The sequence below is a fragment of the Mytilus californianus genome, unplaced genomic scaffold, assembly GCF_021869535.1.
Source record: "Mytilus californianus isolate M0D057914Y unplaced genomic scaffold, xbMytCali1.0.p SCAF_9, whole genome shotgun sequence".
Lineage (NCBI taxonomy): Eukaryota > Metazoa > Mollusca > Bivalvia > Mytilida > Mytilidae > Mytilus > Mytilus californianus.
The window spans coordinates 20045-164223 of record NW_026262745.1 but is presented as its reverse complement, the minus strand read 5'-3'; the positions used below and the strand labels follow the sequence as shown (position 1 = coordinate 164223).

Sequence of the window (144179 nt, the reverse complement as noted above, 5' to 3'; positions counted from 1 at the left end):
ATTCATATTTATGGACATCTTCATCAGTTACAATAGGTTGATATGGATGAAGATAACCTGACCCTCTTACTGTATTCTCAGTATCTGACGACTCAGAATGTCCCCCTTCGTCGCTTGTTGAATTCATAAGTGATTCTGCATCTGACTGAACTGGATTCGGGTATCCAGGGGATGGATTCACGTCATTTTTTGTTTCGATATTAAGTTCATTTGAGTGATTTCTTCTGCTAATGTCCAGGGGAAGTATATCAGACATATTTGATTCGTCTATTGAATCGTATCGTCTTTCCATTCTTTGTTCAACTACATCATTATGTTGGCCAATGCTGTTGTTTGAAGATCTCTGTTGGTAGTACCGTATGCACAGAACAGAAACCACAACGATAATTAGAAAAGTTATTGGAACCAATGTATAGATAAATATCTCTCTTAATAGCAATCCTGCAATAGAAATGAATTTTAATAATCATATGAACTAACTTGTTTATGCATACACATACATTTAAATAAAAAGAATTGACAGTGGACGTCTAGAAAAGAATTTAGTCATTGTAATCAACGACGTGGTTGCAATGCATCAATTTATGGATTGTATTACACTGAAGAAATATATATTGTATAGTTGCTATGACTTTCAATTGTTGACAAGACGATAGATTTCAGTGGGTTCTACATGTATGTGATATTTGAATTTATGATAATCGTTTACCTGCAACTGATTTTGTTTTTTGTAATTGCTTTTGTCCAATACAAGCTTTTAAAACATTTTCACGTTTTTATTGAGAAAAAATGCCATAAGGGTAGTTAAAAGGCAAATGTAACTCATACTACCTAATTTCTAGGAAAATCCAAAACGGAAAGTTCCTTAACAAATGGCAAAATCAAAAGCTCAAACACATCAAACAAATGGAACAACTGTCATATGCCTGACTGGATACAGGCATTCCCTACTGAAGAAATTGTGGTTTAAGCCTGGGTTTATAGCTAGCTAAACCTCTTACTTGTATGACAGTCGAATAAAATTCCTTTATTTACCAACACTGTCTAAGCTAAACAAACTGATGTAATAGTTAACTAGAGGCTCTAAATAGCCTTTGTTGCTCACCTTGATCTATATGCATATCAAACAAAGGACACTCTCCAACATTGTAGACGAGAATAGACTTCATGACAAAAATCTCTATTTTGTTGATCTTGTATTACTGATCTTTTAGTCTGTTTAGTTTCTCTCTATCTTCTTTAGTTTTTGCTCAAAACACAAAAAGGGGTAAAACAAATCCTCATTTAAGGGCAATCACTCCTACGAAGAGTGACAGTCTACTAACTATATCGGCAAAATTTTACTTTTTAATAGATCTTGCCTTGCTGATAATTTTTGTGATTTAAAGTGTTTATCTATCTATTATAATTTAACTCATATAAGGCATAACGGAAAAAAAATGTTTCTCTCTAAATATCATAGTTTTCATGATAATAGGCAAAAATGAAAAAAGAATGGTAAAATTTGTCATTTATGGGCAATAACTCCTATAAGAATTTGTCTAACAGTTTTGACGTATATGGACAATTGGTAGACCTCATTTTTCTGAACATTTTTGCACCTTTCAGATTTTCTCTATTTATAACGGTTCAAAGAATAATAGACATATAAAGTTGCATTTTACCCCTATGTTCTATTTTTAGCCATGTCGGCCATGTTGGTTGGTAGGCGGAGTCATCGGACATATTTTTATATAGATACTAGATACCATAATGATATTATTGTGGCCAAGTTTGGTTAAATTTGTCTCAGTAGTTTCAGAGGAGAAGATTTTTGTAAAAGATTGTTAAAAATTTACTATAAAGGGCAATAACTCCTTAGGGGGTCAAATGACCATTTTCGTCATGATGACGTGAAATAAGAAAAATACAGAACTCCAAGGAAAATTCAAAACGGAAAATCATATATCAAAATGGTACAATCAAAAGCTCAAACACATCAAACGAATAGAAAACAACTGTCATATTCCTGACTTGGTACATGCATTTCCTTATGTAGAAAATAGTAGATTAAACCTGGTTTTATAGCTAGTTACACCTCTTACTTGTATGACAGTCGCATAGGAAAAAACCCGGTAAACGCTGTTAGCTCCCTGGAAAAATATAAACCTGCTAGGAAATGTTAAGATTACCTTTGACAACTTAGAAACAAGCGCCTATTCTCAGGGATATTCGAAGTTGGGAACGCGGATCTCAGGGAAATCATCCAATCCGACATTCAAACTTATCCGTTCCGTAAGCTAAGAACACTTAAGAAATATGTACATTGCGCTTATTCAAGTTAATGATTGGCTAAAAGTTTCTGTTTAACGCATTCGCCTTTGGGAATATCCGAAATTTGATTGGCGAAACTGGTCGAAAAAACAGCTTAAATATTCCAGCCATATAAAAATAAAATGTGATTTGATTGCTAATGAGACACTCTCCATCAAAAACCAAATGGCGTAACAGTTAACAAATATAAGTCACTATACGACCTTCAACAATGAGCAAAACCCATACCTCAAAGTAAACTATAAATCAAAAGTCCCGAAATGACAAATGTAAAAATATTAAAAAAAGGAAACTAATGACCTGATTAATGTAAAACAAAATAAACGAAAAACAAATATGATATACATCAACAAACAACAACCACTGAATTACAGGCTCCTGACTTGAAACAAGTACATAGAGGTTTAATGTGGTTGGGTTAAACATGATGATTCCCAGAATGCAATGTTACTTTCGGTCTTTCTTGTGCAGTATACGTAGGAACAAGCAAAATTAGGGCCTTCGCAACTCTCTTTCAATTGTGTAATTTTCTTGTCACGTAGTAAACGCATTTCACATTTTAGATCACACATGAAAAAAAATATTTCAAGTTATTTCGTGACGGATGACGTCACAATTACATCGCTCTACCACATGCTCCACTTCAAATGGTACGTAAACTGTTCCTTTTATAAACTACTGCTACTGGACATTGGGATAAAGATAACAAAATTAATTCATTAATTTTACAGATGGCAACCATCACTAACCATCAACTAGACCAAGGTAGGTGCAAAAATATGTAGACACCTAATATAAACCTTGTATAGGTCGAGAAGAAAATAACAATGCAAAAGAAAATATTGTTTGCAAGGTGAAATTGCTCCTTATTCCGACTTAAAAGCTCAAGTCTAAAAACTCATGTTTAAATATTATTTTTTTGTTATATAAGTTTTAACCTATTCAAATGACTAATAAATTGAGAATGGAAACGGGGAATGTGTCAAATAAAGCAACAGTAGTATACCGCTGTTCAAAAGTCATAAATTGATTAAGAGAAAACAAATCCGGGTTACAATTCAAAACCGAGGGAAATACATCAACTATAAGAGGAAAACAACGGAACAACAAAAACACTGAACTGCAAGAAAAACAAACGCCAACATACATAGGAACGGACTATTTGACAACACTTGCCATATAAATCCTGACATGGTATAGGACATTTTTAGAAAAAAAGGTGGGTTGAACCTTGTCTAATGGCTATCCAGACCTCCCGCTTATATGGCAATCTTAATGGATACCGCTACAATGACAACACTACGTGACAGAAATACAGTACAAACAAACGCAAGACCACTCAGCACAGAGAAATACATAAATGAATAATATAAAAGTACATTACAACAGGTAAACTGCAGAATAACAACGGACATACGCATGAATTAACAACAGCAAAGGACACCACAAACTGCACGTCACATGAATGGATCAACGCTACAAAAAATTACGTATCTTTGTGACTTATGTATTATCAAAGGTAATCTTGAAATTTATACAATTATATAGAACGAGATCCAAAAATTCACAATAATTTTCACAATACTAATCCAAATAATTATCATGAGTATGACGTCATAATTATTATCAAAGATACAACAACCCGATATAGAGAAGTTCTCGCTTAGACACACACTCCATCAACTTGTATATTATAAGAGCATAAACCTTAAGCACGGGGAGGCACTCTACTGTCTCCACACATCACCAAAGACAAACTCTGTACAAAATTAAACTGAGATAGAAACAGTGAATGTGTCAAAGAGACAACAACCCGACATAGAGATACATATTTAAAGACACTCCAGTACCATTTAAAAAGAATGTCTCTTTTTTTTGTCTTAGAGTTTACATTATCACAGCTCCATGTATGTTTGTTGATGTTTAAAGAAATGATTTAATTCTAAACAGGTGTTCAAATATGAACGTCTAAAGATGGTAAAAAATAGCAACATTATTGATTGCAAAGGGTTTATTATTAGTCCAGAAAATAATTATGAAAATCGTTTCTAATCAAAACCCCCATTTTATTTGAAAAAGAATTTATTTGTTCTCCTTCTCATAATAATTAATTCGTCTTGGTTAGCAAAATTCCTCGACACATTTAATCGTTCAAATACAATATGCAGTTCACATCAAACAACGTACGCAGCAACATGTAGTGCTGAATTAAGTATTCATATTATGCAAATGTGTGCAGATGAAGAATGTTCAATGAAGCGTTTGTTATAGACTGTCAAGTATCTAAATTCTAGTATTTGACAACCCCAAGATTTGGACTATGTGAATGAATAAAATACAAGTGATATTGACCCTATTGTTTTGGACTGTCACTGTCGCTCAAGAGGCAATTGGCAAAAGACAACACTACTATTCCAAGTTTTGTTTAAATTCAAATTTGTATTTGTTTTAAATTAAAGTAGTAAATATGGAAGGTCGTTTATGCTTTGCTTTTACCTCTGACCGGTGGAAACGTTGTCGTACCAAGGTTTTCCTTTGTGCAACCAACGACATGATCACATCTAAAATGTAACGAAATATCAATTAAAATACACCTGTGACGTTAATCTTTTGTTCAAACTCTCCATTATTTTTTAGGAATAGAGAATTATTTTCTATTGTTCATCTTCATTCATCCGGACGTTTTGCATTTTGGAAATTTCAATGGGGACTTTCTTAAAAAGTGTTCACCCATAGATCTAAAGAACGGAACGCGATATTGAACGAAGATGAAAACTACTTAAATGGCTGATACTGGATTTTTTTTAAATTTGGATCGTAGTAATACAATGAAACCAAATATCTCATTATCAACAAACAGCTTTTATTTGCGAGTCGTTATTCCATCGTATAATATAAAGCATCGTATTCACTTAAATTCTACAACATTATCCACAGTTTGTTTACAGATGCAAATCTTGGCAGACTTTCTGTAACGGATAGTTTCCAAGCGGGTTAAAACGAATATTTTCCATTGCGCAGTTGAGTGCCATTCCTCTTCTGTGCATCTACAAAATATTAAATGTCTTAACTCAGTTGTCTTCTCAGTTTGTTATATTGAACACACTAACTATATTTAATAATGAAAATTAGAGCAAAAATATATTTCACCTAAAGATTTATTTTTAATGTTTTACATTTAAGATATCATTTCCTAGAAATTCATAGTTTTGTATTAAGATTGTGTCAACAAAATTCGTTTGTTCCATTTTACTATACAATAAAAACAGAAAAAATACTCGGATACGTTCTACAATATTAATGTAGTTTTATAGAACAAAATAGTTCAATAAACTGAAATGGTCAAAATGGCGTATTCGGTGTATTATTATTTGGTTGTTATAGTTGGAATATAGTGCTAATGAATAGAATTTGAGGGGGAATGGATAACATTTGAATGAGGCTTGTTTTAAATATTGGGCGGGATTTTTATTTAATTTTCAACAGAAACACGTAACATGATCAAATTCACTGTTGTTCTATATCCAGTGGCAAATATAACAGTTATATCGGCAGTGCAAATGTTTTCCACTTAAGGTAGATGGGGTGTCTAAATTATAATCCATAGAATTTTTAATAATTTGCCAAAATGTAGTTTAAATCATGCTTTTTAAAAAATAATAATAAAAAGAATGGGTCACGGGGCTTATTTTCACGCTACAGGTTGTGCAAAATTGACAGATTTTGTATAGATTATGCATGGAAAACCAAATTTTCTGCCATAAAACGAAAACTACACCATATGATTTTGAGATAAAATATGAGAAGATAGCTCTAATAGTATGCTTTCAGATAAGAAAAAGAAAAAATGGGGTCACGAGACCCGTTTTCTTGCTACATAATAAAATAGGTAAATTCCTAACACATTCTATTGTAAAAGTAACTTTATCTAAATTATCTGCCCTTACATTTGAGTTGCCTCCCCTTATGTTGCAAAGTTGGAAAAAATAGAATCAAACAAAAGTATTCTGTTTTTTTTGTAAAATACAACCATAAATATGATAAAATATGTCATTTTCTATATTGAAATGAAAATTCTTACACATGAATTACCTGCTACTCTGAAAATTTGCACCTTTTATTATAGATCTAGACCGATTGTTTTCTGGTATTTCAAAATCCAAGATGGAGGAAGACACCCTATCTACCTTAAGTTAAAGACATATAAAACGGAATCCAGAAATGTTTGAATTCACGCGGTTTTTTTTTTTGATAACAGAGAAGAATGAAAAACATTTCACAGTTTGCTTGTACAATGTATTGCTATTTAAGACTCATCTAAAATGTATAACATTTTTGTTCGTTGTTATGAGCAAAGGGAACTAATTTCTGGTGTAATTTTATTTGATCTTATAGAATGGTTTGAAATATAGAATCATATTTTGTTTCAGATATGACTTATAATCGAGCACACTTTTATTAGTCATGAAACCTAGACTACAGTGATACCTACCTGGAAATTGATTTTAGTTGTACCATTTCATTCTTCTGAGACAATTCTACATCCAAGATTTATCAAACAAAAACACACACATAACCCATTTACATATAAGCAAAAATACTATGTTTTGTTTTCTCTCCCGAAATATCACTTAACGACACAAATAAATATCTTTTCCATCCTGGCCCGCTACAAGAAAGACGTGCGTATCTAATGACTTGAAACATAAATCTGGAAAAACTTTATTCAAGATTTTATTGTAGTAATTATTCTACTGTTTATAAATACTTCGTTTAGTAAACAGATTGTCAGCTTGATCGTAAATTTTGCCTGTGGATTATTGGGTATAACACGGGGAAAATGAAAATAAAACCATTAAAAAATTAAATAAAACTCTTTAAAATGTTATAATCTAGAGATTCGTTCTTAATAATTAAGGTGTAGTTTAAGTTATCGAAAGTCCAATAACTCTCCATTCCTGGCCAATGGAAATAATGGAGCGGAGGCCCGTAAATGGACAGTTATTTGGACTTTCTCTATAACGTACGCGTCTGTGTATCATTTTTTTAAACTAATAGGGCATGATATTGTGACTTGTTTTTCCCTGAAATTCTATAACAAAAAGATTTTATCGAAAAGGCATCTGGGGGACAATTATGTTTCCATAATGTTTTTTTTTCTTTTTCACGTGCTGGGCTTCTTGTTAGACATGTGAATTATGATAAGACGTCCTTTTCAAGATTAATATGCAATGTGTCTAGATCTCATTTAATTTAACATGCGGAAATACCAAATCTTGCTTGCAGGTGTCGTTTATGTCAAGATTTTGTTAAATCACTAGCAGCTTTAGTTACTAAGAAATGAATTTTAGTCTTTAACGGTTATTTTAATCTTAACATCATCTGAAAATTCTGAACAATAAATTATAAAAAAAACAATCATACATATTCATGAAGTAAATTCAGTACCGTTTAGACATTCTTATAATCCTATACCGTTATTAAGCCTAGAGCTTTTTTGTTCACATGTTTTGTTTCAAAACATCCACATTGTACATGCGTTGATAAATTTTGTCCAACACTAATGACAGATCACCCCAGGAATATATAATAATATTTTTATCATCCTCATATTACAGACCTTCATACATACATGTATAAGTAAAATAAAAAAAACATACCGATCTCCATGGAAAATTCAAAACGGAAAGACCATTATCAAATGGCAAAATCAAAAGCTCAAACACACCAAACAAATGGAAATCAACTGTCATATTCCTGACTGTGTACATGCATTTCCTTATATAGAAATTGGTAGATTAAACCTTGTTTTATAGCTAGCTAAACCTTTCACTTGTATAACAGTATTTAATTTCATTTTTTGACTTTCTTTTTATTTTGGTCTAGATGGTAATAAATCATTAAGTATTGAATTATAAATTGAATTTTTACATGAATTTTGATCACATTCATTTATTTTAATTCCGATGATGACTCGCCTGCTGCAATGCGCGTCTAATAGCAACTATTATGATCCAAGTATCTTCTTTGTGTTTTCTTTCTTATTCTATATATTATTGTAATATTTTTGTGGGTAGAAATTATTGTATCTATACAGTTCAAAACTAACCAGTCAACATCCTACTGACATTTTTTTTATTTGAATAACTATTTGAAAAGCAAGTCTAGATACATGTAACTAGCAACATGGAAACGTTTTTTTTTTTATATTTGTTTTTACTAAACTTCCTGAATTAAACTATTTCATCTGTAAAAATGTTCCCAATAATTTCTTTGATTTTGTGAAATCCTTAGTCAACATCAGGAATTTAAAAGCTCCCTTATTGATTCAGTAATTATACAAAACTCCTGTAATCCCAGCATTTCAAAAAATCACTAATATACAAATTAACTGAAACATCTTTTTACGATATACTTACAACATGTGTACCTTGTTTGTGATCGAAAATATTTCGATACAATGACTAAATGGTAATTGTGTAGTCAGTCGATCACAACTAGCTCTAGTTAAGTAAGAATTTCAAGATGGCGTGTATGTCGTTCGACACTGATAGATTTGAACCGTAAGCAAAGCAATAATGTCGTTATCGTATATTATTATATTCCCGAAACGTGAGAGCTGATAGGAACAGCAAATGGTAGATATTGCGTAGTTTTATCACATCATTTCCATAATTTACTAATTCAAATCAAAATCACAAGACGAATTTGTTTACAGAAAACAAAACAAAAAAGGACTTTTCTACAAAGATAAATATCTTGAAAACTCAATAGAATCTTATCACCTGTAATTGTCTTCACAATTGCAAATATCAGCGCATTTTCTCCCGTATGACCCTTCAGAACATGGACGACACGGTTCACCTCGCTCAGAATGGTATCCATGCTTACATTCTGAAAATTAAAAAAAAGAGCAAGAGAATTAAAAGCAAATACTCATATGTAAGAGAGAGAAAAAAAAGCAAACAATATCAAATGGCTCATATACCTCTGTCCTCTGAAGTCGAAAGTAATAACCCTACATGTCTGTCTATTTGTCTGTTTGTCAGCACTTCTATGTATGAATAAATAAATAATATAATTTCCAAGAAGATGCCTGTACCAAGTCAGGAATATGACAGTTGTTATCAATTCGTTTGATGTGTTTGAGCTTTTGATTTTGCCATTTGATTAGGGACTTTCCGTTTTGAATTTTCCTCGGAGTTCGGTATTTTTGTGATTTTACTTTTTTTCATTGACTTCCATTTGGATTAATCCTAGCACAGCATGCATAAGCATTATAAACCAAACAAAATGTTAAAAGCTACTAAATGCCTACTTTGTCCAACCAACGACATCTTCATACAACTTTCCATTTTTCGTATATCGACTGATATTGTTATATTGTCTTCATTCACAAAGGAAGGAAACTATTAGGTTTTGGACGAACGAGGTGTTGGGAGGAAATCCATTCATTTGTTTTCCATATTAAACAAGACTCTCAATGTTGTCCGAAGTCGAGCAGTCCTACGTGCTGCGATTTGTGCCTAACATGAAGGTGTTAGACAGTTTGATCATTTCTCAAGTGTCGCTACAATGAATTACAGCACGTCTCGTTTATTTTTTCTTCGTCGATATTTGAGAATTAAGTATTAAATTAAGCATTCTTTCATAAGATGTACTTGATATGCGAATCAATTACTAGCGTCTAATATAAATGTATTTAATGTATATGATTTACAAAAACTTATATGAATAAAATAGCGAGGAAATTTATCATGTATACCTTGTCATTACTTGCCAAGGAAAGACAGCATTTTTGTGAACGAACGAAGTGTTTGGAGAGAACAAATTATTACCCTTTTTAGTATTTACAATGTACAAAAACATACAAACCTTTGCCTATTCCGTTGACATCTTCTTTGTTGTCACAACAAAACCATTCTGTGTGCCCATTACTATAACATGAAAATGCAGCTACGTATAGTCATTTGACAGATGACACCTCTGCAGTGTCGGTAATAGCAAAGACGCTTAATAAAATAAACATCATATTAGATTTTTGTAATAACTTAATCATAGTAATGAGTTTAACAGAAAGATTATCAAGATTTGAAATTTAGAAAAGGGAAATCTTTTTTTTTTTGTAGGAGCAGTGATCGTTGTAGTTTGTTTGTTAAGAACAAAGTCCGATTATACAAAGACAGCAATCATAAGCAAAACAAAAGTCGAGGGGATAATGACAACACCGTCGCCTAAAGAAGACATATTCTAACAGAAACCTAATGATCACGAACCTTCCGAAAAACTGTGTGAAGTCAGTTTCCATCGACGGGTCCGCAATTAATTAATTTTGTCATTAATACTGTAAATTTTACTGCTGATGAGATTGAGGAAGGAGCTGAAAATATAAACTAGTTAAACTCGCCACTTGTCCCTTGTCGGTACCAAGTCAGAAACGTCTTCCTTGGTTAAATTTTAATTAATATATATATATATATATATATATATTCGTTCGGAAGTCACGAACAATTCTCGGATAAAATGTTCACAAACATTTCTTTGTTGTCGTCTAGCACAAATTTATATCTCATTTCAATGCTATCACCCTGAATATGCATGTAATATTTTTCGAAGAGCATTAGCAACCCTGAATCAAACAATCAATCTTTTTATATCGAATGGCCGTTAGTGTGCATATGCTATACATTTAATTATGTAACCACAAGCGTCGGTTAACTGTGTGAAACATACATGTATGTGTTACAAATGAGAAAAGAGTGGGTCAAAACACACATTATAGACACATTATAGACCCTACATGAACGAGTGTTTGAACATGATGCAATGTAATAATATTTCAGAAAACCTTCCAATTTAAATGTATGCTAATAAATAAATATGTAATATTCAATGAAATATTGTTTGCTTCATTTTAGTACAAACATTTGTACACTACCAATGTACCTTTAATAATAATTTGTTATGTCATGATAATCATTGTAAAATTGTTGTAATTTGTGTATATGCCCCTTGAAGGCCCATAATTGCATAATAAAATCTTGAATCTTGAATCTTAAATCTTGATAATATGGGTGTTTAGTATAGACAGGTTTTTCCGATTATCTGCCTTAGTTTGTGACTCGACTACTAGGCGTCGTCGTAGTACGATCGCCATTACAACCGTGAAAAAATATAAGATATAGATCTATATGCCTTGACCGCATATAATTAAATGTAAACACAAGAATGTGAAGTCGTACTTTACCTCGGCAAAATTATATGTGCTGTGAATAATAAAGTAATTAGATAAGGATTCTAAGTGTATTGCAGTCCAGCTGTCATGTCCTTAAAATATAACTTTATTTGATATGTTACACGCGGGACATAATAAATGTTATACGAATACTAATCCCAGGTTGCATCATAATCATTTGGTAATCATAATATTAATAATTATAACGCATACATAAATAAAAAATAAATAGTCTTGACCGGTCGAATGTGATATATCAGAAAAACCAGGGTGCAATTTTATCAAATCATAGAAATTTCTGTGGTCAAACTAATATGAGACAGTCCTAAAATTTAACAATCCTCTAATCAGACGGTCCTACAGAGACGAGAGTTTTGTGCTTTTTGCTTGACTCACGTATAATGCTCAAAATTGAGTGACATTTTCGTATTACTTTGGTGTCCGCATGAATTGCGCTATATGCTATCGATGCGTCGGGCCATATGTAGATATAACTTTGCGATTAGAATATGGGCTTAAGAAGTTTTGAACTTTCATGGCCCATGTATTCCTATAGTTATTATGTGTTCGACTCCCAATTTATTTTGCAGAAAATTACTCTACATACAACTACTATAGTATGTTAAGTATATAACATCATGGTCCAGCCCGTGCTTAATACAAATGAATGCCATTAAACCACCAAAGACTCCAACATGTAAATTCTAAGCGATGATTAGTTATGTTTTAGAAGCGTCATTTAGTGTTTTTTTCAACTCCCCTCCCAACCAGAGGTCTCGTAGATTTTCATCCTTAATCTGTATTAGACTCTTATATAAGTCCCCGGTGTATATAATACAGTGAAATACATTAATACAATATAACATTAGGGATGTACACCGGACCGTCGGACTACTGAACTGTCGGAATTTCGGGTTGTCGGATTATAGCTACGCTTTCGTAGGTTCTAGTAAACTATTTGATTACCAAAAGTTAGACCTTTGAAAAAAATCCTTTCTAATGTATAAAATTTTAGAAATTCATGCACAGAATAATCTACTGAGGAAAGTTCAAATCAACAGAAGTAACTGTATACGTCTTATAAAGAAAATAAAGTGAAAATATACCATAAGCACACAGACCTACACACATATATATATATATAACCTTTAAGTTTTTCAGCAAGAACTGCACCCAGGAATAAAATATTTTACAAGCCTTACTTTTCAAAATATTAAAGCGCCGTCCCAAATAACCAAATATCAAACTAAGTGTTAACCTCATCAGTATGATCGAGCAACAGCTGATCTGCAATATCGTAGTTGAAAATTAAATTGTGTAGTAATTCCACTAAAGTAAAGAAAACTTAGTTACATAAGTATACAACAAGGCGTCACTGTCATTCATAATATTTCTTAAACGGCTGACGAGGTCCCCCGCTTTTTAATTTTTGAACTCCTTACTCCTCTGTTAACAATATTTTTGTCTGAGTTAATATTGTCGGAATGTCTGTCCATTTTGCAGCATAAAGATACTATATATATATGGAAGTCATGAATGAAAAAAGTTCGTCTCTTCACACTGGGTTAATTTGCTTGCAATTATAACTACATGTACACTGTAGTCATCAGATTAAATTTTATAGATTAATTTAAGTTTTTAACAGTCGTTTTACAACGTGTATATATTCGTCGGTCAGTGTTATTTTACTCTCATGACAAGTTTTATTTAAAAAAAAAACGGATTGTCGTGCAGTGGCGCATCGTCCAAAAGAAAATGCCCGGATCATACAAAAACCTGTTTATGCAAAGTTTTGTTTTATGTTTATACGGCTTTGATCCACTCAGGTTTGTTGGTTCGTCTGAAGGCATCACATAAGACGAAAATGGAATCAGACGAGGGCAGTCATTGTGCAACTCGTTGTGTAATTCGCATATTGATTTTTTTCCACTCCTGAATTTTTTACGATTATTTGTACAACTATTAACTGCACAAGAAATGCTTCTATGTTTTTTTCTTAACTTTCGGCAGCATCCATAGTAAAATAAATCAGAAAATGAAAGAAATACAAATGTAAACAGAAAGTCGATAATGTTTTGATCAATACACGTGCGTTATTTTTCACGGTTGTAATGGCGGATCGGTCACGTGAGAGGTTAATGGATGCGCCCATGTTTTCTGGGTCAATTACAGATAAACCCGTCTATAGTATTATGTCATAACGTGGTATGGATTTTTTGAATATGTTATTGTGTACAATTAGCCGATTTTAACAAGTAAATAACTCTTGAATAAATAAATGACTAAAAAAATACCATAAAATACACCAATTGCATTTGTTTTAAAATTTAAAAAGCGCCATAGTTCAGTCCGCGATGTAGATTAAGACTTAAACACGATTAATTGCTAATTCCCTTCAAACATGTATAATAAAATATTAACATTGACTAAGTTAGAGACTAGTACTCTGTCTGCTTATTGGTTAACCTGACTACAACTTCGTTATCTACAGGTTAAAATGTGCTTACTTCGACGATTTAGTGCAGACTAAGATAATGCCACATAACATTATCATATCATTATCAGACTTGCTGCAAGCTTGCGGCAAACAAAAAGTTTGCAGGTACTCAGAAAATAGTGTTTGCAGATGTTTGCCGCTAGCTGCAAACTTCCGGCAAACATTGCAGCTTTTTGCTGCAAGCTTGCGGCAAGTTTGCAGAAACATCAATGTTTGCCGTAAGATTGCCAGAAAGTTAAGATAATAAATAATGTTTGCTGCAAGATTGCAGAAAACGTTGACCATCCTATATGTTTGCCAGAACATTGCAAGAATTACACAATATTGACTGGGCATGCCTAGTTGGCACTTCCTGGAAGCTAACAATTTGAAATTATGTCTAGGTCATGTTGATTGTGTTTGGAAAATGCATTTCACATATAAGAGATCAAGGAAGCATTTTGGTTCAATAATATAGGATATTCAATAGGTGATTTTGTAAGTACAAATAATTCATAGAATTGCATGTTTTAATAAAATAATTAATGTCACCACCATACATAATTAAGTAAGCAGCTATATATATATATATATATATATATATATATATATATGTGTGTTTGAAAAACTTTAGCTATTATAAGTTTGAATTTTGTAACTGATGTACTGTATCATGTTTATTAAAATTAAGTTCAATTCTGTAATGAAATTATTACCTAGCTTTATACCCAAAACACATTGGAGATTTATCCTTTTTCATTTCTTAATACAGGTATATGATGTCATTTGAGAATAACCCCTGCCCCCTTTTTCAAAACTCAAACGCATGCCATTTGTATGTATTTCCTTAAATCTTTAAGTTTGCAAGAATTCTTTCAATGACTGTTTGTATACAGGCAGGAATTCTTTTAAAAATGTTGCTGTGTAATTTGAAAGAGATAAATTGAATGTGTCTACACACATGACATTGGTAAATGTGTAGTTCCTGCAAGTTTGCCGCACGTTTGCAACAAACAATTGCCGCAAGCTTGCAGCAAACAATTGCCGCAAGCTTGCGGCAAATCTAATTTGCATAATTATGTTTGCAGCAAGCTTGCCGCAACCTTCATTTGCATGGTAAAATGGTTGCGGCAAGTTTGCAGCAAATGTTTGCTGCAAGCTTGCGGCAATGTTTGCTGCAAACTTACGGCAAATGTTTGCCGCAGGGCTTATTTTCGGTAAGTGTATGTAAAATGAAAGAAAAGAAAAAGGAGAATTCTAAGAAAAAGAACTTTCCATTCATTTGTTGTGTTTGAGCTTTTGATCATTTTGGTTTTGCCATTTGCTTAGGGACTTTTTGTTTAGAATTTTCCTAGGAGTTCAGTATTTTTGTTATTTCACTTTTTTCCACCGTGGTTGTCTTTATGACCTTCTATAACTGCTATATAGCACTTCATTTGGCCACTCATATTCCACCTTAACACAGATTTCCTTTAGAAATCGATGAATATTGTAATTTATTATCATCAATAGCCATATGTTAATAGCTCGGTAATAGTAACCACATGACAGGTGCCTATGTACAATCAGTGATGATTTAGATTGAATAGATTTCACTATTACTAACAACAGAGAACTATACTAAAAATAAGAAAAACGATAACGATGGCTAATTGCAGGCCAGCATTGGTTTATTATTACAGAGATCCGCTTGAACAGTTAAAATTCATAACCCCATCAACCTTGATATATTTCCGCTAGCATTACCTAAATTTTAAAAAGTATTTAACGATATATCAGTATGCGTATCGACTGACATTATAGTATAGAAATAAATATTTTCTAATTACTTATACCTGAGAACTGCATTACACCTGTTAGAAGTGTAATTACTCCTCGAAAATTGCATGCAAAACAAAAAAGAACAAAAACACAATAATGGTTGCATGTCGCCTTTGTATGTGCAATGGTTATGAAGCTTGTTCACACAATGAATTAAGGAACTAATTATGTAGAATTGTACGTTGATCGAGTGCCAGTTTCCTATTTGACGTCGTATCAAAATAGGGAGAAGTGGTATAATTGCCAATGAGACAACTATCCACCAAAGTTCAAATGAAGTGGATGATAGCAGTTATAGGTCACCATAGGCTTTCAACAATGAGAAAAACCCATACCGTATGGTCGGCTATAAAAGGCCCCGACATGAAAAATATGAAACAATTTAATCGAGAAAACAAACGGCCTTATTCATAACAAAACAATTTACTGTAAAAGCAAAATAAAAAGAATACGTATATATATGTAACCGGTATTTTCTTTATTTGGGCATTTTGTTAAATGCATGAACACATATTCTAAAATCCCTGTACGATTTAGGCATTTTATTAATTGACTAAATTTTGCAGGCATTTTACAAAATGCGAAGATATATTGACGGCATTTTCACAAAAATGCCTGAATTATTTTATAGAATGCAATGTTCATCAAAACTGAGCCATTGAAAGTATAAAACAAAATGGCAGTTTCATCTATAATAATTACTGATTTGTAACGATTACATTTAAAGAGATTTTATTATCAACAATAAATTCTACTGAATTATTTAAAATTCCTACAAGTACTGTATTTCATAGATATTTCGATGGCGTTTTCTTTTGTACTTTTGACTTGATTGTTTTGCAAGAATATCGTTTGGCATTAAATTTGGTCTTAGCACTACAACCACATTAAACCGGATAATGACATTTTCAGCTCTGTCAAGATTTAAACGTTTGCAAAACATGGGGTTTCAGCATAGACATGAATATGTATTTTAAATAAATTTGAGGTAGTATTAGCGTGATTAGGTTGACTCACATCTTTTGGTTTATCATAGCATTGGACAAGCTGAGTCAGATATTCGCAAAGTGGGTGATGCATGCATAACAGGTGATGCTTACCCTTTGGACGCACCTCGATTTGTCTTTTTTTGTATAATTGTTTAAAATTTTCACATCAGTAAGCTACTGTCACCTTAATTAATCAGATTGTTAAGACCTAAGAATGTTCTTGAGGCAGAGACGAAGAAGCTACTTTTATTTTTACTTCACACCTTAACACGACCTTGCATGGTGAAACCAATGTTTTAGAGGGGAATTCATTTTGCTGTTCATCATGCATAAAGGAGTAGGGGCAATAAGGGCCAAAATCGGCCCCAATTTTCACAAAAAAACGAAGTTCCTTCACAGTTACATATTACCAACTAAAAATATCATTGTAAAGTGTGTTTTCAGAAAACATGTTATTTTCGGCAAAAATCACGTTCCGTGACGTCACAATAGAACCTCGAAAACGCCATGATTTGTAATTATTGCTTAGAATACAAAGATTTTCAGTAAATTTTACGAGAATTCGTACCCTCCCCAGGCATGTGCCAAAATTTCCTTTAAACGATAAACGGAACTATAAACAAACAAAATAGTAGCAAAATATTTTTTTGGCACATGTCTGCGGAGGGTATGAATTTTTTGTCAAAAGCGGAATCGTTTCTTCTCGGGAGGCATTGAACACCTGACGTTATACCCCTTTCAGATAACTAGTTTACTCGCAAATACAACTTATAACTTCCATGTGATATAAATTAATATTATGCATCTCAAAGTGGATTGTTTTTAAACCTTTTTTAGTCTTCTTAGTCTTTTCCATGGTTTATTATTGATATGACTGTTGATCGAATAGAGACACAAACTTGGGGCCAGGGCATGTTGTCAAACGATGACCGATAAAAAATAGAAAAAAAAACAGAAATAAAATTTATAAAAAATCAGTATAGAACTTAATTTTACATTAAATTAATTGATTTGCGACATGTAAAATATTTAGTTTGTCTGATCACTTTATATATATAACATGATCATAAAAAAGTATTTTCGGAAATTTGAAAAAAAAAACGGTTCAGATTATTGAAGACATCTTTTAGGACAACCACAAAAGGAAAGCGTCTATAGTTACCAGCAGTACTTTAGACCCGATCTACTTAGCTCAACTTTAGAGAATAGCTGTCAAAGGATTATTAATTTCGGTTGTAATTCAAAAGGGTATGTTGATTATTTTACTTATCAATTTATCTCAACAGAAATATGCGGGGTTCCGTACAGTTTATCATATTTAAAATATTAATCTTCTCACGGTAGTATTTGCACGATCATTTCACCTTAAAAAGCTTGCATAAATCCGTTTGAAAACTAAATTATACCAAAAATGAATTGGTATCTTTACCAGAAATGTCCTTATTTTACAGTTGAATATCAATATTGCCGGGCGATGAAAAAGAAAAGAAATTTACGGGGTATGAAAACTACTTGTTCTAGGAAACTTTTGTGTTTTTCTTTTCTTTAACGTTATATTATGAATATATACATAAAAATAAACAGTGAAAAGATCACAATTTATCCTACAATTTGAAGTTTATGTTAAAACAGTATTATAGTTTCTTAGGTGTCGTATGCTTTCTTTCTTTTCTTCGTATGAGCTTCCTATTATAAGGAACACCCCAATCTAATTAAAATATAGATCTCGGATTTCGTTATACTACGTTATTCTACATACGAAGATCTAACAACTACCCGTATAAGGTTTCACTTCTGAAGGATTTTGCATGTGACTTTTTCAACCAATCAGAATTCTAGTTATCCAATCTGAACAGCGCACGCGGAGCATATTTACTTGAATGAGGTTCATTGAAAGGTCCCGAGGGTATCCAAAAATAAAAACAATGGGACTGAAAATTTATCGCTTCGATTGTTAATCGTTTGGAAATAGTTTTTAAATCTCTTTCGTCGTCATATTGTAACTATAGCCATGAATATTTGAAATATGTGACGTTTGTCAATGTTTTCAGATGTGCCTCATATGCTTTATGACTTGAGGTCGGTTCGTAATCGTGGAAATTAAAGAGTACAGTAAACACTGTTAAACTGTACACTATAGCACTGCCAGTGGCGGATCCCGGGGGGGGGGGGGGGGGGGTGGCTGGCTTCCGGGGGTTGGAACCCCCCTTTTTTGACGATCAATGCATTTGAATGGGGACATAAAAGTTGGAACCCCCCTCTTTATCCTGGGTTAGGAACCCCTCCCCCTTTTATAAATGGCTGGATCCGCCCCTGACTGCTTCCCTCTGCCAGACGTGGATCAAGGATTTTGATAAGGGGGTGCAAACTATGCATAGTTTGAATGGGACATGTAAAAAGTCTAAGCATTGATAAACCATACATATATATGTTTAGCGCCACAAGCACCCCCCTCGGCTTGCATACAAGAAAAAAAAACTGTCCTCTATTAGCTGCTCTGGTGAAGTTTTTTTTAGCTCAGTTGGTCGAGTCTACTAGAGAGGTGCCTTACTGTACGAATTTTTTTGAACTGTCAGGGTGGGTGGGCTCTTTTATTTTGTATCTAGTAAGAAAAAAATCTTAGGTAGTAGGCTATATATTTAAATACATGTGTATTTCCTATACAATTCCCATGCTGTAGCAGATACATATATACAAAAAACCAATCCTAGTCTATCATTGACATAATAATTGATAAATAAAATTCGAACTTGATCTGTAACTTGTCATGATAAAACAATACACCAAAAACCAAATCAATATCTTCAAGCACGAAGAAAAAAAGTGTGGAAAACTGATTTGCCAGACTGACGGATGGACAGACAGACAGACGGACGGAGTGCAAACCTAAAGTCCCCTTCGACTTTGACGGTAGGGGACTAATAACCAGGCATTTTGTAATATCAATATATGATTTAGATAGCTGCGAATTTAGCTCGAACTGAAAATTCTTGCTTTTTTACCTTTTAAATAAATCCTTACATTTACAGTTACCAATAAACCTGACTTCCAAATAACCTTGCATTTTGTAAGATCAATATATGATTGAGATAGCTGTAGAGTTTTATTAAAATCCAAGTTAATTTGAAAAAAAGTTATATAGGGAGCTACCATTTGATTTTTAGGGGGGGGGGGGGGGGGGGCTAGGATGAAATTTGAAAAAAATAGGCAGGACAGGAGTTTTGAGTAAAAAAAAAGGCAGGATGAGACACTTGCAAAAAAAAAGTCAAGCCACACTTAAAAATATTTTGGTTTGCCCAAACCCTACCCAAAGGTAGAGACAGTGGGTAGGTAGGTAGGCATTTTCTTTTTTTTTCTCTAAAGAGTAATTGAAGCGTCAGATGATTTTTAGTCTTCATGCCTATCTGATTAAAAAAAAAACTTTTTCACATAAGGACAATAAAAGATTTTGAGTAGGCAGCTATTATATGGGTAGATAGGGTTAGGGCAAACAAACATATTCTTTTTTATGGCCTCAGGATGACAATTTAGGTAAAAAAAAAAAATCAGGATAAACTTAAAAAAAAGGCAGGACCGAATAGAGTGAAAAATAAAAAGGCAGGACAGATATTACAACTAAAAAAAATGCAGGACAAAATTTTTCATCCTAGCCCCCACCCCCCCATAAAAATCAAATGGTAGCTCCCTTAGTCCAAAATGAAAATTCTAGCTTTTTTTACCTTTTAATCAAATTTTTAAATTTGAAATTAAAGCAATAAACTAAATTATCAATAACCTGTCATTTTTTAAGATCAATATATACTTGACATAGAAGGGCTGCAGAAGTCATACACAGAATATAGTGGCCCTATTGCTTCAAAGTGTCTGCAAAATAGACCAAAATCACAAATAATAAATCATGAAAAAGGTCAAGGTCAGAAAAAAATGCCTGTGTTGGACATGTTCACCTTAAAATCATTCCATACACCAAATGTAGAGGCCTTATTGCTAGTTTGAGAAATAGACTTAACCACAACAACTAAAGAATGAACCATGAAAAAGAGGTCAAGGTTTGATAAAAACTGCTAGTCCAAAATGCACATGTACATCTAACAATTATTCTATACACCAAATATAGTTGACCTATTGCTTATAGAATCTGAGATAATACATTTGTAAAGTGAAAATTTCAAATGAGAAAAAAAAGCATAATTTTTAATCAAGCAGTCACTGAACCATAAAAAGTAGGTCAAGGACAATGGACATGTGTTGGACAGAAACTTAGTGACTACACATATAAGGTACACAAAAATGTATCTGTGTACAAGGTATAAAACATCCAGGTCATCTATCTTCTGAAATATCAAACTTTATTCAAATAGTTTATGCTGCTGCACAATTATGCTGATTGTAATCCCTAAGTGTCACATTTTGCAACAATGGTCTCAGGTGACACAAAAACTATTTCATTAAATTCAATCACATTTCATGTGCCTGTACCAAGTATAAACCCTGTTGTATACTTGTAGTACATGTTGCATGGCCTATAGTTTTTATTTTTTTTATTTTCAGAATTGTGTATTAAATGCATATGACAGATCTATATAAAATAGATGTGGTACATTTTTGTACATGCAGTGATGTGATGTACATGTACATGAATGATTATCACAGACACAATGAACAAGATATTTCTGCTGAATTAATTCACTTCTTTTATAGACACATTAAAGAGTAGAGCTTGACATATTGCATAGACAATTGCCTTTCCTTCTATTGAAGCCTTATATATACATGTAGGTTTCATTCTAGATGTCATTTAGTTATTTTTTGCTATTTTAGTTGCTGTCGGTCTATAACAAAGCAGGGTTATTATTCACATCACATAAACATATTCTTGTCCTGAATATGCATATTAATTTGCCACTGGACTGTAAGCAGCTATCCATCATCATTAACATATATATAAACGTTTCATGTATAGTATCTCTTCTTGTTCATATGTAAACTTTGACCTTCTGCTTTATATACATTGTGTAGAATCTGAGAAATGGAATTAACCACAATATATATTAATTTGCACAAAAAAATAACCTTAATCACTGATGGGTAAAATGAGGTTGGGGTCACATGAACACCGTCTTTTGTTTGATTTTATTTTTACCTAATGTATATACCTTAATTTTTTATTTAGATATCTGTAGACTTATAAGTTGAAACAAGAGTGCACACGCTGAAATGTCTCGCCTACTATACTGACCATTGATTTTATGTTGATAGTCCTACTTATAAAGTTTTACTACAAGTATCACATTAACATTTATGATCCAAGAAAACGAGGTCAAGGTCAGATAAACCAAGGGGGAAATACATGTACACCTTTAATACAATCATTCCATACACAGAATATAGATGACCTATTGCTTGTAGTATAAAACAAACAGACCAAACCATGGAAATTCCATATGGACCAATGAACCATGAAAATGAAGTCAAGGTCAGATGATACCTACCAGACATACATACATGCATACACCTTACAATCATTCCTTATACCAAATATAGTTGACATATTGCTTAAAGTTTAAGAGAAACAGACCAAAACACAAAAGCTTAACATTGAGCAATGAACCGTGAAAATTAGGTCAAGGTCAAATAATACCTGCCAGACTGATTGCCAGACTGATATGTACATTGTAAAATATTTCCATACACCAAATATAGTTGACCTACTGCATACAGTATTAGAAAAACAGACCAAAACACAAAAACTAAACTAGTACCACTGAACCATGAAAATGAGGTCAAGGTCAGATGACACCTGCCAGCTGGACATGTACACCTTACAATCATTACATACATGTACGCCAAATATAGTAGACCTATTGCTGATAGTATCTGAGATATGGACTTGACCATGAAAACTTAACCTTATTCACTGATCCATGAAACAAGGTCGAGGTCAAATGAAAACTGTCTGACAGGCATTAGGACCTTGCAAGGTACGCACATACATGTACCAAATATAGTTATCCAATTACTCATAATAAGAGAGAAATTAACATTACAAAAATTCTGAACTTTTTTTTCAAGTAGTCACTGAACCATGAAAATGAGGTCAATGACAATAGACATATGACAGACGGAAACTTCATATCATAAGGCATCTATATACAAAGTATGAAGCATCCAGATCTTCTACCTTCTGCAATATTAAGCTTTTAAGAAGTGAGTTAACGCCGCCGCATCACTATCCCTAATTACACAAAATTTAGATTATTTTTTTAACTTTTGTGATAAAATGGTGATATACATGTATGTGCTCAGTTGATACAACATTTTACAATTTTCATGCATCTTGGGACTCGCAAGTTTTGAAAATGATGAGTCCAGACTGATTATGATGAGTCCAGGACTCGCCTTAATGAGAACCCGGGGCTCGACAAAAAATTGAGAGACAAGTTGAACCCCGTCTGACAACACATGTAAACCTTTGATCCCATACATGTATACCAAATATCGTATTACTTATAATATGCCACAAATTCACTCGATAAAATCACTACACATGTAGTTTTTTAAGGAGCACTGAACAATGAAAATGGAATAAGGACAATGGACATATGTCTTGACAGAAACTTCTAAACATAAGGATTCCTTATACATTATCATGATTATGATTTTAAGTATGACAAATCCATGATTTCTACCCTCTGAAATATAAAACTTCATATAAATAGTAAATGTTGTTGTCCGATTAGCATTTCATGTCTTGCATGTCTTGTATTCTGAAACTTTTGTCACAGACAGGACATAACTGGAGACCTTTGAGGAATTAAGCCTACTTATACATGTTATAAGCCTCATGGTGATAGTCAGTAATTTATCTGGAGGAAAATGAACAAGGAAGATACAAAAAGTGAAGGTAGTCTTCAGTTCCAGAACAGACATAGTTGTCAGAATTTTTTTTTTTAATTATCTGGTTTATCCGTTCAAATAAAGACAGAAGAAATCTATCTATTACTAAAATATAACTGTTCTGAACTGCATTTTATTTAATAGACGTATAGCACTGTCAACATGTACAATGTACCTGACAACAACCAAGCAACAATCTTTTAGTTCACAAGTACAACAGCTTGATCCATATGTGATCCAAAATGTGCAGAATGCTATTATGGTGGGAGGTTCAAATTCACTTTATACTTCTCTACTTTGAATATTATATCCTATATCACCTTCATTGCTGGTGATCATCATGTCATGTACATGTAAAACTTATTTTTAAACTTCTATAAATGGAAACCAGATTGGTCAAATATGTCTTCATAACGAGTTGAAAATATGGAATGTCTTGGACTAGGTACTGTGGCTTCCAAAGATTTAAAGATTGTCTGATGGTCTTAAATCTGTATTGTATATGACTGTTACATGTATAAATGAAAAAGGCTTTTATATCTTTGCTTTTGTACAGACATCATTGACATTTATATTAGCAAACAATTTGCATTTCCTGGCATATCTATTTGTTTGGCGGCTGAACATTTCCAAATGCATGTTTCATGTTTTTCACATCCTTTTTAGTTTTCTGATGAAAATGCTGTTGCTTCCAGTTGATACAGATTCTATAGCTGAGCCTGTGCCTGGCCATTTCTTTATGTCTAGCATGTGTGTGAATTATTCACAGTGACTCTCAATTTCATTTCCCCAAACTTTCTGTGTCTGATTCCTTTCAATGAAGCTATATAGACCAGGGAAGAATGTCTACTCCTGAAACATGTGAAATATCAATTTAAATATATTTATGGAATATTCTGATTTCAAAACAATGCTGACTCCATTATAAAGCTTATTTAAGATTATTTAACATCCGTTTCAGAGGAACTCATTTAATTTTTTTCTTTTATAATTATTACTAGCTTTTCCAGACTAAAAGATGAAGAAAAAATGTACATGCATGTTTGTTTAGGTTTTCCCTACCTACATGTACATACCCTGTTACTTAATACTAGTGTTTATTCAAACACATTTTAATTGATATGTTCCTCTGGTTAATGACTGAATGTTTTATTAAATAAATGTTACTTACAGATATACATGTAGGTTATCTAAAAGTAAATTTATAAATTGACACTGTGAATCCATTTCTAGGATCCACATCTTCTTATCTTTGAACATTTTTTGGGGAAATAAAAACACTGGCCCTTGAGTAATCCTTTTTGGGATTAGTCCTTGAGGTGTGGATTCCCTAATCAAATTTGTACGTACATGTATTTATTATCAGAATCTGTACACAAATCTTTAAACTTGTATTTCATTTCATTTCATTTCACATTTTTTACTTTTTGTTTAGCATCATCATTTCCAGACATTAATCTTATAAGATACCTATTGATTTTGTTTGATGGTTGGTTGTTTTCTGAACAATTTAACATACATGTATGTACTATGATAGAGATAGCCTCGTCTGTCTTGTTCTATATATTGATCAAGTATATGTATTAGACATGTTGAATTTAAAGATAGAGTATTCTATCAGTCAAGAGCATAATTACTTAATCAAGTCTTCAAACTTATTTATACTAGTAATGTTACAAATGAAAACAAAGCAGTGGCGGACCCAGAAATTTTCTTCATAATGGGGGCCTGTACAGCCATGCTTCAGTGATTCCCTATATAAACAACCAAATTTTTCCAAAAAAGGGGGCCTGAGCCCCCTGAGCTCCCCCTCTAAATCCGCCTCTGCAAAGTTACTCAATCATGTAGTTAAAGCTAAATATTTGAGTATAAAAGACTACAATAAATGGGGAATGTGTCCATAGGACACAGATGATGCCCACTCTTGCAGATCATATAAAGTTATAAAACGACATAACTGAAGAACGGTAAAAGTGATGCTTCCCAAATTTGTGCTTGATCTGAGTTTTTTTGGTAATAAGTATTGTGTATAAGTTTCATAACATTTGGTTGAGGCAAACTAAAGTTAGAGATTGAAACGACAAATTCAGCAATTATACCATTTGTTCTGGAACGGTTAAAGTAACACTTTTTGCCTCTTTCAACTGATTTTTATAGTTCGTTCTTATATTGTACTGTTACACCACTGTCCCAGGTTAGGGGGAGGGTTGGGATCCCGCTAACATGTTTAACCCTGCCACATTCTGTATGTATGTGCCTGTCCCAAGTCAGGAGCCTGTAATTCAGTGGTTGTCGTTTGTTTATGTGTTACATACTTGTTATTTGTTCGGGTTTTTTTTACATAAATTAGGCCGTTAGTTTTTCTCGTTTGATTGTTTTACATTGTCATTTCGGGGCCTTTTATAGCTGACTGTGTGATATGGGCTTTGCTCATTGTTGAAGGCTGTACGGTGACCTATAGTTGTTAATTTCTGTGTCATTTGGTCTCTTGTGGAGAGTTGTCTCATTGGCAATAATACCACATCTTCTTTTTTATATGTACATAAACAGGATGAAGTTATTTTTCTCACAAAGCATTAAACTAATATTTAATGAACACTGAAACACTAATTGCCATTCTGACCCACTGTAGCCGAGTCCAAGAATAGTGAACAATTAATTTCTTTCTTGGCAGAAAATTTCCCCTAACAATTATCTGGAGCACCACATGATATCAACATGTATCAGTGTGTGACAGAAGTAAAAAAAGTATGCTGATATTAAAACTTCTTCTGCATGTGCTTGCATAAGTATAGATGTATATCTTTGCAAGTACACAGTAGAATATCATTAATAAGATGACATTATGATTTATATACTATTACCAATGAATTTAGATTTATCTGATCCCATATCTTCATTGACTTTGTAAATTATAATTTTTTGGTAGGAGAATTAGGAGAATGAAGACTTGCAATGTATTTTCTGGGATATTGTTATGTTTTTTTAAAGTACACTGTGAATCCTCCACACAGATTTTTTTTAATAAACACTCGAGAAGTTGCCCAATGATAGAAAAATGTCAACCTTTAATACTCTATTTTCGAGAATTTACCTTTTGAATGCAGACTTGATTATCGGGTAGCAGATATCTGGTATGTAAACTCTTTCCATAGCCCGTTTGAAGCATGTTGGAAGCCTGACCATGCAATCTTTGATTTCCAAAATTTTTCTCTTCTCAAATTTCAATTCTTTCACTTTGTACTAAGGCAAAATTTCAGTTAATGCATTTTCTATGTTGTTTTTCCCAGGGGAAATCATAGAGAATTTCTACGTCGCCATCTTCAACATGTTCCTAGGTCGCGTTTATAAGGAGCATTCTGATTGGTCGATATAAATACTTTCTGGGGTCAAATATTACGTTATATAAGGTCACAAAAGTGAAACCTTGTAGGGTACTTGTTAGATCTTCGTATGTAGTATAACGTAGTATAACGAAATCCGAGATCTATATTTTAATTAGATTGAGGAACACCCCTTAGCGGGTAATATTAAAATATTCAATAGGGGGAAGAAACAGGGATAAAATATATTACATATTACGTATGCTTAAGAAACTTTTCTAACATACTGTTGAATTAAAGTACCTGTAAATTGACATATTATAAACAGATGACGAGATAGTTGTGAGGGTAAGGTAGTCATGCTGGCAGTACGGAAATGCCAGGTTCGAATCTCAAAAATTTTTTTGTAATTTTTTTTTTTTTTTGCATAAATGCATAAATACTTTTTTAATATTGTCATAACGTGTTATAGATGATTTTGAATGATGAAGTTTTTTTTATAGCTATTTACTGAAGAGCAGTATACATGGTATTTTGAATAGAGACATTGTACTTCACCAGTATGTACTAGCAGTTGTCACTTACATACTTAATGGTCCCTTAATAAGGTATTCCTTATTTTTAACTGATTCATGTCTTAAAGCATTTGTGCTCGAATAAACAGTTTAAACCTATGTTTGAATGATGATTAATTGATAACATTGTATTATCAGGCACAGAAACAAATAGACTACTTTTTGACAGTTTATAGTGTGCGGCTATAGAAGTAATAATCTTTTATCTTTAAATTGAGAAATGGTTATTAATATTTTTATAGTAATTTTAATACACTTTCTCAACATAAAATGTTTACTTAATACCCTGTCATATTTAGTTCAAAATAAGTATACATTATTTTGATAATCTTAATTTTTTTCAACAGATTTTAAGCTGGCTTAAACAATGCAAGTGTATGCTGGGTGAAAGGGATATGTCGGTTCCTGATAGGAACTCATGACCTTAAGGTGAGTCTAGGGTTAAGATAAATTGACTGTGTGTTTTAACTTCTAGTAATTATGATAAACGCATGCATTATCTACATTTCGAGAAGACTTAGAGGTTTACATATTGAGTAGACATTATTTTGTTGAATATTATATGTTTCCCTCTGTTTGTCTTTTGTGTGTGTGTGTGTTGTTATAGGGGTGGTGGTTTGCTGTCCCATTAATGTTTATCCGTTACATCTTTGTATTCATGTTTTAGGTTGTAATTTTCTAATATATGAAGACTTTAAGATTTATTTATTATTATTAACTATCCGTAATTTTGATACTGACTTAAACACTTTTGTCCGTTTAAACATTAAACGATAATTAAGTATATAAACAATCAGGGTTGAATATAGCATATTTCAAAACTGATATTTCGTGATGGCATTTGCATGTAAATTAACAAAAACGTAAACACACACACACACGTGCACAGACAAATACACACAACTAAACTAAGAAACATACGCACCATGATATTCTCAGGCTAAAACATTTTACGATATTGTATTTTATAATTTTAAATCACACTTTGGATATTCTGTATGTTATTTTGATTTACCTCATGCTATCTGTTTAAATATTTCCATTTCTAATTTTCAGAGAATGTCAACGCCCAGAAACTATACTTGCATTTTGTGTTCAAAGAGACCAAAAACCAGAGACAGGCGGAAACTCATAGGACCCAACAATAAATCACTGCGTAAATGTTTACAACAGAATGTTTTCATTGAACAGGACAAAATTAATCACACTAACAGTGTTATATGTAATAAATGCAGAATACGATGCTCTCGAGAAATTGACACAAATGTAAAAAAGATGCCCCATACAAACTACAATATCTGAATTAAATAATGATGACACGGAGTACGTCCCTCCAACAAAATATGCTAGATGTCATCCATGTAAATCTCCGCCAAGTATCACACTGCCTATACCATCAGCTGGAGGTGGCCATTCGCAGTGTGTTGTGTGTAAACGCCGAGGCCCAAAGCTAGTAGTCCCAACAAACGCTAGATTTAATTTATTTTTGGATAAACTCATTGTTCTCACAGTTGGTGCCAGATGTTGTCCAGGTCACTTGTGCAATGAAATATTTTTACCTGATGCACTTCACAGAATTTCACATTCGCAGTCTTCGTCCATTTTCAACCGTACTGACTTAATGGACCTTATTACGCAAATCCGAGATATGGCATTGAGAGGAAGCAAGCGGCGAATTGATTTTGATACAGAAAATGCACTTACAAGCTCAGACATGTTAAATCTGACAGGCCTTTCTAAGGAAAACTTTAATGACCTATGTTCAATTGTCCAAAAGGGTAATTTACGGGATTCTCGGACTCGAAGTGTTCGGACATGTATTGGAATATTTTTGACCAAATTGAAGTCAGGTTTATCCAATAAACGTTTATCAACACTTTTTAATCTTGGTAAAGATTCTGTTAGACGTGTAATTGCATCAGCTAGAAAATTCTTGTCTGACAATTTTGTTCCCTCTAATCTAGGATTTAATCATATAAGTGGGGAAGAGGTTATAACATCGCATACTCGACCTCTAGCGCAATCACTGTTTGGAAAAGGAATGTATCCAGCAATTATAGTCGTAGATGGCACTTATATTTATATCCAGAGAAGTTCACAATTCAAGTTCCAACGTAAATGCTATAGTATGCACAAACATCGACCATTGGTTAAACCAATGGTCTTTGTAACAACTTCTGGTTACATTATAAGTGTAATTGGACCGTACTTTAGCGACGCCAAAAACAACGATGCACAAATAATGAAGCACATCATTCAACATGACATTGAGGAATTTAAAGAATGGGTGACTGAGGATGACATTATGATTGTCGACCGGGGTTTCCGAGATGCACTTGACTTACTGCAAGAAATGGGTATCCAAACACAAATGCCAGCTTTTAATAAAAAAGGGGAGTCTCAACTTCCAGTTGAAGACAGCAACGTAACAAGACTAGTTATAAAAATCCGTTGGGTGGTAGAGTCCGTGAATGGCCGCATTAAGTCATGGAAATATCTAGATAGAGTTCTACCAAATAGCCAGATTCCATTTGTATCTGATTATGTCAATATTGCCTGTGCAATCATGAATAAATATTGGCAAGAACTAAATACAGGGGACTCAGAACAAGATGAACAATTGGCGTCTAAAATGCTTTATCTTTCAAAGCAAAAGAACTTACTCCATGAGAAAATAATAAAGGAAGGCCTTGACAAACGTTCTTGTAAATGGCAAAAGATTGATGCTTCATCCGCCCCTACTTTTCCCCGTTTATCAGAAGAAGATATAAGAAATATTACTGTTGGAGTCTACCAACTAAAACTTGCTCCAAGTTTTACAAGAGAACACCTAGATGACGATGGTAATTATGAAGTTTTTACATGTGACCATGAAGAGAATCTTTTGTGTGCTAAAATTCAATCAAGACATATATCATCAAAATGCTATCGTGTATGGGTTAAATATGATGACATTAGTGTCGTGGGTTGGTATTGCCAGTGCAAAGCCGGAAGTCGTGTTGTAGGAACCTGCTCTCATGTTACGGCCTTAATTTGGTATCTTGGTATTGGAAAGTACACGGATAGAATTTTTGAAAACTGTCGTGATTGGAGCAAATATCTTCTTAATGCTCGTAACCTGCCAGATCCAGTTACTGTTGACGAAAGTGACAACGAGGAAGCAAATGATGAAGAGTGAATGACGTGAAAATTCTTTTTTTTTTTTTTAATTTGAAAGAAATTAATGACAAAACGTTTAATTCCTTTTTGAACCATACATTTTACAGTGTATATCATTTGATATGTCTGGAAATGTTTTTACCAACTGCTTCCTCCGACATTGTACAGAATTGAAAGAATGGTTGTTAATTTGCTTGGTTCCTTTTTATCTAAAATCGTACTTCTTTTATGTATTAGTGTATATGAAAAAAAAAAACAATCCGTGTTCTTTAAAACTGACAGAAAGATAGTTCAATGCACGGGTTAAAATAACTGAATCCATTTCTTTTATATTTCAAACCGTAGGAAATCATTAGATAGTCGCTGTACGTAGTAGCTCATTTTTTTATATGGGTTATTAGATATGTGACCCAATGTGTATTTTATGTATAATACATCACATTTCTTCTATTTTAATCACCTTATCCATTCGTATGACCGTGCGTTTGTCAAACAAATATTTTCCAAATATTTCTTTTCTCAAAACTAATATACATGTCAGAATGTCATCATATTTTGTCATCGACCAACCCTATCAAGTTGTAGTTTGTGTGTTTTTTTTTTTTCTCGAATCTCTCAGACAATAACTTCATGTTTTCTTGTATGTTAATTGAGTTACTAGTTCAACATATTTCTTCATATACATGTTTTTCATATGACTATTTGCAAGTAATTGTAATATTTAACAAATAGGTACATAACTCATGAAAACATATGTTCATGATAAAGCATAATGACAGTTTTTTTTTACTTTATAGCTTGTGAATTGAGTAATCAGAGTATATCCATTCCTTCCGGCTTGCTCACGGAATATTGCGGATTGCAGAAAATATAGAATAGTTTGTCACATAATGCAGAATTAATAAATATTCTTTGATAAAAAATACTGTATGCATATGCCTATTGTTAATTCTTTTTTTTTCCTAAATAAGGAAAAATGAGATTTCTATTTAACCTTATGAAATAACTGGTGGTTTTGTTAATTTCAACGTTTTCGAGAAAAAAAACAAGGTTATGACACCAAGGTTTACTTATGTTTATATTGAAAATCGAAAATTTATTGATCCAGAGGTCTTTAAAGAAGTTTAAGAAAAATATATTGTCCAACATTTAAACACCCAAGCTATCTGAAAGCGCTTATCTATGATTTGATTATTTTTTTATGTAGGTTTCTGTTGCCATAGCAACGGTAACTGTGTTATTATAAGTAAAATGAATTGTAAACAAATATTATGAAATAGCATTTGTACACTGTATGAGTTGAATAATAACATTTCCCTAATCAACTGAATGTTAAAACAGTATGTGCTACAATGATATTTCAAAACGGCTACAAATAAAAATATTCCATGAAAAAAAAAGGATTTTTTTATTTATCTGTCATTAGTTTTGAAAGTTTCTTACGCGAAAACGGCTTGAGATATGAACAAAATCTTTTCTGTTCTATGAAGTGGATAGTTCAGGCATGATTTTCAGAAAAAATGAATTTGTTCTAAGATGGGGCCGATTTTGGGCCTTATTGCCCCTACTCCTTTGTATTCTTTCTGTGATGGTAACATTAAATATAATACCGTGTGTAAGGAGAGTGTCACGCTCTCTTAACGTTCAAAATTCTTCTTCAAAAGTGGTTTTTCGGGAGGTAACATATGTCCCTAACCAACATACCTTCTTTACAAGGGGCAGTCAAAGTTCTTGTCCTTTATCTGATCATGCCATTGCATAACCCACCTTTTTGATGTGTTATTAATTTGTTGGTGTCCTTAAGAAGCATGCAAAATTTGATACCGACAAACAAACAACATCCTCCTTTTTCTCTGCCTCATATTTCAAACTTTTGTTTTGAATCTATATTGGCTAAAAACTCGTTTCAAAATCTTTATTTTATTGTAAGACGAATTTATCCTTAGACCACCATGACAGGAAGATCATAAAATTACTGTCTAAAATACAAAGTTTGTACAAAAGTACATTTGTAGTTTTACTAAAAAGAACCTATTACAGACATACAAACTTTCCCAGCTGGTATTGAAAGAAAAAACTTAATTTCACTGTACCATTAGGTATTTTCTTTACAAGAAAGTGTGTTTTGATCATATCTCAACGATATTCTTATTCTACAAATAACCTGAAACTGAACTGGCAATTTGTTGAATTTTGTTTCAAAATTACAGCTAATTAAAAAATAAATAAAATAATAAAAATTCACAACTCCAAGGAAAATTCAAAACGGAAAGTCCTTTATCAAATGGCAAAATTAAAAACTAAAACACATTAAACGGATGGATAAGTCATTGTACTATATGTTTGTCAAGTTTAAGCATTTTGTTAGTTACCTGAAAATTCGGTCATTTTACAAAATGCTTGTAACATATACACAAGTGTGGAATATTATCAACATAACAAGAACAATAGTAAATGTGGCTTCACATACACCTACATACTATGTCTTTATACCACTTTACAATATGCTTTTATAACACTTTATCATATGTCTTCCTACCGCTTTACAATATGCTTTTATATTAACACTTTATCATATGTCTTTCTACCACTTTACAATATGCTTTATAACCCTAATCATATGTCTTTCTTCCACTTTACATTATGCTTTTATAACCCTTTGTCATATGCCTTTCTGCCACTTTACAATATGCTTTATAACCCTTTATCATATATCTTTCTACCACTTTACAATATGCTTTTATAACCCTTTATCATATGTCTTTCTACCACTTTAAAATATGCTTTTGTAACCCTTTATCATATGTCTTTTTACCACTTTACAATATGCTTTTATAACCTTTTATCATATGTCTTTCTACAACTTTACAATATGCTTTTATAACACTTTATCATATGTCTTTCTACCGCTTTACAATATGCTTTTATAACACTTTATCATATGTCTTTCTACCGCTTTACAATATGCTTTATAACATGTTATCTTATGTCTTTCTACCACTTTACAATATGCTTTTATGACCCTTTATCATATGTCTTTCTACCACTTTACAATATGCTTTTATAACCTTTTATCATATGTCTTTCCACCACTTTACAATATGCTTTTATAACCCTTTATCATATGTCTTTCTTCCACTTTACAATATGCTTTTATAACCCTTTGACATGTCATATGCCTTTCTGCCACTTTACAATATGCTTTTATAATCCTTCATCATATGTCTTTCTACCACTTTCAGTATATTTTATAACACTTTATTATATGTTTTTATACCACTCTATCATATGTCTTTTTGCCATTGTATTATATTTCTTTATACAACTTTATCTTATGTCTTTATACCACTTTATCATATTCTATTTACAACGTTATCATATATCTTTTCACCACTTTAACATATGTCTTTTAACCACTTTATCATATGTCTTTATACCACTTTATCATATGTCTTTTCACCACTTTATCATATGTCTTTTTACAACTTTATCATATGTCTTTTTACAATTTTATCTTATGTCTTTTCACCACTTTATCATATGTCTTTTAACTACTTTATAATATGTCTTTTAACCACTTTATCATATGTCTTTATACAACTTTATCATATGTCTTTATACCACTTTATCATATGTCTTTATACCACTTTATCATATGTCTTTATACCACTTTATCATCTGTCTTTACACAACTTTATCATATATCTTTTCACCACTTTATCATATGTCTTTTAACCACTTTATCATATGTCTTTATACCACTTTATCATATGTCTTTCCACAACTTTATCATATGTCTTTTTACAATTTTATCATATGTCTTTTCTCCACTTTATCATATGTCTCTTAACTACTTTATAATATGTCTTTTAACCATTTTATCATATGTCTTTATACAACTTAATCATATGTCTTTATACCACTTTATCATATGTCTTTATACCACTTTATCATATGTCTTTTCACCACTGAATCATATGTCTTTTTACAATTTTATGATATATCTTTTCACCACTTTATCATATGTCTTTTAACTAATTTATAATATGTCTTTTAACCACTTTATCATATGTCTTTATACAACTTTATCATATGTCTTTATACCATTTTATCATATGTCCTTATACCACTATATCATATGTCTTTATACCACTTAATCATATGTCTTTATACAACTTTATCATATGTTTGTATACCACTTTATCATATGCCTTTTTATCACTTTATCATATGCCTTTATACCACTTTTTCATATGTCTTTATACAACTTTATAATATGTCTTTTAACCACTTTATCATATGTTTTTCTACCATTTTATGATTTGTCTTTATACAACTTTATCATATGTCTTTATACCACTTTATCATATGTCTTTATACCACTTTATCATATGTCTTTTTACAACTTTATCATATGTCTTTTCACCACTTTATCATATGTCTTTTAACTACTTTATAATATGTCTTTTAACCACTTTATCATGTCTTTATACCACTTTATCATATGTCTTTATACAACTTTATCATATGTCTTTATACCACTTTATCATATGTCTTTTAACCACTTTATCATATGTTTTTCTACCATTTTATGATATGTCTTTATTCAACTTTATCATATGTTTTTATACCACTTTATCATATGCCTTTTTACCGCTTTATCATATGTCTTTTTACCACTTTATCATATGTCTTTCCACCACTTTATCATATGTCTTTATACAACTTTATCATATGTTTCATACCAATTTATCATATGTTTCATACCAATTTATCATATGTTTTATACCACTTTATCATAATTTTTACACCACTTTAATTATTATATGTTTTCATTGAAATTCTATATATACAAATGTAAATGTAAATTATATTGCCCACAAAATATGGTGGGATAAAATATTCGATAAGTAAAGAAAAAAACTCTTGCACAAAAAGTTAAAATATGTTTGGAGTAGCAATTGTAAGAAGCAGCATTTAATTAACCAAATCAACTGTAAGATATTTTCTGATATCCTTATAACTTGAACAATCTTACAAGTGCTAAATATTTTTTTAAATTTGTGTCTTATATTGTATAATGTAATTTTATATGTTTCATTTTGAAAAATAAACAAACCAAATGTCTTAAAACTGACTAAAAGACTGAAAATGGCTAAATGCTTTATTGTGCAGACTTATCAGATGATGATAAGATCATAACTATCGTTACAAACTAAACTTTATTAATTAGTGAAACAATGTGTGTTTTGAAATACAAAATCTCTCATCCTCTCATTGTTTTTCCACAGTTTTTATTTAAAGTGTATTTACTTTTTGCTATCTTCTTTAATTTCACAGACGATTTTCACAAAATATGACAAGAAACGATAAAATATTGTTTACTTTATAACTCATAAGTCGAAGAGAAACTAGCAACGTCATGACAAAATGAAATGATAGACGACAAAACGACCAAAAAAAAAACTTAGCAACACGGACTCCACATGGTTTTGGAAATCATGTAAAATAAGGTTTAAATCATAATATATAGTATTAGATACCCTAATAATGATTGAGGCTAAGTTTGGTTTATATAACCCAGAGGTTAAATTAAAAGCAAGTCATCCACCTAGTAACTAGACTTACAATAGTTACTGAAGACCCCTTATCATTTTTTAAAGTAGTTTTCAAGTTGTGACGATTTGAAATTGTGTTTTTTTACAATTTTCCCTGAGACTTCTATAGTAAATCCCTATGTTCTATTTTTAGCCATGGCGGCCATGTTGGTTGGATGACAGGGTCATCGGATATATTTTTTAATCAAGATACCCTATTGAAAATTGTGGCTAAGTTTTATTCTATTTGTCCCAGTAAATTCAGTGGAGAAGATATTTGTAAAAGATTAAAAAGATTTACGAAAAATAGGTTAAAAAATTTGACTATAAAGGGCAAAAACTCCTTAAGAGGTTAATTGAAAATTTTGGTCATATTGACTTATTTGTAGATCGTACTTTGCTGAACATTATTGCTGTTTACAGTTTATCTCTATCTATAATAATATTTAAGATAATAACCAAAAACTTCAAAATTTCCTTAAAATTACCAATATTCAGAGGCAGCAACCCAACGGGTTGTCTGATTTGTCAAAAATTTCAGGGCAGATACATCTTAACCTGCTGATCATTTTTACCCATGTCAGATTTGCTCTAAATGCTTTAGTTTCAGAGATATAAGCCAAAGACTGCATTTTACCCCTATGTTCTAATTTTAGCCATGTCGGCCATCTTGGTTGACAGGCGGGGTCATTGGACAAATTTTTTAAACAAAATACCCTAATGATGATTGTGGCCAAGTTTGGTTAAATTTGGCTCGATAGTTTCAGAGGAGAAGGTTTTTGTAAGAGATAAAAAAAAAAATTAAGAAAAATTGTTAAAAAGTGACTATAAAGGGCAATAACTCCTTAAGGGGTCAATTGACACTTTTGGTTATGTTGACTTATTTGTAGATATTACTTTGCTGAACATTATTGCTGTTTACAGTTTATCTCTATCTATAATAATATTCAAGATAATAACCAAAAACTGCAAAATTTTCTTAAAATTACCAATTCAGGGGCAACAACCCAACAACGGGTTGTCTGATTCGTCTTAAAATTTCAGGGCAGATATATCTTAACCTGATGAACATTTTACCCTATATCAGATTCGCTCTAAATGCTTGTAACTTGGATGGAGAGTTGTCTCATTGGCACTCATACCACATCTTCCTATTACTATATCATGTATTGTATTTGGTAAAATAATTTGAATTCTAAGTAATACATATTTCATATTTTATGTCTTTAAACTAGGTAAAATAACCCGACCGTGCAAGACCCTCATGGGTAGCCATGGTCGTTAAACAAAACCCTCGTCGTCGTAAAATAAAAAAATGATAAAGCTAGTTTACCTTTATGACTATGTATAGATGTTTTATGACGAGGTCCATAGCCCATCGTTTTCCAGACTGTGTCAGCACGTCTAAGGCATCACTCCACTCATTATCATACAATTTAGAGTACATGTAAATAATGCTGTTTGGTCTACTGCTCTTCTGTGATATTGGGAAAATGCTTTAGTTTCAGAGATATAAGCCAAAAACTGCATTTTACCCCTATGTTCTATTTTTAGCCATGTCGGCCATCTTGGTTGGCAGGTGGGGTCATCGGACACATTTTTTAAACTAGATACCCTAATGATGATTGTGGCCAACTTTGGTTAAATTTGGCCCAGTAGTTTCAGAGAGGAAAATTTTTGTAAAAAATAACGACGACGACGACGGGCGACGACGGACGACGGACGCCAAGTGATGAGAAAAGCTCACTTGGCCCTTCGGGCCAGGTGAGCTAAAAAAAACAATTCCTCGTTAGGCTTGATTGACAAAACCAATTTGAATGCTGCTGAGAACATTTTTAATATTTAGATCAGCTGGACATATATGCAGAATCGTTTTCCACTACGAAAAACTACCTATTACAAGCAAGTCTTGTAGACAGGTTAGCAATGTACCTGTCTACCAATCCCAGTATTGCTCATAAAATGCAATCAGAGTTTTGCTTTCAGTTTGTGTATTCAAAATGGATTTACGATTGTTGAACATGGTCAAGGATGTTGCTTCTTATTAACCAGAGGTTCTGACAATTTCACTAAAAGTTTAAGTACAACATTAAGCAACAATTATTGGAAGTAATTGAGAGAAACCGACAGAGAGGAAAATGAAATAGATTTCGAATTTATGGAAAATGCACTGCCTTCTATCATACAAGAAACATTCAAACAAGAAACATACAATTTCGAATTTATAGAAAATACACTACCTTCTACCATACAAGAAACATTTAAAGTAGTTTGAAATGAATAAATTTTATCTTTCAAATTGGAAATGGCTATCTTTATCATTTATTGGTAAAACGGATAACGTTGTACACTTGTGTTTGTTTTATTTTGTATCATTTCCTCGTCTGATTGTACATTTACTTAACGAACTTGTACAATTCCTTTAACTAGAATCTCGCCATCCTCCTTAAGAAGTAATGGTGGCCATACACAATACTCAATTCTTTTTCCTCCCTTGGTAAATTCTCTATATAAATCTTTGTCAACTACTGATCCTTTCGGTGGTTCTTTGTCTAAACACAACGGGGGCTCCTCTAAGGTCATGCACCAGCATAAATATACACATTTACCGTAAAATGGAGTATCGTATATTTGTTTAAGTAACTTGTCCTTTTTAAATGAGCACTTGGTCAGCTCTGATTGAAACTGGTCCATCTTTGGTATGTTCTAAGGTAAAAAAAAATAAAATTCAATTATACGAATCATCAGTAAGAGATATAGATAAATTAATATTCATTTACAAAATTTACAAAGAAAAAGTTAGGTAAATAAATACGAGTTTTCTTTAAAACAAAATATTCGTATCTGAGGACATTCTTAAGGAGATCAAGTTAAAATTTGATACATTAAAACCATTAATCATCTAAACTAAAGAATAATGTCATTATGTTTGCTCATGTTGACAAACTATAAGTTAATTTCAAGATGATAAATCACATTAAGAAAGTTTTGCAGTGTTCTTTTGTTTAGGATTTAGTGTTCTGTATTTATTTTTTTCTACAAAACACTCATAAGTGGCGCTGGAATTATACTAGTTAGATCAAGATTTGTAAGAAAGTTGAAGAGCTTTAAAAAACAAAATAATTTAAAAAGAAATATTTAAAAATAAAAACACCGTAAAAAGTGATACCTGTCTGATGTTTATGGCTGTATCAACTGCTATTCGTCTACGTAAATCCATTATTGCCTTTATATCTGTTAGAGGGAGCTGAAAGAAAAAAAATATATTCTTAATAATCTAAAACACATTTCTTTAATTTAAAGGAAACAAATGGTAAAAGAAAAGCACCTATCCCTGATATAAGACGGAGGAAACAATCAAATAACTCTTGGTTGATTTTTTTTTCTTTCTAACTATATTCAGTCCTTACGATCATACATATTAAGATCATATAAACAGGCATGACTTTAAAGCTATGGACATTGCCTAATCGATAAATAACAAAAGTCGAAGTTTTGCCCCAAAAGATGAAATGTTGTTATATATGTTGAATAAAATGCCATATAAATGGTTTTTTATTAACTTTTTTATTAAAATGTTAAATAAAAACTATACATCCACGTGATTTTCTCTTTGTTTGGTATAATTGTCACATTTGCAAATCACATCACTTCACCTTATTTTCTAATTTTTTCTTTTTGTCTGTTAAGTTGCAAGAATCTCTAGGTTTTAGTCTTAAACTCACCCTTCGGCCATTATTTGAGAGAAACACTGTGTCAATCAGATCTTGTAGCTGTTGCTCTTCTATATGTTTACATATTTTGTAACAAGCCTGGAATACACATACACACGTTTACGAAGCACAATCCATTGATAAAGAATTAACAGATTATCGGAAATGCAGTATTAGTATGAAAACAAACTGTCCTAAGTCAGGAATCTGATTACAGTAGTTGTCGTCTGTTTATGTAGTTCATACGTGTTTCTCGTTTTTATATAGATTAGACCGTTGGTTTTTCCGTTTGAATGGTTTTACACTAGTAATTTTTTGGGGCCCTTTATAGCTTGCTGTTCGGTGTGAGCCAATGCTCCGTGTTGAAGGCCGTACCTTGACCTATAATGGTTTACTTTTATAAATTGTAACTTGGATGGAGAGTTGTCTCATTGGCACTCATACCACATCTTCCTATTACTATATCATGTATTGTATTTGGTAAAAAAATTTGAATTCTAAGTAATACATATTTCATATTTTATGTCTTTAAACTAAGTAAAATAACCCGACCGTGCAAGACCCTCATGGGTAGCCATGGTCGTTAAACAAAACCCTCGTCGTCGTAAAATAAAAAAATGATAAAGCTAGTTTACCTTTATGACTATGTATAGATGTTTTATGACGAGGTCCATAGCCCATCGTTTTCCAGACTGTGTCAGCACGTCTAAGGCATCACTCCACTCATTATCATACAATTTAGAGTACATGTAAATAATGCTGTTTGGTCTACTGCTCTTCTGTGATATGGGAGGTAACTCGCTGACTTTGTCGTGGATAGTAGTGGATACTGTTTCTGCTATGCTGTGATTGGCTACAGTTTCAATGGTCATCCTGAAATATAAAGATTTTAATGTTCTTGGAATTTTTCAGGTATGACAAAATGTATCAAAGAAATTAGGTAACACCTTTTAAGGATGAAGATAATCTATGATATGACTTCTCTCGTGAACTTTTAATGCAAAATAGATAGAGATGTTCGAGAACCGGCATTTAAGAAGTGGAGGAAAATCTCCGTCGCATTTGTTTTTTTGGACGACTGCAGTTTGTCTTAATTACGGAAACTTATGTGTAATGCTTATTGCACTCCGGATTCGAGCGCTACTGGTGGGTCTTCATTTGAAGAAACGCGAGTATGGCGTACGAAATTATATGGTAGATTGTTTGTATCTTTGATGAGTTATTACCTTGCTTTATGCTTTGTAGAAATTTCTAATGAAGTTTTAGAAATGTTCTGATAATGATAATAAAATTTATTTGGATATGCTATCCTATGTAATAGTTTACTTCGTTCATTAAGTTTTTATTCGTTAATTTTAGTTTTGAATGTTCCTATTTTAGTAATAAACTGTGTTGAAATGTTGCTAGTCCGCTTTGGATAACATCTATTGCGTCAAAAATTATTAAATCTTCTAAACTCGCGGAATGCCAAACATTTTCTATATGTCGATTGTTTACTTGTGTTGTTTTTCTCTTTGCTGCTTTTAATAGTGGTAATTGATTATTGGGTGGGTATCATCGATATCTTTATGGAATAATTCATTTTAAAAAGTTTTGTCCTTGGAAAGTATAATGTATAAAAATTGATATTGGTACAACGGCTTAAGGTGATTAAACACAGAGTTGCCTAGAAGGATTTTTAATATTTTCTTTTATCCTGCAATCACCCAACTTTGTACAAATAACATGTAGATCTACACTTGCTTTATTTGTAATTGTAAAATTGAAATAATTCAATTGAGAAAACTAACGGCCTAGTTAATAACGAAACTACAGGCTTCTGTCTTGGGAAAGGCATATATAGAATGTGGCGGGGTTAAACATGTTTGAAGGCGCCAATTCTCCCCTAATCTAGGAGTGTGGTAACAGTACAATATTAGAACAAACTAGAAAAATCTACAGTTGAAAAGGGCTTAACTCGTCAGATCGATACATAGCAGAAAAGACATCTATTAAAACTTGATAATACAGGCCGGACGTGGCAGGGTATTTATACATCCTTAAAAACAAGAAATACACAAAGTACAGATCTGAGAGAACTCACAGTTACTGACAGCTAGTTCATAGCCAATAACAACTAATAAAAAATCATGTATCTAAGACGAAAATATCAATCAGTACATATCTAACATCCAACGGATTTAGTTTAAAGACGTCATTAACAGTCAGAGAAAAACATGACCTTACATGTATGTAATGCCAAATTATAGGTATAGACAGATTGTAGTACCGTGAATGTGCATATGTGTAAAACAATAATATTTAGCATGGTTTTGATTTACTGATGACAATATATACACCAATAAAAGCAATATTCAAATGTCTACTCACAGTGTTGAATTGGTAACCTTTTAGAAAAAGTTTATTTAAAGGATTGAAAAGTTTACCCGGATCGTATCTAAATTTCAGGGCTCGGTAAACAACATCACCGTAATATGTCGATTTCTTTGAAAAAGCAGAGCCAACTATTTGGATTTAAACGAATAAACCTTAAAGTGTCGTGTAAAAATTACAGGATAAAAATAATATATGTACATTGTCAGAAATATAAAATTTATTTGTACTCGCTACGAAACAGGAGAAACGCTCGGCGAGCCTCGCTTTTCGTCCTGTTTCTAAAAGAAATATAAAATGTATTTGTACTCGCTACGAAACTGGAGAAAAGCGAGGCTCCCAGCTTTGCTTTTCTTCCTGTTTCTTAAGCTCATACAAATAAATTTTATATTTTCTGACAATGTACATATATTGTATATTAATAAAAATATAGTAACTCACCTTGTTTGAATACTTTTAGTGTCATCCGTGTTGTTCTGGAGGTCTTCAAAGGATCCCATATCAGTGCTTTCAACATTCAGTCTAGAAGATACAAGCATTGCTAGTTGTTAATTTGAAGCAAGACAATATAAAGGTTAAAAAGAGTAATATATGACAGTGTTTTCATATTTCTTTGTTACTTTGAAAAATTTGACTACAAAATATGATAATGTAGAGACAGAGTCATGGAAATTTTACCGGTGAAGAATGCATCTTTTACTATACATGCTCACAAATAAAGTTTTTAGTCTGCATATACTACTCTGATATGTTACTTGTAAAGTATTTTTGAAGTTGAGTTTTTACTTTTCCTGAAACATGTTGTCAACGAATATGCAATCCTAAAGATTAACCTAATGCATGTCATAAAATAATCTAGTCTTTATAGTAGATAAATGTTAATTCTCTGCTAATTGATTTTACGACTTGTACACTGGGTGTCGATTTAAAGTTTGTTTGATTGATTGATTGATTGCTTGATTGACGTTTAGTGGCTAATGTCTCATGCATTTACAGGATGAAAACAAATTCCCAATAAATACAATATGTAGGTCCTGTAATAGGGGTCCACTAGGATGGTCGTTTTTTGTCGTAAGATTTTTTGTGAAAAGAGCCCCAGTCTCGTAATATTTTCATGGGTAATTTTATATGATCATATGTAGAATGCATTGTTAACTTACATCTTGCTCTTTAGTTTTGAGAAGGAATGACCAACAGATGAGATGCTATGATAGAACTCAGATAATTCATCATCGTCCACCATGGGTTTTCTTAGGGCATCCAGTATATCATCCTCCTGCATCAAGGAAAACGTCATCACGTTTGTGCAGTAGTTCGATAGAAGGGATGTCGCATGCATCATTTCTTTTGTCTGTTTTCTAAGTTTACTGCAACAAATTATAACATAAATTTATGCATATGCACGCTATTGAGGTGGATCTAACGTTTTTAAAGCTTAACTATCTCGGTTGATGGAGGTGAATGTCTAAATACTATAAACGAAATAAACAATTATCTGCTTATGTCTGAAAACTATAAACAAAATAAATAATTGTCTGCTAATTTCCTGTTCATATTTCACACCTACATGATAATGATCAGTACATGTAAGTACATGTTTCTAGAGTACGATATTGTTGTTCAGGAGTGCTAAACATATGATCCAGCATCTATGAATAATAACATCTTTGAGCTATTTCGACTGATCATATTTTGTATTGCAGAATATATACATTGTATATATCATTAACAGTTATATATTGAACACCATACCTGAGTTCCATTTTCAAAGCTTGATTTTCACTTTTGATATACATGATGGAATCTTCTTCGTATTTAGTCAGCATTGTAGTCGCTGTCATGTTTGTTTTAATACTAATTCTTGATTGTGGTCTGGACGCTGGGTTGGTAGCCAAATCAACCATTGTCATTTCTCGATCATAGGCGGTTGCAAGTCTTAAATATTCAAGAATTGTATGCAATGATATATTTTGTGAACATATTACACATGATATTGTGCACATGCATGAAAGTTTGAGGAAACTAGTTTCTTTTAGCGAGACCGACAGAATATATGACTGTCCTAAGCATTGCGTATTTCATCTTATGTAAACCGTTCATATAACATGGCGGTAAGTGTTTATTGTTGTAGGAAGCCGGATAACCAGTCCATATTATTATTTGTTTAAAGAAATGAAAATATTCACTTTTCATTAAGGACCAGTCACTTTTTATAGATAGATTTTTACTAATAAGTCTACAGAATTAAACTGATTTAGAACATTACCTCTCTATTTCTTCTTGTGTTTTCACAGGCAAGGGAACATTGATACCAGTTCTGTCGAATAGATAATATAATAGATAAAAACGTATCGATATCATTGTGTATTTTATAAGTTAGTAAAAGACTGAGTTGACCGTAGCTATTTTGAAGGAGCGCATCGGATGACTGTAAGTTCAACGCTTTAACTACCGTACACAAACATGTGCATACAATTCTTATAGTTCCTGCATGCAGCAGAAGGGTTCGAGATATACAACTACTATAAAATAAACTAATAACTGTTTGCGTTGTGGAATGGTTAGTATCGCACGCATCCCTAAAATTTTTTAAACAGATACTGAATGAGAGGTTGTTTTATTTGTCTATTTATATCTATATTAGTGTACCTCGATTGCCATTGCGGGGTTATGAAGTATCTAGAAGCTTGTGTGTTTCTTCGTCTGAACAGGCCTCAGATAAACCTGTCTGTGTGGACATACAATGTAGTTGTATATTTGTATTTGAATTAGGCACTAATGGTTCGAACGTTTATATGTAGATTTATACAGGTATATGTTATTATTCTATAATGTTTAATAAAATTATCATTTTTTATTAAGATTATATAGGGTGAAATACAATTTAGCATTTTAAAAGAAAACTGGGCAATGCATTTTTTAAAATAAATAACTATAAAGAGCTTGCCTTTAAAACATGTATTAAGAAAGTTAAAAGAAGATTTTCAATCAGGTAAGCAATGTTGGTTTAATGTACTGCCAAATATGTAAATACGCTTACTTCAAATCAAAATAAAAGGGATACATTCTCCTTTTAATACATACATTCTCTGTGGTTTATTTTGTTTTTAATTTGTTGTGTTTTGGGTTTTACTTTTTAATTGGGGGATTTTTAAACTAATCAATTCTAAAACTTCCATTTACACTATGGAATGTAAGAAAACTACACATACATGTAGTATACACAAATACAGAAATTTCATTATGTATTTTAATTGGAAATTATGAATAGAAATGTTTCCGAACAAGTTGAACGCCAATTTTGTTACAATCGAGCAACTTCAACCCGAAACCAAACTTTACACTTTCACTGAACTGTGAAGCATCTCCAGTTCATTGATGTTTGCTCCTAACACCCGACTTCATTTGAGTTGAATTTATTTCAATTTATGAATGTTAAGTGCATTGTTTTGTTGATAGTTTTGTATTGTTTTATTTATAGCGTTCATACAACAAAGTTCAAGTGGGAATATCATTTGTGAATTTTTCTATCATAAACGGAATGTCCCAATACTACGTATAATTTATTTCATGCTATTTAAGGTTATTGTATTTAAACAAATGTTTAATGTTATACATTTTAAGTGTAAATTACATTTCCCCGTTACATGCAATGCATACTTACAACGCTTCTAAGTATTCCACTAATGATCTTAATTCGGTTTGAATAAGTTCTGAGTGTTGAAATTTTCTATCATCAGGAAAATCAGCTGTTGTCTTTATAGAAGGTAAATCCAAATTTTCATGAACTTTTATATATTTACAGAAAAGATGGATATTTTCTAGGTTGTGAGGTGCTGTAGAGATTTTATGTAGTGTACGGTTGGTGTCCGTCCAAACATCAATAGTCTTCTGAAGCTTTGTTACACTTTCGGCAGCTACTGTTTTATCTAATCGTGCCTGGTCTTCAATAGCGGCAACTATGGCAGAGGCCAGATTAGAGGCGAGGTTAGTGACCTGCCGTCTAGTATTATGTCTGTGTGTTGAACTGAACCTTTGTTTATCAAGTTCATGTCTCTGCCTTCTAGCCTTTTCTATCTTAACTTTGAGTGATGCGATTTTTTCATCTGTTTGCCTTCGTATCTCTTTAGCAGCGTTATCTACGTTGTATATCACGTGGTTTTTATGCTCAGAGAGATCGTTATCTAGGCATTCCTCACAAAGTTGGAGGGTGCAAGTAAAACAAAAACGGACGACTTCCTTCAAATGAGTCCGACATTGGAATGGTTTATTGTCGATGCTCTTTATCAAGTGTTCACTAGAACTATAGATAGTTGGAGGTGCTGCGGTAACTCCGCAGAAATGTTCACGCTTACAATCACTACATAAATACTGTAGACATTTCTTACATAGCTTTAAATATTTCCTTTCTTCACAACGATTACAAAACTGAATTATAACTGTCGCCATTTTTTGTTCAAAACAATCAACTGTTAACAAACGAACCATTAAATATAGTTTTAACATTAACAATTGATTTGAAACAGTTGAAGAGAAATTGTCAAACAATACCCCCAGATCAGGTATTTAATTGTCAAAAATTGTTTAAAGATTCATTATATGGAATATGTCATTACCGAAATTAAACTTGAAACATTTATTATGCATATAAGAATATTCTTACAATCGTTGAAAAAAATGAATGCAGTATTTTGAGAAGTATGGACCAATTTTTCAAAATAGAAATTACCAAATTTAATGAAATAATTATTTTTGAACGATTAAATGGTACTTGTATCATTGTTAAGTCTATTATAACTTGTATTGCATATAAGAATATTCATTTGAAAGCTTAACAATCTTCCACTTTCCTTTTCAGTTTTGAAACAAAAATATTTCATGCGTTATTATCTAAAATAGATAAAAGATTTCATGATAAACTTTTTCTTTGAGTGTACATGTACCTTTTATGTTGCAATGCTATTATTGTATCATTGCATGTACCTACACCAGTTTGCAGTTTGTTATGTATTTCAAATACATGTAGCTGACAATAAAATTAGTATCGTAATTTCAGTTCAAACGAGAAAACAACGATATTAGGTATAATAAGTATAAAATTAACAAACCAACCAAATGTTACGAATTTAACTGAAAAGTAGCAAACAGGTGTTTTGGGTGAAAACATGGCTATAGAAGAAGAAGATGATGCTTTATTTCCATCAAATGGGCTCACAAGGAGCATAATATAATATCATTATAATATTGTTTTTACAAATATAATAAACAATACAGTATACATAGTTACAAACACAAATAAGAAACAACAGTTTTCACATATTCGTATATATGAACCGCAAGTAAGACCCTTGCTTGAAGAGATATGAATCCTTCTGGTTTTACAGGATGCATTACTGTAACATTTGTAATCCACGGAAAAATCTATACATCAAATACGGATTGATTAATCAAAGTCTCTTGAAAGAAGAGTATCAGGCTATTCTAAAATCGTCCAACAACATACATGGGGATCTGTGGATGTAGGTTTCTGATGTACTCTTATCCATCCTTACTTTCAAGTGCATTGACAGTCCTATTTCCCGACCGACTGTTTATTGATCATAATGTGCAAGTAAATAGACAAAAACCATTGTGTTTCTTCATACGTACAGTAGGTGTGCTTCACTGTCTGAAGAAGTATTGAAAATAACCTTCAAGAAGAATATACTGCTGTAAGCCACTAATTATGCTTCTAATTTGTGTGTGTTTAGCTGTAGACATAAAGATCCGATTGTGCTGTCATACAGAAAGCAGGTGACCTGTTCGCACAATTACTGGGAAAGAAAAATAGTCTCAATGTAAACTCCGTGATATTTTTTATCATTATTCACTATTTCATTTCAATATCAAGACTACTAGTAATCTGAACTCGACATGTTATACAGACCATTGTCTATTTATTAACACGTTGTGTTGACTTCTATATGTTGTTTGATACACATGTACATGCATATCTTTTTGGGGTTTCTGTCTCAATGGCATAAACCAATCATCTCCTTTTATTTGTGTGGAGAAAAAATATTTTCCCTTTTTATATTTTATTAGGTGAATAGTAAGTAGACATTTTTGGTTGTTCTTGAAACACGGCTTATAGAAATCGGCATCACTTTCTAGAAACTTTAACAGTCATATATATATATATATACATACGCATTCTACAAAGTAATAGAAATTGGGAAAAAAAGTAATTTAATAATCGAAGATTTAACATATGCAAGTTTCCATGTTGTCCATGGCATTGTATGTTTTACATGTACTTGAATTTATCGTTTCTGAACGCCTTCTCCCTATATTCTTCCCTTTAATATCAAATTCACCTCGTAAAAGTTAATTCAGCAGACATCGAGTCTATCTCAATGTGACAGCACCCCTACGACAAAAAAAAACAAATAAAAGACAAAAGTCTAATTATCCTCAATGTTTACTTAGTTTATCCAAATGTATCAGTTCTTTACCTAATATTAAAACCTATTTAAATATCAAAAGTAAACCAAGAGCAACAAGATGCATTTTAGGCTCGATTTATGTCATGGTTATATTTTTTAAATATTTCTATCTAAAAATAATCTTTATCATTCCTAAAAAGGGAGAAAAGACACCAAGAGCACAAATAAATTATTATTAAAAATTATTATTCAGAAATAGTTAATGACTTACAATGTACAACCGATATCATAAAAAATTTGTAGTTTTTTATTGTTGATTGTTGATGTTTTTACGCCACTTTCAGCACTTTTGATTATATCGATGCGGCCAGTTTTTATTATCGGAAGAAGCCAGAGTGTCCGGAGAGAACCACCGACCTTCGGAAGGAAAACTGGCAATCCTAGTCGATTGTAATTGATGTCGAAAGCACCTAGGCCTGCTAATTATTTTTTATTGATCCATTGAAAATGAAGTTTAGCACCTTCATCCACAGGCACTTGTCTCAGAAAAAAAATCCTATATACCTTAATATAACACAAGGTACCTAACTCGCATTTTTGAAAAACATATATAGGAATCTTTGAGAGACAAGTGCCTGTGCCTTCAACTAAGCTATCTGCACTCTCCTATGACTACATGTCCCCACTTTTTAAAAACTGACAGATGTTTTTATGTTGAAGCTTTTGATTTGGTACGTATACATCTACATATGTATGGTGATTTTAAATACAAGTGATGTAAAAATGATTTCACACTTCAAGTGCTGGCCGTGGTAATAGACCTGAAACAGCAGTAATTTGTGGAGCATATTGTTATGTCAAATTGTATGTTAATTTGTTTTTTGAGAATCATGACAACACATGCAGTTAACATAGCAGGTAACATAATTGTATTCAGGACTTACAAACTAAACAATCCATTGGGGTCACATAATAAATAAGAAGATGTGGTATAAGTGCCAATGAGACAACTCTCCATCCCAGTCACAATGTATAAAAAGTACAAAAGTATGCCTGGCCTTCAATTTAATCATGTGCGTGGCCACTTCATGTCATCGAATTTTAAGGAAAGGGTAATCGATCGATGGTTTTCTTTATGACGGTCCTACGGTGAAAGGAATGGTACAAAATGTATGTAGAAAATGACAACTTCCAATTGCATGCAATATTTATTATTCAACACAGTTGAAAATTTATAAGAATTGTATCAAACTTGTAAGCCTGATCTCAGTTTTTTATGTGTAAGTATACAATTCACTGTTAAATATACTGTTTCTTCATAATCCTTCATAAAGTCTGTAGATGTCATCATGGTTGTAACAGTATCTGTGAAATATATAAAAACAAAACATTTATAACAAATATGATACATGTTTTTGATGCACCTCTATTTAATCAGAGTTTTACTTTTGCTACAGATATTATAGATAGACAAAACACGGGGATGTGTGCAGAAAACTTAACTCCTCGTACTTTTGTGCCTGTACCCATATCAAAAATACGACGATGTGGTACGATTGCTAATGAACCAACTCTCCACTAGAGACCAAATGACGTAGAAGTTTGCAAGTCGGGCTATCTGGACCATGTGTTGGTCAATGTTCTTCGTCTTTGTTGTGTGTGTTTGTTTGTTTGTTTTTCAAGAGTCAGGTGTATTTTTTTATAATCTAGACATTTCTCATAATCTCTGTTATCCTTTTTATGTGTTACGATAACATCAATGACTTTCTCAACCATATGGACACTGATTATTACAAAGATACGTTAAGTCAATCGTTAACTATATATATACACTGTATATACATGTAAATACCGATTAAACCACTTTTATAGGTGTATATGTACATGTATTGTTTACTTGTTAGATATCTAGATATCGCACATCCTGATAGTTCTAATATATCTAGGCTACTGCCTCAGACTTGTTAAATTTAAGCTAAACAAATTGTATAGACACCTGTTTGATGTTGAAGGTAGAACTAGTAATTTTACTGCTACATAAATGTAAATGTCTTTCTATTATTTGTGTCATTGGATTGCTGTCTCATTAACGAACATTCCCTATTTATAAAAAAAAACAGTCTATTAATAATTGAAAATGTTAAAATGTAAGAGATGTCAGCCATATACAGTAAATTAATCGACAACAAATGACAATTAAACCTGCTGCAATATATATGTTTCTCTAACATATATTTAAACATTCAGCACAAATAATAAAGGTACGAGAGAGAACTGGTGCTTTAATGTAAATCATTACATATATGTAACTATTGAAAAGAAAGGCTACGATGTATCAATTCATTACACAAAATCCTTACAAGCACTTGGAGAACCAAGAACATAAATACAGCGAGTTTATTGTTGTTCTTCATGTTTATTACAATAAATAGACCAATACGAGTTGCAATGGTTTTGCTACTACAGACAAACACGCTTATATAGTTAAAGAGAATCGTTTAAAATTACTCACCATTGCAGCTAGCTATAAATACTTGAATTCCAATGCTGTTATAATCTGTATATACCTAGAACATTCAGATACCATAAGCATTAGCATAATTCTCAACGTAATAACTGACTACTGTAAATTCAGAACTAATTGCAAGGTTTTTATTAATGCGAATAATGCGACTGGGTGACGTTCGCAATAATAAGAACTCGCATTCTGATTTCTGATACATTTATTCAGAATGCAGATTTTCCTGAAATCGCAATAAATAATCTCGCATTTTTGTCATCACTTCTTCAAAAATTGCAATAATAAATGCACGCAATAATATCTGAATTTTACAGTCTTTACAAAACTTTTAGGTATTACAGCTCTTTTCATAATCCTAGCAAGACAAAGGTTTGTTTGACATGCCTGCTTTGTTTGTACAAATGTTTGCTGAAGCATTGTAATTAAGATTGACATCTGCAAACAATATAAGTAGACAGAGTTAAACCTGTGTAAAGGTAAATTTGATTATTTGATAATGTACAGTCAAATTTAAATATAATGTATACAAGTTTAAATTCGCCTTTTTATATTGTTTTCAGATGTCAATCTTAATTACAATGCTTGAGCAAACATTGATACAAACAAGCCTTTGTCTTGCTAGCATTATGAAAAGATCTGTAAAGTTGTGTATAATGTACATGTATAACTAACTGAACCAATACACGTTATTAATAATGTAATCTATTAGATTTTCATTGTTAAATAAAACGAAACATATGGTCATATTAAGTCTTTAAGTTACACAATAAATACTCAAATGTTCAGTACTCTCCTGTTAACATATGTTTATTGGCTATAATATATAGTATAATGTATTTCATGTACATGTACCAAGTAGTACTTTAAAATAAAAATATCTATCTATAACAAATTTATAAGCTGTATTATATGATAGCTTTAACTGAACATATTAACATTGTGACTAACATTCATAATTAATAGAACACACAAGTACATACCCTTTTTAACGCCTTTATTCCAACAATATCGATAAAATTCACTCCAGAAAAATCAAGTATAACGATTTCTACACCATCAACAAATTTTTCTGACATCTTTGACTCTATTTGCATTGTTAGATCACAATTTTCCGTCAAATCCGTCTATGAATTAAAGTATAGAACATGTATATACACTGTAAGTACTGTAAGTAATGATTGAGCAAAATCCATACAAATGTTTAGCTGTAAAAGGCCACGACGTGACAAAATGTAAAACAATTAAAATATTCATCATAGGCACTCGAATCAAAATTGTTAAAAGGATAATTTTTTTTAAATCCTTATATTTGTTTAACATCGTTGTCTTTCAGGGAATTTGATGCCAATGGACGTTAGTGTTTGACATACAATGTATTATATAGATGTTGAACGATAATTGCATAAGGCATAACCCTTCAAGGTGTCATAGACTACGTTTCTTAAAAATCAAATTTTGACTTAGATAATAATTCGGTAATCATTGAAACGTGATAAATGAAATAAAATGAATTTTGATCACAAAAAATAAGTAAAATTATAGTAGACGCGTTTTTGCATGGTCATTATTAATATGTCTTTAAGAAACATGTTAAGCAAGAAGTAACTGTTACACATTAGCAATTGGAGCATTGAACAACGCATTAACCTTATTTTGTTGTTTCAATTTCTAATTTAAGATTTCTTAAACATTTCAAATTATTTTCAGTTATTTAATTTCTTCATGCTCCTCTATATACGATTTACAATTACAATAGTTTATACGTGCTGTCCCTCTGTTCTTATGTAGAAACCACTGTTATTGTAAGATCACATGAATAAGAGTATAAACATATCAGTCAAGTGAAAATAAGTGGAAATTAGAAGAAATTAAAGAAAATTTATTCTAAACATCGTAGAATAGAAAAAAAATGTGCATTCTCAAAACACCTGTGGTTTCATGTACGGACGAAACTGTTGACAGCATAAAGGTGCTTAAAATTGACTCTATATTGTGAGGGCAAAACACAAATATACCAAGATTCAGACAACATGTGACAAAGATAATGGATTTCAGTTAATAACTTGTTCCAATTTTGGTTCAGAGAACGAGCTGTGTCTGTTAAGGAAGTTTGAATTTATTCGAAAAATACCTTTATGGTCTAAATACTCATATACTAGTAGTATGGCCCGTTAATAACCAAACGAGTATATACTCATATGGTCTGACCGTACTCGTATGGTCGGACCATATGTATACTCATATGGTCATGACCATACGCGTACGGTACAAATACTCATATGGTCTGGAACATAGACACTTGTCTATTGTTGGAGACTTTTGTTAACCTTTACAAGACTGTCTGGTTTTGTTTTTCGTTAGTTTGGTGTCTCATTGATATATAAATAGCGTCTTGTTTTATTAGTAGACACAGTATAAATGTTATATCATAATAAATCACTGGATTTATATCAAAGGATACAACAATTACCGGGCTTATGTTTGTCTCCACTTGATTAAACTGTTTCTGTTTCTTCCTGGCCTTTACTGGATCAATACCAGTCAACTTGACCACACTCTTCACAAATATGTCGGCATTAGCAAAGTAAATAGGGGCTTGGAACTGAATTATTCTAACATTGTCTGGCGCAACAACCTGAAAAAGGGGTAGACGATTACTCATTGAGTTTGTTGACTTTGTAGGATAGTTTTCATTCTATCAATTTTGCTTTAATGAATGAACGACAACATTTATTCTCCTTACTTGATTCTGTATCTCACAGAATTAAGTTACATGTATATCATGTTCTTTACTTTACAATGATGTTTTGGAGACGCGAGTATAACAGCAAAATGGTGCAAATATGGTTTTAAACGTTTTGTATTATATAAAGTTTAAAATTTTTGATTTGTAATTTCACACATGTGGAACAGGATCTGCTACCCTTCCAGAGCACCTGAGATCACCCGGTTTTAGGTGGGGTTGCTCAGTCTTTAGTTTTTTATGTTATGTTTTGTAGGATGTTGTCTTTTGATCTCGTTTTTTGTATTGCCATAACATTGTCAGTTTTTTTGGGACTTTGAATATCCCTTTGGTATCTTCCGTCTCTCAGATACATGGTCTCTCTTCCATTTCCTCCACATTTTCTATCTCACTTATGCCGAAATATGCATATATTTTTTCAACGACTAAATGTCATCTGAATATCAGCTCGTACATGTATATTTCGTTATCATAAGCTATTTAAGAAAACCCAACTATGTCATTTTAATTTTTCATTCAAAATCTATAAATAGAATTTGGAAATAATATACCGCGATAAAACGGTCCTATACTAAGTTTTCAGTTTCCCAAGCAATACACGTCATATTTACATGTATGCATTGTCAAAAGTGTACGGATGAAATATAAAAAGACGAGTGTGTTCCATCGCCTATGTGTATTTAAAACTGGATGTTAAGCAAACAAACTGTTTGTTTGCTTAACATCCAGTTTAACATCAGTCAATTCTCTGTGTATTTATCATATTAGAAGTGATACTTACGGGATCATATCTTTCTACTGATTTTAACTGATTTGTTTTCCCAACAAATCCTAGTGTATATGACGAAGGACTGAAAATGAATACAACATAGTTTGTTCAAATTCATATCTTCACAAAGTGTGCTTGTGTAATCATTCATCTTGCAGCAAAAAAATAATTCTATATTTCGGCATAATACTTCAAACCTTGAACTTCTTTCTTTGGTCATATTTATAGAATTATCTTTGATCAAATAAAAATAATATATAATGTCAGAATGCCAAATAATTGTAATAGTTGTCATAACTATAAAAAGAGCTACATTATATTATTGTGCTTACGTATACTATACGGACTGTACAGTCCTATAATTTTATCTTTATCACTGACCTTTGTGTTCGTAATGATACAGTCAATAGAGAAAATATCAGACTTGAAGCTATGCCAATATCTACATCAAGAATGGATGAGGTCAGAAAGGTCACCATCCATATAACCTGCAGAAAAAAAGGTTTACAATAAAAACGTTTAGTATCTCATTCTCAACTACCCACCAGAGGCCACTTTTCAATGTCGTTCAATTAGCTATGATTTATTTCCTATTCCAACATGCAGAGCTATAAGTTTTTACTCAAATCTATACTTGACTTGGATATTTTTATTCACAGTCATGAGTTTGGCTGTATACCCTCAATCTTACATGTAATTAATGGATTATAGTTTGTTGCAATAATACAACTAACATTGATGGACGTGTAAAATCCTCAAGACTTTCATTTGTTATTCATTATGATAGACTTTGCAGTTACAAGACTATAATATTTCTTTATACACACCATTCTCCACATACCCTCCCTAATAGAGAAACTCGTGGCTAGATAGAAAATTTAAACACAAAAAAAATCTTAATGTAATAGCCATCTTCACGTGTATATTAACCTTCATGTTGTTCTCTAGACGTATAAACACACTTGAACCTGTTACGTTTGTTAAAGTTCAAATATCCTTGCTCGCATTAAAACTTTATATCACTGAATTCCGATTTTTTTAAAAACCACGACATGTACATCTGAGTTCATCTCTGGTTAAGTTAGATTTGTTTCTGAATACTTATCTTCTCTGTGTAGTATTCTTGGATTTCCATTAAAAACATCACTACTTCTGTTTGACATTGTCTTTACATTTGTCTCTTTTGTTTAGTCTATACTGTGTTCCTATTCATTTAACTCACAAACAATGTATTTGAATTAGCTGTACTTAAATTCTGATAATACAGATATTTTTTGGTTTGTGCAATATATACGATTGATTGATAGTTGTTGTTTGTTTACCTACCAGTTGCAAATGTTTTACATATATTCTAGATGAGAACACATTAACAGTAAATTAAATATGAAGGTTCTACATGAACACTTAGATTGTCACTTGAAAAAGATTGTATTTGTGATAAGGGCTGACATTGACCCTTGTGACAGGCCATATATAAACCCCTCAGAGAGTTCTTGCAAAGTTTCCTTAAGATTCATAGAACACTATATAAATATATTACAATTAACGTACCCATTCTTACCGGACGTGAATGCACATTTACACATCTGCATATATACATGTAGCTAAACGAACGTGTATGAGTATTTATACATCCTGCATAGCTAAACGAACGACACTGTTTATCATGGATTTTACTGCTGGACAAGAGTATACTTTTATAACAGTATCGTTTGGTTTCTATTATATTTGAAAGAGAGGCGGAAGATACCAAAGCGATATTCAAAATCACAGGTCGATAAAAAACTGACAACGCCTTGGCAAAAAAAAACAAAGAATGTGTCCATAGTACACGGATGCCCCACTCGCACTATCATTTTCTATGTTCAGTGGACCATGATATTGGGGTAAAAACTCTAATTTGGCATTAACATATAAAGATCATATCATAGGGCACATGTGTACTAAGTTTCAAGTTGATTGGACTTCAACTTCATCAAAAACTACCTTGACCAAAAACTTTAACCAAAAACATTAACCTGTAGCGTGACAGACGGACGGACGGACGGACGGACGCACTGACCGAAAACATAATGCCCCCAAGTGGGGCATGAAAACGACCAAAGGACAAACAACATTATACAAAACACAACTTGGCAAAACAAAACCCACCAAATGTCAGGGGTGATATCAGGACTGAGGTGCTCCAGAAAGGTAAACAGATCATCCTGCTCCATATTTGGCACCCGTCGAGTTCATCATGAAAGAGCAAACTCAGTGATATCTACTTCGGTGATGTCACATTCGAGGGAAAAAGAAGCGGGATTGTTGTAACAATTGGAATATTTGACTTGACTATTCTTATATTAGAGTCTTAAACATTTCGTATACACGTTTTAGTTTCTACTTACAAAATCAAACTTTGATGTGCGCCACAGTGATGGTACCTCTAATATTTGAAGATACATCGTTCGTAGGTTTATAATTATTACTGCTGACAAAACACACTGTAAAATGAACTCTCATTTTTTTACAAAATTAATAAAAACTTCGGATTTAGGTTTTCCATTCCTTTTTGTAAACCCTTATAATACTATTAATATCGTATGGTGTAGTTTATTTGTTTGTCTGATTCTAATAAAATATTATCATAAATAAATGAGGAAAGAAAAATGATTTCAAGTTTAAAATATTGAAATGAACAAAATTAAATATAAACTATAATAGTTACTCTAAAGTATAAAAGACAGTTAAGAAAGTTAAAATATAATAGAAGTTAAAAACAATAAAATGACTGTGTAATGTTTTCAAGATAAGTGACGACCTTGCTAGAAAAAAAGACTTAATCCAGAAATTAATGTATTACTTATAATAAGCATCCTACCTTTGGTAATGAGTAAAACAATGGTCCAATTGCTAATATCATGATTATGACAATAACACATCCCACTAAACAGGCGATCTATAAAATATTATCTAGAAATTATTTTTGCAATGAAAGATACGCTTTTGGCTACATATCTTTTTGATACTCAATATTGATTTTTATTCAAATCATGCACATTTAATTATTACTATATGGAAACAAATGTTAATTATATCTGTATATAGATTGCAACGTGGATAGCAAAATACATTTAATGTAAAAGCGTTTATTAATACGTGCACATAAATGAATGATGGTATCATAAATGTCTTTTCCTCTACGAAATTAATCAACAATAATTTAATAAAGTTGTATAGATTTGAATAATATACCTTATCTAAAGCTGTCTAATTCGTTAAACTCTAACAATACATATTGTTAAAATCAACTATTTAATATTTCTTATCCGGAAACTTAGCATTGGTAAAAGTGTTCCAAAGAACGCGCAGTATGCAGCCCGAGTTTCTCTTGTAAAGGCGGGTAACATGAATTGAGTTTAATATACTAGGATAAAAGAGAGTCAATGTCCTCACCACTATGAAGCACTATTCTTATCCTCCCCAGTTGTCAGGAGATAAGTATGTTAAAGTCTATGAAGGCTCTTAAATTCCCTAACATCGAGGGAAACATATATATAGCGTAAAACTAATTGTTAGAACATTTTAAAGTATGTTAAAAAATAATGGTCAGGTGCTAAGAAAGATTTTGTTGATGTGACTTCTATAATGTACTTCTACGTTAGATTTGAACACTCCATACTAAACTCAAAAGAAAGAAATATCATTGTGTAAGTGTACCTGGGATTTACCGTTCGTACCATCTAGTACCATAGTTCTTGATAATGACCCAGCATTGATGTATCCAGAGAAAATTGAACATACAACGCTCCCTGCTCCACTAGCAACCAACTCCTATTGAAATAATTATGTGTCACTTAACTTTCTCAATATCTGTAATTTATTAGCTTTTTTAGTATAAATGAACAAATTTACTGATAATTAAGTATCATTACAAACACTATTTTCATAATTTCGAATCATTATATTCTAAACAGGTAAGTAACTGCCTTCAATGCTTAAAATTTTATGAAGCGGAAGTTTATGAAATTTATAAATTTCAGTGTTAATTTTCAGTATTAATTCGTTGCAAATACAATGAATCGCATGCGAGTGTCTCATACTCATTCCCCAGTATGTGTGGTACATTGTAGATTTAGACATGTTGTTTTTAAATTACTAAGCTGTAGCAGGAACGGGCACAAGATAAAGAGGTTTTTGAAGGTCATAGAAGACTAGTTTTTTCATTTTGTTACAGATCAATTGTTTGGAGGAAAAACATGTCCGTCTGGTGTCTTCTTTGATTTTGATTGGCCATCATTCAAAACGTCATCTGTCTCTGGAATAATACTATACCAATTTGATTAAAATACAGATCTATCGGAACTCGCTTACTTGTCGAATGATAAAACAAATACATTTTCTATGTTCGTGATCCAGACTCAAATGAGCGACTAAAACCTACCTGATTAGGATCAATTTCATAATTATGTTTCCTGGCCAGAAGTCTAGCGCCAGATACCGAATGGGTGAAGGCCACGATTCCTATAATGAAGGCGTCAGCTACATACCCTGTAGCCAAAACAGGGTTAGGTAAAACTGGTGATGGCAACCTGAAATATTCACATGGTCCAGATTGTTTAAATTAGGCATTTGTAGTCAGCATAAAACTAAGGTACATATCTTTTTAAGCTATTTTTTAATAACTTATTAAGTAATTTTGGAATTCATTAATTATATATAAGAAGATGTGGTATGAGTGCATATGAGACAACTCTCCATCCAAGTCAAAATTTATAAAAGTAAACCATTATATAGGTCAAAGTACGGTCTTCAACACGGAGCCTTGGCTCACACCGAAAAGCAAGCTACACATGTATAAAAAACGAGAAACGAGAAACACTTATGAACCACATCAACAAACGACAACTACTGAACCTCAGATTCCTGACTTAGGACGGGTGCAAACAATTAAGTACATTTTGATATTTTTTAATGTGCTTTTATTTTCAAATAAAGATTAAAATGTCTGAAGATTACCATGGATATTATACTAAAACTCAGTGGAGAGATGTTTATTTACACAGTTCTTGTCCTTTTTACTTTAATTTCAAATATAATGTATTGACCAAAACAGTTTAGAAGTTATTTACAATAATGATACAAAGTAATAAAATAAATATTTATATTATCGCCAATTTGTATCGTATTGGCTAAATACTACTATTCATTCTAAAATTGATAAGCAGGGATACAGTTTGCACTACCTTGGTGTTTTTTGCATTGCACCCTTGGTGATTTCAGGTGTTCCGGAAGGATAATTAGATCATGTTCCACTTGTTGCACCTGTCATGTTGCCGAGTCGTGTTAATAAGATGAAAAATTAAAGTAATGACTGATTTGAAATCGATCTTCTTTTTTACTCTAGTCCCGAATGGTAAGCCGCCCGACGATAGCATGCTAAACAAACTGTACATTACCCTGCTGGGATGTCTTTTAAAATGTTGATGTTAAACCTCTGATGGAACTTGGCAAAATGAGCTATGACAGTTGCAATGGAAATCTTTAAAAGAAGAACCATTTATAATTATACTATCTTAATTGTTTATTCATTTTTATTTGATACAAAACTAAAGGTTCAAACCTCATATTTAGAGAAAATATAAGTGCTTTGAAGTACATGGATCATGTTTTGATTTAAGAAAATCCTTCAGATTTGTTTTGTGTCGTTGGGTTGCAGTCTAATCAATATATACCCACCATATTTGTTTATTCATACATTAGTGTAATTGTATGTTAACATATGATTTAAAGTAGCTGTAAAACATCTGATTTTCTTACATTCACCAATGATGCATCCATTTTTTAACTGTGCGACTCAGCATTATATAACCAATAGAGTGGTTAATGTTAATTATTATTAATTTAACTTAATACAATTGATTCAATTATTCCATCTTCTGTTATACTTACAATGATGAGTTCTATAGGAATGGGCATCTTCAGTTTGGCCTTAAATCTCATATTAATTTGAACTTTAACGAGGTAAAGAATGATAAAACAAATCACAGTGCTAATGAGTGTGGCGAAGTTAGTGGATGGTATGTTGTAACAAACATCTCTCCAGGTCTGAAAAATAGGATATAATAAAGTACAGGTAATTACAATGATCATTAAATAGTTCGATTTAAAACTCTGTTTCATTGTAATTTCCAGATTAATACGTATTATGTGGAACGGGGACCAAATTTTCCCCCATTACTTCAATGAAATTTTATCCAAATTGAGGGGAAGAATTTTTATTCCCTATATTAGACTGCAAAATTTAAATTACTTTCTCATACTTCATGGCTTATGGGAGAATTTTTGGAAGGTCATGACCGGCATTTAAGAGAGCAGTACTGTTTTGAGTATTAATAGGGTCATTTTATTAACTTCCTGATTAAAATCGAAAATAAAATTTGGACCATTTACTCAGACAATCGTCCACCCTATACATTTCAGAATCACTGAAAATTTACAGAAGTTGAAAGTTTAATGAATACCCTTTATCATGTTTATATATACTACAAATTTAAGCATCTTTACATATTTTTCATCTCGGTACAATATCCCATTTAAAAGATGGTAGATTTATTAAGAGACTTCATTCGTGGGTAATGGACTGGTATCCTGTAATTGGGATCCTATTCCATGTATACGCAGCTTGAATACAACACTGAAAGGTATATAATAATGATCTGTCGTAACCAGAATCCATTTCGCTTTTCATCGGTTGTGACATTACCGATTACAACTTCTACCAGATTTTAACGTGCATGCGGGTGTCACTTATGGAGAAGGAACTGTTTTCCTTCCCAACATCCCAAGGGTTTGTGTTGCTAAATCTTTTAAACTTTTCATCGTAATGATCTGTAATTGTTGTTTGTCTTTTCCTCATTTTTCTTTGGTCATTGTATTGTCTGTTTCTATTGGTCATTGTATTATCTGTTTTTATTGGAATTATGGTTTTTGATTGCCCCTTGATTTCACTGCTCAAACCCGAAGAAAAATGGACAAGGTTGAGTTATGCGTATAATATTTATATGAATGTCCTCGCTTTTCCGTGCAAAGCAGGTTATATATTTAAGCGAAACTTGTGATCTTTATCTAATCCTTATATAATTTTCCTTATATAATCGACAAAAAAATCAGTTTTAATGCTACAGGCATGAAGAAAAAATAACTTAGAATAAGAGCGGTATTCATAAGAACGAACCGACGGACATGGGTGACACTACAATGACGACCCATTAAAGGGGCATTAGCTGTAAAATTCATGTTCACCAATTTGACTCAAATTCTCATATTTTATTTATAACATACTAAAAAGTAAAATAACAAAAATACCGAACTCCAAGTAAAATTCAAATCGGAAAGTCTCTTATAAAATGGCAATTTCAAAAGATCAAACACATCAAACGAATGGAAAACAACTGTCATATTCCTGACTTGGTACAGGCATTTCCTTATGTAGAAAATGGTGGATTAAACCTGGTTTTATAGCTAGCTAACCTCCCACTTGTATGACAGTCGCATAAAATTCCATTATATTGAGAACAATGTGTGAACAAAACAAACAGACATAATAGGTAAAAATGTCAAAAATAGGGGTACAGCAGTCAACATTGTGTTATAATCTTAAACACTATAAAAAAACAAATATGCTAACAAAGAAAAACAAAATGGCATATAGACATAGCACAAAAGCAAAAATGAAACACAAAAATACAAAAAATATAAAACGTATATCCAAATTACAATAAGTCTGAAATAAACAATTAACAATGTATGGACTCGATAATTTATATCAGCATTTCGTGTGTATTTTAGTATAGACTCCATCTAATTAACAATCGAGATGACCTCCAAAAACTGCCGACGAATACATAACCCGATATAAACATAAACATAAATATAAATAGATAGCGCCCTCGTGCACTTGGACTTTTCTAGGTCTGTTTGATTTCATGATATAGGTTAAAAAAATAAGTTAATCATCGTTTTCACCTGCATAAGAATGATTTGTTGTGGATCGAATCAGTCAACGAAATGGTTCACCTTTAATTGTTTCACTTTCAATGTTGACAATCTTTTACTTTTAATGGCTGAACACGACTAATACATACGTAACCAATCTCTAACTAATGGGTTGAATTAACGGTCACATGAATACGGATTCGAATTATTCCCTTGCAAGTGAATCATTCATCAGCGATGTTTCTTAGCTTATTTTGAGAAAATTGAACTAAACTGGCTGCTTAAAGCGAATTATTATTTCACTATTTCACTTTCATTTATCATGTTAATTATTGAACAAAAAACAAAATCATATTTTATTTTTTTTATATCTCGTAGCTATTGCCCCCCTTTAACTGAGCTGTATGGGCATGAAAAGGTATTAAATTTTGGAACCCTACCTTTATCACCTTGAATATGCCATTATGTTGAGGCACAGAGATGCCAAAAATATGTTTTGCCTGACTCGTTGTGATGTGTATTGCCACTGCTGCCGTAAATCCACTAACCAACTGCTCGGACATGTAAGTCGAAATCAACCCAAACTTTAATTTACCCAATAAAATCTGAAAAAAATAATATTTGAATACTGGTATACATTTGATTTCATTTGATTTTTTTTTATGTAGCAGAACAATTTTCACATTCTTGTAATAACTGAATAAATCAACAGTTGCTTTATATGCAATAATTCACCAATATAAAAATAAGGAGATTTGGTATGATTGCCAATGTGACAACTATCCACCAAAGTTCAAATAAAGAGGATGTAAGCAATTAAAGGCAACCGTACGGCCTTTAACAATGAGAAAAACTCATACCGTATAGTCGGATATAAAAGGCACCGACATGAAAAATATGAAACAATTCAATTGAGAAGACTAATGGCCTAATTTATAACGTAACAATTTACGAAAAACACATTATTTAACTGGTTAGATATAAAAGGTATTATTATAAAGTGCATATAAACATATAAACAGTAAAAGGTGTAAGTTATGTTGTGTGTACTATTATTTGTCTGACTTTTCTTCGTTTTTCGTTTTTTGCCATGGCATTGTCAGTTTGTTTTCGCCTTATGAGTTGAATATCCCATTGGTATCTTTCGCTTCTCTTTTAAGTAAATAGCGTTAAAAAAAAGTAATAAACATCATATTGTTACCATAATTAGCCCAGACACGAATGATACTGACGTAGCTATCTCTATTTTTCGTTTATTAACAATCTCATCTGTTGAAGTATTTGTTGAGTTTTCTGTGATTACATACAGATTGTTTTCTTGCATTGCAACATCAATCACTGAAGCCATCATCAGACTAACTACGGCTACTGCTCCTAATAACAAAATAAATTACATTTATCACTATCAAACTGGCTCCGACTACTGCACATTATAACAAAATTAATAACATATGTCAGCATCAAACTGAATCCAGTTACTGCACAGAATAACATAATTTATCTCATACATATATGTCAACATCAATCTGGCTGTAGCTACTGCAACCAAAGACAAAAAAAAAACTCAAAATACTCCGGCTACTGCACATTAACACAGTATTGATAACATATATGAACACCACTCTTGACTCCGGCTACTGCTAATTGTTATCTCAATTAACTGCCGCTATTGCAACACAAATTTTACCGACTGATTAAGACTGACTATATGTATCGATCTTAGCATTTCAATAATAGGTATTAATAGCTATATATATATATATGCAAATCTCATACCTGAATTTTTAAGAAATCTCCAAAAGTTGATTCCAGAAAGAAATATTATTGTTAAAGTTTGACTTCCGTCTGACAGTCAAGCGCATGCAGAAAGCGGGTGCATTAAATCGATTATACGGGATGTATATATATATACGCAGAACAGTTCTAATGTGTAACTGTTAAATATGATTGTCCTTACCTACAGAGAGATGTCTTGATGATCCGAAGAAAAAGTATGTCAAAGGACCAAAGAAGGCAGTGTACATTCCACATATCGGTGGCAATGTTGTCAACAAACCAAATGCCATGCCTGTAATAAAAAGAAGGCAGTGTACAATCCACATACCGGTGGCAGTGTTATCAACAAACCAAATGCCATGCCTGTAATGTCATGCCTGTAATAAAAAGAGAAGGCAGTGAACATTCCACATATCGGTGGCAGTGTTATCGACAAACCAAATATCATGCCTGTAATAAAAAAAGGAAGACAGTGTACATTCCACATATCGGTGTCAGTGTTGTCAACAAACCAAATGCCATGTCTGTAATAAAAAAAAAGACGGCATTGTACATTCCACATATCGGTGGCAATGTTATCAACAAACCAAATACCATGCATGTAATAAAAAGGAAGACAGTGGTACATTCCTCATATCGATGGCAGTGTTTTCACAATCCAAAGCCGGGTCACGCCTGAAATAGTACAATGTTATTAAGTTTCATATTTTACATTGTAGAAAGAGCAATAAGGTCATTCTGTATGTTGTGGTTTACAACTAACACGGGCTTTTAAGTCTAGATTTAATTGCATTTTGAAAACATAAAAGACAAGTTTGTTTTAATGGGTGAATTTCCAACAGCTTGTTAAAACATTTATTAATCTCCATAATTTATCAGCATCAGTTATTGATCATTTTGATTTAAATTTGCCGAGTAGCTCGGACGTAATATTGTATTATACATCAAACAAAGATATAATATTTGACAGGGACATAAGCAGGCGGCGAGCGTCTCTATCTAACATTCTATAATGAAGACTAAATTTTGTAAAAGACGTCATAAATAATGGAGTAAAAAACAATTTTTACTTTCTGTATTGTTGAATTTGTATTTACTGATTTAACCGACGTGTATTAGTTACCATCGTTTGGGGTCCGTTGTCTGTTTACAGTTAAACATAAAAGTAAAGAGCACCCATGGACATACGGTCTTTGTATAACAAATTTCGATGCTTGACTTTAGCATTATAAGCCATAATATATAATTATAAAGAGGCGAAATGCACCAAAAAAAATTTCAAAATTGTACTCTAGTAGATATTTCGTGACACATTATTAGTATCAATATTGTTCCTAAAATCATATTTATGCATCTAGTCTAAAGAAGAAACATAAAATCTCCAAATTTCGCTTTATTAAGGAACATTACCTTCGAAATACAAAGCTGATATATTTCAAATTAAAAGTCGATTTTGTTTAGAATATATATGAAGTGTTCAAAATAGAAATAAGAAGATGTGGTATGAGTGCCAATGAGACAACTCTCCATCCAAATCACAACGTGTAAAAAATATTTAAAAAGTATTGTTTAATTATATAATTTTAAACATTAATGTTTTGCTATCAGGCGAGTATCCGTTAGGCATAACTCTGGAACAGCAAATTTGGCAAATGTCTAACGTTAAATTTTAGTTTGACTGTTATTTTGTATACTGTACCCAAAATAAATAACAAATTTGATGTCAAAGAATGATATTCAAGAAACACGTTTTTTGCGCATAGTGGTCAAATACATGTAATTGCTCACTACCACCTAGTCGACACCGCTGCTGGTAATCTATTTAAAAGTAAGCAACTGTTTTGTCGATGCATATCAACTGTCAAGATGAAGAACAGGAATAAAAGCCCTGTTCATTGATAATTTTCTATGTTTTCTATGTATTGTGTACGATTTTGTCCCATGTACATTTACTCCATATCCTTTCATTTTCTATTGATTCTAGAGTTTGTCTCTAGTGCTGTGTGGAGGCAGTAGAACGTTTCCCCGTGCTTGAGGTGTAATCTCTTATAATATTTACAGTTATGGTGTGCTTGTTCATGTCAGAATTTCTCATATCAATACACCGTCAAAATTTCATGTTTGGTTAAATTTCTTCAAAATACTGTTCTGGTCATCTGTTTTGTATATTGCCCTTTCATACTATTTCAAATTGCTAGGTTTTCTTACATATATTTCGATGTGCCCCGTGCTGTCTATCATTTGGTTTTTTTTAGTTTTATATGTATTGTCTATAATTTGTTGTTTCGAAATTATTGGTCTTTTGTTGGGCAATGTATGACAAATATATGATGAAAAACCTCGCCCGTAATTATAAATTATGTAATTCATTGACCGCTCCTGTCATGTGTAACACCAAGGCATATTTTAGCGGCGATCGATGTCTTTCAAAATTAATTCACTGCACTTTTCTTGTATCCCTGGTGCTTTCGACTGGAGAACCGTCGTACACAAGCATCGCACAAGTTGGCACTCCTGGCGGGTGGGGAGCAAGAAGGTGAACTATGGTTTATTTTTATCAATAGTACCGCTTAAGTCGACGCTAGGGGCCGTCTTGACATTGTTGTAGGGTATGAATTATTCGTTCATTGTTGAAGACCCTACATCAACTGTCAAGATCAAGAACAGGAATAAAAGCCCTGTTCATTGATAATTTTCTATTTTTTCTATGTATTGTGTGCGATTTTGTCCCATGTACATTTACTCCATATCCTTTCATTTTCTATATAAAGTGGATGGCCAAAAGTTATATTCGTACAAAGTGTAATTATAAATAAGAAGATGTGGTATGAGTGCCAATGAGACAACTCTCCATCCAAGTCACAATGTATAAAAAGTTAACAATTATAGGTCAAAGTACGGCCTTCAACATGGAGCCTTGGCTCACACCGAACAGCAAGCTATAAAGGGCCCCAAAATGACTAGTGTAAAACAATTCAAACAGGAAAACCAACGGTCCAATCTATATAAAAGACGAGAAACACTTATGAACCACACCAACAAACGACAACCACTGAACAACAGGCTCCTGACTTAGGACAGGTGCATAAAAATGCATCGGGTTTAAACTTTTAACAGGCGCCAACCCTCACCCTAACCTGAGACAGTAGTGTAACATTACAACATAATAAGATTTCCATCATGTTAATTTGCTCGTGCAACTTTTAAAAAGAGGCAAACAAACACGAGATCATACTTTCTTTTTTCCTTGATCATGCATCTATTCCTCCCCTCTTTTACGACCCAAAATATACAATATACATGTAATACCGTTTCTGTACAATGTGGTTAACTGACATACCTTGAGGTATCTGCATGATGCCGACTGTAATTCCAGAGAGAATATCACTCACTAAGTATTTCTGTAAGTTATATTTTCTAAGGTTCCGTATTATAGGCACATTAGAAAACAAACATGACTTCATGTAATTTATTGATGAGTATTTCTTAGCATATTTTTTAATTCTGTCGCAAATCTTTTCGTCTGTTTTCTGTTTATAATATTTAGCATTAAAATCTACAACTCTGTGTAACCCGGTGTCTTCATTTGCTGTTATTTCCAGGATTTCTGTTTCAGGCTCTGCCATTATGTCAGTGCATAAAAATTATGTAGTTTAGATCTCCACGTGTTTTATACACAATAATCCATACACACATCAACGCACATCAACACACAAGTGTTTTGGATCAGTAATCTGCTAAAAATGCAATTTAAATGTCGTGAATGTGTAGTATGTGAAACGTCGTTCTTGCAGTGTCAGTTGTTTTGTCAGAGATATATTGCAGATATTGAATTCGTTTATAGTTCGGTCTAATTAATGCACCAAACGCATTTGTTTTGTTTCACTCATTTGTTTATAAAGCCATGAAAGCATATCATATTTAAAAGAGGTAAGAATCTAATATCTTTATTTACTTATTGACAATATATTACTTCTATTTCGTCCAGGGATATGAAGAAATAGTTAATTACCCTTTTGTTTGTAATATTGAGAGGCTTTTTATAGGGTGTTACAATGTACTTGTACATGTAAATCTACTTGGAGTTTTTCATAATTTTGATATAACCTAATTAAGGTCTTTCCTTTTCCAAAACCTCCGTAACCGTAAGCCATGTTGCTTTCAGGTTCACACTATGTATCGGTGTCACAAACACCTATCCGGAACTCACCCTGTGAGTCGTAAAATTTTGTCGGTCCAGAGTTATCCCTCCGAAACCTAAAAACCTTGTTATCATTCAAACACCGTAACCGTAATAGGTAGAAAAAAAGCAAAGGGTGAAATTTGTTCAGGACCAGACCCCGGTTCTTCGTTACATTTGGATCGAAAAGATTCAACGACTCATTGGTAGGGTTATGCCCCTTTGAAAATTAACCGGTGTCGGTTGGCCACCAAAACTCAGAAACCGTAAGTCGTAGCCACCTAGGATCTTCACCAATGATCATCAATTCATGTGACTTTGAAAATGCCTCAAGGTCAAATTTGTATGTCGACCTTGACCTTTGACCTTACACCTTGTTATGGGATAATCTCAGAAACCATTATACTTACAGAAGTTTTGAATAGTGGAAAATGTTTGGGTCATTAAGGCGCAACTTTGTTACATTTTGACCGAAGAGATTTGACCTTTCTGTAAGGGGCATAACCCCTGTTTTAGGTTTATGAAAAGACAAAATCAGCTTTTACTATATAACCAAAGGTCCTAGATCCATGGGGACTTCAACAATGACATTTGGGACCAATGACCTTGCCAAAGGTCACAAGGTCAAAGGTCAAGGTCATATCCCAGAGAGCGAATTATGTGTTTTTGACCTTATTTAAGGGATTTTTAGTGTCTTTTAAAGCTTTTTAAGGTTGACCTTGACCTTTGACCTTACAGCTTTTTTATTGGATATCTCAAAAACGGTTAATCTTACAGAAATAGTAAATAGTGAAAAATGTTTGGGTCATAAAGTCGCAACTTTTTTTACATTTGATCAAAGAGATTTGACCTTTCTGTAAGGGGCATAACCCCTGTTTTAGGTTTCTGAAAAGGCAATCGCAGCTTTTACTATATAACCAAAGGTCCTAGCCCCATGGGGTCAACAGCAATGACATAAGGGACCAATGACTTTGAGAAAGGTCACAAGGTCAAAGGTCAAGGTCATGTCCCAGAAAGCGAATTAAGTGTTTTTAACCTTATATAAAGGATTTTTAGTGTTTTCAAGCTTTTTAAGTTTGACCTTGACCTTTGACCTTACAACTTTTTATTGGATATCTCAAAAACGATTATACTTAAAAAAAAAAGTAAATAGTGAAAAATGTTTAGGTGACTAAGGCGCAACTTTTTTATATTTGACAGAAGAGATTTTACCTGTCCGTAAGGGGCATAACCCCTATTAACTGTTTCTGAAAAGACAAAATTAGCCTTAACTCTTGAACCAAAGGGTCTAGACCCATGGGGTCTTTTATACTGACATTGTGGACCAAATACCTTGACAAAGGTCAAAAGTCAAGGTCATTTTGCATATAGCGGATTATGTGTTTTTTGTCATATTTTAAGGGTTGTATGTGGTTTTTTTTAGCTTTTCAATGCATTCTACGTCTATTGAAACATATATTTTACATTACGAAAAGGAAAGACCTCTCAATTGTTCAAGAACAATTGACATTTTAATTATATAATGTCATTCTTATTTATTTATTTATTTATTTATTTATTTACAAGTTTTATCGTTTATATAAATATACATTGTTGATTTCCATTGCCTAATGCAATGTAGTCGTACATATACTAATAATTTTGCAGCTTATTTAATAGTTTTAGGTAAATAAATTGAAGAAAAACTACAGTTTCTTATTGGTGCATTCTGAATAAAATTCGGATCTATCATAACTTTCATTCGTATACACCTCTATGTCTTGTATTGTTCTGGATATGTGGTAGAGCTATATTTTTATGTTTTACATTAATTAAGGTTTTATGTTATTAGAATATATACTTGATATATTCTATTTACAGTTATTATAATTTGTAGTCTGCTAGTTTATTCAGGTAGAACATTACCTATTGATTAATATCTTTTCAATTGTTTTAGGAGGGAATTGTATGATTTAGGAGGGAATCTTTTGTTTAACTTTTCTTTGTTTTGGACAGTTGGCTAAAGTCTTGATATGAAGTGGTAGCCATTTTCTTCAGCTCATTTGGAAGTTGTTATATCTTTACTTTTGAAATAGTCTAGGACTATCATATTCTTATATAAGGTCAGTTTATTACTAATTTATTCATTACATTAACATTGCAGTTTTTTTATCTAAGAGTGTGTGATATATAAGTGTAGAATTGAATAAGTAGGTGTCAGTATTATGAAAGGTGTATGATTTAAATTGATTAAAAAGTAAATATATGTGTAAACTATTCACGATAACATATAAAGTAATAAAGGTAAACTTGATAATATAGTTTTATTTGTAAGATTTAGTAAAATATATAAAATCTGCATAAAACTGATAAAAGTATAATTTATACTTAAATTTCTAGTAACAGTAATATATAATCTATTTTAACAGTTTGTATGAGTGAGCGTTAAAAGATTTTATACTTCTATAAAGTTAATACAAGTAAATATTTGATTAACCAGATTTAAGGGGAGATAATTCTGTTTAATCTAGCAGTATTGCATAAGGTTTTTATAATTTTAATATTTTGTCTTCAGGTATTACATATATTGTAAAGAATGTAAACTGATTCAAACCAATCAGTTGGTGAAGCAAAGACCTTTGCACTACATCTGAGGTATGTTTATATGTATACAGTTTGTAATGTTCATGTTATTTTTATGTTGCTTTGCTTAAATGTATTATCTGCTTTGTGTAACCGTTGCCAATACGTAATGTCTTGTTTGCACTTACAATTGCGTTGTATTATTATGTTTAACTAACTATTTCTGGTATGATACTACAAGCGTAGCTATGTATTTAGCTGTGAACTTAGTCCGTCGTTGCATATTTTTCCATGCACGAAATACAGAGAAATATATTATGTAATCATTTAATACAGAATTCGAAATGGTGTAATATCGTTTTGTGTAGCTTGTAAAACTATTATTTTAAAGAGCAAAAGAAATCTACACAGTTTTCTTGTATGCATATAGATATATTGATTTTATAGTAATTGATTATTACCGATTGAATTGTATAAGAATTATATTTGTTATTATTTCAGGGTCACTTTTCACTTAGAATATTTACATCAATTCTGATGAAATAAAAGAACCATAGACCTATACAACGTGTTTGTGTTTTATTTGAATACAAGGTAAACACGACTACAGATATAATATTCAATTTCATGTATGATAGTGTTTTGAACAAAACGATTTGTTACATATACTGCACAAAATAGGTTATCAGCTAAACTTTTATATTCTCATATGCTGTTTATTGATATCTTTAGAATTTTTATGAGCATGTGTTATTTCTTCGAAATTTCACCATGTTCTGTGAAAAAGTTAGGTTTTTATTATGTTTTCCATTAAATTGTTTTGTTTTTTTTTATAGTATCAGCAAATGTAATCTTACTCTCAAGCATACGAATTCATTTCATCTCTATGGGTAGCAGATTCTGCTGAACAAATATTTTTGGTTCTAAAAAATATGGGATGCCTATATAAATTTTTCAATACCTTTTGTGGTTGAGATGTTGTTTCATACAATTAACAACTTTCTTTTTTGTATACAGAATATTTTAAAAATGCGTTGGTGGTTAATTAAAAAAAATATGGAAATAGCATCTTCTTCTTTGCATGATGCTGATATGACCTTATAAAGTTCTAGGATGAAGGGTGAAGGTTTGGTACCATTAAAACGTTTAAACCCGCTGCAATTGTTTGCACCTGTCCTAAGTAAGGATTCTGATGTTCAGTAGTTGTCGTTTGTTGATGTGGTTCATAAGTGTTTCTCGTTTTTTATATAGATTAGACCGTTGGTTTTCCCGTTTGAATGGTTTTACACTAGTAATTTTTGGGGCCCTTTATAGCTTGCTGTTCGGTGTGAGCCAAGGCTCCGTGTTGAAGACCGTACTTTGACCTATAATGGTTTACTTTTATAAATTTTGACTTGGATGGAGAGTTGTCTCATTGGCACTCATACCACATCTTCTTATATCTATATTGAACACACCAGCATTTGGACGCTGGCATCTAATATATATATATATATATAGACTTTGACATACCTTTTGTTTGGATGCTTGCATCCCATAAAAAATAAAATGCTTCGCCGAGCGCAGCCTGTTACAACCGCAGAGGTCGAACCCTGAACAGTTGGGGCAAGTTTGGACATAATATTCAAGCTTGATACTGTCTAAATTTGGATTGTGATCAAGTCTTTTACATAATATAGGTTTCTGATACAAAATATGAAACACCCCCCCCCCCCCCCCCCCCCCCAAACTTTTTTGAAACCCCCCAAATTTTGTTTTGAAATTTTGAAGATTATTTTCTTTTCAGGAAACTAGAAAAATGATTGTTTTGACCCCTTTTTTTGCTGAGTCATTTTCTTTAGATGCTGGGATCTGTCTTCTTTTGATGCTGGCATCTGTTTCTGTAAAAACCCGGTGGTTGTTTTGTTTAAAGGCTGATATCTTTGTTCCTTGTGATTTTTTTTTTATATATTTGACTAGGTGACTTAAGTTTAATCTCTCAATTGAAAAAGCTATTATCATTTAAATAAAAAGTCGAATATTTGGTGTTTGTTTATTATACCCCCGCTTTAAAAAAGTGGGGGTATACTGTTTTACATCTGTCTGTCCGTCTGTCCTTCCATCCGTCCGTCCGTCCGTCATTCCGTCCCATGAATATTTTTCGTCTCATCTTTCTCAGGAACTACGCCATAAGGATTTCTGAAATTTGGTTTCAGGGTTTATGTAAGTCAGCTATACCGTGTGATGCGTTTTCAGACTCATCACTCAACAAATTCCTGTTAACCGAACACTTACATCATTTTACACATGACATCCAAGTTGAAAATTTTCGTCACATTTTTCTCAGGAACTACATTACAAGGATTTCTGAAATTTGGTTTCAGGGTTTATATACGTCAGCTATACCGTGTGATGCGTTTTCAGATTCATCACTCAACAACTTCCTGTTTACTGAACACTTACATATTTTTACACTATCAAAATTATCCACTTGCGGCGGGGGTATCATCGGTGAGCAGTGGCTCGCAGTTTCACTTGTTATTTATATAAAAAAAATATAGAAAAAGCGCATAAATCTAAAACTGGTGATTATTATTGTGATGAATTACAAAAATACAAATACATGAAACAGTAATATACAATATGATATTGTATCAAAGAGTGTTTGGAGTTACTGTAGGTAAGCTTAACACCATAGCCTGCTTAATTGATATTATTGACTTACTCTACAATTCGGATTGGTGACTGCACTTTATTAAGGTGCTTCATATGAAATCTGTAAGCCTGCATTATAATTTTGTGTCTATGACAAACCCCAGTGTTTAGTTAAGGTATATATTGGCATTAAATATATAAGATATCATAAGGAGATCTGTCTTCCCCAGCTTCTTACATACAATAATACATGCACCGCTTTGATAACAATGCAAAATCTTTAAAAAATTTATTTCAATTATCAATACTGGTCTCTTTCATCTGTACTGTACTGGATATTGTCAATATCACTGGCCTTGCTGTATGCAACTTCCCATGCGGCGGCACATCATGTCATGATCTATTTTCAGTTCATTCACAAAACTTACATTTTCTTTATTAGGATCATTGTTAAGCTTGTGTCTTTTTTCTGTATTTAATATCTATCGATCATTTAATAAAATCGGTTACATGAGCTAGAGCTTTTTAACTTTTTTTATCATTAATTACTAATCTGAAATCAGCTGGAATCGCAAATGATCTGGTGCTGTTTGGATGCTTCGTCGCTTAAGTTCAACCTGTCCAGTAACTATAAAGTGTTATGATACATAATACACAACACATAAATAGTAACCGGAAAGGTACAGCCACTGCTTAAAAAAATGCTGAAACGAGAAATGAAAATCCAATCTAGTTTTTAATACACATAAATATTCTGACCAATATAAATGTTTGAAGAAATTGCTAAAATTGAGTTTCCTGTTGCTTACGTCTTTCATCCACAACAATTTGGGCTCCTATTTGTCTCTAAGGCAATTATACCTCACCGCCTTAGAATACTGTTTAAGTAGATATTCATGTAGTATAAAGTGTTAAAAATACATGTATATTGCTTTTCTCCCAAAGTTGAAAATGACTACTCATTGTTTCAAAAAAGAAAAACTACTTACACCCTAGGCCTCCCCCTCCAAGAAAACGCATGATTATTTGAAGAAACCTCCATTTAAACATCACTTTACCAAAGTTTTCCATACCAAGCCTGGTGCTTCTGCATAGTCATCAAATAAAACTATTGAAAAACCATCTAAACCACTAATTAAATGGAATTATTATGGAGCAACACACAGATCTTGACACTATCAAAGGGAGAAAAAGGTGCAATTTCATCAATGTCATTCGTTTTGGAGAAATATACCTCATTTGGAGATATTTCGTGAAATTGCAATTTATTTATTTATTTATCTATCTATATTTTAATATTTATTCATTTATTTTCTGATCATTTCTTAAAATTTAATTTACTGTATAATACAAACTTTATATGTGTTTAAAATACACAGATTTTTTGGTCGATATAAAAACATTTGTATCTATAAATAGTCAACATAGCCTATTTGTTGTGACCTTTGCGCTGAAAGGCAGTATATGGTACAAACACATACTTAATGAGCATTTACTGATAGTTTTGTAATGCTAGCATCACATCCCAGTGTGAAACTTTGCCCCGCATTAGTATTAACATAGCTGTATATTATATACATCTATGGTATTAAGTAAGTTGACCAGGATGCTATCTCCCCCGTTATGAGAGTGTGGAATGTGTTTACAGAATAGAGAATAATGGGCAAAAAAAATAAAGAATAGAGAATATATAATGAGGTGTTAAAATATAAAGAATAGAGCATAATGGGCAAAAAGTATAAAGAATAGAGAAAAATGGCCTAAAAAATTAAAGATTACAGAACCCATCCTGACCCTCAATTATCGCGTATATAAAAATAAATACAAGGTTTCTTGAGAGGTCACAGGTGAACGTCCTTATTTATGACATTAGCTTGTACAGTGAAACATCTACGTAAGTATTTATACTTTTAAAAAACCTTTTAAAAACCATAACAGCACCTCCAGGCTAATCGATACTTTTAATAATAAAGTAGGGATAAATACGGCAGCATGACTGTTCGTCCATAAGGATCGGAACCAACATGACCAAAGCGTTATGCCTTGTATTTATTTCCGAACGGTTGTCTATCATGTCTATATTTGGGATGCGAATCGACAATAACTTGTTACTTTGGAGTTATTTTTAAAGACGGGTGTTCAAGTTGAACGTTTTCTTTTTATCGGTTGTCACATCGAAAATGTTAATAAGGTCGTCATATCTGCCCGTCCTGACATAGGTAAAGGTGGAGCAAATATATCTGTTGGGCCTTTGGGATAATCATGTCCCGTTTAAAATTTCAATCACTATCGAATGATAACCAAGGACCTACAGCATCAGTCTGTTAAATATCTGCATGGCCACACTTATAAAGTCTTTTGTTTTTCATTTTCTTTAGAAATATACGTAAGTTTAATGATTTTGACCGTTATCCTATTTTGTAGACAATCTAAGACTTATGCATACATGATTCATTTTCTAATTGCGAACGATGTACTCAGTTTTCTACACACAAAATGTTTTTGTCACTACCGTTCCACAGAAAACATCACACGACAATTTGGAGACCAGGAATGATATCAAGGAAACAAAGCTGTCTCGTACCGTTCCACCGAAAACATCAGACGACAAACAGGAAACCAGTCAAGATATCAAGGATACATAGCTGTCTTATTTCAGAATACAATTATCGCTCATTTCTTGGAAAAGAAACATGTATATCCTTTCCCCAGTTGCCATGTTAATTATATGATTCTCTGCCTTTACACGAATTATATATTTTTTTCTATTAGTTGTTATTGGCTTTGAACTAGCTGTCAGTAACTGCGAGAACTCTCAGATCTGTACTTAGTGTCTTTTTGTTGTGGGGATGTATAAGTACCCTGCCACGTCCACTCTGTGCTTTTGTTTGATGTATTTCTGCTTTGTATCTATCTGATGAGTAATGCCCTTTTCAACTGATTTTTACAGTTTGTTCTTATGTTGTACTGTTACACCACTGTCCCAGGTTAGGGGAAGGGTAGGCGCCTTCAAACTAGTTTAACCCCGACACACGACAATTTGGAGACCAGGAATGATATCAAGGAAACAAAGCTGTCTCGTACCGTTCCACCGAAAACATCAGACGACAAACAGGAAACCAGTCAAGATATCAAGGATACATAGCTGTCTTATTTCAGAATACAATTATCGCTCATTTCTTGGAAAAGAAACATGTATATCCTTTCCCCAGTTGCCATGTTAATTATATGATTCTCTGCCTTTACACGAATTATATATTTTTTTCTATTAGTTGTTATTGGCTTTGAACTAGCTGTCAGTAACTGTGAGTACTCTCAGATCTGTACTTAGTGTCTTTTTGTTGTGGGGATGTATAAGTACCCTGCCACGTCCACTCTGTGCTTTTGTTTGATGTATTTCTGCTTTGTATCTATCTGATGAGTAATGCCCTTTTCAACTGATTTTTACAGTTTGTTCTTATGTTGTACTGTTACACCACTGTCCCAGGTTAGGGGAAGGGTAGGCTCCTTCAAACTAGTTTAACCCCGACACACGACAATTTGGAGACCAGGAATGATATCAAGGAAACAAAGCTGTCTCGTACCGTTCCACCGAAAACATCAGACGACAAACAGGAAACCAGTCAAGATATCAAGGATACATAGCTGTCTTATTTCAGAATACAATTATCGCTCATTTCTTGGAAAAGAAACATGTATATCCTTTCCCCAGTTGCCATGTTAATTATATGATTCTCTGCCTTTACACGAATTATATATTTTTTTCTATTAGTTGTTATTGGCTTTGAACTAGCTGTCAGTAACTGCGAGAACTCTCAGATCTGTACTTAGTGTCTTTTTGTTGTGGGGATGTATAAGTACCCTGCCACGTCCACTCTGTGCTTTTGTTTGATGTATTTCTGCTTTGTATCTATCTGATGAGTAATGCCCTTTTCAACTGATTTTTACAGTTTGTTCTTATGTTGTACTGTTACACCACTGTCCCAGGTTAGGGGAAGGGTAGGCGCCTTCAAACTAGTTTAACCCCGACACACGACAATTTGGAGACCAGGAATGATATCAAGGAAACAAAGCTGTCTCGTACCGTTCCACCGAAAACATCAGACGACAAACAGGAAACCAGTCAAGATATCAAGGATACATAGCTGTCTTATTTCAGAATACAATTATCGCTCATTTCTTGGAAAAGAAACATGTATATCCTTTCCCCAGTTGCCATGTTAATTATATGATTCTCTGCCTTTACACGAATTATATATTTTTTTCTATTAGTTGTTATTGGCTTTGAACTAGCTGTCAGTAACTGCGAGTACTCTCAGATCTGTACTTAGTGTCTTTTTGTTGTGGGGATGTATAAGTACCCTGCCACGTCCACTCTGTGCTTTTGTTTGATGTATTTCTGCTTTGTATCTATCTGATGAGTAATGCCCTTTTCAACTGATTTTTACAGTTTGTTCTTATGTTGTACTGTTACACCACTGTCCCAGGTTAGGGGAAGGGTAGGCTCCTTCAAACTAGTTTAACCCCGACACACGACAATTTGGAGACCAGGAATGATATCAAGGAAACAAAGCTGTCTCGTACCGTTCCACCGAAAACATCAGACGACAAACAGGAAACCAGTCAAGATATCAAGGATACATAGCTGTCTTATTTCAGAATACAATTATCGCTCATTTCTTGGAAAAGAAACATGTATATCCTTTCCCCAGTTGCCATGTTAATTATATGATTCTCTGCCTTTACACGAATTATATATTTTTTTCTATTATTTGTTGTTGGCTTCGAACTAGCTGTCAGTAACTGCGAGTACTCTCAGATCTGTACTTAGTGTCTTTTTGTTGTGGGGATGTATAAGTACCCTGCCACGTCCACTCTGTGCTTTTGTTTGATGTATTTCTGCTTTGTATCTATCTGATGAGTAATGCCCTTTTCAACTGATTTTTACAGTTTGTTCTTATGTTGTACTGTTACACCACTGTCCCAGGTTAGGGGAAGGGTAGGCGCCTTCAAACTAGTTTAACCCCGACACACGACAATTTGGAGACCAGGAATGATATCAAGGAAACAAAGCTGTCTTGTACCGTTCCACCGAAAACATCAGACGACAAACAGGAAACCAGTCAAGATATCAAGGATACATAGCTGTCTTATTTCAGAATACAATTATCGCTCATTTCTTGGAAAAGAAACATGTATATCCTTTCCCCAGTTGCCATGTTAATTATATGATTCTCTGCCTTTACACGAATTATATATTTTTTTCTATTAGTTGTTATTGGCTTCGAACTAGCTGTCAGTAACTGCGAGTACTCTCAGATCTGTACTTAGTGTCTTTTTGTTGTGGGGATGTATAAGTACCCTGCCACGTCCACTCTGTGCTTTTGTTTGATGTATTTCTGCTTTGTATCTATCTGATGAGTAATGTCCTTTTCAACTGATTTTTACAGTTTGTTCTTATGTTGTACTGTTACACCACTGTCCCAGGTTAGGGGAAGGGTAGGCGCCTTCAAACTAGTTTAACCCCGCCACATTCTGTATGTGGCTGTCCCAAGTCAGGAGCCAGTTGTTCAGTGGTTGTCCTTTGTTGTTGTATGTCATATTTGTTTTTCGTTCATTATTTTGTACATAAATCAGGCCGTTAGTTTTTTCTCGTTTGAATTGTTTTAGATTTGTCATTTCGGGGCCTTTTATAGCTAACTATGCGGTATGGGTTTATGGAGAGGGCTTACATAGGCTTTGCCTGTTGCCCAATCCAATTCAATTTATATGAATAAAATACGGTTAAACTAACATAAATTACATTGCATTCCATATATAGAATATGCATTTATATCAATGATTGTGATTTTCCCTCTAGAGATCTGGTATTTGGTATTGACGATGTTACAAGCCTGTGGTATTGAAATCAAATAAATGTACTTAATTCTTAAAAATCTATTACAATTTTTAATTTTGCAAAACAATGTTGAAATTGTTACAATTAACAGAGAAGAGATGAATATATGTTTTGTACGAAAATTTTAACGAGAAACGTTTTTGTTTTTAAATTACAGCTGTCGCAGGAATGACTGGATCAATGCACCGGTGATCAATGCTGTGATACCGGGTTGTTACAACCACAGTCATGTTTTATTTTGTAGAAGAAATACACAAATTATACCTTACATGAACAATTATATTTGTTGTTAAATAAAATAAATTTTCATTTACGCAAATTGAGCATAGTTATAAACAGGAACTCGTGATGCAGCATACTAATTGGTGTAACTGTTTACATAGTAAAATACTTCCGCAACACAGGTAGAACATTTATAGTGGATTCATTTGTATTTTGAAGGTTTTAAATGAGGATTAGAGTACTGCTTGGGAGAAGTCGAAATCTTTATCAGATACACATATCTCCCCTCTGCAGTTCGAGATTTACAAAAACCAGGCTGGACCAAACATTACGCTCATATCACAGGCTGGTACACGAAAAGGCTTATGTGAACGGACAATGGGTTGATGCGAGCAGTGGAAAGACATTTGATGGTAATTATGATAATATATCCTGATTTATTGATATGAAAAATGAAATAATAACTGAGACCCTTTTTGCAAGGTTTCTGATGAAATATAATCTATACTTATTTGTACTAAACATTATAAGTTACGTGTTATCCAAGACTGAATTACATTTTGATCGCCAAACAATTAAATTTTAACTCAAATCGGATCAGATCATAAATGTATTAATAGCACCATGTATCTTGGATAATTTCTTTTCCGTCATTGTGTCATCATTGTTTTGATTTTATTTTCATGATTGCAAACCGTCTTGACTTACACAGCGTGCTTAAGAATTCTTTGAGAGGTTTCACAGTTACCTTAAATAAATACTTTTAGATCTTACAGTAATACGAACGGGGTCGTTTTAATTGTCGAAATCAGTACATATTGATTGATTGTTGGTTGCTTAAAGTCTAGTGGCAAATATTTCATGCATGTTCAGGACGAGAACAAATTAACAATAAATACAATAAGTAGGTCCTGTAATAGAGGCCGTCCGGGGTAAAGGTCGGGGAAATTCGGACTGCAACGGGAAAATGAGGGTATATTGGATAAGGACCGAATTTTAGCCTTGCAACAGGCCACCTACGGATCCCTCAATGAGTTGTTGCAAGAGTTTTTCACGTGCAAAGAGCGAAGCACTCTCTTCATACGAGGTATCGGATTTAACGTCCCCATTCTGACCGAACGTGGCTGCGTTCTTGTACATCCCGCACAGTCAAACGGACGCCCAACTTTGGCAATGGTGACCATATGTCTATTCCACAGTCAACCTTGGGGTACGTTATAAAGGTACATTAGGCTACACATGTTTGAACTCCAAGTTATATTAAAATGTAGTTAACAGGAAAAACTGTTAAATTATCCAATGATTGAGCAAATATTGAATAGCCAGAATTGGGAACATACCATAGTATTTGACAAAGCATGGCAATTTATTTTGTGAAACATGAAAACAAAAATCGACACGCAATTTCGAAGATGAAGATTTAGTAGTTAAATATATGCATTTTACAACTATAGTTAGACCATGTTTATGTTTCTAGCTTTAAGTTGAAATATTGGTTTTTGAAATCTTGGCTGACAGGGGAATTCGTTTTAACTGTGTGGTATGTATAAATACGCATGTACAGAAATTATCCAGTTTTAGTCAGGATTGGGACGTTAAATCAAAAGCCTCGTGTTGGGCGTGTGCCATGTTCACTGCAACAGCTCTCTGTGGGTTCCGTATGTGGTCTTTTGCCAGGACAAATTTCTGCCCTAATTGAACAGACCCTTATTTACCAAAGGCATTCATGATTGCCCGCCCTTATATCCAGTTTTTATACCTCGGAAAACCTATTTATTGTAGTATTTGTTAGTTTGTTCTCGACCTGAATATGCATGAAACGTTTGTCACTGGACGTTGAACAAGCAACAATCAATCAACCGAAAGCGCCACATGGTTGTAAGAAAATCAGAAAATAATAACTTCTTGTTTATTTTGACCCAGCCAGAGAACGAATCAACGGCATCACAACTAGAGACAGATCATTAATTAATCAGTATCCTGCGTAGTTTGTGTGTAATGGTCTGATTAAAACTATCTGTTTTAGCAACAAAAATCGAGCATAATATTTTTTTCTCGAGGAATAAATTAAAAATAAGAAAAAAAAAAACATAGACACCTTCCCTTTTCGGTTTCCGTATTTCCAAGAACGGCATAATGTTTAAGTTTTCGATGAGTATTTTTATATATAAACATCTGCTAGTGGAATTTGGAATTCCGATTTATACTAATCAAAATCCAGTACAAATCAGAATTCTAATATCTTCTGGTAGAAATTGGGATATCCAGATGTGTACTAGGAAAATCTTGCATTGTACTAGATAATTATTAAAAAAGACACAAAAAAAGAAAAATCATGTTTTTTTCTTTAAAATGAAATAAATTTATAATCAATTATGTCTGAATCAAAAAGAGAAGAGGAAGTGCCAGTTTAATAGGAAAAGAAGCCTAATCGTATGCAGTAAGAAGTTCTGATAATCATACTGTAAAATGTATTTATGTCATCCTTTCTGGATACAGTCTACAATCCATCTACTCAAGAAAAGATAGGATGTATCCCAGACATGAATTCAGGGGATACCGAGAGGGCTATACAATGTGCTGCTGAAGCATTAGAATCATGGAAAGAAACAACTGCTAAGGTAACTTGCATTGGAAATGTAACTGAAATATTGAATTTAAAGTTTTAATCATTTTTCTGTTGGTTTAACTACACTCTGAAGACCTCATTTGCACGTGAGTACTGCTATGCAGTGAGTGAGTTCATAATATCAAGTAAGTAACATAAATTTACAAGAACCATCGCCCCCAAAGGGTTGACTGGCGTAAATAAACGGATTCACCTGCACATCCCCGATCCGATAGTAAAACAAGTGTTAAAAAGGGATTATCTATTTGATAATGCGGGATGTATTAATACGCAGCAACGTCTGGTCGAAATAGGGATGATAAAATCGATGTTTTGTGTTCTTGGTACGTTAAATGTCATTGCAACAACTCTTTAAGCTGCCATCATGTCGTTCGACCTTCTTTTCTTTGCAGAACATGCTTATCGGATTTGTTGTCAATTTGTTCTCGTCCAGAATAAACATGAAATATTTGCAACTAGACGTTAAGCAAACAACTCTTTACTTAGATTGAATGAAAAAGAGTTTTTGGTTTATGTCAATGAGCAGCAACCAAACGACAAAAAAGCACAATTCCCATTCTTTAACAATTGACAATGGTATATACAATTGGTACATTTTTTGCATTGTGAATAAATTAAACAGACACTAATAAAGATCTGCCAGCACCAAGTTCCCCAAAGCACATATGTCTTTAGTAAACTATTATAATGTGTTTATGATGAAGTTCTCAATCTTGAGTTTTCTATGAAGTGTTTACTGACTATTTAAGAATTCATTATAAATTGTTCAGTTTTGAGCCATGTAATGGTTTCGTCCGTCGTCGTGACATTTTTTTTCAAAAATATTCTCTGAAACCACTTGAACAATTCTAACCTTGGCCTGAATGATCATTACAAAATTTGAGTAAAATGTAAGTAATTGTCAAATATATAGAAAGAGGAAATCTGACCCCAGAAAAGCTCAGAATATACAAATCTACCTACGTTCAATTTTTCAAATTACCGGATTGTACCTTACCGCAGTAATTACCCGCAAATTATATTTTTTTATCATTTTAAGTAACGTGTTTTTTTTTTTCAATCTTGAAAAATGAAGATAAGCAGAAAGTTTGTAAATAGCAAAAACTAATCAGCAAAACAAGATCCTCAATGGTTTTTTTGTGATATTTTTATCCATATTTTTACAAAAATAAATATCAAAATAGCATATTTAAGTCAGTTGGACAATTGAGCTTGTAGAATTCTTTTGACAATGCTCTTGTGTGTCTTTCTTCGATTTTTATTTACATCTTGGTATCTCATTATCTTATTCATAAAATATATGTTATTATGATTTTATGATTGCAGGAAAGAAGTACTATCTTGAGACGATGGGTTGACTTATGTAACGAAAACAAAGAAGATCTAGCTAAGATTTTAACATTGGAAATGGTTTGTTCTCTTATGTTTCAAACGCTATCCTACATGTTGATGACATAATGCTTTCATTTGCTTTGTAAACACTCTTGTTATAATTGTTAACTTACAATTTATACATTTTTTTCTAATTGTTTTCTAACCTAGGTTGATAATTTTCGCTGTTGCGTTTAAACTGATACCAAATTTATATATGTTCCTTCAAAAACGTTTGGTGTCCAGTTTACCTGACGAGGAATTTAAACTTGAATCATTTTTTTGTATTGTAAATATCACTGGGATATGCTCTGCTGGTGGTTTGTCAGTCCCTTGGGATGATAATATCCCACCATATGCATGGAACTATGCTTAAGTACAGTCATGATTTAAATTACACATTCTGAATATAGTACACATTAACTAATGTTGCTGCTCCCTCAGGCAAAATGACATTAACTTAGTAGATTTTTCTGTTTAGTTTAGACCCTGTTTGGTCGTTTAACGTTTATATTATACAATAAATATGTACATAAGGATGGCTTCTTTTAACTTGTCCTATGCAGTCTGTAATGATTGGTTTTTTCAAAAGCAAAAATATAATCCTAATATTCTCGCATGATATACACGCCTGAAGTTCATCAAAAGCCCTTTTAGATGTCAAAGTAATTGGTTTTTTTATTACATCTTTGGATTTATTTTTAATAATAAGAATGTGTTATATTTACAAGACTCACCATTCTCATTAAAAGTTTAGAAATTTTATTTAATATTTTGTTTTATTCATTAGGGTAAGCCACTCCAGGAATCGATCGGAGAACTAAATTATGGAATAGGATTTCTAGAATGGTTTGCTGAAGAAGCCAGACGTGTTTATGGAGATATTGTACCCTCTCCCGCCAAATCAAAGAAACTTTTGGTACTGAAACAGCCGATAGGGGTAACTGGAATGATAACACCGGTAACTATCTTTAGTGGTTTGAAACGAATTCATACACTTTACCTAGGTAAAATGGATGTAAAAGCACGCAAAATTTTGTGGCATGCCATACTAGTAATGGAAATAGCCATGTACATTTTCATTAAAAAATCATCAAAGATATCAGGTTTATATTTGCGTTTGCCAGATGCTCTTTTTGTCAACAAAAGACTTATCAGTGACGCACAAATCAAAAGGTTAAAAGGCCGAATAATATAAGAAAATGAAGAGCATTGCGAATCCAATATTTCTTAAGGAATTACGATTGTAATGTTTCAAGCGATGCCGAAAGAATTCACACTTGACACAAAACGAATATGGAGACTGCACACAATGTCGACTAAATGGGAACTTTTTTGTATTTTTCACCAATAATCAGTTTTCCTCATCGATGGTCTCGTGTTAACTTGCTCCGCTCGACTGCGCCATATCGTAAGTTTTTATCCTGATATGCGTGTTAATTAATTCATCAACATGACGCATATACATATTCTTAAAGGTATTGTTATGTTGCTGTTAAATAATATATATAAGTGATATACCTAATATGGAAATCAGCGTAGTTGTAGTTCGGTTAACAGTTGAAATTGTTGTAACTGGCAAATTAATTCTATTATTTTGATGTACATAAGTCATGGTAGTACTCCGGCCTAAATTTATATTTTAAGAAGGAGTATGAGCTTTTGATATTTTGCTCCTTGGTTGGAACAAGGACTCAATAACTGTAAAATTAATTATTTTATGCAGAATGTATATATATATATATAAGTCTAAATTGAAAACAATGTTCAAACCTATGATTACGTTGGATAAAAACCGCAATTTTTATACGTGTGCATGCAAAACAAATTTCTTGTTAGAGGGGTCTAAATACAGCACAAACAACATTTTCCAAAAGACCAAAAAAGTGAAAAAGTATATTTTAACAAAACGCATTTGACTAACAGGTCGAACAACAAATGTTCTTAAACCCTGCCGACTGCCATTGGCGATTGCCAAATAAACGGATCACCAGGTGTAATAAATGGATCTTATTTATAAATTAATACCAAACAGAAAACAATTAACTTGCGGCAAAGATGGTATACCGCAAACAAAAGGTGCAAAGATTTTTGAACACCATATCCGGATTTCGACAATTAATGTCTCTTCAGTGATGTTAGGAATCGAAAGGGTATTTGGAAGGCCATATAATTTACCTCAATTTAGGATAGACTCTTGAATTTTGAGGAGTCAAAATAGGATGAACGGATCATATAAACCCGAAGGCAAATATAATACAAGCCCAAACGAAAAAATATAAACAAGTCTAAATTGAAAACAACGTTCAAACCTATGATTACGTTGGATAAAAACCGCAATTTTTATACGTGTGCATGCAAAACAAATTTCTTGTTAGAGGGGTCTAAATACAGCACAAACAACATTTTCCAAAAGACCAAAAAAGTATATTTTAACAAAACGCATTTGACTAACAGGTCGAACAACAGATGTTCTTAAACCCTGCCGACTGCCATTGGCGATATAGTTTTGATGGCTTACATAATAAACATTTTGTGTATATACCTGCAAAAGTTACTGGATGTCTTATAATTTACATGTATTTTTGTATGACAATGGTAAGGAAATAATATTTAACAACAAAGGAAAGAGAGGCGAAAGATAACAAAGTGAAATTCAAACTCACAAGTCGAAAATAAATTGACAACGAGATGGCAAAAAAAAAAGAAACAGACCAAGAGACAAACAGCAGTACACAAAACACAACATAGATAACTAAAGACTGAACAGGATGTAAAAATTCAATTGAATATATTTACACGTCAAAGCATTTCACTGTTATAATATAAACTTATTTGAGGAACCAAATAACTGATCAATAAACATTGTAGTAAATGAAACGACTGCTTAATACTTTTAAGAAATTAGAAAACATGTCCATATCCATTTTAAATGTTGACACTAAAACTGGTGCGTTCATGATAAAATCAAGACTTCTTTTTTTTGTAGCGTTATCTCACAACGTTACTTTGTATGTTTATCTAATGGTGTATCAGCGTAGATAACCTTCATTCTGGAATTAACTAGTATTCAATAAACTAAGCTTTGAAAATGATTTGTTGATATTCTTGTATAACATTTCTTTCCTACTATTTTAAAAGTGGAATTTTCCTCATGCCATGATAACCAGAAAAGCTGGACCCGCCATTGCTGCAGGTTGTACTGTAGTATTAAAGCCGGCAGAAGATACACCATACTCTGCATTAGCTCTATGTGAGGTAAATATATAATGTTACAAGATTTGAAAAATATCAACTGATTCATTAATGGCAGTATGCTTACCACAATTTCTATGTTGATGACGCAATCATTCTGTATATACATTGAACAAACTCACCAAGGTTTTGTTTGAAAAGTTTTTTTTCAATGTTTTACATTACAACAATATAGCATTAGGCATATAACAGGTTCTCTAATAGCGTAAAAATTACAATTTTTTAAAATTTATATTTCCACAAAAGAAAAAATCAAACTTCCACAAGAATTGAAATTATTACCAAGTCATTTTAAGCAGCCAACCCCTCAGCCGTGGTCAGACTGCATGTGTTTATAGTGTTATTTCATGATTACTATCTTTTTGGGTTGCTCCCTAAGTTTCGTCATTTCATAAATGCCCCTATTTTGTTTTTTTTTTTAAATTGAAATCCTATGTTGATTACACAATCAATAGAATAATTCTTAATTCTTAATTCTAAGAGTCAAATAGAAAAAATAGGATCAATCATTCAGAATAATTTTGATCTGTTTCTTATAAGAAAAGATCTGTCTTCACTTAATCATAAATTGCCTTAGTACTTATGGTTTTCTGGTGTAAAAAAATAGATACTTTCTTTTTTAAACATTTTGTTTGGATATTAGTTGGCAGAGAAAGCAGGATTACCGTCTGGTGTGTTGAATGTTGTTACATGTAGCAGAGAGAATTCAGCTGATGTTGGCAAAACACTGTGTAAAAGTCCCACAGTCAAGCAGATATCGTTTACTGGATCAACTGCCGTAGGAAAGGTAAGCAAGTTATATTTCCTTATTTAAAATCATACTTTCAGGTAGACGTCATTTTCTACTGCCGTAGGAATTCGAAGGTATGTACGAAATGTAGGAAAAACCTATTTTTATTCCGACTGTCATACAGTTTTACTTTTTTTATTTTTCAAATTGGATTGAAACGTCTGCTAATTTGCATGTTGGTACATAAACTGAAGATTTGTTTAACAAACCAGACCTATGACTTCCAGATAAACAGAAGCTTTTTGATAATATGATGAACGTTCATCAGCCTACGATGATACATGATTGCATACCATTTGGTTAACCTTTTTTACCTTGAACTTTGTCATTGCCATGTTTGAATGACTATGACATAGTCTTTGATATTTGGCATGACTTATCACCTTGAACTTTGTCCTCATTGGCATGTATTAAAATGACTATGGCAAGGATCTTTGATATTTGGCATGCGGCTGCTTCCATTTAAGATGATGTGTTACGTACATGTACAATTTTAAAATACACATATGATCTTAGATCTCTGGCGTTAAGGTGAATTTAATTTTATTTTGTGACATGATCGTGTCCAGGGCCATATTTCTTGGCCACGTATTTTTTAGTCTCCCAAACGAAGTTTGGGAAGACTTATTGTTTTTGCTCAGTTCTTATTATTATTATTATTATTCTTCCTCTTCCTCTTCCTCTTCCTCTTCCGCCGCTTTTAAATTTGAACTTGTCCGCACCCGTTCTCCAAAACCGCTTGTCAGATTAACTTAGGGTTTCACAATATGTTAGACTAACATGTCTAGTGGTGCAATCAGTGTTTTGTTTGTGCAATGGGGTTTATAAAGGGGTACTTTGAGGGGCAAAAAGAAAAGAGGGTTTTACTATAGAACCCTATGGGATTTTATTTTTTAAAATTTTCAAATGATTATAAATTGAAAACCGTTTGTGATAGACACAATCTTTTTAATTGAAAATGTTCTAAATGACAAAACCCATTAAATGAAATACAGGGTTAGTCCCCAGGGGTCATCCCCACCCCCTGCCATTTAAGAAAGTTCTAATACCTTGTAAGTGGTCAAGATCCCCACCCCTTAACCATATATATTATGGTTTGTCATGCTAAGATGGTTTGAATGATATACAGGGTTAGTCCCCAGGGGTCATCCTGACCCCCTGCCATTTGAGAAAGTTCTAATATCTTGTAAATGGTCGAGATCCCCACCCCTAAACCATATATATTCTGGTTTGTCATGCTAAGATGGTTTGAATGATATACAGGGTTAGACCCCAGGGGGTCATCCCGACCCCCTGTGGTTTGAGAAAGTTCTAATATCTTGTAAATGGTTGAGATCCCCACCCCTAAACCATATATATTCTGGTTTGTCATGATAAAGCACATGAAATGAAATACAGGGTTAGTCCCCAGGGATCACCCCCACCCCGTGCCATTTAAGAAAGTTCTAATATCTTGTAAGTGGTCAAGATCCCCACCCCTAAACCATATATATTCTGGTTTGTCATGCTAAGATGGTTTGAATGATATACAGGGTTAGTCCCCAGGGGTCATCCTGATCCCCTGCCATTTGAGAAAGTTCTAATATCTTATAAATGGTCGAGATCCCCACCCCTAAACCATATATATTATGGTTTGTCATGATAAAGCAAATCAAATGAAATACAGGGTTAGTCCCCAGGGGTCACCCCCACCCTATGCCATTTAAGAAAGTTATAATATCTTGTAAGTGGTCAAGATCCCCACCCCTAAACCATATATATTCTGGTTTGTCATGCTGAGATGGTTTGAATGATATACAGGGTTAGTCCCCAGGGGTCATCCCGACCCCTGCCATTTGAGAAAGTTCTAATATCTTGTAAATGGTCGAGATCCCCACCCCTAAACCATATATATTCTGGTTTGTCATGATAAAGCACATGAAATGAAATACAGGGTTAGTCCCCAGGGGTCACCCCACCCCATGCCATTAAAGAAAGTTCTAATATCTTGTAAGTGGTCAAGATCCCCACCCCTAAACCATATATATTCTGGTTTGTCATGCTAAGATGGTTTGAATGATATACAGGGTTAGTCCCCAGGGGTCATCCCGACCCCCTGCCATTTGAGAAAGTTCTAATATCTTGTAAATGGTCGAGATCCCCACCCCTAAACCATACATATTCTGGTTTGTCATGCCAAGATGATATGAATGATATACAGGGTTAGTCCTTAGGCATCACTTATGCATATAACTTTACTGGACCAAACCAATTTTCACTGGACTTTGCCCAATGTCAGGCGACCCTGGGAATTACGAATTATGGGAGCTTCGTTTGGGAGACTTCGTAACAGCATCCTGTTACAATCATTTCTTGTTTTTTATTGAATTTGTGGTTGTTTTGTAATAATTGGTATGAGGATACAGCACAGTTGAAACTTTGTCACATACCATCATGACCTTGCGTTTTTATTATTATAATTATTAATAAGTATTACAATAATAGTATAAGTCCATTTCTTTGGGTAAATGCAAAATACACCTTCAATAATTTTGTTTTTATAATACAGCAAAATTGTATATAAAGAATGTATTGAAAATAAAAACTTAAAGTTATTATCTTATTTTGTAGATTTTACTTGAACAATCAGCTTCTACTGTAAAGAGGGTTTCATTAGAAAACGGCGGTAATGCACCGTTTATAGTTTTTGAAACTGCAGATATTGACAAAGCTGTGACTGGAGTTATGGGGAGTAAGTTCAGGAATACCGGCCAGGTAAGTCCTATCATTTGTCATCAATGGTAAAACACAAATTTTAAATTTCAGAGGTAGTTGTATTAATTTTAGTTCGACATGATCAGCAGTGACAAATTGTAGAATTGACAGCGTTCAAAAAAACTCACCATTGAAACAATACACCTTCTGTTCTTGAACTTTACCCTATACATTTTCTAACCTGATATTTTACATTCAAAATTATATGATTAATTCACTAACTATCTTTATTAAAATGAAAATAATGAGGCAACACTTACGTATGACAAAATTTGCAATTTTCTTGGTTTTATGGTAATTTCTATTTGGGGTACTGATTACCAAGCAAAGTGCATAGTATGGTGTACTTCATTTTTTTTTTTTACATTTGTGAACATAGTATATATTGAATCATAATTAATTATCCACGAAAAGAAAGAAAAACGAAAGAGATTGTTTGAATAGTGAACATGTAAATTGTCTTCAAACTTTTGATGGAAAGTTCATTTTAGGCATGCATATGTGCAAATAGAATTATGGTACAAGATTCCATTTACGAGACATTCCTAGAAGCTTTATCAAAAAGGATGGAACAAGAATTACATATCGGGGATGGTTTCAATCCAAAGTCTACACAAGGACCTCTAATCAACAATCGAGCAGTTGAAAAGGTAAAAATAACACTAGTTTTAAATTGAAATTTACATCTTTCAATTCTTCCTTTTGTCCATACGTCTAAAGATTTTATAATGATGTGACGTAATCCAATTATCTGAATGCTGGTTTCTTGATTGAGCAAAAGCAAGAAGGATAGTGAGACCAGTTCAACAATGATGGTGATCTGCGAACATTTAAAAATCAATGAAACAGTTGTCAACCCTCCCACCTCGATAAAAAAAAATAGAAAGAAAAGAAGAGATATACAGGTCATTTTACATTTCTCTCTGTAAGAATATGACTGAACGGATGAATAGGTGAATGTTTTTATTCTTTATCTTTTCTTTTACGACTATTTTCGTGCGATTACAAAAAAATTGTTTTAGATAATACGTAGGTTACCAGTTTCTCTTGCTCTAGCAGTTGTATCATTTGATTTTATTATTTTCATTTTATGCACAAATATGTGCCATTTATTGTATTTTGTTTGATAGATTAAATGTTGTGTGAATATATATGGTAAAATGTAAAAGAGGGCATACATTTGAAGTCATAACACAAACTCACAATACCAAAGTCAAAAACCTGAATGTTGAAGAACAGCGCTTGTATTGCTGTTCCTTCTCTCAAATTCAAAATGAGGTCTAAACACGAAGCAAAAGATCACACCTCTTTACCTCTTTTAAGTTCAAGATGTTACTTAGTTCCTTTCGGTTGCTCCCAAATTTTGTCAAAACAACTGTCTCACAAGTCGGAGGTTTAGCTAGCTATAAAACCAGGTTTAAACCACCATTTTCTTCGGAAAATGCCTGAACCAAGTCAGGAATATGACACTTGTTTTTCACTCGTTCTGTTGGTTGATAATGTTTGATATCGTCAGTCTTTATGGACTTCCCCTTTTTTTTAATGAACTTTGGAGTTTGGTATTTTTGTTATACTTTTTTGGAACAAGTTTGAGTGAAATTCTTTGCTATATGGCGTTAATGTTTATGCTACCCATAAATTGAAACATATAGGTTCAGGCTAAGGAGAAGGTCCGGTAAGACCCCTTTTTGGCCCCAAACTACAGCGTTTTAACTAGAACTGGCAATAATCTCAATTATATCCTTGCAAAATACACAGAGAGTACAAACATTTAGGCAAATCATGGGCATATGAAGATACTTGTTAGATAACTTACAAGTAAATAATGTTGAAAAAGGGCAAAATATTCGGATGGAATCCATAGCATTTTTCGATTAACATTCAGACCGATATAGCAAAACGTGAAGTAAAAAACATAAGACAAGCTTCTCCAATAACTTCTCGGGCCACAATGCAGCACAAAAAACAGTCTGTTAATTTAATAGAAAAGAAGGAATGTGGTGAATATATTTCTTAAACGATATCCCTACACACATTTAACAAAATGTGAATCTGTAATACTTTCTCTGGAACATGTAGTCTTGATTATATTGTTTGAAGATTGAGGCTTTGGTTCAAGATGCAAAATCAAATGGCGCCAAGATATTATTGGGCGGACAAAGGAAAGAGGGTAACTTCTATGAACCTACACTTATCCGTGATGTTACAACTGATATGAAATGTTATAAAGAGGAACAGTTCGGCCCACTGGCTGCTGTTATAAGGTATGTTGTACACTGATTTAAACAAGTTAAAATATGGGTCAATTTTGGTGAGAATACCTTGCAATCTGTTATGAATATAAGAAAGATAAACTATTTCTTTAATTTATATAATAATTCATGATCCATATTGAAGTAACAAAAATAAGCAGTTTGTATTAGGAATTGAACAAACAGATGCAGCATCAATGACACAGCTTTGACAAAAGAAATAATATACATATATACATGCATGAACAATTTGAACAAGGGTGTTTGAATTTTCTATAAATAAATGTTGACCTTTTTCATAATTCTAATTTAATAAGCTACATGCATGTTCTAAATTGATAATTCCAGATTTAAAACAGAAGAAGAGGCAATACACTTGGCAAACAACACATCGTCAGGACTAGCGGGTAAATTAAACGGACATACTTACGGGCAATTATAATCCGAATTTTTTATAATTAAATCCTTTTTCATGACAAAAACCTTAGGTTAATTTCATACATCCATAGTTAAGAATTGATTTAGTACATGATGAAAATTTTGTAACCATATAATTCATGTATATTACATATATTGTCTACAGCATTTTTTAATATGATTTAATTAGACACATATGTATATACACCATAAAATTTTTAGTGTTTCCTAGGTTATAAAAATTACAGTTAAACATAAAACATCAAATTCATCTGTACAGTATTCTTATCAATGGACTAACACTCGTAATGAATGTAAAGGAATTTGAGATGAATATTTCATTGATATAGTTAATCACAATAATGATTTAATTTCAACTGATTGACTTTTTAAATACCAACATACAGAAATACATTCTAACTAAGGTTCATATTTCAAATTTTATCAGTTAACTTACTAAGTTGATGAACATACTGAATTAGTTATAAAAACCCCATCTTCGCAAGCCAAGGGTTACGATCCAGTCCACTCCTCTCTACCCTTGGCGGATTAAGGTAGAATTTCGGATCCACGAGGTAATGATTTCCATTGGACGCAGTTGTAACTGGCTGCATCCAATCAAAAAACGCCTATAAGATGATCACGTGTAAATGTAGAAAATGTAAATAAACAATTACCACGTGTTGATTGTGCAACAAGTATTTATCCCCAAAAACATAGGACGATATTTAGTGACAATTTTAAAGTTCAAAATCAACTAATTGAAGTTACTGGGTATGTTTCTCGAGCAAATGTTGGAATGTCAACGCATATTTTCGGTTCCTGCTTCACAAAATTTGTAAACACTAGACACGACCATTTTACACCTCCATACTGGAGAGAGTTCAAGTGCTGCCATTGGTCAAGAATGATGCAGTCGGAATGGACGTGACTTTTATCCAACGGCAGATGGCGCAGCATTGTTATCACAAATGTTGGCTTTATCTGCCAAGGGTGGAGAGGAGGAGACTGGATTGTAACCCTTGGCTAGCGAAGATGTAAAAACCCGTATTATACCCATTTTCTTGTGCACTATGCATTGTTTTTGGAATACGCATCATCAGTTACGTTTAAACCCAGGTTTTGAGCGCCAAAAATGAAAACATAGATATTTGAACCTGTTTATTGTTTCTTATTTTACAATATAATAATTTTTTAACAAGTGTGTGCAATATTTCATTATTTAGTTATACTGACGTTATTTATCATCTTAATCACGTGTTATGGTGTTCTTTTCATTTGTCTTTGTGTATTTTAACCTTTACTGTTTAGTCCATTTTTGGTATATACTTTTGGTGTGGCTAGATATTTATACATCCCGCCATTGTGTTATTGTGCTATGGTCATTTTTATACGACCGCAAAAATTAAAAATTTTTTGGTCGTATATTGGTATGACGTTGGCGTTGTCGTCGTCGTCGTCGTCGTCGTCGTCGTCTGGCGTCGTCCGGCGTCGTCCGAAGACACATTGGTTTTCGCACTCTAACTTTAGTTTAAGTGAATGGATCTCCATGAAATTTTACCATAAGGTTCTATACCACGAAAGGAAGGTTGGGATTGATTTTGGTGGTTATGGTACCAACAGTTAAGGAATTAGGGGCCAAAAAGGGGCCAAAAATAAGCATTTTTGTAACTTCCAGACAATAACTTGTGTGTAAGTGTATGGATCTCTCTGACATTGTACCACAAGGTTCCATATCACAAAGGGAAGGCTGTTATTGATTTTGGGGGTAATTGCCTCAAAATTTTAGGAATTAGGGGCCACAAAAGGGGCAAAAAACAAGCATTTTTCTAGTTTCATGACAATAACTTGTGTGTAAGTGTTTGGATATTTCTGAAATTGTACTACAAGGTTCCATTTCACAAAGGGAAAGCTGGAATTGAGTTTGGGGGTAATTGCCCGAAACGTTTAGGAATTGGGGGCCAAAAAGGGGCCAAAAATAAGCATTTTTCTAGTTTCTAGACAATAACTTGTGTTCAAGTTTATGGATCTCTCTGAAATTGTACTGCAAGGTACCATACCACAAAGGGAAGGCTGGGATTGAGTTTGGGGGTGATGAATCATTAGGGGGTTCAAAAAATTTGAGGGGGGTGGGATTTTTTTTTTTTTTTTTTTTTTTTCTTTTTTTCCTTTTTTTTTCTTTTAAAATTTTCCATTTTAAGTTGGTTATTTCTGATTTATATTTAAAAGCAAATAATAATGATATGATAGGAGATACACACCAAACAGAATGTGTAAATTATTATATAATAAGTATTGTGCAATAGCAAGAAATTTTCAATTGCACAGTATTGCACAATAGCAAGAAATCTTCAATTGCACAGTATTGCACAATAGCAAGAAATCTCCAATTGCATAGTATTGCGCAATAGCAAGAAATATCCAATAGCACAATATTGCGCAATAGCAAGAAATTGTCAATTGTACAGTATTGCGCAATAGCAAGAAATATTCAATTGCACAGTATTGTGCAAAAGAAGATACTTCGTATAAATTGCTTATTTCTTGATCAATTTCAATAGGGTTTTATTCTTGAATTCTTGGGGTTCTTTAATATGCTGAATCTAACCGTGTATTAAGTTTTTGGATATTGGGCCCCGTTTTTAAATTGGTCCACATTGAGGTCCAAAGGGTCCAAAATTTAACTTTGTTTGATTTCATCAGAAATTGAATATATGGGGTTCTTTGATATGCCGAATCTAACCGTGTATTTAGATTCTTAATTTTTGGTTCCGTTTTCAAATTGGTCTACATTAAGGTCCAAAGGGTCCAAAATTAAACTTTGTTTGATTTTAACAAAAATTGAATTCTTAGGGTTCTTTGATATGCTGAATCTAAACATGTATTTAGATTTTTGATTATGGGCCCAGTTTTCAAGTTGGTCCAAATCGGGGTCCAAAATTAAACTTTGTTTGATTTCAACAAAAATTGGATATATGGGGTTCTTTGATATGCTGAATCTAACCATGTATTTAGATTTTTGATTATGGGCCCAGTTTTCAAGTTGGTTCAAATCAGGGTCCAAAATTAAACTTTGTTTGATTTCAACAAAAATTGAATATATGGGGTTCTTTGATATGCTGAATCTAACCATGTATTTAGATTTTGATTTTTGGGCCCCGTTATCAACTTTGTCCACATTGAGGTCAAAAGGGTCCAAAATTAAACTTTGTTTGATTTCAACAAAAATTGAATATATGGAGTTCTTTGATATGCTGAATCTAACCATGTATTTAGATTTTTGATTATGGGCCCAGTTTTCAAGTTGGTCCAAATCGGGGTCCAAAATTAAACTTTGTTTGATTTCAACAAAAATTGAATATATGGGGTTCTTTGATATGCTGAATCTAACCATGTATTTAGATTTTTGATTATGGGCCAAGTTTTCAAGTTGGTCCAAATCGGGGTCCAAAATTAAACTTTGTTTGATTTCAACAAAAATTGAATATATGGGGTTCTTTGATATGCTGAATCTAACCATGTATTTAGATTTTTGATTTTTGGGCCCCGTTATCAACTTTGTCCACATTGAGGTCAAAAGGGTCCAAAATTAAACTTTGTTTGATTTCAACAAAAATTGAATATATGGGGTTCTTTGATATGCTGAATCTAACCATGTATTTAGATTTTTGATTATGGGCCCAGTTTTCAAGTTGGTCCAAATCGGGGTCCAAAATTAAACTTTGTTTGATTTCAACAAAAATTGAATATATGGGGTTCTTTGATATGCTGAATCTAACCATGTATTTAGATTTTTGATTATGGGCCCAGTTTTCAAGTTGGTCCAAATCGGGGTCCAAAATTAAACTTTGTTTGATTTCAACAGAAATTGAATTATTGGGGTTCTTTGATATGCCGAATCTAACCGTGTATTTAGATTCTTAATTTTTGGTTCTGTTTTCAAATTGGTCTACATTAAGGTCCAAAGGGTCCAAAATTAAACTTTGTTTGATTTTAACAAAAATTGAATTCTGAGGGTTCTTTGATATGCTGAATCTAAACATGTATTTAGATTTTTGATTATGGGCCCAGTTTTCAAGTTGGTCCAAATCGGGGTCCAAAATTAAACTTTGTTTGATTTCAACAAAAATTGAATATATGGGGTTCTTTGATATGCTGAATCTAACCATGTATTTAGATTTTTGATTTGTGGGCCCTGTTATCAACTTTGTCCACATTGAGGTCAAAAGGGTCCAAAATTAAACTTTGTTTGATTTCATCAAAAATTGAATTCTTGGGGGTTCTTTAATATGCTGAATCTAACCATGTATTTAGATTTTGGATATTGGACCATAATAGGTGAATGTCCAATTTAAAATTTTTAAGTTCTTAGACCACATTCATTCTGTGTCAGAAACCTATGCTGTGTCAAATATTTAATCACAATCCAAATTCAGAGCTGTATCAAGCTTGAATGTTGTGTCCATACTTTCCCCAACTGTTCAGGGTTCAACCTCTGCGGTCGTATCAAGCTGCGCCCTGCGGAGCATTTTATTGTATCCTTGTCTTTCACTCTTGCTTATGTACTTTGTCTATAGAGTGTCTATATGCCATTTTGTTTTTCTTTGTTTAAATAGTTATTTGTTTTATAGTGATTAAGATTATAACACTATGTTGACTGCTGTACCTCAATTTTTTTAATTTTATCTATAATGTCAGTGTGTTTTGCTCACACATTGTTGTCAATATAATGGAATGCTATATGACTCTCATACAAGTGAGAGGTTAAATAGCTATAACACCAGGTTTAATCCACCATATTCTACATAAGGAAATGCCTGTACCAAATCAGGAATATAACAGTTGTTTTCCATTCGTTTGATGTGCTTGAGCTTTTGATTTTGCCACTTGATTAGGGACTTTGCGTTATGAATTTTCCTTGGAGTTCGGTATTTTTGTTATTTTACTTTTTTTTTCTAGCACTTTGCGCGTGTTCAAAGAAAAAATACTATTCATTTTATCATTTAAACCCTAATAGAATCAACTGCAGTGGAGGACGGTCACACAAACATACGAAAATGAAAAGTGGTAGTTTTTTTTTCGGGTTTTAACACTTACGTCGGTTATTAACTTGTTTATTTACCCTTAAAAAGTGCACTCTGTTACTTTTTTTTTTCTAGGTTACGTGTTTACAGAAAATATAAGCCAAATGTGGCGGATAGCTGAGAAACTTGAATTTGGTATTGTTGGTGTGAATGAAGGATTACCCGCAATGCCAGAAGCTATCTTCGGTGGTTGGAAGGAATCAGGGTTGGGACGCGAAGGAGGAAAATATGGCATGGAAGACTACTTAGAAATTAAATATGTGTGCATGGGGGGACTAGAATAATACTATGCTGGGATATTAGTGATGGAGTGTATGTAAGAGAGTCATGCATCAAAAAAGAAAACTGTATAACCAGATTGGTAACATTAAACAGAAAAGAAACAAGTTTTATCTAATTACAAACGGTAACATGTGTAGTCTACAGGGTGCCATGTAAACATCGAATTGATAAATTATGTGAAACTATTGTTATTAAAATACTGAATAGAATTGTCTTAAATCTTTGTCTGTTTATTCAATATATAAAATCCATTCATATATACTTCTGTCTCAAATATCAAATGATATCTGTCATATGTAATTTGGCTTGTTCCTTTGCATTCTGCACATAAATGCTATACGCGTATTTTAAATCCATCAATTTTTATTATACATATACTTACATGATTAAAGATATCGTAAGTACCAGTTACTACCAATTAATAGCTTCAACTTGTATGAATAGTCGTTGTTGTGATGCTAAATTTGTGACTCTCTGCTATTTCTGATATGCAGAGAACCAAGTTAATCCACAGAGTATTTTTTGTAAATTCAAACATTCAGACATTCTTTGGTTTGGCTCATTCTTACTCTCTGATTTTCATATTTCACAATTAAAAAAAATAATATGAATGATTTGTTGTCCTAGATGTGTTGTCCTTTCATTTTTGTATTTTCTTTTGGTGTGTATCTACTTCAAATTTTCTCCTATGTTTATATACAGACTAATATATCATTGTAAATTAACAGTTTTCTTGCAATTGGGTATAAAAGGTAAAGTAAAACAAGATAAGTCAAATTCTGCTACATTTATTGTGATATATGTTTCTACAATTTTGATTTCTAAATATTAGATTATGAAGATCTATGCGATCAGTGATGTATGCATTCTTACACCTCAGCATTAGGGTGATTGCCTAAAGCACTTGAGACATCTATGTATATACTGTCCTTATATTCTTCAAAGAATTCTGCTGCCTTTAATATGGATAATACTTTTTCTAAAAAATAAATATATATATATAGGGGGAGAATGTTTTATTTATAATGTGTTTTTTTTTTATTTCCAGCATACATATTTAACAAATTGATCTTTTTGATTTTGTGTGACTTCTTCTGTTTTTTTTTTTTATCAAACTTGCAACAATTTCATTAGACAAACGACATTCCTATGGGAAAAATGTGGTCCTCCGAACCGTTCCTTTATTCAGATGTGGCAGATTTTATAAACAAGATTCTTGATTAGAACTGGCTTCATCTTTTAACTTCACGTTCAGCCATATAGATGATTTCTTTTCACTAAATCATTCAAAGTGACTATGTTAATCCCTATATTCCATCAAGCTTTAGAAAAGGATACCGTCGATACAGTTAAATGTGCCTCATATCTTACATCTAGACATTGACAATGAGGGTCGGTTGAGAACTAAACTTTACGACAAAAAAGATGATTTTTCATCTTTCCTATCATCTTTCAATTGTTATCTTGCAAAATTCCAGCAGCGTCTGCATATGGAGTATTTGTCTCCCAGTTGATATAATATTCCAGAACTTTGAAAGCATATTATGAGTTCATTAATTGAGGATGGATGTGTATATGGAAGCTATTGAACTAGGCCTTACATATGATAAAGTCAACCCTTCGAAAATTGTACGAACGCCATGATGAATTCGTTGACAGTTATTGAATATCTGTTTCACAGATGACCATGGATATGTTCAAATGGTCGTAGCCACAATCCCGTCCCCCTTTTCCTCAATTGAGATAGCACCGAATGCGACCTATCACTAGGCTTTAACTTGCCATGATCAACAAAATGGGTGCAACAAGTGGAGTACATGAGATAACTCTCGGACTTTAGTGGCCTTCGTGTTTGTTCAGTGTTTTGTAAACTGTTGTTTGGTCTTTACGTCGTTTTCCTAGTTTGTCATGATATTGTTTGTTTTTTTCTTCTCATGGTTTTTCTTTTTCCTCTTGATATCTTATATATGTCACTTTTTTACAAGTTTCCATAGTGACAGAGATATCATTGTATGAGAAAAAAATACAATTATGCAAAAAAAGGTTTTAACCGTATAAAAAGTTTTACACACTAATAATATTGAAATCTAGGTATTTTCAAAAAAAACTACTACATTGATCAACAGCCAAATAGTTATTTGCCGCAAAATGTTGATTGCCTTTCATATTATAAGCGCAACATGGCTAGTTCTTTAATACATCAGCTCTAAATACCTTGAGTTTCATAGTATCTTCGCGAAATTCCTATACAACGACCCGATAAGTTTTGATTATACAAACCTTTTGTAAATAAATAAAATATATTTATTGAATATCTATTCACTTTGACACTTTAGTTGCTTGTCTGTCTACAAGTCCCAAAACAATAACAGTAACTATGTGGACCGGGTACATGTAAATAGCAAAATACTTACTGTTAGGTGCAGCCAAGAAAACACGAATGTTCACCTTTTCATATTCATTAAACAGCTGCAAAAGAAACAAGGAATAAGTGTTACTCCATTTATTTTATGAACTGTTCTAACACTTTGTTCGGGCTCAAAAAAAGAATACTGCATGGGAGCTTTTTCGTGTTATTGGGTTGTGTCATTATCGTACATGTATACACACAAGTCCTTATAATCATAATAAGGACAGTGAAAGAGGTGTCTTTGTGAAGAGTAAATAGTCATATAGCCGACTATACGGTATGGGTTTTTCTCATTGTTGAAGGCCGTACAGTTGCCTCTAATTGCTTAAATCCACTTCATTTTAACATTGGTGGATAGTTCTCTCATTGGCAATCATACCACATCTCCATATATACGTTTGACAAATACCACAACAGAGTGGATAAAAAAGAGATATCCTTGTTGATTTAATCTGGCGTTGGTGAAATATGAAATAAATTCATTTGATAAAAGAAAATACATGAAAAAATTAACTGATTACCAGCTAATCAAAATCCACCTGCGTTTATTTATGTACATTTGAAGAATGTTTCAGTATTGTACAATCACCATAAAAAAAAACTTACGCGACGTAGTGCTTTTACTCCGACCAAGTCAACAAAATTTATAGTGGAGCAGTCAAGAACAATAGTTGTGACATCAGTTAATGCACTCGTGTCAACATTTAGTATGACTTTTTCCTTTTCATCTGAATTAACATTTGTTAACTGTTCTTCATTCTGAAACATAAAAGGTCAAAATCCTGAAAAAAATATGATTTATTTTATGTACCTGCATATGGGGTCATCGAACTTTGATCTAGCGATATAATGAGATATTTCTGTTCTGATACAAAATGTTTGTGGGATATTTGTGCCTTCCCAAATTAACACAAAGTGCCATAGAGACAAAAGAGAAAACAAACAAAAAAACAACACGTTGGAATAAAAAAGGCTAAACATAACCGCCAAATGAATCATGACAAAAACGATGCACTTGCTTCTTCGTAGATTAGCTTTAACGAGTGAGATAAACCTATTTGGAATAAAGCACTTCTTGGGCAACAAATTTGTATTGTTTGACTGGTGTTTCAGCATCAAGCTGATTCCTTCTTATTGCGATATCAAATACCGTTTTTGTGCATTCTGTTTTGAATCTTCAACCCGATATAATTCTTATTGCTAAAAACCATCTTATGCAGTCATTAAAAACTGTTAAACACATTAAACACCATCATATATATATAAGTAACCGAAGCAGTCAACGTAGATTCGAATTCGTAAAGAGAAGTTCAATACAAAATAATATATCGATACAGTGACTTACTTCTGCAGATTCTTTTTTCTGTTTATCAAGTTTCTTCTTCATTTTTCTTAGTTTTTCAGGATCGACACCTGATGCTTTAGCTACAGCTTTAACAAACATGTCACTATTTGCAAAATAAATTGGAGATTGGTACTGTATCACTCGGAAGCCACTTGGTTCTGTTTGCTACAAAACCAACGATGAACGATTAGAAGCAATGTTCATATAATTTAACATAACAGTTTAACCCATCATAATATTAAATTGGTTGATTGATTGTTGGTGTTTAATGCATCCTTCGACACTTTTGGTCCGTTCTGGTCAGTTTTTTGTGGTGGAGGAAGCAGGTGTGCCTGGAGAGGACTAGCAATCTGACAATCTATGTCAATTAAGATCGAAATGGAATGCACCTGCCATGAGTGGGACTCGAACTCACAACAGCAGTGTTGACAGACTAATGCTCGCTGTAGATAAGATACTTAGATCGCTCGACCCCCGTAATATTAGAGAGGAAAAACATTAAAACAAGCCTTCTTTGTGACCTTATACTGTTATATTTTGTTAAAGGTAATATGTTTATTTATCTGTCCTAGGCCTATATTGGACATTATATATAATTGCAGTATTTTGTAGCAGTTGGTAAGGATATTGAGTACTTCAGAAACAATTTTAAACTTGCACGTCTATATGCATTTATAGTTTACCGTAGAAATGAATTGATATGAATAAGTGAAAGATTGGTGGTATCGGTCGGTCCATATATCTTATTATTAGAAGTTATTATAAACTTTATTTCAAAGGCGATCACAATTAATTTCATTTTGATCAGTTAAAATATATCATGCATTGTGTTGCCAATATTATTCATTATTTTAATTAGTTTTTAAATGCATCTAGTTAAGAGTGATAATTCGGAGCTTTTTATATTCTATTTCACCGTGCTTCACAAAAACCTTTTACCACCTGGCATATAAATGTCATCTGAATTTTTTTTATTAAAAATGTATATGTATCTTATATTTGTGATTTAATTTCAAACAATCTATGTAACATTTCTCCAGAATGTTTTATGGTTCTATAATATATTTACCGGTGAAAAATCCTTGTATGGCCTCATTATATTCGTCCTTCCAACATATGCCAATCTACTGTATAATGGTCTGTTAAAAAATAAATATATGTATGAAACAAAGCTTTCTCTTATGCCATTACAAGATCAACAATGATTTACTTAGGAAACGCGGAATATGAACATGGCTTTCAATATAGTCTTCTCAAGATTAACGGTTAATGTCAGGCAGGTGAGTTAAACCTTTCTGTCATGTGAATGAGCTTATGGTTTCGACTTATTTTCAACATTCCAGCTTACACAATAACATGTACTGTGTACAGGAAGATTTGTTCTTACTCTAAAATGTCACATGCATTTAACTCTGATTTCATCATAACAATGATGGCATTAACCAACTTCTGCACTCTTAGCAATAGTCATATTGAGACAATCGTTGTTAACATCAAGTTCTACGACATGGTTATCTTTTCTTGGCCTATTCAGAACTGTACATTATAGTTATATAGTCTTGATATATTCAGTTTATATAAAAAACATTTTTGACTTATTATAAGTACTTTGAATTTAATCACGCTTTCGAATATGTCTAAGAACAAATCATTTACTTCCATTGACAAAATTGAATATTTAGGAAATTTACTACTTACATTTGAGTTCGCAGAGCAACTGTAAAGAGTGAATACAGGATACCAATAGCTATTCCAAGGTCAGCATCCAGGATTACAGTACACAGAAATGTCACAAGCCATATAGACTAAAGAATAAACTATGTAATATGACGGCAATATTAATACAGAAAATGCATTATACACACTTACAGTACGCCTGATTATATTTTACATGATAAACTGCTGGTGTTGTATGTAGAGCAGGATATGCTTTCCATATGTAGAGCACATGCCTGCATATCTAGGGATATTATGATTATTATTATCTTTAAATCTGATGAAATGCAAGCCCATGATACCGTTCTAAACATATCGTAGCCTGTATTTCTTATCCTATATGAAAACAAAAATAGTACTGATACAAACAAAAATGATTCCAGATTAGATTGAAAGAAATCTATATCATGAGAGGTCAAATTTAACCATTTATACCTGAGTTTCAGTATTCAAAGGAAAGCATAGGTTTTGTTCATGGCTTATCTGGTAGATTAGTCTTCGATCTAGATATAGTGAGCATATCGGTTAAAATAAATAGACATAGTTGTCGATGTTATAGATCAAACTCGAGTTAGTTTTTATGATTGGGTTACACCGGATGGCCCGAGATTAATTGGCAAATACGGCTTCATTGAACAATTGGTTCTTATTGTGACGTAATAACATAACCATTATGACATAGGAAAAGTACGGGGAATCTAAATATTGAGTTACTAGACTGATAGAAATATAATGTGCCAAATATGAATGTACAGTAGGACGATATAGGACGATTAACAGCTTCATGTCAGCTGGTTAGACACTTAATATTGTCCACAACCATATGGTTCCTTCTAAATGTCCTGGTTAAATGGCGTTTAACAAGGCTCCGTGTTGAAGGCCGTACTTTGACCTATAATGTTTTACTTTTGCAAATTGTGACTTGGATGGAGAGTTGTCTCATTGGCACTCATACCACATCTTCTTATATCTATTTAAGGATTGATGTCTTTGGTTGACTTATTATACTCTTCTTATTTTTTCAGTCATAGGTTTTGATGGGGTACGTGTTGTTCAGTCTTTAGTTTTCTATCTTGCGTTTTGTAGACTGTTGTTTGTCTTTTGGTCATTTCTAATTTTTTTGCCATGTGGTTGTCAATTCGTTTTCGACTTATGAGTTTGACTATCCCTTTGGTATCTACATCATCTCTTCTATAATTCAAAAATCATTACTAGATCGAGTGGTATAACATGCTGCAATGTAGATATCTTTAAAGGTAAATGTATATTTCCATTGAAACCAAGTCACTTTGATACTAAACCTTTAGCATGTTATAGACTGACAAGGATATACCACACAATGGCCAAACAAAGACAGACATAAAGACAAATAACAGTTCACAAATAGTGTATCATACAACAGTGAATTGGTAGACAACGACGATAACGACGACGACGACGATTGTAGATCTAATGAATTACTCACAAAGTCATACTTTGATCTTCTAAATGTTTTTGGTACTTCCAAAAATTGTAAGAACATTCCTCTCAGGTTCACAAATATCACAGATGAAAGCACACACTTCAAAGAAAAAAAAGGAAATTTACATTTATATGCACTTCATTGTGATTATAGAACATACATTTGTAACATGTAATGGACCTTAGGTAACAAAAAAAACTTAAGGTGTGGGATACTGGACTATTTTGATATTTCAGATTAGGGCCCTTGAAAATATATAACAATTTATGTTTGTAAGATATGGAAAATATATAGATATTCGTTCATAAATTGATTTATTAAAAAAGGCATTTGTCTTCTCTGATTATGTTGTGATATCTAAGGTGCTAAGTTAGTTTTCATTTTGCCTGATTTCTTAAAGAATGAGGTTTTATTGAAATCATAATAATATATTTATACTAATGATTATTTATTTAACGAAATTCGCTCCTGTGATAACGATATGTTAATCTTCCGCGAGGTTTTCTAATATAATTGTTAAGATAAATACAAACAAAATACACAAACACAGCATGCTTAAGATGTATAAAAACATATTTTGGTAATTTGAGTAGGGAATTAGCATCTTCCAATCGAGTGAGAGAAAAAACAATACGGGTTTTCGTTTGATATACATGTGGTTCGAGTATCTTTATTTTGTAAAGGTAAAAAATAGTAAAACTTGAAACATTAGATCTGATAAACTTATTAAATTCTAAATATTTGTTTCCTTAATTCAATTTGGAAAGTTATTCCAGCTAAGAGACTAAACATTTTTTTAAATGATCTGAATTATAATTATCTTGATACATCAAAGGTCTAAATATTGTCGGCCTGCGCGTACAGCAATTATAAAGATCACTACATGCAGTGAATTTATTACATACATAATCAGATGATAATCCTTTCATACAGCTCGCAAATACTTATACTCATAAAAAATATCATCCATTCAAGCTTTTTAAACGTTTAACTTGATGGAAAATTAGAAGAAACGTTTGAAATAAGTCGTGCGAAACATTTTTTTGCGGATTACAGTTTGTGGTAAGGTCCAATACTGCTACTTGTTTATAGACATTGTAAAATAATTAGAACCTTTGGTTATAAATATAGATTTCATAACAATGGAAGATTGGATTATTCTATACAATGATAGTAATGAGTTGATAAGAAGTCATATATTTACCTTGGGTAATGAGTAAAATAATGGTCCAACTGCTACTATAACAACTAGAACTACCAGACAACCAAACAAGGACGCTACCTGGGTTCGCCCACCAGCGCCATCTTGAACCATACTTCGAGCTACCGAAGCTGCAGTTATATAGCCAGAAAACAGTGAGCATAAAACACTTCCTGCTCCATAGGCTACCATTTCCTGCAACAAATACAAGTCAATGTTCTTAGAATGGAAAACTGATGACCGACATGCACCTAATCAATTAAACAAGTACTCATTTGAACACCCGGTACACAGGCAAATTTTGCTCATGTGAAATTCATGTGAAAAATTTCACGTGACATTCACCTCAAACGAGCTTATACATGAAACTCACATGTAATTTTCATGTGAATTTCACGTGAATTGAGATTCACATGAATCTCATGTGAACTTTTACAAAAACAAAATTGGTATTTTTCATGATTTTAATTAAATTTGAAAATATAAAAGTTATTTGAATAACTGTATTTTTAAAATTCACGTTAATTTCACGTAAAAAAATTCATGTGATTTTCACGTGAAATTCATGCGAGTTTCACATGATATTCACGTGAAACTCAGATGAATTACTGAGTTTCACGTATAAGCTCTTTTGAGGTGAAATTCATGTGAGTGAAATTTCCCTATGTATACCGATCTCCAATCAACGACTTTTAATGAAAAACAAGGCGTCTTTCAAATGTTGATTTTAGATCGTGATTTTCTAAACTCAACAACTTAAATTTCAAAGAGCGGTTTAGAAATAACGAAATTTCACAAGGGACTATTAACCTCCAAAAATACCTTACAAGACGGGCAGTGGACACAGTTATCGTCCTTTGATATTCGTTGATTACTTTCTCATATACTTAGTAGTCCCTAGTGTGGACAGTATTTAACCTGTACATTTTTTTCATACACCTTTCAAATGTATTTCTTTATATTTTATGCATAGATTAGTAAGAAAGAAAGAGGATGAAATTACATGCTAAACAAATTTGGGTGATGAAGTTTCAGGTAAAGTAATGATTTGGTCAAGTTGAAGAAGGTAAAAAAATTAGTATGTCTGAAGCTGTCAAACTGAATTATAGACACTCTTAACATGGAATTTTCCATATTTTGAATTAGAGCTAGAAGAATCTTAGTAGACTTTTCTGTAATGTTGATATCATTTATCCCAAAAGTAGTACATTACACTGTAAACATTTAAAGATATCGCAGGTGCAATTTGTTTAATTTGAATTTATTGTCTAAAAGGAATGCACAACGAAATAACTGTGTTCTCGTGCCAGACAAGAAGATATAATAATTGTCTTTTTACTTTTATTGTCTTTGTTCGTAGAAAATTTACCTGACTCGGATTAATTCTGTAGTTATTTTTCTTTGCTAGTATCTTCGCCATGGATACAGACTGAGAGAATGCTACAATTCCAATAATAATGGCATCCTTCACGTGTCCATCTAAAAGTGTTGGATCAGGAATATCAGGTTTGGGTATACTGTAAAAAGAACAAAATTAATGATATGTGAAGAAAATAAAACAGAATTGTGTAGTAAAACCCGTCCTATATACAATAAGTTATGGTGGCACGAGAAATGAATAAAAAGTTGCATCTTACCCAAATAACAATACTCACCCCGCAGGAATGTCTTTTAATACATTTACGTCAAAATTTTCTCTGAACTTTGCGAAGTGTGATATAACTGTAGCTATGGCAACCTGCAGTTGAACATTTTATAGTTTTAAAAATATATAACAATTGAAAAAGACATTAATTTTATAATTTTGTATATCTTAATGAATGTGAATATTCTTTTTTATTTTTTAATTTGTCGTTAATCACAGATCTTTGTTAGTCTCTGTTAAGTTCATTCTTAACTTTTTAACAATCTGACAATGTTAGCACATGCCTTATTCTACGTTTCTCGCTAGAATAGCCTACTACTGGGAGGGTAATTTAGGGACCATGTTTAATTCTTATTAGCCAATAACCTCAAATACTTTATTATTATGCCAATAAAATTTCCAAAGTCCGGAAGTGCAGTCGGGAGCAACGATGGGAATTTTTATTGTTCCTTCCGGCTGCACTACTTGGAAATTACTTCATAACATTTACCAGGATATAGTATAGTCATCAATTTTTAAAGTAGATTCAATCGAGAAATCATTCAAAAAGGGGACCTTTATTCTTATTTTTTATCAAGATATATATACTTTATTTTTATAAGTATATCACAGACGACACAGAGGTGAACAACCTGATAAAATTTCTAAACAATAATATGAATTTAACATTGTACCTATCACACATTATTCTGTTAAGAATTTACATTTCGTGAAGAACTATCATATATATACTTTATAGTAACACAGTCAACCCTGTTCGTCACAGTTTCATATAATCACTCGCCAAAATGTAATATTAAAGCTATTTAAAGGAATGAATGCAATAATAGCTACGTTATATGAATTTAAGGCGCAATTACTATATTAGTAAGCCACCTACAAAAACCAATAACAACAACAACACTGTTACACCTTGACATAAGGCATGCGCATTCCTGACCTCAAGATGTCTTATAGTTGGTTTTTTTCTTGTCTTTGAGTCTCATAGACCTATGTCTCTCATCTTCTTTTATTCATAGTTAATAATGTTTAAATTATCAATCTTTTAGTCAGTGTATAAAGATCGCAATCTTAAGGAATAAACCTTCAGTCAAATTGTATCCCTTTTTCATTATTACTTTTATAAAAGAGAGACATTCCCACGTTACAATTTATGTCTCTTCTAGGGACAAATTATTGTTAGGGATCCTTAAATGTTTACTTACTACAATAATCTCTATAGGAATAGGTATCTTTAATTTACTCTTGAATCGTTGGTTGATCTGTACTTTAACAAGGTATAAAATCACCATGGAGATTATTGACGTCAACAACGCGGCAACATTGGTGGACGAAACATTAAGTATTATGTCTTTCCATGTCTACAAAAGTATTAAAACAAACTTTAATGCACAGATGTAAAATTCACAATATGCAAAATAAGTTTCATTTAACCATGTTTACCATTTCTAAATTCAAATAACATATATTATCGAAAACATTTGCTTTTGTTATAATGTACATGTATCAACAAAATTTCTTTCAATGTATAAAGAGAGGGACACATGCTACAGCCAGATTTAAACTTGACTGCGATTATAAAATATTTGCAGATCGTCAATAAATAACACCAACTCATGTGGAATATAAAATAAGTTATTATTTTTTTGAACTTAACATTGTGAACAATTCTTACTCGGATTATTTTAAATACACCATTATGTCGCTGAACATTGATGCCCAATATATGTTTCATCTGACTTGTTACTACATGGATTGCTACACCGGATGTGAATCCGCTGACCAAATATTCTGACATGTAGGTGGCTACCAATCCAAGTCGCATCTTCCCCAAAAGTACCTATTAAACATATAGATAAAAAAAAATGGTGAACAGTGGTCTATATAGTTTATGTCAAAATGACGAATGGTACAGGGTTTCAATTTTACAGTAATAAATATACATTTTAAGCCACGTATAGATGTCAATGTTATATTAAAGTGACATTAGACGCTTAAAATATTTGAAAGTTATTGCTTTATTTGTGGAGTACATTGGAAATAGAGTATTTAATATATCTAGAAATAGTTAATATTTTTTTTGTTCATTTTAATTCAACAAAAATTTTGAATTCCTTTTCAAAACGTTCCGTGTTAATATTTATGATGTCACAGTACAATATTTAACAATCGATCACACCCCGGGTTCAATATACGATGTATTTACTGGCTGATGTTCAATGGGTAAATACATGTAAAATCATTTCGGGGCCTTTTATAGCTGGCTATGCGGTATGGGCTTTGCTCATTGTTGAAGGCCGTACGGTGACCTATAGTTTTTAATTTCTGTGTCATTTGGTCTCTGGTGGAGAGTTGTCTCACTGGCAATCATACCACATATTCTTATTTTTATAAAAACAATAAAAGTAGGAAGTAAAATACACGACATTTTGTATTGCTGTATAAACATACCATCACTAATCCTGACACAAACGACAGAGCAGTCGCCATTTTGATCTTCTTGATCTCGTGTTCCGTCATTCCAGTTTGTTCCAGAATAGGCATGGAATCATTGGTATAATTAGAGACCATGACACCAGGTGAGTTATCCTTACCTAGACTTGTGTCAAGGACGGATGCGATCATCAATCCAACGATTGCGATAGTTCCTGTAAAATAAAATCACACAACGAATATTGCCACTAATATCAAATCAGTATGAAGAAAACAGAAAAATATGGACAATGCCCTACCCCTTATCCCAATCAGAAATTGAAATATTTTTGTTTGAGGTAAATTCAGGAAAGCGCTTCGGACAAATTTATGATTTCATTATCCTTTAATAGGTTGACCTGCAACATTATACACTTTTGCCTTTTGTACTCAGCATATAATTCGCAAGTCCAAACGTTTAGTCTCGACCATACCTGGTGAAGGTTATTCAAGAAACAAATGCTGTGCACACGGGATTAATATCATATGTTTTTGTATGTATGCACCAATCTCATATTATACTAGAAGAAAATCATTACCCTATTTTATTAACGAGAACATTTATATGTACAAAATATTTACTGTAATATCCGATCAGTGAATGTATCCTAGTTTATAAACTTAAACAAATGTTCCTTTAATCCATCAGAATTGATTTATTGTTATATACAAGTCTTTATCTCACAGCTTCAGGTCAGTAAAGCTAATTATATATAAATGCACATAAAACCAAATCCTTACTAAAATTTAACATACCTTTATTCGTCTAAAAGGAAGAGAAAACATACCCATTGAAGCATGTCTTGAAGTCCCAGTAAAAAAGTATATTAACGGTCCAAAGAAAGACGTATACAGACCACAGATTGGAGGAAGAGAAGCTAGCAAAGCATATGCCATTCCTGTAAATATATTTAAAGAAAGTACAAATATGAAACAAAGTACATGGGGATTCATAAAGTACACTAAATGTGTAATGTTTTGTAATATTATCGCTTATACATACAATCAGTATAAAGTAACAGATTGAAGATACATAAAATTTTTCCAAAAACGTACAAGAGAAGAAAGTACAGGTATGTGAGCTTAATTACAGTTTGTATAAAGCATGGAACTACATTTATCTTTTAGTTACATCCTATAAACTTCTGGGAATATCACTAGGTCAGTGGCCATGGTGTATTTTAAATACACGGGTAGTACAAAAGTTGGAAGAAGAGTTACGTATCTCTCTATCTTCTTTAGTTTTTGCTCAAAACACAAAAGAGGGTAAAACAATCCTTATTAAAGGGCAATTACTCCTATAAAGAGTGACAGTCTACTACCTATATCGGCAAAATTTGACTTGTTAGTAGATCTTGACTTGCTGATCATTTTTGTGGTTTAAAGCGTCTATTTATCTACACTACAATTTTTATCATGTAAGGCAAAACGCAAAAAAGGGAAATAACACAAATAAGGAGTCGTCATACGATTCCCCCTACTAGTCTTAATTGTAGATCTTGTCTTGCTGATCATTTTTGCTCATTTAAGTTTCTATCTATCTATTATATTTTTTAAGTTATAAGGCAATAATGCCAAAAAAATGGTAAAACTCGTCATCAAAGAGCAATAACTCTAATAAGGAGGCCGCTGAGGATTTGTAGAATTTGTCTTGCTGATCATTTTTGCAATTTAAAGTTTTTCTCTATCTGTTCTAGTTTTCAAGATAATAGAAAAAAATGAAAAAAAATGGTAAAATTTGTCATTTAAGGGCAATAACTCCCATAAGAAGTCGTCTGATAGTTTTGACGTATAGAGACGTATAGAGACAAATGGTAGAGCTCAACATTCTGAACATTTCTGCTCCGTCAGATTTTCTCTATTTATAACGGTTTTCAAAATAATAGACAAAACTTGCATGTTCTATTTTTAGCCATGGCGGCCATCTTTGTAGGCAGGCAGATTCATCGGACACATTTTTTAAACTAGATACCCCAATGATGATTATGGCCAAGTTTGGTTAAATTTGGACTAGAAGTTTAAGAGGAGAAGATTTTTGTAAAAGTTAACGACGGACGACGGACGCCAAGTGATAAAAAAAGCTTACTTGACCCTTTGGGCCAGGTGAGCTAAAAAACGATTGTTAATCAACTTGAAAAAGGGTTGTTTTGTCCAATCTAATGTTTTTCGGTTTGTTTTTGTGTGTGAAGAGTTTTGTTGAATATAGTTTGTCTGTTCATCGTTTTTCTTTGGCCATAGCGTTGTATGATTGCCATGGATTATTCGTTTGGATTGCTGCTTAGTATCTTCTCTATATTTTACATACTAGTATATAGTGTACAAGTTGTCCTGCTTTATGATCAAAGAAGTTGTTAAAAAAAAGAAACAAAAATATCAAAGACAGATTGATTTTATCAATTGTTGTTTGCTTAATTTTCAGTGGAAAATATCTCTTGAATATTCAGGAAGATAACATATGAACAATACATCAAAAAGGTAGGATTTGTAAAGTGGATTCTGAAAGATAAAGGTTGGGTAAATTTAGATTTCATCTAGAAAAAAAATAATGTTTGAACTGTTGCCTTAAAACAGTCTACTTACTGATTCCCCAATGAGTTGGTACAAGATTTATTTATAATTGCTTAGAGTGTTTCATTCTCCCTCCAAGAGACATCGGATTTAACGTCTCCGTCCAGTTCGTACTTGGCTACGTATTTATACATCCAATTAAACTAAAACGGGTGCCCTTTCTAGCATGGGTTTATAGCTGGGTGGGAGGAGTTCATGTGTTCAAATGTGAATACACTTGTAAACCGAAAATCGAAAAAAAACAATAAAAATGAATGTATTGGATACTAGTATTCATTTATAAATTGTAAAATTTCAAATGTTTTTTTTATTGCGTAAATGTGGGTTAAGTGTAACTCAAATTGTTACCCAAAAGAACTTGAAATAACCATTTCCATTGTACACATGGGTATCACCAACTATGAAGGTAGTATTTCGGTACTGGCATGAAAATACAGATATTGTTTTATTAAAATTTTGAAATTTATTTAAAAAAAAAAAAAGACTTATCTTCCTCGTGCATAGGTCTTATTAATTTTCCAAGTTTAAATTCTGTTTGTCCTTTTTGATTTTATCTCAGTTTTTTGTATATGATTTTGGATAGGAAGCATCACTTAAGAGTCATTACATGTCAAAATGCGCATGTGGTGCATGTGGTGCAGCACATTAGATGTCTTTAATGTTATTAGTTCAAGTACTGTAGGTAATGTATAAAAGCCGTTTAAATATATTGGATATAAAATCTTAGTATTATTTGTTCAGAGATATTCTGCTTTATTTATAATTACATATATTTGCTTCTAAAGGGACACTAGCTGTCAAATTCATTTTCACCGAATTGACTCAAATTCTCATATTTGATTTATAACATACTAAAACGTATATCCAAGTTACATGAATGCGGATGCAATGAGGTTGACTTATTGCATTGCAAGTCAATAATACATCAGCGCTGTTTTTGAGCTTCTTTTTACAAATTTTGGCCAAACTGACTGCTTATTACAAAATATTATTTTAAAATTCCTCTTTTATTAATACTTGAAGCAAAAAAAAATATTTGTTATAGTATTTTAATTTTCTGTCTAAATTATAGTTAATGCCCCTTTAATTAATACAGAGGTGTCATCTTATTATATAATAAGTTAGCAGTCAGTGGTGATTAAATTATTTAATATGAAAAATATTACCTTGGAAACCATAACTGCAGTTAGTGTGTAGAAATAAGTATAAACATTATTTGTTCTACGTAAAAAAAAATAAAACGATAAAATAAATGCCCAATAAAACAAGAAAATAAAACGTTCGCCCACATATTGGACATTAAGTATTTAGAAAAGAATATATAACTTTTACATTTCCGAACGTGCCAACTTGTACTCATTCTATCACATATCGTTTTCACGTGTCTTAACATCTTAATGTATCGACTGTATATTAGAGATATCTGGAACTGACTGATACCATTGTTTTACCATATTTGACTAGAAGATTAGCTTCTATAGCTGTTTAAAGTTGGCAACCAGCTTGCTATCAAAAGTTAACATTCTCTAACGATAACTTTGAAAATACCTACAAACTTAAAAGATTAATTTCAGATATAAAGTAATATCGTGGTGGACATAGTTTTAAATTGTGTGTGTCTTTTTTATGGTCTAAATTGTGTGTGTCTTTTTTATGGTTTAAATTGTGTGTGTCTTTTTTATGGTTTAAATTGTGTGTGTCTTTTTTATGGTTTAAATTGTGTGTGTCTTTTTTAGGGTTTAAATAAACCTCCTCTCGATTGTACAACTGTTACGGTCTATACTTGGCTATTATGATTTCTTTGTCATTTGGCTGGTTTTATTCAATGGCGTCACATCTTCTTGCAGGAACATGGGCTTAAAACTACCTGTTTGTTTTCAAGACAAACTTCTTCATTGAATGAATTGTTGAAAATCAGCATGAAATAGGCAATGGGTCTGGCATTTCTCGGCAGCATTCTTTTATGTCCTACATTTCTAAAATTGTATGTGATCCCTAACTTCGGCCGGAGAATAATCTCGAAACCAAGGGTTAGGATAAGCCATAATCCGATGGATGCATTAATGGATGACGTCATTAGCTCAATTACGTCATTAATGTGTACTGCACTTTTTTGCGTACTTTTCATCTTTTAACGTTTTTGAGGGTTTTTTTATTTTTTTACTTGCGTTTTTTATCACCCGTTCTTTGTAAAGGTATTTTGTTCTTTTTTGAATAATTTCTATCTTCTATATTTTATGTATTTACATTTTTACTTATATTCTTTTTACTATGATACATTTTTTAATGTAAACCCTTGAAAATTTCAGGAAAGTAAGCCTATGGCATACATAAAATATACTGCAAAAGCGCCTAAAAAAAGAGAGTAAATTTGAGACTCTATACTTCTAAATATAATAAAATTATTATATCTATTATTCTATAATATTTATAAAAGAATCCATACATAATTTATTTTCATAAATTTCATAATCCGAATTTTTTAATAATATTGGTAAAAAAAACGCGCGAAAATTATAAGATGGAGGAATTAAATTTAGCACAAAAACGTCGACGTCATAGTACATTACGTAGTTCATAACATTATTTGAATTGGCCGATGAATCGGCCTTTTGGCACTGACAGGAGTATGACTTTGGGCCGATAATCGGCCCTTTGGCACAGAACTCGTTAAATATCAGATGGTCAAACTATTGGTTTTCAACTCTGATCTGCTTAACGTTTTACATATCCAAAATATCAGGCGGCATAAGATGATATCGAGTTTATTAATAAAATGTGTAATATCTGTAATAAATTTCTACTGATTGTACGCCAAACTTTTGAACATTTCCCGCTAATTATGATGTTTTATCCTTAATGTACCCTATTGAAATATTTAGTTTGGAAAAAAAATGGAAACGAGTACTCAAAATATAAGTTAAAATAACTAGATCTCGAAATGTTTGCAAGTTTGAAAAATATACAATTGGTTTAACATTACTGTGCAGTGTTAGGTTTAAATATGACATACTGAAAATTTTCGCTGAATATATATTATTCAAACATGAATTTGAATGGAACAATACAACATCTTTTTTTCTATTTTTTTGTATTTGGATACACCTTCAGGGTGTTAAACCGAATGGGTGTATCTAATTTACACCAAGATATTATTGTCAATGCAGAATGATAGTTTTCAATAATTTAGGAGGAATTTGTTTAAAATTGGTATGACGAATACTGTTACATGTAATGCAGGGCAAGCTCATGTTGATTTGTCACATACATATGTTTTAATGGCATATTTGTCCAATTTCTGTATTGACCCTTCGATATCCGTTCACCTAGATACATGAAATTAACTGAAACTCGAAAATCAATACATTTTCTGAAAAATCAACATGAGCTTGCCCTGCATTAGATATAACAGTATTCATCCACACCAATTTTAAACAAATTAAGTCGTCTCGCAAGCCTCCAGATTTTTTGGAAAATTTTGTGTTCACCCCAAGAACCGGTTTGGCCACAACATAACAATTTCAAGTTTATTTACAATTTACACAGTGTGTATATGTTAAATATGTTTAAATGAACATATGCTCCCATATTTTAGGATTTTTTCATTATAGGTTGAAAAATACAGGCAAAGTTTAGATGTTTATGAAGTGTCCTATATTTTGACTTTAGTGGAACCTTAAAACGACATCTTGATTTAAATCATAATACAGCACATGCACTGGATCCTTGCTTATCGAACTGGAAATATTTGAGCAGACGACATATGTGAAGCCATCATGTTCTGATGTCTATTTCTTTTTTAAGGTTATCTCATTCTATACAGTCATGATTTATTAACTTTTTATTTGAAAATAAATTGTCAAATAACAAGATCTCATGTTGTTTAAATATCTTTTTCAGGTTCAATGACTTTTTTCTACTGTAAACTGCAAACCGGTTAATGTTTTTGTGTCAATGTTGCATATAAGGGAAAGAGTAAAAATAGAAATACATTGGTATGAACTATGTTCCACTTTATGTCACACCAACACTCAAAATTTTTGTCTGCATAGTTGTAAAAGCAAAGATATAAATAAATAAAGTATAATAATAATAATAATAACATAAAAATTATGAAAAAAAAATTAAGAAAACACGTATCCCAAAACGTATAAAAGAATACGTTCATTTTACAGACAAAATCAGAAAAGGACATTCGGTGCTATTCTAGGCACAGCTGTTTATTTATTATTTTTTTGCTATCATCCAATTTTTAATTTGATCTTCAAAATTAACAGCCTTTGCAGATTGTTTCGATATTCTCTTGCCATATCCACGATATAACCGATAAGCATATCTCGTATAAAGACAGGGGAACTTTCATATCTAATTATAATTTGAACAAACCTTGTGGAATTTGCATGATTCCGACTGTAAGTCCTGCGATTATATCACTTGGAAGATCCTGTAAAATCTTATATTTCCTTATGACATTTATGAAAGGAAAATTAGAATGTAAGGCCGATTTTAATTTGTCTCTTGTACAACACTTCCCTGCATACCCAGTTATTTGTTGTCGTAGTGTTGCTTTCGGTGCAGCATCTTGGAGAGCATACCGTTCTTCAAAATCCTCAACTTTATTCCATTTCTCGGACACTATTTCTCCGTCCATTCTTGAGTTGTTCGTTTCCATATCTGACGCCCGTATGTCAACACGTTAAAAATCATTTAAATTGTTTGTGCATTTGAATACGTGTACACTAGAAATGATAACTTTTTATTTATAACGTACAGTGCATCGGTGTTTTTGGATAATTGAAGCATACACAGACATGTGATATTGACACCAAACTCGATCATTTACTATGACATACATGTCTCTTTTTTGTTTTATTTTTCAATGTTTTCATGTATTTCAGCGATGATATTTTTGTACTGGATTTTATACTGAATAAAATTAGTTAGTTACTTACTTAAATCATGAACTGTATACTTATAGCTAAGCACTTTATTTTTATAACTCCCAATAATTTTAATAAAGTGAGAGGAATACGTGTATTTGTACGAGGAATTAAGTGAAACTTTCATAAGGTATAAGTTCTTACAAACTCTCAAGACTCATCTTTTTTATTATGTCAGTCAACAAATATAGAATATTTTTTTTATTATTTTATATGTATTATTAAATAATGATATATAAGTGAGAGGCTTAGCTAGCTATAAATTCATGTATAATCCACCATTTTCTACATAAGGAAATGTCTGTATTAAGTCAAGAATATGACAGTTGTTTTCCATTCGTTTGATGTGTTTGAGCTTTTTATTTTGCCATTTGATAAAGGACTTTCTGTTTTGAATTTTCCTTAGAGTTCGGTATTTTTGTTATTTTACTTCTTACACCAGAGTGTGCGTGTAAACACACCCCGAAACACGAGGAAAAGTGTGTATTTATCAAAATAAAAATAAGGAGATGTGGTATGATTGCCAATTATCAACTATCCACCAAAGTTCAAATGAAGTGGATATTAGCAATTATAGGCAACCGTAAGTCGGCCTTCAACAATGAGAAATACACATACCGTATAGACGGCTATTAAAGGATTCGACATGAAAAATATGAAACAATTCAATGAGAAAACTAACGAACTAATTTATAACAAAACAATTTACGCAAAACATATATAACAGACATGAACCAACGACAACCACTGAACTACAGGCCTCTGACATGGGACAGGCACATAAAGAATGTGATGGGGTTAAACATATATTTGAAGGCACCAACCCTCCCCTAACCTGGGAAAGTGGTGTAACAGTACAACATAAGAACAAACTATAAAAATCAGTTGAAAAGGGCTTAACTCGTCAGATCGATACAAATCAGAAAAACAAAAGCACAGACCGGACGTGGCAGGGTATTTATACATCCCTGAAAACTAAAAAAGACAGATCTGAGAGTACTCGAAGTTTCTGACAGCTATTTCAAAGCCAATAACAACTAATTAAAAATTATGCATCTGAAACTAAAAGTTTTTTCAATGTGATGCTTTTTTGTCTACTTTGTGGATGTGTTCATATTAGTTTTTGTCAATATATCACGTTGTCTGAATCTGATTTTGAATTCTTATGTTTCTTTGTATACTTTATCACTTAATATGTTATATATAATTATCTATCATTTATTGTTATAGACATCTGTCTTATAAAACCATTTTCTGTATTAATTTGTTGGTAATTTAACCCTTTCTGGATCCATTGTTTAAAAAAAATTAATCAACGTGTGGTTTCCGAGGATATCAGTTGAGGATTGGCTACGTTAAAAGGCCATAGAACCTTTATCATCTCTTTGATCTTCCGCAATTGTTGTTCAAGTTGTTTACTATTACAAATATGAATATATATTTCATTAAATGTAATGTTTTTGATTGAAAGCGACATTTCTTAATGTTTGCTTCCATTTGATCCACAGATGCATAAATGAAGTTTTTGTGCATCAATATCTTAATTGTATGACGTAGAAATCAGGAATGTGGAAGGCACTCGAAGGGGATTTTTTTTAATCAAAAATGAAAATGTATTTGATAATCATTAGAGAAACATATTTTTATATAGTTACTCGTGGATACTCGGATTATCCAATCTCGATTGTATAAATCCGATAATACACTGGTTCCAATGTAAGAATCTATAATCAACATGTGGTTCGTTTGATCTCAATTCTTCAATTAGGACGTCAAATGTTCTTGCAGTCCTCTGAAAATCCTAATTTGACTTCATGAAAAAGTCGGCCTCGCTTGATGACGTCACGTATAATTTATAAAGAACGCATATTTGTTATTACCCACTGATATGTCAATCAAGAATTTTGTTCTGTGCGAACATCCCCAATTTTAACAACCATAGCTTATTCAGCAAATAAATATGCAGCAAAGACTTCACTTGTTATAACCAACATGTCAAGATTCCTATTCAGCGGCGCGGTAATCGGTAGACTTTACAAACGAGGAAGCGTTCAGGTAAGTACAAAAACAAACACAACTAACATTGAGTCATATACTCAAACTATAAACATAACACACAAGACAGTAACTTAGACTCATAATCAGCCCAAGGAAACCACACTGCACCAAATTGTGATTTGAAAATCCAGGAATCGAAACCCACATAATTTTGCCTAACGGAAAGCACTCAGAGCTTAAAATAGGGATCTTTAACGTGCAAAAGAGCCTTGCACTTTTTGCACACGAGACATCGGATTTAAATTTTCCATCAGACGGACATACATTAATATATATGTACATGTAGGACTCGGAGGTGCGATAGGGATGCTGAAGTGCGATAGGGACGCTGAAGTGCGATGGTCACGCTGAAATACAAAGATCTGCGCTGAAGTGCTATGGTTCGTTCGCTGAAGTGCGGTTGTCTATTTTTGCTTAGTTAAAGTTTCATACTGAAATAGAGATCGTTCTCTTTAATTTTGCTGCATGTTGACCAATTCTGCGTTAACAGTTTATCTTTACTTTGTTCCTCTCATGAGTTTCACGTTTACCGTAATATTATAATACGGCGAGTGTGTCTGCGGACCCGTTTGTATTTAGAAAATACCACGCTCCATCGAATGTAAAGTGCCTTCTGTATATTTCGATAATAAAAGAATCTGCTATAGAAGGCTGAATTTGCCCTCTCTACTAATCACTCACCTTTTCCGGTTGTATTAATGTTTATATGCCCCTTATTTACTTGTTCTCATATTGAATATGCATAAAATATTCGCGACTGGAATTTGAACATTAGACATACATCAATCTATTGATCTTTATGCTTCACAAATAAGAAAGTTGTTTTTTCCTATGTGGTTTGTCTTGTAACATGAACGTAGTGTTTGAGATAGCATTCCGTGATGGGACCATACTATAGGACTATAAAAGGAAAGATTACGTGTCCCTTCCAAACATTCAATATGTTCTCCAGTTGCAGTTAAACCACCTATGGTGATAACTATTATATTGCATTTCAAACAACTACCACCCAGTGGGAAATCTAGTGAAAAGGAACAAAAGAAAATTACCTCTTCTTATGATAGAGTCGGGAAAATCAACAATAAAACAATGCCGGTGACGACACTTATCAAAAGTTATTTCTAAATGATAATTGTACATTTTAAAGAAATTATTTGTTAAACTGTGTTATTAGAAATATACATGCAAATACACGATGTTTTATGTTTAGTATTTATCGAGATAATTGCATTAGAAGCTTGTGAAACTGAAATCTAAAAAATGCCAATCTTTGGTGCATATTGATAAAAAAAAATGGGAAAAATCATGTACATTCAAAGTCTTAAGATCTTTCTGGTCACCAATTTTTGGAGTGTTCTACAAAATCCTTAGCAAGTTACAATTTTCCAAAACATACTTATTTTTCACATTCGAAGTTTTCGAGTACACCGGTCTGCTCTTGTCACATGAAAATTCAATACAGAAATATTGTCTTTTCATGAATATAACAATATAAAAGTCTGTCTGTGCAGGTTAAAAAAATAAAGATAAAAAATTCTTAAAAAGTATGCATCTTTTTACTATTTTTTATACAATTTTAAGAAAAGGTCGTCTCGATTTGTGTACATGTATTTGCGGTCTTCTCGATCTATTCACATTCAATGTTTCCATCGAGATAAAGTCCGTTTGAATTTGCTTAGTAACTTAATTTCATAAGTGCCAATCTTTGCTGCATATTAATCGATTCCATTTGAATTTTTTCCCCGACTTTCTCTGATCTAGCTGCATATATATACGGATAATTAGCATGTTCCAGAGAGGTATACAGCCAGTAAAAAAATAACTTGAAGTTGGTACTCCAGGAATTTATTCGCATAGCAACATTTCTTTTAAACCAATTTTACACCAAGCTCCTTAAGTCTGTTGTACTCGTCGTTTTCTATTTAATGAGGGAAATGATATCATTAAATGGAAGTTTTGTTTTTATTTCAACTTATTTCTATTTTTACTATTTACGAGAACGTGTTCCCGTGAATTTATAATTGAGAGCGTCCTTGCTAAAATGGGACAAACATTGAAAAGATCTAGTTTTCAGTGTTTACAGGGGAGGTAATATTTTGTCACTAGCTTTCCCACTGCCACAGTGATGTTTTGCATTCATTGAAATATAACTGGTTTTAATGGAAAATAATCTGTGCATGTAGCGTATTGAAATATTGTATGAATTGGTTTATTTTTGTCCAGGCATATTTACAAAGTAACAATCAACGCTACAGTTATGAATGGAAATGTAATGACTATTTATCATGACTGGTTTAATTTAAGCAGGTTATACCTTCGAGGATTTACTTGAAAACATTATCATCTGCTTCTAACAAACAAATTGAATTTTACATCGACCTGTGAAAATGAAAAACATTGAACATGTTATAGTTTGTGTAATCCATCGCACTTCAGCGTTACCATTCATTGTCTATTTACCTTGAAACTGTTGCTTACTTTACATGTATTAATTTGTCATTAGATCAGTTTAAGAAAAACCACTAGTGGTAGGTCAATGATATTTGATATGTACATGCATTATCATTGGCACATTTCATTTCAATGGAGATTATTCAAATCCGCTCCCTCATTCATTGTCTATTGACTTTACTTTGAAACGTTTGCTTACTTTACATGCATGAGATTGTGATATGGTCAGTTTAAGGGGAACCACTAGTGGTAGGTCACTGATATTTGGTATGTAGACGCTATAGGATTTGCACATCTCATTTCCATAGAATTTATTTGGCTCCGCTTCCTCAGTCATGGTCTTTTAATTTTGAATGTTTTGCATAGTTTACATGTTTAGTTTGTGATTAGATCAGTTTAAGAGGAACCGCTTATGTAAAGTCAATGATATTTGGTATGCAGTTGTATTAGCATTTGCAAGTCTCTTTTCATATGGCAGTTGTTTCCATTCGTTTGATGTGTTTGAGCTTTTTATGTTGCCATTTGATAAGGAACTTTCTGTTTTAAAATTTCCTTGGAGTTTGGTATTTTTGTTATTTTACTTTTTTTTCATGGTGATTATATGACCTCACCCCCGCAGCATGGTTCATTTATTTGGAAATTTTTACATTGTTCACAATTTAAAGTTTGTGTTTAGGTTATGGTAAAGGGAATTACTTAAGACAAGTCAATGGTATTTGGTATGCAGTTTTATAAGCATTGTCATTACTCCTTTCCATTGGGATCTTTAATCCTGCACCATTAGTCATGTTTCATTGACTTTGAATGTTTTGCATAGTTTACATGTTTGAATAGTACCATTTGGATTCAATATTTGCATTATACTATAAAAATTACAAGAAGGTGAGACATATATCGGTGTCAACAGTTTATTGAATGTGTTACCGGTGCGGGGGGGAGTGATCTTCCTCACAACTCTGTCTGAGAGGAGAAAACTTGACGAAGACATCACGGATGTACTTATTCCACTAGAATTTTTTTTGGATTCTCCTATAACATCGGACATAGACCCTGGGATTCTGCCCTTCCCATTATCTATCCGTGTCGTCTACCATCGACAACAATTTTGGATGCTTTCTTCTATCATGCCCCAAAAACTGATTTTCGCATAGGGACAATCGTCTCATAACATTCTTAATCTTGAACATAGTCGTTCAACCAAGTGTGAGGCTTTCTATCCCCTCTTAGTCTTAGCATGGAAGTATTATATTGACTATAATACTTCCATGTTATTGGTGAATAAATTTGTTTGTCTTTGTTTAACGGTCTCATATTTCTTTTCAAAGTTAAATTCGATTGAGACACTTTTGCCAACATCTCGGACTTTGTAGTTTATATCGGATACATGATGTTATTGCTCGAGCCTTAGTAATCGCTCACCTTGTAAGCGTTGTTCCTTGCATTGTTTCATGCGATCAACGTTAATTACCTATTGTCAGCCTTTCTATCACAGATTACTAGATAAGTTACATCTGTGTTTTGCTTAAACACTTTCAAGGGACCCGCTAGTAACTCATAAACTAAGGGCATTATCCAAGCTAACGCACCAGAAAGCCATTTAATAGAAAATTCCAATCCAAACATTTTGTCATGATATTGTTTCTGTCGAAGCATTTCTCGGTTTACATGTTTTCGTACAATTTGATGGGCCTGTAACTCCCATACTAATTTATTTTCCGGAATGAACTTAAAAATGATCAACATAAATTAACAAAGGACTACTAGCATGCCAGACCTCAATTAAACTGATCGAAAGATTATGTCTTCATAATTTACACATTTCTGCGAAAAGCTCACTTTCAAACTGTCTTTCTTGATCGGAATAAGTATTGTTTGTACCTCGAATCTGCAAATGAATTATATCGCTATGATATATATAACCAATTATCGATGCTTCCATATTTCCCATTGCGAAACTCTTGGTCTATTTAGTGTTATAATCACCATCACTAGTAGGTTGTACTTGCCTTCGCTAGCAACTCGCGCGATCGCATAAAATATTTAGTCGACTGCTATCCTTTCGATAGGATATTCTGATTTTTGGATAAACATTGGGTTTTTTTTTTTGTAATTGTCGGCCTTTCCTTTTTACGCAGGTTTCACATCATGTAATGTTAGCCACCACATAACGTCGAATTCCAGGCCAATAAACTTATCATTTAATCTTCCTATGTCTTTCGGATTTCAAGATGTCCTGATGTCTTATTGTCATGACATTGCTGTAAACCTACACATGTACACCTTTCCGTCATGGGTACGACGACGCGTAGCGTACCTTCTATACTTTGTACACAGGAAGCCGTTATTGACTTCGAAGGTTTCACATTGTGACCATAAACATTCAACTGCATAATAACATTCTCAAATTTCTCGGTAAAGTGGTTCCTTTCTGTTTATATTGATACCCAAGTTTTAATAAGAGAAATGTGTTAATCTTCTAGCTGTAGCACTAACAGCAACTTGCTTTCCTTGATTCCATCATTTAGATCTACTTCATCCCACTTTGGTGCTTGTGTTACAATATTGACTCGACATTTCTCCTCCCAGTTAGGTTCGACGCCACATTGTCAATGGAATCTTGCTAAGCGTATTATCATTTTCGTGTTAATTTACAGGTATTTGCTTAATTTTAAGGTTATATGGACCTCTAACCACCTCGCTTTCAATGCCTTTAAAATTGTCAATTTACCTTTCTATGATACTCGAGAAAAGAGCAGAACTCGCTAACATCATTCGGTAGTGACCACTGTTTAATGACGTCTACCTTTTGAGGGTCCGTTGCAACACCACAAGAAAGGATACTGATTTTGCGAACAACGAAAACATTTGTGGTTTTAATTTTAACACGGCGCTAATCAATCGATCAAAAATTTGTCAAACATTGGTTAACATCCCTTCGAAACTTCTGTCGACTACAATTGTGTCATCCATATACACAAAGCAAATGTTCCATGGTAATACCACCGTCACCTCTCCATCAATCACTCGAACTTTGTAGGAGCACAGGTAAGCCAAAACGGCAGTTTTCGAAATTGGAAGAGACCAACTTCTACTACTAGGGGTGTTTAACGACCCTGTCTACCCACAAAGAGACCAAGTCGTATCGCGAACGTAGTTTTTGGCGGTCACTCTCTTTTTTTTTTACCTGCCAATAACCTTAAGAGTTATAGTTGAGAACCGGCTAGTTGCTTCAATGAATCGTCAATTCGGGGTAGCATAAACGGTAACACTTCTTTTACCGTTAGGTCGTTGATACGACAATAATCCACAGACACGAATTGATCAGTCCTTCTTCGAGACAAATACGATCCATGATAATCATGACCCCTCAGTCGGTTCCATCACGACTTGCTCTCACATATTGTCAACATATTAATCAAGTTCTTCACGTATGGCTACTAGCGTCCGCCGAGTTGGTTTGTTTAACAGCTGGATTCGTTCCAGTATTTATGCGATGGCATACAATACTGATACAATCGAGATCGTTATCGCACAGTGCAAAACGTTACCTGTAATTCTGCACTCGGTAAATTGACACCTCCGCTCCTTAGACAAATGGCTACCTGCTTCATTGATTAGTTTCTGCATTTGTTGTCTAGTTTTTGGATCTTCTTGCTCTTTGTTTAATATTAATATAATATTTACTAGTAACTTAACGGCCAAATTTTGTTTTGGTCTCTATCGTAACTTCAGAGGTTTTTGCGAGGGAAATGGGCACTTAAAGCGATATATCACATCGTAGTTAGCAACAAATGTGAGTGTTTATGAAGAAGAAGCATTGCGTGTTTAAATATGTCATAACTAAAAACAATATGATATAAAACATTAAGTGCCCGCATCAGATTTTATCTCTATTGGTTTTAATATATACATTATATTAAAATATTCTAATAAAATGCATAAACTTTTTATTGAAGTATATATTCGATTTAATTCCATGTTATTAGTTAATCTCTATTTTGCAGCTTTTCAGTATATACATGATGTATGTATCTGTGCTTTATTTATTAATTGCCTTATCTTTATTTGAGAATCATTATCATTATAATTTACTTTATTGCTTTATTGATTAAAATGAATTAGTTTATGCTTCAGAAAGATTTAACTTTATCTTATAGTGTTATTAAATGTGTGTTTTCATATTAGTCCTGTATTATGTTCAAGTACAGTCGTATTGGGTCGAGGTTAGCTGTATTGGCCCGAGGTGTAGAATTATCTCCCATCAAAATGACATCACTGATGTATATAAACAAAATGGCAACGTCCAGGTAAGAACTGGTCCGTGGACTGGAGTGACGAAGAAACAAGTATTTGAAATCCATCTGGTGCCGAGGACCTTTATGAACAAAAAAACGGAAGTTAAAATCCTGTATTAAGACCAGTAAAAATTCTGTATTACCCGGCTTTTCTGTATAAGACCTGTATTAATGACCATCTCAATCATTGGTTAATAATATTTTATACTCCATCTAATTGCAAGTAAAAGTTGTCTTAGCTGACTTGGTTAGTGAACTCTTGCACATGTAGGTCTGATGATATTCTAATGAGTATGTTTATGGGTTGTCTTATTTTGGGATATTGTGGGTGCTATATTTAGCACACCCTGGGTTATAACCTTAAATAGATATCGCCTGTTTTTTCTTATTTTAATATTAAGACATTTTGAGTAGTTTTATGTCTAGTATCTAGATTTTTTGTTGTATCAGTGTGCTTTGGTATGTTTGAAACGTTACAACATTGTGGATATTTTGATGTACGTACTGTTTTCTACGATTGCAAGTACTGTCTTTTATTTTTCAAGATAACTATTTAGTAAAACAATTTTCATAAGTTTGTTAATGAAGATTCTTATTTTCAATTGAATAGTATTGACTTATAATTAATTGTATATTGAACATAGCCTCGTTAACCTTGGTTATTGAATTAATTAATATAATTTCAAAACATAACTTTCCTTTTTGTAAAAGGAAGCTCTTTGAATTGTTATTTTTTTATAGTAAGACATGGATTTATTTATACAGGATTTAGTCCTTCTGTATCGAACATGCATTTATACATCTATGATGGCAAAGTCAGATGTTTGCTTAGTTGTTGCCTTGTCACACCACTGATGGTACGATTGCTTTGTTATTTAATTACTTTTAAATAATTTATATGTATTTGTTAAACTGAAACTATTTAAATTGAAATATGATTTATTTGGTTCAGAATATTATATTCAAATAATCGTAGACTATAAATAGCTTGCAAATATACTTTGTAAATGTACTGAATGATTAGTGCGATTGACTTTTCATGTCTATGTTTTTGAATACATATTTGTTTTGTTTTCAGTTAGTGTTATTTATTTTTAGCATTGAACTGAATAATATATTTAAAGAACCCTACTGACGGTATCACCAGCCCAGTAGTCAACACTTCTGTGTCGACATGAATTATCATTGATATGGTCATAATTATAAATTAACTGATTACAAAACGTGATTTTTATCGAAATACTAAGGATTTTCTACCCCAGGAATAGATTACCTTAGCTGTTTTTGGCAAATTTTAGGTACTCAATGCTCATACAAGTCGTAATTATAACGCCACAGTTTTGATAAATGTTTGGTCTATTTATTGAAAAGTCAGAAACAGTATTTCATTTTGCAGTATAATCGTAAGACGCACTTGTCCTTTATTGCGTTCTTCTTTTTGAACCTGCACGGGTTAATGATACAAGGTCTAATATTGTTATATTGTATGTCTGGGTACTTTTTGCATTATCTTCCAAATAATGAATTCGTTATAAATTTTTGTATTTACCCTAAATGATTAAAATTATATAGTTATCAAAGGTACTAGGATTATAATTTAATACGCCAGACGCGCGTTTCGTCTACATAAGACTCATCAGTGACGCTCAGATCAAAATAGTTATAAAGCCAAACAAGTACAAAGTTGAAGAGCATTGAGGAACCAAAATATTAAAAAGTTGTGCCAAATACGGCTAAGGTAACCTATTCATTGGATACAAAAATTCTTAGTTTTTCGAAAAATTCAAAGTTTTGTAACAGTAAATTTATAAAAATTACCATATAATTGATATTCATGTCAACACCGGTGCTGACTACTGGGCTGGTGATACCCTCGGGGACGAAACGTCCACCAGCAGTGGCATCGACCCAGTGGTGTAAATAGTTATCAAAGGTACCAGGATTATGATTTAATACGCCAGACGCGCGTTTCGTCTACATAAGACTCGTCAGTGACGCTCAGTTCAAAATAGTTATAAAGCCAAACAAGTACAAAGTTGAAGAGATTGAGGACCCGAAATATTAAAAAGTTGTGCCAAATACGGCTAAGGTAATCTATTCCTGGGATAAGAAAATCCTTAGTTTTTCGAAAATTCAAAGTTTTGTAACAGGAAATTTATAAAAATGACCATATAATTGATATTCATGTCAACACCGAAGTGCTGTCTACTGGGCTGGTGATACCCTCGGGGACGAAACGTCCACCAGCAGTGGCATCGACCCAGTGGTGTGAATAGTTATCAAAGGTGTAAAGTTGTAAAGTTACTTCATAAACACAAAGATATGGTTAGTATCCAATTGGAGTTATTTCTCTTTGAATGTTATAATACAATCAGGTGAATAATGAAGAATTGTAAACCTATCTTAAAACGCCTTTTCCTTCGTCATATTTATAAAAGGAGATACAGGGTATACGTCAATTGGACCCAACAACACAAAAAAGTAAAAAGACATTAACATACGGTCTTAGATCTTAGATACAAGTATAGTCGTCTGATCTTAATTTTTCCGATTTTGTCTTATTTCCGATTGTAACATTTTGGCTTAATGTGAATTCGCATGCGTGGGACGCATGCATAGAAGTAAACGCTTGCCCTGTAGACGCACCCTTTTTGTCGTTCTTTTGAAGCTCAGTCGATTCCCTCAGGTTTTTTTTTGTTACTTTGATTTGTCTCTTCCAAAGCGATTTACGAGATTTTAACATCGGTAATATACTGTTAACAAACAAGTGCCATATGTCAATCTCTAAACAGACCCTATGCAAGATTGGATAAGATGTGAAAATATTTTTTATCGACTTCCAGAATATGCCTGTCTGTATGAATTTAAGAAGCTACCACATTAACCCAGGTTAAGAATTATAATTTTGCTGACACATGGTCATCCATGTTACTGTAAATTCCTAGTTTTTAAATAAACTGATTTTGATGCTGACGTTTGTTTACAGTGTTAATTTGGTAATAACGCGTAAGTGCTATGATTGTGGTAGTTGGTCGTTATTAAGAGAAAACAGAGCTCTTTTTGGTAATAAACATGTATTTATCATATTATACTGGATGGTATACCTCATTTATGATGATAGCTTAACTTCATGTTTATATTTTATCAATTAAGTATCAAAATGAAAGTATTCCTTCAAACAAATCATGAACCCACTTTTTCCTCCATGCTTTTTGTGCTGCTGAAGTTATTTTTTAATAAGAATTTTCATATTTCAAGCTATATCAAAAGAGAGGCGAAAGATACCAAAGGGACATTCAAACTTATAATCCGCAACGCTTTAATCCGGTCCCGATGATTAAAAAAGAAAACACCTTTCCAATCTCTCGAACCGTTTAGTAAAATTATTATTTGTTCCATCTTTTATACAAAGGATATGTATGATCTTTGAGTAGTGAAATTCCTCATGAATTGCTGAATATTCTTTCGTGTCAAGGTTGTTTTTCGATCAAAGAAGGAAAGTTTCTAGGCCGCATTTTTCGAATACACAATTCGAATGTAAAACATGTGGAAAAACGTTCACAATATGGATTCTAGAATGGAATAATCTGTTTCTAAGTTTTTCTGTGTTCTTTTTTTTTAAACCTAGATTCATATATTTCTTCGACTGCATCAAGTAATACGATATATCTCCCCTCAAGACCGTTAAATTTTTAAATTTCAAAAACAGGTCCTGGCGAGCTTTTTAAATATTGTGTCATGACATAACAAAAGGATTTTTAGAGGCCAGCAAAAACATTTGACGCCATAGTTGAGTTTTGATAACCGATGAACTGAAATTAAACAAACAACACGCTTTTTATTAAAAACAAATGATTCACCAATCGGGAATGTATTAATCGGATAAAAATTAGAGAAAAAAATTAATACAATTTTTCAATTGAATTATCAAACTTTAATTGTTTAATTGACTTTTCTCCTCTTTTTCAAGCAACTTTCTTTCGATACCCATGATCTGATGTGTCCCATGAAGATTTTGTGAATCACACGAAAAGCTCACCTTCATATGACCTGTTAAGATTGATTGATAGCGTGCCATTCCAAATTAGAGTCCGAGAAAAAAATTTAGCTACATCTAGTTTATTCTAGGTAAGTAAGCATACATGTTGTATTTACGAATCATTAATCTTACATTTTAGTCACCCGTATCGAAAATATATTGTTTAATAACTAATGTGTTCTAAGTAATTATTATAAGTCAGGTATGTTGTCTTACTTTTTTAATGAAAAAAATGAGAAAAGGTCAATGCATGCACATATGGTAAAACGTTCTTTTCATATCATCACTGGAGCTCCTCAAGTTACTGTCAAGATGAAGAGCAAATTTAGTTTCTATGATATATAATCACATTCATTTCGAATTCGTACATAGAAAATCTCATAAATTACAGCTCATTGATACCAAGTTGGGAATCATGAATTACAACTCATAGATACCTAGCAGGGAATCATGAATTACAACTCATAGATACCTAGCAGGGAATTATGATTTACAACTCATAGATACCTAGCAGGGAATGACGAATTACAGCAGATAGATTCCGAGCAAAGAAACATGAATTACAACTCATAGATACCTAGCAGGGAATAATGACTTACAACTTATAGATACCTAGCAGGGAATCATGACTTACAACTCAGAGATACCTAGCAGAGAAACATGAATTACAACTCATAGATACCTAGCAAGGAATCATGAATTACAACTCAGATACCAAGCAGAACATCGTCAGTTACAACTCGTCAATACCTAGCAGGAAATCATGATTTACAACTCAAAGATACCAAGCAGGGAATCATGAATTACAACTAAGAGATACCAACAAAGAAATCATGATTTACAACTCAGATTCCAAGCATGGAATAATGAATTACAACGCATATATACCTAGGAGGGACTCATGCATTACAACTCATAGATACCTAGCAGGGAATCATGATTTACAACTCATAGATACTAAGCAGGGAATCATGAATTAAAACTCATAGATACTTGGCAGGGAATTATGACTTACAACTCATAGATACCTAGCAGGGAATCATGACTAACAACTCATAGATACCTAGCAGCGAAACCTGAATTACAACTCATAGATACCAAGCAAGGAATCATGAATTACAACTCAGATACCATGCAGAACATCGTCAGTTATAACTCGTCAATACCTAGCAGGAAATCATGATTTACAACTCAAAGATACCAAGCAGGGAATCATGAATTACAACTCAGAGATACCAACAAAGAAATCATGATTTACAACTCAGATACCAAGCATCGAATAATGAATAACAACGCATATATACCTAGGAGGGAATCATGATTTACAACTCATAGATACCAAGCAGGGAATCATGATTGGCAACTCAGATAACAAGCAGGGAATAATGAATTACAATTCATAGATACCTAGCAGGGAATCATGACTTACAATTCATAGATACCAAGAATAGAAACATGAATTACAACTCATAGATACAAGACAAGGAATCATGAATTAATACCCAGATACAAAGCAGAACATCGTCAATTACAACTCATCAATACCAAGCTAGGAATCATGAATTACAACTCATAGATACCATACAAGGAATAATGAATTGCAACTCATAGATACCATACAAGGAATCATGAATTGTAACAATACAAGGAGTTGAATCATCAATTGCAAATCCTAGATACCATACAAGGAATCATGAATTGTAACATACCAAACAAGGAATCATGAATTACAACTCGTAGATATCAAGCAGGAAACATGACTTACAACTCATAGATACCATACAAGGAATCATGAATTACAACTCATAGATACCATACAAGGAAGTGTGAATTACAACTCATAGATACCATACAAGGAATCAAATCATGAATTGTAACTCATAGATACCATACAAGGAATCATGAATTGTAACTCATAGATACCATACAGAGAATCATGAATTGCAACTTAAAGATACTATACAAGGAATCATGAATTGTAACTCATAGATACCATACAAGGAATCATGAATTGTAACTCATAGATACCATACAAGGAATCATGAATTGTAACTCATAGATACCATACAAGGAATCATGAATTGTAACTCATAGATACTATACAAGGAATCATGAATTGTAACTCATAGATACCATACAAGAAATCATGTATTACAACTCATAGATACCATACAAGGAATCATGAATTATAACTCATAGATACCATACAAGAAATAATGAATTGCAACTCATAGATACTATACAAGGAATCATGAATTGTAACTCATAGATACCATACAAGGAATCATGAATTATAACTCATAGATAGCATACAAGGAATCATGAACTACAACTCATAGATATAGATACCATACAGGGAAACAAATCATGAATTGTAACATACCTTACAAGGAATCATGAATTACAACTCATAGATATCAAGCAGGAAACATGAACTACAAAGACAGAATACAAGAAGGTTATGACAAATTAGGAAAAAAAAAGATAATAAAATAACTCCCCACTAATTTCATCGTAGAAAGGGACAGATCAAGCCTCATAAACACCACTGAATCTCGGCAGTTAATTGATAAACTCTGGAAAGGTAAACAGTGGCTAAAGACAAGTGTCGGGAATACTTTTTGATACTTCATATACGAGACAGGATGACGAAATTGTGATTACATCAAATTGGATAGATAATTTATATGGTCATCTGTGACATGGATATCAACTGTGATATATATATTTCGTAACGGGCAATCGATAGTTGTTGTCTCTCGTACATCATCCCTATATCGTTTCTTAATCATCTTTTTCTAGTTAAAACACAAACACATTAAATCAACAAAAGAATTATTGTCACTCGTTTTTAATTTGAACCCCCTCCCCTTCCGTCTACCTCAATTGTCTTTTTCGTTTAGTTTTAAAACAGAAAATTTGCACTTAAGATACTTCCTTGTACCTTTTCTTCAAGAGTTATTTCATCTTGAAGCCGGAAAAAATTGATAGAAATCATGCACTATATATAACACTCTTTATCAAACATTGCGTAGTTTTTGTTTAATTATGTGTTACATAATTTTAGTTTTAGATTGATTGCTTTTTTAACACCACTGATACTTCGGATTAATTAAAAGTCTTAAATTAGCAACTTGATAGACACATTTTATCGCCCATAGGTAACTAAGTAACATTTGCTGTGAAATCAAGTTCATTTCAATTTATTCGAGTTTTACCCTATATAAAAGAAGGTTACTTCAATATTCTTCAAAATCGTACACATATATGTATAAAATGTCTGAATAATATATGTATATATATATACATAACCCTTTTTCATCGCTTTGAGCGTCACTGTTGAGTCTTTTGTGGACGAAACGCGCATCTGGCAAACAAAATTTTAATCCTGGTATCTATGATGAGTTTATTTGAAAGATTTGCGCTCTCATACACATTCTTTACAACGGACACAAAAGTAACTTATTCGCATTATATACAACTCTGTTTAAACGATATACATAAAGTAGAAGACAAATCAGACCGTACTATACCGAACATAGATAAATAAGGAAATTATAAACGTCGGAATAGACCTAAACTCTAAAGTAGTGGGACATGGTGTGTCAATAGACTATAAAGACGACCACAGCACCGGTCAAGTTACAATATCACTTAAAGACGACCACAGCACCGGTGAAGTTACAATATCAGTCATCATGTTCAAGGCTCGGTACTTGGAGTACAACATTTGTGCTCGAAACACTTAACCCAATATTTTGATTAGTTGAATTCTGAATCTGATTACAATAATCGAACTCGAATTTTTATGACCGCATATTTTTGTAGAACGAGTATGTATGTGGTTTTGAATTAAGATGACATCGTTGGTAACGATAAATTGTAATCATCACATTTGTTTATAATCTTAATATGTTTTTATTTATCCTTCAGTTGCTTCAATTTCAAGAGGAAGATCTACATATGAGTTTGCTGCATTTAAATTAGAAAGCAGTCAAAAATAAAATAACAAAAATACCGAACTCCAAGGAAAACTCAAATCGGAAAGTCCCTTATCAAATGGCAAAATCAAAAGCTCAAACACATCAAACTAATGGAAAACAACTGTCATATTCCTGACTTTATACAGGCATTTCCTCATGTAGAAAATGGTCAAAAGATATTTTATAAATGTACATACAATAATTATTGTTTACAAACTTTTTGGATATTTAAGCTACTGTGAATTCTTTTCTAAACCAATCGAATCATTATGTAAACGCTGTAGATATTCAAAAAACGAAACTTATTTTTCGTTTCGAATCAGACAGATTGTTTGAAAGACAAAATTAGCAACCTCTTTTAAAAGTTGTTTTCATTAAACACATTGTAACCGTGTAAAATTCTTCCTTTTTTCAACCATTGTTATGACGTCAGTCAATCTATTCATCCCTCAATATTATGCTTGTACTTTTCTATTCTCCATATGAAACAGCTTTTACTTTATTACTATTTGCGGTATCAAAGTTAATAAAATGAAATATAGGGTACACGTCAATAATGATACAGTTTATAAATAACACATAGCTGAGAGGGGGAAAGAGCAGATTGTTACCCCGAGAAAACATTGTCAACTGAGGCGAATCCAAGGTTGACAATGTACTTCGAGGGGTAACAATCTGCTCTATCACCCTCTCAGATATGTGTTATTTAATTTATTATACTGAATGTTCTGTTATTACTGTCTATTAAATTTCAAATTCAAAGTAATAAACTATGTCGTCTTGTACATAACAATCATCCATATTTATTAAAGCGCACACTTGAGCAAGCGTCTCCGTGAAGGGTAATAGAGTATTTGCCATGGGATAGAGTAAATTGTCTCCCTCGTATTAACCAATCAAAATCTGGCATTTTGACATGAAGTATAATAATAATGAATGTACACTCCATACCTCCTTTTGTACATACTGTACAAACTTCCCTTTATCACACCCAGTTTTGGCAAAAAAAGTCATGGTAATCCGTTAATTGAATGTATTAACTTCTCTATTTCGTCCTGAACATGCATGAAATATTTGGCATTGGACGTTAAGCAACCAATAATTAATCAATCCAAAACCGAATGACCCTTTAAACTCTCTTTCTCTCAGTGCACACAACACGCGTTCGGGAATGAACGTTGGAGGTCAAAATGTTGCTTTTAAAAAGTAACAAAAGGAGCAATTTTAAGAATAATGGCCATTTTCCCATAAAATTTACTCCGAAAATTAATGACACCTGGTGGAATTTGAATATCAGTAAAGGAGCCTCAAATACTTAGTAGTTTTTTAACATGCATTCATATACTGAACATATTGTTATAAGCGCTGTATATTGCTGTTGAAGAACATTTTGATACGATATTGCAAATTGAGGAAGTTTTTGACTCGAAGGAATCTTAGCTTTACATCAGACAGAATTTTGATATCAAACAGATGCGGATCCAGAATTTTGAAACTAGGCAACGTTAGAACTGGAACATGTAATAATTCAGTGCATTAATTATACACTTGTTCCTTAATGGGACGGGCCCTTCCCCCCACCCACTGAATCCGCTCCTATAAAGCAATAATACATGGTCCTATATTTTTTCTAAGAGATAAAATCTTGCAACAAGATCTTGATTATATAGTTTCTGTATATAAATGAAATAGTTTGCAGTGTTTGAAAATCAGCTCGATCATCAATAAACCTAATTTATGTTTCGAAATCAATTATCAAAAAACGGTTCAAATTACTGTAAATTGCCGTAAACAGTAGAAGAGAAGCCGATACAATGTACCACAGTGATTACATGCATTATTCAACAAAACTATTTCTTTATTTTATCGTGTTTTGTTAGGATTGTGCATTTAAAAGTTCTTCTAATGTTAAAAATAATTAGGTTCTTAAAGACATGCCTATACTATTAAACTTAACATTTAGATTTACATGTAAAACAAAATGACTCTTCTAATTCAAAAAAACAATTGATGTTCCTCCCCATTGTTAAAATTAAATCTAGATTAATTTTGTGTTCCCGTAAAATCCGTATAAAACTGGCATCCTATTGATTTAGTTAAGATGAAATCAATAGAGATCTTTGTTAATAGAAGCAGTATTGACTTCCGTACTCTTATGTTTGATCATTGACAATTGTTTGTTTTAAGGTTTCCTATATTGACTTCACAGGATGATAATGTAAACATGTAGAAAGCATAGTGATCTAAATTCTTTATCAATATTGATGATACGATTGCCAGTTCTATAATATTTTGTAAGTTAGTTCTTGTAATAAAAACGTGCAGATTCCTTTAAGATATACCTTTGTACCATGTTAATCACAAAGATTTTATATTGGTCGTATAAAATGATCAAATGTTATTGAAATTCATACCTTAATAGAAACGTTTTTTGTTATTTTTTTCTCATCTGTTTCAACATTTTTTCTTGTCATGTATGTAAAAATTATTATTGGAGAGCAGCTATACTTCTTGCCCATGTCTAACCTATTTATTTTTTCCACCACTTTAACAATTATACTACTATAACTAAGTGTTCGCTTCGTCGAAATCAAGTGATTTATGATTATCTACTTGAAAATAGATCTTTCATTATTTCGAGACAGAAACATGCCGCTGCAAGTCTGAGTCACCATTTACAAAGTACACTCTGTTATCCCACGACCTCAGCCGGTCTATTTTTTCTAAATCAAATTCTCAACAGAGACAACCCTGACACAACCACCAAATTGTCGACCGTGATTTCCCTCACCAGCACCAAATTTCAACAGAGATGATCCTGTCGGCACAACCAAATTCTCAATAAAGACGACCGTGATACCTACACTAAACTCTCAAAGAAACTTCGTGACACGATTATCAAATGTTCAACAGAGTCAACTCTTGTCCGAAAATATTCTGACGTCTGATGGCATTTTTAGAACCTTAAAGGGCCATGGGACTTCAGAGCACAGCATGGAAATCGCCGTCCCAGACTTGGGGCTGCAAGTTGCTGTCACGAAATTGGAATAGTTCTATTTTCAGGTAAACAAATTATACATCTTCTCTCCTAAAGCACAAACGAAAGCGTTATTTCTAACAACCATGTTGTTGCTACGTCCTTTGACTTTGAACAAGTTTTCTTGTGATTGTGTTATTCACTAGTGTGCATAGAATTTTGGGAGTAAATGTATGCATATGGCATCTTATAAAAGGTGCATTTTCGTGGAAATCGAGAATGATTTATCCACTTGATAATGGATATATTACTATTTCAAGAACAGAAACATGCCGCTGCAAGTCTGGGTCAGCAATTGGAAAGTCTGTGGTCCCACGAACTCAATCGGTCTTGAAAAGGTCGTCGGACGTCAGAGTAATCACAGACTACTCTCTACACAACACGACAATATTCTCTATAGAGTCAATCCCGACAACAACACCACATTCTAGAGAAAACATGGACTCAGAGACATCGACAAACAATTGCAAAACACTAAACTATTGTTGTTTGCAAATCGATGTATTTCGGGCTGTGAATGAGCAAATGCAAAACCGCTAACGTTGTGTTGTCTGTCATTATCGTTTTTCGTTTAACTTTAATAAAGTATAGTTACATGTGTAGGCTATTACCTTTCTTTAAAGCCTTACTATACTATATTGGATTGGCTCATTGTAGAAGGCTAGATCGCACTTTGTAGTTTGTTTACATCCTTGTCCTTTGGTGGATATTTGTCTCTCAGCTATCATACCACGTCTTCTTTTTTTATAAAACTAACAACACATGTACGTTCACCTACAATTGAAATGAAACCAGCTGAAACATTTTACTTTTATATATTGGTAACAGAGAATATAAAAACTCAACAAATTATAAACGATACCATATATATAACCGTATTTAATTAAAGAAATGCTAGCAGTTACTGAAAGCATGCTTAATGTATTACCGAAAGCAAGCTTAATGTATTACCGAAAGCAAGCTTAATGTATTACCGAAAGCAAGCTTAATGTATTACCGAAAGCAAGATTAATGTATTACCGAAGGCAAGCTTAATGTATTACCGAAAGCAAGCTTAATGTATTTCAACTGGTGATTATTCCTATATTATAACATCGACCACTGCCGTTTTAAACAGATTTTTTTTAATTTAGCAACTTTTAACAGTGTATCAATTAAAGACAAATGGTACAGAAACTCCAAATGTAGAAAAAATGGGAAACATAGCTTTATTTTGAATAAGTTGTATGTCTGTCAGTGTAATAAACAATTGTTTTATCAGGACAGATGGTTATCTTAAAAAAGGCATTCTTTCAGTACCTTATAGTATACATTGTTGAAGAAACTGACGTGCGCTGTCAACGCTCTGTATTGTATTACAATTGTTACAATTGAAAACTAGTATTAGATCTGTGCGCTATAAGTAATTATGTTACAACATACATGTATATAGAAATAAGAAGATGTGATATGAGTGCCAATGAGACAACTCTCCATCCAAGTCACAATGTGTCAAAAGTAACCAATTAAATATTTATTAAACAACAGTCATGTGGTACCTTTATCCCAGTTCGTGATTTCCTTGGTGTAGGGTTGCTGCTTACAAGGAAGCTTTTGAATCAAGGGTTTATAATGGTAAAGAATTCAAGCAATCTTCTCTGACGTTTTACAGACACAGCCATGGCTTGGTTTGCCATTACTGAACATTTGACACAGAAACGACCACGAATATATTTCGTATCAAGATCTTCCCCATTTAAATGTGTATTACATATAAATCAATATGAATTACCACGCATTTTTAATTGTGTCCATTGACACTCGTGGTGTAGGAACTGTTCGCCCTTCCGGGGTTCCCGAGTTCACCCGCGGATTTTGATTGGTTTATGTTGTTCAATCTTTAAAAGCTTTTAATATACGTTTGTGTTTGATCATTACATTTTCAACTTTAATTTGTATGTCCACTTGGTATTTTCGTTTCTTTTTTACTAATATATGTAGTGAGGAATACATTTGCTCTCTATTCTATCCTCGTTCACTATTGACTACATGTATATAGTGAAGAATCGCTGTTCATCCGGTCACTGTTGACTATAGTGAAGAATCGTCAGACTTTTCGTTTTCTGTTGGAAACATTTTGTTGCTATAGCAAAAAAATTTTGGGTTATTATACAGTAATTTATTGTATTTTAGATAACGATAAGAATGACATTTAATTTAAATAAAACACGCATAGTTGCTCACAAAATTAGTTTGACAAACAACAAGGAAATGGGTAAAGTCAAGCAAGTTAACTTCAATATATGAAATCCAACTAATTTATGATATGAAGCGTCAGGTACATCTTTTCCTTATATCTTATTTTGATTAAATTTAACTCGAAATGAATGGGTCAAATCAAATGTTACAGCTTTAACCAGTAGGCAAATATGTGGAGTATGTTTACCCGTACAGACCATGATATCACTCCTATTTATGTTCGTGTATACCCTGTTGAACATGATCAATTTAAAAGATTTGGTAAAATAATTCACAAAGTCAGACGCTTGACAAAAACAATAAAGGATCAGAGCTTTTATGGCAGTTCTTCCTTCTTCATTTAAAAGTCACAGTATCGAAATTTGATTCCCCCTTAAAGATAGATGGTTCTTTTTCGCTATTTTACGAAATTTTCCTTTGATCTTGCTGGCTGATAATTTCCTTTCTCAGCGGAGTCGAGTGATATGAAAAATTATCGCTAGAAACTAAGGGGGCACGTGGCGTTGCTAATGAAATTGACATGAAATTGACAACGTTGTCATAGGTAAAATAGCGATAAACAGATTATCATTGGTCATCTCAACTCGATTGCTTTTCTCACTTTCGCCGTACCGGCTCAAGCGAGAAAATTAATCTCGTTGAGATGATCAACGATAATCTATAATTATCTTCTATTATAAAAATAAGAAGATGGGATATATGATTGCCAATGAGATAACTATCCACAATTAAGAGACCAAATGACACAGAAATTAACGACTAAAGGTTCATATATGACAAAGATATGTACTAAATAAGACTTCGTGGCTTGCGGTAAAAAACAATGTATACTTAGTTGGTATGATGACCTGTTATGTTTATATTGGTCGCATTATGTTTTTATTTTAAACCAAGCAAAGTGTGGATTAAAGAAATAATTGAAGTTAAATGTTTAAATAATGTTTATTACTTAAATATTAAAATTGAGAATGGAAACGGGGAATGTGTAACAGAGATAACAACCCGACAAAAGAGCAGAAAACAGCTCAAGGCTACCAATAGGTCTTTAACACATTTATGCATTTGCAATTACTCATAATGAATGCAAATATATTTCTGCAAGTCTATGAACTTAAGATTAATCTTTCATATGCGGTCGGTTGTTTATCTTTTATAACTCAACCCTGTCTTTCGCAGATTTCTTGTTGAAATTGTCGCTCATTCTTTGTAACGTGCGGATCCAGGATTTAAAAAAAAAAACGGGAAGGAGGGGGCACTTACAAGTTAACGTTAGGAGGTTGACTTGTAAAAAGACTATGCATTAACCGTATATGTAGCTCCATAAGGTTGGTCCCCCCCCCCCCTTATTGTCTATGTTGTTTCTCCAGATGTAGTCGTGAAATCGGTAAACGGCTGTCTGACACCTACATAACAGTTAAGCCACGGAAGCTTTTTCAGTTTCTTGTACTATATTTATAATACCATTCACCCACAAGCGACTAAAGATATACAAACCCCTGGTTATCATCCAAAGAGAAATTCTTGTCCGATGTAATTACATTCTGATTTATCTTAAAGCTTTGTATATATAATTGGTTTTAAATCCCTAGCTTTCATCCTCTCACACCTTTACCAGTGTTTACAATATCGTCAACGTTTAGTTTACATTGAGATTTTCTACTGCAGAATTTGACCTCCATAGTTAAACAAGAAGTAGTATTTACATTTTATTGGGAGATTTTATATCCCTGAGAGTACTTAAATCTGTGTATATTTATGGTGAATACCTGTATAATGTTTATAGCTTAGAATGTGACCAGTGATCGATACACTGCGTGTGATTAAGAACCAAATCATGGTAAGCTCTCAAATTATTTTTCTCCTATATTTATATATCGTTTTCATTTAAGTTTTTATTCTAATTTCTTAACTAATGCATGCATGTCTTTGTAAAGATTATATTTATACTAATTAGTGCAACGAACTACGTTTTATAGACATCCAATCGTTTATCTAATATCGCATGTATCGATATAAAAATGCTGCAGAAAACATATTAGCCTCGTTCTTTTGTGATAGCGTTTTGTTTTGTATTAATCATGACGGAAACCATTGTTTGTTTGTCTTAATTAAGATTTTTGTTTTGTAATTTTATTAATAGATATACCGTTTCCCTGATCATTAAAGATCGCAATGAAGTTAAATGTATATGACATTGTGCAATAATTATGCAGTATTCATATTATATTTGAGTCGCATACAAAGTGTAACAAGCATTCATATTATAAAAGATTTTTCTAATTTTATTGAACGATATTTCAAAGGTGTTACTTTAAGCAAAGAAAATGTAAACATCAAGCTTTATTGAAGACTTAATTCCATCACTGGGTACATATTAGAATAAATTGAACCCGCATTTAAATGGTTATATATGTCATCAAAGTCATTTAAATTCTTTAAGAAAGTACTCTGTCACTTTTGTCAATCGAGTCACGGATAAGTTGTAAAAATTTGATTAAATTTAAAAATTAAAAGCCTGTGATTTATTTTATTTGGTCAGATTATTGCTATGAGTATGTGTTATAAGGAGAGTTACAACTTTACATTAATATCACAGGATTGTATTAAATCATGTTAGAACTAGAAATCAGATACTTATTTAAATCAAAGATGCAAAGTACAGTTCAATCTAAATTCTAAAGATCTTCAATTTTACTTTATTGAATATTTATAACATTGAAAACTCCCATAACTAAACTGTTTTTACAGAACACATCAGATCTTATACACAAATTACTGTTAGATTTAAAATAGATTTGATTACGACGTAAACCCCCACACCTCGAATAAATCAGTATTATATCTAGATGGCTGCCTAAATGACAATCTAGATAGACAAGTAGAAGACCGTTGAAACTAGCCCAGAAAGATGCATTAATAATATCAGAAGATGCAAACGATAGAAACATGCAAACAAACTATTCTACAAACTAAAGCCTGGAATAGTTCAACTCCACGAGTCGTATCAGCTCCTCTTATTGCGAACGTGTACTTCTTCTATAAGTTTATTTTATTATAAGCATTCATATCAAATAAAAAACTCTGAGTAATGTGAAGCATGTGATATCTAAACTCTGAGTAATGTGAAGCATGTGATATCTAAACTCTGAGTAATGTGAAGCATGTGATATCTAAACTCTGAGTAATGTGAAGCATTTGATATCTAAACTCTGAGTAATGTGAAGCATTTGATATCTAAACTCTGAGTAATGTGAAGCATTTGATATCTACAGCTGTAAGTGTTTCCTTTTCAGTATGGTTTCG

At 32.7% G+C, this 144179-nt stretch overlaps 6 protein-coding genes and 3 long non-coding RNA genes across 14 annotated transcripts in view; 3 read left to right on the top strand and 6 right to left on the bottom strand.

Moving 5' to 3' along the window:
* Window positions 1–27579: 27579 nt before the first annotated feature.
* Window positions 27580–28817, top strand: LOC127715916 (uncharacterized). The gene is made up of 3 exons (XR_007988678.1): window positions 27580–27662; window positions 27977–28058; window positions 28686–28817. It is a non-coding gene; the product is annotated as an uncharacterized LOC127715916 (long non-coding RNA).
* Window positions 28818–32760: 3943 nt separating this feature from the next.
* Window positions 32761–36241, bottom strand: LOC127715915 (uncharacterized). The gene is made up of 3 exons (XR_007988677.1): window positions 33903–36241; window positions 33811–33856; window positions 32761–33627 (listed from the first exon to the last, which is right to left on the bottom strand). It is a non-coding gene; the product is annotated as an uncharacterized LOC127715915 (long non-coding RNA).
* A 2482-nt stretch (window positions 36242–38723) lies between these two features.
* LOC127715913 (uncharacterized) lies at window positions 38724–46920 on the bottom strand. Its single transcript, XM_052222027.1, has 9 exons — window positions 46136–46920; window positions 44738–44788; window positions 44224–44406; window positions 43632–43838; window positions 42913–42993; window positions 40734–40971; window positions 40111–40197; window positions 39555–39632; window positions 38724–39091 (listed from the first exon to the last, which is right to left on the bottom strand). The coding sequence occupies exons 1-9, from the start codon at window positions 46918–46920 to the stop codon at window positions 38786–38788; spliced, it is 2016 nt and encodes a 671-aa protein (XP_052077987.1). The 3' UTR covers window positions 38724–38785.
* Window positions 46921–50060: 3140 nt separating this feature from the next.
* Window positions 50061–58741, bottom strand: LOC127716724 (prestin-like). Its single transcript, XM_052222972.1, has 9 exons — window positions 58632–58741; window positions 57793–57870; window positions 57320–57415; window positions 55311–55417; window positions 54942–55011; window positions 53888–54052; window positions 52398–52541; window positions 51409–51463; window positions 50061–50261 (listed from the first exon to the last, which is right to left on the bottom strand). Exons 1-9 carry the CDS (start codon window positions 58662–58664, stop codon window positions 50143–50145), a joined length of 867 nt encoding a protein of 288 aa, XP_052078932.1. The 5' UTR covers window positions 58665–58741; the 3' UTR covers window positions 50061–50142.
* A 619-nt stretch (window positions 58742–59360) lies between these two features.
* On the bottom strand, window positions 59361–63500 carry LOC127716726 (uncharacterized). The gene is made up of 4 exons (XR_007989099.1): window positions 63350–63500; window positions 60864–61019; window positions 60371–60453; window positions 59361–59503 (listed from the first exon to the last, which is right to left on the bottom strand). It is a non-coding gene; the product is annotated as an uncharacterized LOC127716726 (long non-coding RNA).
* Window positions 63501–64098: 598 nt separating this feature from the next.
* On the bottom strand, window positions 64099–68415 carry LOC127715742 (prestin-like). Its single transcript, XM_052221894.1, has 3 exons — window positions 68026–68415; window positions 64867–64977; window positions 64099–64283 (listed from the first exon to the last, which is right to left on the bottom strand). Exons 1-3 carry the CDS (start codon window positions 68309–68311, stop codon window positions 64099–64101), a joined length of 582 nt encoding a protein of 193 aa, XP_052077854.1. The 5' UTR covers window positions 68312–68415.
* A 43-nt stretch (window positions 68416–68458) lies between these two features.
* Window positions 68459–99256, top strand: LOC127716722 (glutarate-semialdehyde dehydrogenase-like). Of its 6 annotated transcripts, none has more exons than XM_052222966.1 (14): window positions 68459–68615; window positions 71420–71499; window positions 71929–72021; window positions 80402–80595; window positions 82682–82803; window positions 84138–84221; window positions 84973–85143; window positions 87324–87440; window positions 88081–88224; window positions 90838–90981; window positions 91473–91631; window positions 93082–93245; window positions 93582–93640; window positions 98810–99256. In XM_052222966.1, the coding sequence occupies exons 4-14, from the start codon at window positions 80409–80411 to the stop codon at window positions 99016–99018; spliced, it is 1560 nt and encodes a 519-aa protein (XP_052078926.1). In that variant the 5' UTR covers window positions 68459–68615; window positions 71420–71499; window positions 71929–72021; window positions 80402–80408; the 3' UTR covers window positions 99019–99256. The 6 variants fall into 6 exon arrangements, with proteins under 6 accessions (XP_052078926.1, XP_052078929.1, XP_052078928.1 ...); XM_052222967.1 differs by lacking the exon at window positions 68459–68615 and adding an exon at window positions 70848–70967; XM_052222969.1 differs by lacking the exon at window positions 71929–72021.
* Window positions 99257–99788: 532 nt separating this feature from the next.
* Window positions 99789–118628, bottom strand: LOC127716725 (sulfate transporter-like). Its single transcript, XM_052222973.1, has 15 exons — window positions 118222–118628; window positions 112056–112166; window positions 111247–111443; window positions 110471–110635; window positions 110001–110156; window positions 108806–108888; window positions 108520–108667; window positions 107154–107345; window positions 105953–106048; window positions 104470–104576; window positions 103841–103910; window positions 102772–102936; window positions 102033–102185; window positions 101431–101485; window positions 99789–99995 (listed from the first exon to the last, which is right to left on the bottom strand). Exons 1-15 carry the CDS (start codon window positions 118505–118507, stop codon window positions 99886–99888), a joined length of 2094 nt encoding a protein of 697 aa, XP_052078933.1. The 5' UTR covers window positions 118508–118628; the 3' UTR covers window positions 99789–99885.
* Window positions 118629–142632: 24004 nt separating this feature from the next.
* Window positions 142633–144179, top strand: part of LOC127715356 (guanylate cyclase soluble subunit beta-1-like) — a 14381-nt gene continuing 12834 nt past the window's right edge. The window contains exons 1-2 of the mRNA XM_052221387.1: window positions 142633–142713; window positions 144170–144179. The exon at window positions 144170–144179 is cut by the window's right edge and continues 64 nt beyond it. Coding sequence (XP_052077347.1) covers window positions 142711–142713; window positions 144170–144179 — 13 coding nt within the window. The 5' untranslated portion in view covers window positions 142633–142710. The remainder of the gene's footprint in view (window positions 142714–144169) is intronic.

Excerpts from the sequence above, each read along its gene's own strand:
- LOC127715913 (XM_052222027.1), bottom strand. The coding sequence starts at position 46,920 with ATGGCGACAGTTATAATTCAGTTTTGTAATCGTTGTGAAGAAAGGAAA. Across the intron at positions 44,789-46,135 it reads GTGGAATACTTAGAAGCGTT|AACTGGTATCAATGTTCCCT; the intron begins GTAAGTATGCAT and ends TCTATTCGACAG. Across the intron at positions 40,198-40,733 it reads ATCTATACATAGTCATAAAG|GCTTGTTACAAAATATGTAA; the intron begins GTAAACTAGCTT and ends TGTGTATTCCAG.
- LOC127716724 (XM_052222972.1), bottom strand. The coding sequence starts at position 58,664 with ATGGTACTAGATGGTACGAACGGTAAATCCCAG. Across the intron at positions 55,012-55,310 it reads GTATCATTACGAACACAAAG|TCCTTCGTCATATACACTAG; the intron begins GTCAGTGATAAA and ends ATTCATTTTCAG. Across the intron at positions 50,262-51,408 it reads ATTTATAGCTAGCTGCAATG|ATACTGTTACAACCATGATG; the intron begins GTGAGTAATTTT and ends TATATTTCACAG.
- LOC127716722 (XM_052222969.1), top strand. The coding sequence starts at position 80,409 with ATGAGGATTAGAGTACTGCTTGGGAGAAGTCGAAATCTTTATCAGATA. Across the intron at positions 80,596-82,681 it reads CAGTGGAAAGACATTTGATG|TCTACAATCCATCTACTCAA; the intron begins GTAATTATGATA and ends TTCTGGATACAG. Across the intron at positions 93,246-93,581 it reads CCACTGGCTGCTGTTATAAG|ATTTAAAACAGAAGAAGAGG; the intron begins GTATGTTGTACA and ends TGATAATTCCAG.
- LOC127716725 (XM_052222973.1), bottom strand. The coding sequence starts at position 118,507 with ATGGAAACGAACAACTCAAGAATGGACGGAGAAATAGTGTCCGAGAAA. Across the intron at positions 112,167-118,221 it reads AATCATGCAAATTCCACAAG|GAATGGCATATGCTTTGCTA; the intron begins GTTTGTTCAAAT and ends ATATATTTACAG. Across the intron at positions 108,668-108,805 it reads TTAAAAGACATTCCTGCGGG|TATACCCAAACCTGATATTC; the intron begins GTGAGTATTGTT and ends TTCTTTTTACAG.
- LOC127715742 (XM_052221894.1), bottom strand. The coding sequence starts at position 68,311 with ATGGCAGAGCCTGAAACAGAAATCCTGGAAATAACAGCAAATGAAGAC. Across the intron at positions 64,978-68,025 it reads CATCATGCAGATACCTCAAG|GCATGGCATTTGGTTTGTTG; the intron begins GTATGTCAGTTA and ends TTTTTATTACAG. Across the intron at positions 64,284-64,866 it reads ATCAAGACATCTCTCTGTAG|GAGCAGTAGCCGTAGTTAGT; the intron begins GTAAGGACAATC and ends TTTTGTTATTAG.